Below are 144,179 nucleotides of genomic sequence, written 5' to 3' on the forward strand. Positions count from 1 at the left end.
AAAGGCAAAAAAAGGCCATTGTGGCGAAGTAAATACAATATAGCAAGTAAAACACTGGAATGGTAGATTTGCAGTGGAATACTGTGCGAAGGAGAAATAATGGGGTGCAAAGGAGCAAAATAAATAAATAAATACAGTAGGGGAAGAGGTAGTTGTTTGGGCTAAATTATAGATGGGCTATGTACAGGTGCAGTAATCTGTGAGCTGTTCTGACAGCTAGTGCTTAAAGCTAGTGAGGGAGATAAGTGTTCCCAGTTTCAGAGATTTTTGTAGTTCGTTCCAGTCATTGGCAGCAGAGAACTGGATGGAGAGGCGGCCAGAGGAAGAATTGGTTTTGGGGGTGAACAGAGAGATATACCTGCTGGAGCGCGGGCTACAGGTGGGTGATGCTATGGTGACCAGCGAGCTGAGATAAGGGGGGACTTTACTTAGCAGGGTCTTGTAGATGACCTGGAGCCAGTGGGTTTGGCGACGAGTATGAAGTGAGGGCCAGCCAATGAGAGCGTACAGGTCACAGTGGTGGGTAGTATATGGGGCTTTGGTGACAAAACTGATGGCACTGTGATAGACTGCATCCAATTGATTGAGTTGGGTATTTTGTAAATGACATCGCCAAAGTCGAGGATCGGTAGGATCGGCAGTTTTACGAGGGTATGTTTGGCAGCATGAGTGAAGGATGCTTTGTTGCGAAATAGGATGTCAATTCTAGATTTAACTTTGGATTAGAGATGTTTGATGTGAGTCCTGAAGGGGAGTTTACAGTCTAACCAGACACCTAGGTATTTGTAGTTGTCCACATATTCTAAGTCAGAACCGTCCTGAGTAGTGATGCTGGACGGGTGGGCAGGTGCAGACAGCGATCGGTTGAAGAGCATGCATTTGGTTTTAGTTGTATTTAAGAGCAGTTGGAGGCCACGGAAGGAGAATTTTATGGCACGGAAGCTCATCTGGAGGGTTGTTAACACAGTGTCCAAAGAAGGGCCAGAAGTATACAGAATGGTGTTGTCTGCATAGAGGTGGATCAGAGACTCACTAGCAGCAAGAGCGGCATCATCGATGTATACAGAGAAGAGAGTCCGCCCAAGAATTGAACCCTGTGGCACCCTCATAGAGACTGCCAGAGGCTCGGACAACAGGCCCTCCGATTTGACACACTGAACTCTATCAGAGAAGTAGTTGATGAACCAGGCGAGGCAATCATTTGACCGCACAAATAAAATATAAAACATTAATTACCTTTGACCATCTTCTTTGTTGGCACTCCTAGATGTCCCATAATCACTATTGGGTCTTTTTTCGATTAAATCGGTCCATATATAGCCTAGATATCGATCTATGAAGACTGTGTGATAAACGGAAAAAAAATAGCATTAACGTCATTTTAAAATTTCGATGATAAACTTTCACAAAACACTTTGAAATACTTTTGTAATGCAACGTCATTTTAAAATTCAAAAGTCGATGAAAGAAACTAAGGCTATTGAGTCTGCCTATGAGGATGTGGTGATTGACAGAGTCGAAAGCCTTGGCCAGGTCAATGAATACGGCTACACAGTATTGTTTCTTAACGATGGCGGTTAAGATATCGTTTAGGACCTGGCAAATGACAAGACTGTTGCGTGGCTGAGGTGCACCCTATTTAATGACCTGCTCTGAAACCAGATTGCATAGTGGAGAAGGTGTGGTGGGACAGAATGTTCAAAAAATTAGGGGTAGGAGGAAATGGTCGGTAAATCTGATTGTTGACTGACCTGGCTTTAGCGGAGAAGACCTCTGATTAGAAAGGCAGAGTAGGATAGATATAGGCTGTAGCAGTTTGTTTCAAGTGTCCCCCCTTTGAAGAGGGGGATGACCGCAGCTGCTTTCCAATCTTTTGGAATCTCAGACGACACGAAAGAGAGGTTGAACAGGCTAGTAATAGGGGTTGCAACAATTTCAGCAGATAATTTTAGAAAGAATGGGTCTAGATTGTCTAGCCCAGCCGATTTGAAGGGGTCCAGATTTTTCAGCTCTTTCAGAACATCAGCTGACTGGATTTGGGAGAAGGAGAAATGGGGAAGGCTTGGGCGAGTTGCTGTGGGGGGTACAGTGCTGTTGACCGGGGTAGGGGTAGCCAGGTGGAAAGCATGGCCAGCCGTAGAAAAATGCTTGTTGAAATTCTCAATTATTGTTGATTTATCAGTGGTGACAGAGTTTCCTATCCTCAGTGCAGTGGGCAGCTGGGAGGAGGTGTTCTTATTCTCCATGGACTTTATGGTGTCCCAGAACTTTTTTGAGTTTGTGTTGCAGGAAGCAAATTTCTACTTGAAAAAGCTAGCCTTGGCTTTTCTAACTGCCTGTGTATATTGGTTTCTAATTTCCCTGAAAAGTTGCATATCACGGGGGCTGTTCGATGCTAATGCAGAACGCCATAGGATGTTTTTGTGTTGGTTAAGGGCAGTCAGGTCTGGAGAGAACCAAGGGCTAAATCTGTTTCTGGTTCTAAATTTCTTGAATGGGGCATGCTTATTTAAGATGGCATTTAAAAAAAAACAGGCATCCTCTACTGACGGGATGTGGTCAATAATCTTCCAGGATACCCGGGCCAGGTCGATTAGAAAGGCCTGCTCGCTGAAGTGTTTCAGGGAGCGTTTGACAGTGATGAGTGGAGGTTGCTTGACCGCTGACCAATTACGGATGCAGGCAATGAGGCAGTGAGTGTATTTAGAGGGCAAGTTGGTTAGGATGATATCTATGAGGGTGCCCGTGTTTACGGCTTTGTGGTGGTACCTGGTAGGTTCATTGATTATTTGTGTGAGATTGAGGGGATCAAGCTTAGATTGTAGGATGGCTGGGGTGTTAACCTGTTGCGACGAACTATCCCGGATCCGGGATTGTGAATACAGCCTCAAGCTCATTACCATAACGTAACGTTAACTATTCATGAAAATCGCAAATGAAATGAAATCAATATGCTAGCTTTCAAGCTTAGATTTTTGTTGACAACACTGTCATCTCAGATTTTCAAAATATGCTTCTCAACCATAGCAAAACAAGCATTTGTGTAACAGTATTGATAGCTAGCGTAGCATTTAGCATAGCATTTAGCGTTAGCATTCAGCAGGCAACATTTTCACAAAAACCAGAAAAGCATTCAAATAAAATCATTTACCTTTGAAGAACTTCGGATGTTTTCAATGAGGAGACTCTCAGTTAGATAGCAAATGTTCAGTTTTTCCTGAAAGATTATTTGTTTAGGACAAATCGCTCTGTTTTCTGCGTCACGTTTAGCTACGAAAAAAACCTGTATCCAGGATAGTGTAAATCTATCCACAAGCTCATTAGCATAACGCAACGTTAACTATTCATGAAAATCGCAAATGAAATTAAATAAATCTATTTTGCTCTCAAGCTTAGCCTTTTGTTAACAACACTGTCATCTCAGATTTTCAAAAATATGCTTCTCAACTATAGCAAAACAAGCATTTGTGTAACAGTATTGATAGCCTATCATAGGATTATGCCTGACATTCAGCATGCAACATTTTCACAAAAACCAGAAAAACATTCAAATAAAATCATTTACCTTTTCAGATGTTTTCAAAGAACTTCAGTTAGATAGCAAATTTTCAGTTTTTACAAAAGGATTATTTGTTTGAGGAGACTCTGTATCAGTAAATCTTAGATAGCAAATGTTAACTATTCATTTTCACAAAACACAGAAAAACATTAAAAAAAATATTATTTGAAGTTGACAAAGGAGACTCTCAGTTAGATAGCAAATGTTCAGTTTTTACAAAAAGATTATTTGTGTTTTCTTCATCACGTTTGGGTAAGAAAAAAACAAAAATTAAGTCATTAAAACGCGAACTTTTTTCCAAATTAACTCCATAATATCGACAGAAACATGGCAAACCAATGTTTAGAATCAATCCTCAATGTGTTTTTCACATATCTATCGACGATAAATCCATTGTGGCAGTTGACTTTCTCTTCTGAAGAAATGGAATGGCGCATGGACCTAAAGATTACGCAATAATTTCGACACCGGACACCTGGTAAATGTAGTCTCTTATGGTCAATCTTCCAATGATATGCCTACAAATACGTCACAATGCTGCAGACACCTTGGAGAAACGACACAAAGGGCAGGCTCATTCCTGGCGCATTCACAGCCATATAAGGAGACATTGGAACACAGCGCCTTCAGAATCTGGGGCATTTCCTGTATGAAACTTCATCTTGGTTTCGCCTGTAGCATTAGTTCTGGGGCACTCACAGATAATATCTTTGCAGTTTCGGAAACGTCAGAGTTTTTTCTTTCCAAAGCTGTCAATTACATGCATAGTCGAGCATCTTTCTGTGACAAAATATCTTGTATAAAACGGGAACGTTTTTTATCCAAAAATTAAAAGACCGCCCCCTATCTCGAAGAAGTTAAGCATGTTCCAGTTTAGGTCACCTAGCAGCACGAGCTGTGCAGTTGGATGGGGGGCAATCAGTTCACATATGGTGTCCAGAGCACAGCTGGGGGCAGAGGGTGGTCTATAGCAGGCGGCAACGGTGAGAGACTTGTTTTTAGAGAGGTTGATTTTTAAAAGTAGAAGTTGAAATAGTTTGGGTACAGACTTGGATCGTAGGACAGAACTCTGCAGGCTATCTCTGCAGTAGATTGCAACAACGCCCCCTTTGGCCGTTCTATCTTGTCTGAAAATGTTGTAGTTAGGGATGGAGATTTCAGAGTTTTTGGTGGTCTTCCTAAGCCAGGATTCAGACACAGCTAGAACATCCGGGTTGGCAGAGTGTGCTAAAGCAATGAATAAAACAAACTTAGGGTGGAGGCTTCTAATGTTAACATGCATGCAACCAAGGCTATTACGGTTACAGAAGTCATCAAAAGAGAGCGCCTAGGGAATAGGAATGGAGCTAGGCACTGCAGGGCCTGGATTCACCTCTACATCACCAGAGGAGCAGAGGAGGAGTAGGATAAGGGTATGGCTAAAAGCTATGAGAATTGGTCGTCTTGGACGTCCAGAACAGAGAGTAAAAGAAGGTTTCAGGGGGCGATAAAATAGCTTCAAGGTATAATGTACAGACAAAGGTATGGTAAGATGTGAATACATAGGAGGTAAACCTAGGCATTGAGTGATGATGAGAGAGATATTGTTGATGCAATTTAAATGTTTAAATGAATGATTAGAATATTCCACCCTGAAATCATTTATTTGTATGAAATTGATTAGAATCATAAAATTATTATTAATGATGTGTGTAGTTTTAGTCAGTGAAATTATAATAACTATTGGTCAGTGAAATTATAATAAATGTGTAGTTTTAGTCAGAATTAGGGTAAAGCAATAGATCTGTACAATATATCTTTATAGTATCTTAAACACAGGCTGTCTTAACAGAATTCGGTGCCGACCTGGCTAGGGGCCTCTGAGAGATTGGGGAAAGGACGGGAAGTACTTCCCACGGTCTCCCTATCTTGATGGAGGACGGGGAGTGATTCTCACGGCCTCCCCTAATCTTTGTCGGCTGGGTAGTGGGACAGTATGTGCATAGGATACCTTCTTTTTTTGTGTGAAAGTATGTGCGTAAGAAGTCTGTTTGTGTGCGAAAGTATGTGCGTAAGGAGCTCGAATAAAATTAATGGTTTTGTACAACGAACCAGCCCTCTCGTGAATAAACATTCTGACTATTTTAGCTGGGCCTCTGTCTGTTTCATTCAACCAGTACCTTACAAATTCTGGTTTGCAGAGCGAGTAGCTGTGAGATCCAGGTATAAATGTCCAGAGCTTGCGGTAGAAATCCGGGGATATGGAGAGCAAATAGGTATGCTCTGGTCTGAGTCGCGTTGTACAAAACTGCCGATAGATTTTCGAGCTAAAGGATAGCTGATGACCACCAACCATGGTTAGCTGAATACTAACGTTAGCCAGTAAACTGGCTAGCTTCTGGCTAGCTTCCATATATAATACATATATATATATAATATATAATACACTGTGATAGAATCTATACCTCATATAATACACCATATGATTTCACTGATTGTCATGAAAACCTGAAATCAGCCAAAAATACCCTATTCACAATGAGTATGTATCTGAAGCAGCCTAAGGATGCTGTGGCTGTCTATATGATTAGATTTTGTTGAAGTGTGACATCATTAGAGTTGATTAGATGTTTAAGTGCATTACAGGAGGCGTCTGTGACACAAATACTGTAGACCTCCTATTATGAATTCATTCCAATTATACCACAGTTGTACAGCTGCGTTGTCGTCTCCACTTTTAGCTTCCCTTCCTCCACTCTATCTATGCCTATTGACTCTGCTCATCCTCTAACGCTTTCATGTGGAAACTTAGCCTGAAGTTGTTTTATTTTCTCTTACCCTCTAATTTTGCTCAAACCAAAACTCTCTTTGTTGTTGAAAAGTGTCTTACCTGAAAAGCTTATAAAGATAACAAAAAACAGGATGTTAACAAAATAAAGTGGAAGGTCTTAATGTGTCTTGTAGGGATTATGGGCACAGAGAAGGGAGAGTACTATGCTTGCATTTGTAAATACAGTGTACTGTATTCCAAGGTTCAGGGGAGAGTGGGGTAAGTTTGTAACGGCAGGGTAGTGGGTTCGATTCCCGGGACCACCCATACGTAGAATGTATGCACACATGACTGTAAGTCGCTTTGGATAAAAGCGTCTGCTAAATGGCATATATTATTATTATTATTATTATTGAAGCATTTATTAAATTCAGCAACACTCCGTCAAGGGAAATATAGTATTATTTCTAACAAAGATATCTACATATATTTCAGGATGTTGTGTATGCCTGGAAATAACCTGAATTCATGTAACCAGTACAGTTAAAGATTTGTGCAAAGCTTTCATCAAGGCAAAGGGTGGCTACTTTGAAGAATCTCAAATATAAAATATATGTTAGTTTAACACTTTTTTGGTTACTACATGATTCCATATGTGCTATTTCATAATTGGGATGTCTTCACTTTTATTATACAATGTAGAAATAGTACAAATAAAGAAAAACCCTTGAATGAGTAGCTGTGTCCAAACCTTTGATTGGTACTGTATACATATTTTTTAACAATAACAATACAAAACTTACACATACAAATGGCAACATCACACCTGCTCACACCGCCATCTCCAGCATCACTCTCCACCACATTGCCTCAAACTGCACCATTTTGTATCTCTCCGTAGCCCAAACACACTTTCATTTGGAAAGCTCCCCTTTGGCACCAAATTACTTTTACTGAAAGACTGGTTTATGCAAAACATCCCATGGAACTAGTGAATGCTTATTTGTATTTTAGAGTTATTTTTAAGAGAGATGATATATTTTCTTGACAAATACATTTACTTTAAAGACACATAGTGTCATTGTATTCTATTAGATTGCATCCAGTACATTTTTATTCTATTGTTTTTATGTTTTAGTCATTCTTGGCTATATTTTGACAAAAAGCAGTATCATGCTGTGAAACAAATTGGCATTGATAAGCAAAGAGGAATATTGGTCATTAGAGCAATTTCAATACATAATTATCCGCATCCATGTTACAAATACTATGTACTGTAGCTACAGCATCAATCAAATGCTCATAATAACAGTCACTAATGGACTTCCTGTAGTTGGAGGCAATCTCAACCTACTCCCATCTTCACATGGTGAATGAGGAGCCATTCTCATTGTTGGATCCGTCAGTGGACTTGCGAGCTGGGATATAGAGGTCAGAGGTCATGCGTGAGGAGCGACCCGAGGGGTAGATGTACTTCCTGCCCAGGCACCACAGATCCACCAGGATCTTCTTGAAGTGGTTCCTGAACTTGACCCCGACGAAGGCGTACAGGATGGGGTTGAGGCAGCAGTGGAGGTAGGCCAGGCTCCTGGTGGTGGTGAGGGTGGTGAGGATGACCTTCTCCTCCTCACACTCCCTCTGCTGGAACAGAGCCACTGTGTGGTAGAGCAGGGCCATGTTGTAGGGCAAGTGGCACACGATGAAGACCACAACCACAGCTAGGACCACACGCACTGCCTTAAGTGAGAGAAGAAACAACAAGAAACTTAATTGACCCTATAAGAAACATTGACTGTATTCATACAATGAAACTTTCTAATTCTATGACTGGAACTTTGGTGGATACTGGAACCTTGTGCCTCTGGGTGCTGTGGGCCCTCAGGAGGGTCCAGATGATGCTGGCATAACAGAGGACCATGACCAGGATGGGCAGGAAGAACCCCATGGTCATCTGCAGACTGGGTACCAGCACCTTTATCAGCCGGGCGGTCTTGTTACTTTCAAACTGAGCCTGGCACACAGCTATAGTCTCTCCCAACCGGTTGGTCTCCTCAACCCGCTCGTTGTAGATGACTGTGGGGATAGACAGGGCTATGGCCAGAGCCCAGATGGCTGTGCAGATGAGGCGGCTGTAGATCAGGGTCCGGGAGCGGAGGCCGAAGGAGCGCCTGGCCTGGACGATGGAGATGTAGCGGTCTCCACTGATGCAGGCCAGCAGGAGCATGCCACTGTACAGGTTGATGCTGTAGGCTCCTCGTAGGGCCTTAGAGAATGAACAACATATTCTTATAATTCCATGCAATGTTGACATCTGCCTCTGACTTCACTGTAACATGAACGACATTGAAACATCAGGAGCTTTATTAGGAACTGCATCAAGCCCGTACCTTGCAGACCACTGAGCCCATGCTCCAGTCATGCTGCTCATTGTAGATGATGAGTGGCAGGGTCACGATGAACAGCAGATCTGCCACAGCCACGTTCAGAAGGTACACGTCCGTCATGGTCTTGGCTTTCTTGTAGAAGGCATATGTGACAATCACCAACGCATTGCCACAGAGACCGAATGCACAGATGAAGGAATGAACGTAGGTCTGTATGACTATCTCCATATCACGGTTGAGATTCAGGTTACAGATATATTCTGTTCCACTTTCATCAGGATAACCTTCAGTGTAGTCTTTTGGGTCATAATAATCATATTCATCTATTTGCGTCGCATTATGCACCTCCATGTTTATCACCTGTGGAGAAAAAAATATATTTCTGCAGAAAATAGTAGGCCTTCTATCATGATTTAGTTATTGAATGTCATGATGTACAATCAAGTCCATGACAAAAAGAAAAGATATGAACATCACAGTAACTGTGAACTATTGTCTGTAGCTTCAATGTGACATGTCCTATTTTACACATACAGCAGTGAAAGTGCGGAGTGCAAACCCTATTTACTGAAAAACCAACATGACTGAGAGCTTGACAACATCCGTTGGTTGTGAATGACCCCATTTTCTGTTGTGACCGAGAGTACATCAAGGCACGTGTAGGTGTTTAACAACTGCATTTGTCTGATCTAAAGCACTGATCAAATCCTTATCAGACCCAAGGCTAGAGATACTAAGGCACATTGTACACAGCATCTCACATCTGTTCCCACATCAACACTGATGTGCCTAAAACAGGTCAACATGATGCCAGTGAAGCCTGCTTGCAAGCACATCGAGAATCAGCTCTCCACACGGTATTATCATGACTCTCATGACTTCTGTTTGATAAGAATGATAAACATGACCGAAAAGACAAATTGTGTAAAGCATTTGGTAACTACACTATATTACCCAAGTACTGTAGCTATTTATAATGGATAATAGCTGTAGAGATGTACAGTGACGTACTGTATGAGGAACAATCTGACTACGGTGAGATATTGTCATGCTACCACTCACATGTTACACACGTGCTATGTTAAAAGACACTTCCGTCTTTCACAATACATGTTCCTGTTCCTGTTCCTATTTAGCTTCCCAACCACACTCTGTATCTCACCGACAGCCATTTAAACGCAATTAATTGCAAGATTCTCTGTGCTCAGTGTCACAATAGTGCTGATCCACAGTGTGAAGACATGAATCTCTCAATCATCTAAGAGCGGTTATGAATGAATGTGCTCATAGTGCTCGAGGATTTGCTCGTGCCTTGGAATGTGATGTGATTCATTGCGGATCCTCTCAAGTCAAGTCCAAAGTAGAACAGGTCAAGTCCAAGTCGTGCAAATTTTTTCAAGTCCAGTCTCAATTTTTTTTTAAATACATATTTGTGCAATTATTTGTTCAACTACAAATCTTTGTCTATTTATTATGTCATTGTAAAATATAGACCTTGTAGCAGTGGTAAGGGCCTGTAATCAGCAGAAGGCATGGCAGGTTGAAGTGCTCAGAGTGTAGATTTATTTCCAGGTCTTGGTGATTGTCACGGCTGTTGGAGAGGACCAAAGTGCAGCGTGGTACGTGTTCATACTCTTATTAATGGAACTGAACACTGATTAACAAAACAACAAAGAGAACGAACTAAACTGAAACAGTTGTGTCTGATGCAGACACAAAACAGAAAACAACTACCCACAAACACCAGGGGGAACAGGCTACCTAAGTATGGTTCTCAATCAGAGACAACGAAAGACAGCTGCCTCTGATTGGGAACCATACCAGGCCAAACACATAGAAAACATAGAAAAACAACATAGAATGCCCACCCCCACTCACGCCCCGACCAAACCAAAATAGAGACATAAAAAGGAACTAAGGTCAGGGCGTGGCAGTGATCCAATGGTGAAAGTGTCATATTATACCAAATATACAAGTAGATTTACCAAATATTCACAGATATACACGGGCAATAGCCCAAAATAAATAACCTCTGTGTCAGGCTTAACCTGTCCTATCTGAACAGACACAGGTAGAGGGCAAGACCGCACAGCCTCCCCTTGAGACCGCACAGCCTCTGTCTAACCGAAGCTCAAACAGGGAGCCTACACACACTGAGTGTTCAAAACATTACGAACACCATCCTAATATTTAGTTGCACCCCCTTTTTCCCTTAGAACAGCCTCAATTTGTCAGGGCATGGACTCTACAGTACAAACTGTCAAAAGCGTTCCACAGGGATATATATATATATATAAGCATTCATACACATATATATACATACATACACATACACACTTTTTTAAGAATCCACCTTTATTATTCCTAGCAAAGCCTACCACCCCTCCCCCAATTGGTGTAAACTAGTAAACAATAACACTTAGGCTTCTACCTTCAGTTTATACATACTATACACATTTTACAGACACAATCTTTTTACAATGTATATATTTTGTTTGTTTTTAGTCCGTCCTCTATTTCTGATGTCCATCCAGTTTGATTTCTATTTGTAACTGTGCTATTTCACAACATTTCTGAACCTATATACATTTTACAGACCCCGTATGTTTTACATTGGTTATCTTGTTATTATTAGTCCCACCCTTCAGCTCCATTCAACCCCTCCCATCTATCTCTCAACACCATCCATTTTGGATTTCTAATTTCAATATATTTTTAGACTGTGCTTCAGAAAAGTACCGAACCTTTCTATTCTCATAGCTTCTACAGATTGTAAATTAAAGATACATTTTTTTGCAAAAGTAATTATTATATTATTGATCGATTGACTATGACTTTTCAAATCACCCAGTAATGCTATCTGCAGCGTTAGTTCTAGGTAAATGTTGCAATTCTTCAGTCATTCCTGGAGCTATGACCAAAAAACGAGCTACGTATGGACAATACCAAAATAAATGATCTAATGACTGTACCTCCTCGCAGCAAAATCTGCAGAGCTGGGAAGATTGTATCCCCCATATATATAACATTCTATTGGTTGCAAGAATTTTGTATAATAATTTTTATAAAAACATTTTGAATCAGCGTTGTTTTGCGTGTCAATTCATAAACCATGTGCCATGGAATCAGTACGTCGAAAATCTCTTCCCAACTATTTAGCCATTTATATGGCACAGCTGTCAATTTTTTGGTCCTTAAATTAAATTGGTATATATTTTTATTTATCACAATTTTCTTTAGCCATTTTTGGTCTTCAATGCAGGGCCGACAGACAAGTTCCTTACTTTTTCCCCTTCCACTTGGTAATACTGCAATTAGTCGGTTGCAATTTTGGGTAGAGCAAACATTTCAATATGTCTGTGTTAGCTGACATAACTCCACCAGTCCTATTTATGATATAATTTACAGAAATTATAAAAAAAAAAAATGTTTTATGAATAAGTATATTTGTTGTTTTATTTGTTATGTCTTTTCGGGTGTATTAAACTGAAATTGCAACCAACTTTCTAAGGCTTGTTTAAAAAATAAATAAATAATGGAAAGTGAGCAGTTGTAATCTGAATAAAGGGAAAAAGGCCATTCTTGAACATGGGGTGAGATATTCTTACTAATTTACTAGGGAACCATTTTGGATACAAGTCTAACTTTTGTATAACTGATGCTTTAATATTTAATATTTTCTGCTATCTGAATTCATGTTCGTTATATAAATAGGCCATTTTAATTTTGTCTGGCTTGCCATTTCAAATCAAATGGAATATTTTTTGTTCATATAATTTAAAAAGCAGGTCACTAGGTGTAGGCAAAACCTTAATCAACTAGGTTAATTGTGAAACGACTAAAAAGTTAATCAGGGTGATTTTTCCACAGACAGGTATTTTCCTTTCCATGGTAGCAAGATCTTATATATTTTTTCTAACTTTCTATTAAAATGTATTGGAGTGAGATCATTTCTTTCTTCTGGGATATGTATGTAAATAGTTTGTCTTGATGGTTCACCACCCTCTGGCACACATACACAATCCATGTCCCAATTGTCTGCCTCAAAGCTTAAAAATCCTTCTTTAACCTGTCTCCTCCCCTTCATCTACACAGACTGAAGTGGATCATACAGTAGCTTTCACCTCTATGCCCCTGGACAGTCTATGTAATGGAAAGTCAGCTAACGTTAGCCACCAAGCTAGAATTCATGACATGTCATACATTTTGCAAATTTGTAACATATTGCACGTTTAGCAAATTTTGCGAACATGTAATACAAATTGTTATTTGTAACATGTCATACAAAATGGGTAATGTAAGTCCACAAATTAATATATACCATACAAAACGCAACATATAATGCTAAATGGGGTGTCCCGGATTTACGTGCAGAATAATATGAAATGCTCTGAGACCAGGTTGCAGGCTCAAGGAAGGGAATGTCTGTAGTGTGTCAGTGTATGAGTCAGCGAACAGGTGTTGTGCATGTGTGTGTGAGAAATAACACTATTTTGGTTCGTCAAAGGTTTTACAAGCCCCATTCATTACTAGACATTATTTCCGATGTAACTAAGAACCAGTTTATTTCAAATACTCTTCATAAGTTATCAGTACATACCTGTAGACAAGCCCTTGAGAGGACAGGTTGCTGAGATACAAAACAGTTGATGAAAAATGTTCTGGTCAGGTTAAGCCCAAAATGTAGCCTTCTAAATCAAATCAGGCAAAGCCTGGTCAATCTTGTAAGCTAGGATGCCCAGATATATTAACTTGATTTGAGAGTACTCCTGTTAGGCTATTGTCTCGGATATCCCAGACATTGGAGCAATGTATGCTAGCGTTGGTATATTACCTGATGCAACGGTCTGTGTACAGAGACTAGTTTGGCTACCTTATGATCTCTGCAGACAGAAGTCACTGTGTGTGGGGGTCAGGATCGAGAGGTTCAGTGTGGTTGGCTGTGTCTCTCCTGGGAGGTGGAAACCTCACGGTGTCACAGCTACTAGCTTCTACACAGATGATCTTATCTCTGCTTATCTGTTCTCTCTTTTTTGATCTCATGCCTGCATATCTACATCTCGCCTGTGTTCAAAGACACATGCCTACACACACCCACTGACATCTTCATATTCAAATCAAACTTTCAATTGGTAGTTTGAGCATTTTCAGGTGCACATGAACATGAATTGACATTTGAATTGACATACATTAACCCTTAGGCCCAACATTCTAGGCATAAGGTCTGAAAGGATATGATGGGAAAAGGCACTGCGACAATAGCTCCATCTTGCCCTCTGACAGGCTCAATAGAGTTTTTACCACCTTGCTTGTACTAATAGTACTAACCTCTTAGATGTTCAGTCGTCTATTTGGGAGATTTTGAGTGGTTCTGGACCGGTTCTGACTGATATTTCGGTGTGCAATGCACTCTGTGAACTTCATAGGGTCCAGTGCCTTACAGCAGTGGATCTCAAACCTCTTCTCAGGGAACCCCAGATGTTTCACAATGTTGTTGTTGTAGCCCTGAAGTAGCTCAACTGATTCACATAGTCAAGGGCTTGACTAATTGAATTATGTGCTATCTGTGGAATAAATCAAATACATGAAATATCTGGGGGTCGTTGAGTAAAGGTTTGAGAACCACCGCCTAATAGTGCCAGAAGAACTCATCTGTCTGCACTCCGCTACCACTCTGTCTGCAGAGCAGACTTGAAGTGTCAGGTTTCACAGCCATAGGGAGCGATGTGTCCAGTGGCGACCTGTAATTCAGGGCAGGTGGGGCAGAGCCCCACTTGTCTTGAGCCCCACATTTTTAGCAATAAATAAATATATATATAAATATACATATATTTATTTTTTGGGGCTTCCCTGTTTTACATGTTATTTTGGCATTATTACGTGTCACATATCAGTTTGCAGACAATGTAAAGAAAATATATATATATCATTGTTAATAAAGCCGCATACAAACATGGTCTCGTTTTTGTTTTATTGAGTAAGGCAGCTCCAAAATGCAGGTGTTTCAGCCCAACTCAGTGCTTTCTATGTTGGTGGGACGAGCCAGCAAAAAATAGGAGCATTGCGCCGTGATTGGCTCAATGTTCTGTCACTCATGGGAACACTAAGTTGCCACCAAGTTTACATCCTTAGTAAAGATGGGCATCCAAAATGTCCACCCTTTGGATCCTGCCATAGAGTAATATTACAAGTGCCCTTCCAAGAAGGCTCAAGGTCATTGACCACAGATAACATGACGTAAAATCAATTTATACGTACAGTAGCTTTGATTGGACTGATCATGTCAACATCTTACTTTCAAAGTCTTAGCTTGCAGTCATCATCATGAATCAAGTTGACAATCTCCTGGGAAATCCTTTTTAATCCTTGTCATATGAAGAGAAATAATAAAGAGGAATTATATATAAAACGTATCGGTGCTCATCGGCCATTGGACATAAAGATTACACAACAAGTTGGAAATCGCAAATTCAACAATGAGTCATTTGGAAGGAGTCAGTGACTAACTGCAAGCATTGCAAAGCAACCAGTAGCATGCTATTCAATGGAGTGGCTGTGTTTTTTTTCTTCGGAGTTCCCACCATAAATCCAGGGAATGTGTGGTGGCATTTTTCTGCTTTACCAAATGAGGAGAGTTACAAACTACACACCAGTCAGAGTTATACTTAAATTACATCTTTAATAATAATAATAGTTTTGCAATAGCCTTTTTTTACTTTCAATGATGCGCTATCTCTAATGAACCATTGAAACGTGACTACAGAAAAATAAAAAATATATTTTATAGCCAAGATACACCCCTCTCAACTTATATGACGAACCACAGATCTTAGGAACTCTTCACAAAGGGCTGTTTACTTGAGAAAGGAGTATCCCTTAGCCAGATAGCATTCACTATAAATTAGGACCACCCTCATGTTTAAGTGAGCATATCACAAGCCAAGGTGAGTCCAAAAATGTATTGTATGCTGCTGCATAAAATATGCAAGGGAGATATGTGTACTGTAGCTAAGAAAGCAATACTAAGTGTATGTATTATTATTATTATGTTGTGTAGTAAGCTGTTTGTAGCACATGTGCCTCACCCTAATAATTTGGTCTATTTTCACCTCCTAATTTCACTTAACGTTACTGTTCTGACTCTGTGGTGCTGCACATGTACTGTAGTCTATAACCTGTTTTTGAGAAATGTCATCATCTAATATTGTAAGAGATTTTATTCAAATCAAATCAAATGTATTTATATAGCCCTTCATACATCAGCTGATATCTCAAAGTGATGTACAGAAACCCAGCCTAAAAACCCAAACAGCAAGCAATGCAGTTGTAGAAGCACGGTGGCTAGAAAAAAAAACTCCCTAGAAAAAACTCCCTAGAAAGGCCAAAACCCAGGAAGAAACCTAGAGAGGAACCAGGCTACCAGGAACCAGGTGGCCAGTCCTCTTCTGGCTGTGCCGGGTGGAGATTGTAACAGAACATGGCCAAGATGTTCAAATGTTCATAAATGACCAGCATGGTCAAATAATAATAATCACAGGCAGAACAGTTGAAATTGGAGCAGCAGCACGGCCAGGTGGACTGGGGACAGCAAGGAGTCATCATGTCAGGTAGTCCTGAGGCATGGTCCTAGGGCTCAGGTCCTCCGAGAGAGAGAAAGAAAGAGAGAAAGAGAGAATTAGAGAGAGCATACTTAAATTCACACAGGACACTGTATAGGACATGAGAAGTACTCCAGATATAACAAACTGACCCTAGCCCCCCGACACATAAACTACTGCAGCATAAATACTGGAGGCTGAGACAGGAGGGGTCAGGAGACACTGTGGCTCCATCCGAGTACTCCCCCGGACAGGGCCAAACAGGAAGGATATAACCCCACCCACTTTGCCAAAGCACAGCCCCCACACCACTAGAGGGATATCTTCAACCACCAATTTACCATCCGGAGACAAGGCCGAGTATAGCCCACAAAGTTCTCCGCCACGGCACAACCCAAGGGGGCGCGCCAACCCACAAAGCTGTCTGCTTATATGCCCCCATTATTTATCCTACGGTTCTGACTTGGTGTACAGGGAAAAAACTGTAAGAGCAGCCCATGTTCTGCATTCGGTCGCTGTACATTTCAAAAGTGCTGTAGATCGCTCATTAATGTCTTAATCTAAATTACGGAATGCCTCTTATCTGCTCATCGTTCCCTTATGCCATAGTTTGTACATCTCAATTGTCCGTAGAAACCACATTTGTTTATGCAAGTCAGCCATGTCAGCTTTGTTTTTAAAAAAAGGCACTAAACAAGGCTGAATTAATTGTTTCGCTGCCAGACAAGGTTCCGCTGATAGCCAGGTGTAGCAGTGGTAAGGATTCACTCCATTGTGCTGGAAGGAAAGCTCTGCTGTTGGGGACAGTTTTATGTAGGCCCTAACAGCTTGTGGGCACCGCTTGTCGCCGTTATAGTGCAATTAATGTATTGTTTAGTGTTGTGTTGTGTAGTGTCTTTGCTGGCATGCATCTAAAACAAATATGGGAACTTTGCCCCACCAAGATTTACATGCTAAAATCGCCACTGGATGTGTCACATTTTCTGGCCTATCCAGATAAATAATTGACTTCCTCCGCCTCTGAGCGACAGAGCCGAGGCAGGGAGATGGCATTTTAAATCCTCCCCTAAAGTGAATATGGTTGGGGGTAGAGGTCAATTTGGATTGTTTCATGCCATTGTAGTTCCTGTGGAAACTGGTCCTCTGGTTCTTCCAGATCTCAATTGTATTCTGCCATGTGAATAAATATATCAATTTGATCTTGAACATTCCAAATATGGCCAGCAGGGAGGGCCAACATGCAGAAAATGCAACTATTGAGAAAGGTTTTGCCCAGTAATTTGGCTATTATGCCACAAAATGCCCACTTAACACAGTTTGGATGTATATAGCATAGCCTACATTTTTATGTGAGACACAAAGTATACCATTTTTTTCTTGTCCAAATCAAACACCCTTTATAACTGAAATATTTTGGTATTGTATTGGCATAGGCCTACAAGTAAAGGACAAAAGGCTTTGGACAAAAAAGTTTTGCCTACTATTTGCAATATTGTCAGATATGTGGATACAGCTCTGCTTGAGCAATGTATGATTCATGTACGAAAATGAATCATCATAATTATTTTTGGTTTTGTATACAATGACGTATATATACATCATTGGTTATCACTGTGACAAATATGAGCACCCTTTAACTGTAGCTGCGGGTGGCTCTGAAAGTGAACAAAAGAAAGGCTACCTGTGTGCTGGAACCCTTTTCGAAACCGGAAGACGACACTCCGCAGTTTGGGAGTTAAGAGATTTAGGAGTTCCACTGAGACAGACTTTAATCACCTGCGCTCCCTGCGCATTTGCAAATGCGCTCTTGACCACTTGGCATGCGTTTTAAAAAAAATCTTGCTATAGCTTGCAAGTAGTCTGCGTGGATCGGTTCCATCAACTTTTTGGGTTTCTTATTTCGATTTCTGTATAATATTTTCAATTCAATGTATTATCGATTTAATTGAAAAGCATAATTTCGGGCAACCATGAGTAAATCTGGAACATTTAAAATAAATAATTTGTTTCATAAAACAAAGTCTCTGGATAAAGTAAACAAGGACGGAGGAAATAATACATTTATAGATGCAACTTCATATGTAGATGGAGAGCCTTCAAGCCCTTTACGGTCGAGTCGCGGACTTGTCAGCCCCAAAGATGGAACGTTTCCCGGTGATATTCTACCTACAAGCCCGCCGAGCGAGGAGAAAAAGAAGAAGAAACGGTTCCTGTCCTTTAAACTCAAGAAGAAACGCTCCAAGGACTCAGGGAGCATCGACGACCCATTGTTCTGTACCGGTGCCGACGAGCTCGACAGCTTCAGCAGTAACATGTAAATTATAATCTTTATGAAAATGTGTGGGGACTGGGGTCGGCCTATTATCACCTTGATTTGTTGAACAGGCTACACTGTTTATGTAGGTAGCCTAGCTCTCGCACTTAAAGGTAAGACATAAAATAGATAGGCAAACCTATCCTTATTTACCCCAATGAGTCATGCCATTATGACAGAATGGATGACATATCTTACCCTGCAGTGCTACCTCTATTGATACCTGTCAGTGCCAGCTTGGTGCACAAATGTAGGCCACAATTTAGGCTATGATACAGGTAGGCCTACCTCAGGCAGAGTAATACTTCTGACAACAAATCAAATTGACTGATTTTAACAGTATGATTATTTGCCTTAAAGCTCACCTCCATATTCAATAATAGGGGATTGTATTGAAAAACAGGCTATTTGCAATAAGAGATGTGATTAAGAATATATTTAATCAATAAGGCCTGAGATGGTGTAGTATATGGCCAATATACCAAGGCTAAGGGCTGTTCTTAAGCACGACGCAACGTAGAGTGCCTGGATACAGCCCCTAGCCGTGGTATAATGGCCATATTCCACAAACCCCTGAGGTGCCGTATTGCTATTATAAACTGGTTAACAACTTAATTAAAAATAAATGTTTTGTCATACCTTTGGTATACGGTCTGATATACCACAGCTGTCAGTCAATCAGCATTCAGGGCTCAAACCACCCAGTTTAGAATATGTTTTAAATCCCTGCATAGTTGTCACAGATCCTCTATTGACTGACTGTCTTGTATGGGGTGCAATTATTATAAGAACTGGCTACTTTAATGTATAAATGCATCATAATCTGCAGTGTTACAACAGCTATTGTGTGTGTGTGTGTGTGTGTGTGTGTGTGTGTGTGTGTGTGTGTGTGTGTGTGTGTGTGTGTGTGTGTGTGTGTGTGTGTGTGTGTGTGTGTGTGTGTGTGTGTTGCGTTGGTTAGCAATGTTGTTGGGATTGGCTACTGGATTTCAACAGAAATGGGCCTATCTGATATGATGCGCTGGATAAAGCATGAATTCTTGCCAACTGCTTAATTTTGACACAAAACAATGAGTCATGAGGAGTTGGCAAGATAGCACAAGCATATCTGGGATCAGGCCAGGTAATCTGCAGTTAGGGTTTAATTCTCCACCTGCACTCTCCCATTTGTACTCTCATAAAGATAAAGTGAGCTCCTCAAATACTTACTGTATGTGCATACTATAGTATAATAGATTACAGTCCCAGTTAATCCTGTATTTCAGTCAGGCCTACAATACATAACAACTCTATGGTATTCCAGGTAACACTATAGCTAATACTGTGACAAACCACCACTAGACCAGACATATGTTTCTCAAGTTAAACTCATTCCTCCAATTATGGTCTCACGTGTATTACTGCACTTGAGGTGTTTGTCGACTGAATGCGTTTTTGATGTATTCATGTCGTTCTAAACGCAAAGCAGAGTGTATCTTTTCCCTTGTGGCAGTTTGCATAGGTAAACTAGTGAGGTGTCGAGTTCCTGCTCACCTAGTCTGGTCTTGCTCAGGTTTTGGTCACTGTTTGAAGGGAGACAAGTTTGATCTGAAGTTTGGGTCGTGATCGACATCCTTCCATCTGCAACGTAATGGGGAATTTACCAGCAAGCAGCAGTATAACAATGGGAAAGGCAATAACAAGGTGTGAGAAGGGTAACGGGGTAAATTAGGTGAACATTTAAATGGGAAGCTTATGTTAACCCAGGGTTATCCAACCATCTTCCTGGAGAGCCATCCTCCTGTAGGTTTTTACTCCAACCCTGGTTGTAGATATCCTGATTCAGTTTATCCTCCAGCTAATGAGAATCAGTTAGATTCACTCCATCATGCTAGATTAGGGTTGGAGTGAAAAACCTAGAAGACAGTATCTCTCAAGGAACAGGGTTGGATAGCCCTGTGTTAAACTGTGTTTTATTGTTTGTTTGCTCTTAAATGGTTTGGATGGATTTAAGTGTCCAGTCTGTCATTTTTAACAGTCTGGATGGGGTTGAGGAAATGTGTCTCAATGTGTTTTGAAGCCATACATGGTTTATCACGTCATGGCGGTTATTTCATGATTATGCCATCCTTAAGGCGGCGGTAATGTTTTCGGGTAAAGTGTGACCGACACAACGTGGAGTGCCACACCTTTAGCCGTGGTATATCGGCCATATATCACAAACCCAGAGGAGCCTTATTGCTATTATTAACATGTTACAAACGTAATTAGAGCAGTACAAATACCCGTGGTATACGGTCTGATATACCACAGCTTTCATGGAATCAGCATTCAGGGCAGGAACCATTGAACACGAACAGCAGATAGTCACTGTCACACTTGCATCTATGCAACCTGGATGTCTGTGTTACTATGTGGTGTAAATACTATTACTTTCAGAAAGCTATAGACTCTCCTCATGGCTATGCAAGTGTACTGCACATGTTTTCCATTATAAACCAAACTCCATAGCACACCCCAACAACTCTCCCTACTAGATGATGACAGTCAACCATAACCTAACTGGGTTCCACTGTCAGACAGATACATTAGAAACCCTTATGGTGGGACTCTCACGAACGTGGTGCTTTCCAGTGTAACTGGCCTGGCAAGTGTGCATGCGTTAATTCAGAGAAAGTGTTGTTTCCTTATACACGTTTGATGTTTTAGCATTGAACTTTGACTAGTGACTAATCCGGTGTGATGATGATGATGATGTAGTGTGGATCATGTATTAGGCTGCGGAGGTGGCCTGGCCAGCCTTACATCATATTTGAATAGTGGATCAGAAACCTGTTGCACCCGTAGGACCATGCAGTGCAATCCTATCAACTTGAGCTCAGTGATCCCTGCAGGCCAGCCAGGGAGGAATATGACTCACGCGCACAAACGCAGGCACGCACGCACTCGTTCAGCAAATTACATTTGAGACAGAAGACGTTTTCAGAGTCCCCGTAAATGTACACTAACAGATCCTATCTGTTCTTGAGGTTAGAGGAGAGCCGCTGTAACTTTTCATCGCAATGCCGCAGTGACATCACCAGTTTGTGACTGTCATCACAGACTGTCAGGTGGACTTACGTTCTGTCCTGTGTTTGTTTGTTCATCGTAGGTCAAAGAAACACAGACCATTCAGTTTACGTACAGTAACATAGCTTTGTTCAGATATGTTTTCAGAGATATGCTTTAAAAATCCTAAACCTTCTACCGTACTCTGTCAACAACACCCCTATACAAACAAACCTATTTATAGCACCCTAGTACTGTTCTCTATTCTCAATCATCAGGTATAGGTGTCACAATAATTTTTTCTCCACTTTGAATGGCACTTGGGCTCAAAACAGTTGTCAATGCAAGGTTTCAAATGGTCCTCAGCTGAAATTCTATACAAGGCAGTTATAGGAACGGGATGTGTAATGATTTTGGATTGTAGCCCAGTTGCCAGACCGAAAGCCAGAAAGGTATAGCTCGTGGCTCCAGCATGCTTGAATGTATGGTTTTGGATTACCAAAGACATGTCACATACTATACCAGTGCACTGTGACACAGGCCCTCATGCATCCACCCAAATGTTAGCATCATTAACTTAATAATCCATGCCCTTCAGTGGTTCCACTATCATTTCTTCAACAAAACAAGCACCCTTTCATTTTTCTGCCCACCCATACTGGAATTATACGACCGAACACCAATCCAAAACAGAGTGCCACACGCTCATAATGTTGAATAGTGGGAAGGGATGTATCTGTTTTAGATGTGACCCATATAGTCCGTTTGCACAGTTTGACCAAACATTCACGGCCTTACAGCTTAGATAAGTGATCTGCTTATCATACTATAGAACTGATGGATTGCTTTCAGTAATGTACTGTAAATGGTGCCTTGTGACAAAAAGGGGACACTCTGATTGTGGTGCAGTTGCTTTCTTTCTGTGCTTTGTGAGTTTTGAGTTACGGCATCTTGTTTATGTCCCTGTCTTTTATATTTCCAAGCCTGCGGCTAATTGGGATTGAACCAGTACTGCACTGTGTATCCCAGTTGAAGTGTTGGACAGACATGCTCCCCCAGCATGCCTGCTTCACTGACACAATGGCAGTATATCAAAGCTTCTGGTTATGAGCGATGTTCCCTCAAGTTGTTTTGGCACTGAGCAAATTTCAGGTCTTCTGAGCGCAAACTCGAACGTTGTGAATATTCTATGCAACTTCCAGCGTGCGTTTAGTGTGAACACTGATGCTGTACCCACTTTAAGATACAGTTTCAGACAGTGGTCAAGTAGGCTACTGTGGATGATTATAATGTAGGTCTACCAGAGTGCCCTAAAGTACCAACAAAAACAATGGAGAAAATGCATCCCATAACATGGAAATAGCCGTTCTATCATTCAGCCTACAGTAGAAGCCAATGTGTGGTGTTAAATGTAGGCCTACATTCCATGAGACTTTTGAAAAAAAAACAACATGCAGGGCTTGACATGAACCTGTTTATCCACTTGTCCTTCAGACAAGGAGGTGACTAGAAGATGTGTGTTGTTTGATGCAAGAAACCACTTTACAAAATAAAATGCATTATTATTCCCATACCATTATAACAGAGAATCAGACCAATTATGCTGCCCTCTGGCTGTTGGCTATTTAGTTTATTCAAGCCTGTCTCATAATACAACACTGCCCCTTTAAGACAAAAAAAAGCTCTTTACCTGACTTGTTTTTCAAAAATGGCTAGAAATGCACATGTTTTGTGCTCCTGTAGGAAGCATTCCCTCCGCCATTGCTGACTACAAAGGATCTATAACTGGGCTAAAAACTCTCTTAACTAGCAAAGGATATGAGCAAATGTGCACACGTGGCTACATGCAGCTCTCGCTTTGGTCTCAAAACAAGCGCATTTACTCACGACCGCTCATGCTGTAAACACAGCCCATTTCAAAGTGAATGGCACAGATGCATTATGGCAATGGTCTATTTGCATAGGCCAACTGCTGTTATGGCGCAACGGTCTGTGTAGAGAACAGGACTGAGTCCTGCCTGTGAATGCAATAGAATCCTACTCCGATGTGTTCTGCCTGCAACCACATCTCTCGCAGCGGGATGTTGCGTTGAAAGTGGCTAATATTGCGTTGATTCGATCACAATTCCCACAGTAAAGAGAAAACCTTAATGGTGTTAACTAAGGGGGGAAACTCTAGAAAGTTCAATCTGGTGCTTATCTGCCGGGGCTGATCTTTCTTCTGCACAGCAGTCCCTGGGGAGCTGTGCTCCCACGCATCTGCTCAACTTCGAGGGAACATTGTCTGTGAGCCTCACAGACAAGTCTCTATCAGTATCGTTGAGTACTACTGCTCTATAATCTTACTAGGCTCTGTACTGACAGGATCTCCAGTATGATGCGTAACAGCCAGGTTGTGGTGAGTGCCTGGGGGAGGGTGTAGACAGGGCCAAGCAGGTTGTATGATACATGAGAAGTGGATTCTAACACAACACCTGTGGTTTCCCTTCACACTGTAGGATTGCTCCTACACTCCTACGCTTGTAGCTTATAGGCCTACCTGTGCTCCTAATTAACACACGCAAGGTTATGGTATGGGTTATGACTCATTTACAATGGGTTTGTACTGTAACAACGGGAAGGAGGGTCCTCTTTGTGACACTAATATCATTGTTTCCTACGGATGGTTAAAGTAGTCTGCTCTCAAATCCCCAAATGATCTTCTATGGGAGTGTGTATACCGGTCGTCTTTGTCTCGTGTCTTCATTATCTACTACTGAAAGGGTAGTTGTTTTAAGCAAAGAGTAGGCTGTGCCCCTGGACAACTAGCTATACATGGCCATTGGCCATAGTACAATTGACCTACCGGTTTATGTTTGCCAAGGTTTCAACTACCTTTGTTTTGCGTATTTGCTGGAGATTTCCTAGGAGATACATTCCAGTTTAGTTCCCTGAAGTTAATGTTATGTGTTATTCTACCTGTAGGAGATTTCCATTGTTAAGACTGTGATAATATGATTCATATATTAATTCATTATGAGTTTGGATGTTTTGATGTTATTGGTTATTGGTTTTGCGGGAATGTGGCAGTTTCAGGTAGAGAGTGTATGAAATCAGTTGTCTCCTGTAGAAGCGGACACATACAGTATCTCTAGTAAAGGGTTATTTGCATTTCTGTTGATGGAGTTTGCCATGGGAACTCAGAACAACAAACAGATGTAGCCTTACTGCCAAATGCTGCAGAGACAGTCTATTCGTGGTCTGTAACCGGCTCCCTGCTTTCCCTTTGATCCCAGCTCGCCCGGGGAGAGTGTTTGTATGAAACTTCTTGTAAAGCGAAAGGAAAGATGCCACAATGATTGACTGGTAATATTGTGGCGAGACGCACCACGCAGACACAGTCACGAAGCTCATCAGCTGACACGTTTCAATCATAGAACAGAATATGTAGATGAACCAAATCAAATCACTTTTCAAATGTATTTGTCACATACACATGGTTAGCAGATGTTAATGCGAGTGTAGCGAAATGCTTGTAGTGTAGCGAAATGCATTATCATCCTCTCTGTATAGACATACTCGATTGCTCTAGGTCCAATCCATTTTTCTCTTATTTAAACATTCCTTGCTCGATGATTCATATTACTGTTCTTTACCAGATAAATCTGCATAAATCTTCTCCGATGTGACATAATTGATTTCACTACCTGTTCCGTGTTCCCGAGATCATCAGAGTCACTCCAGTGGAATGCACTTAGCAAGCAAAGCATTTACAAATAGTTCCCTACTTTAGGACCATTAGATAAGAATTCACCATTCTGTCCATATCAGCCCTTTTGACATCATCCCCTACTGACAGACAGTATTGCTGTCTGGATTCCTAAACCGGTGTTGGCCCTGCTTCACTCCCATGGGGGAGGTTCTGTAAAACTCTTACATATGGCACAAGGCCTGTCAGTGGAGAGCATGAAGGACTGTTGTCAAAAGCATAAAAAGTACAATTATAAACTCTGATCGGTCATGGCAAAGGTTGAGGGGAGTCTTTTCTGTGCTATCCTAGGTATTGACCATTCTCATATTGAGCGCTTGTGTGAGTTTGAGTGGATTAAGAGAGAGTATCAGACAGGGCCCTGCAGGTAGAGACAGAGTAGAGGGTGAGGTCGGAGAGAGGGAGCAAAAAGAGGGATGGAATGAGGAAGGGGATGGGGTGAGGTTGGAGTGAGGGATGGGTGGGGGGAGTGAGTGAGTGAGAGGGAGGAGTTACGAGGAGTGGGACAGTGGACAGTGGGACAGTCTCTATGAGCTCAAGATGTGTAAAGCATATCGCCCAAAGCTTTCCAAAGGGTTGGGAGATGTGTTTGGAATTGAACTGTCATGGCTGACTGGTTCTGGAGTCTAGAGAACTAGAAACCTTAAAAACTTGTCTGCAATGAAATAGAATGTGCATGTCATGAACCGAAACCAAGGTTGAGAGATCCTAGCGAATTTGCTCACCTGAATTAAATGTGTTGTTTGCCTAGTTCCTTTATGCTTTACTTAAAAATACATACAGAAACTAAAAGGTTAACAGCCATTTAAACTCAATGACTGAGTCGTCATGGCAAGGTCACAGTCACCATATCACAACTATCCCTCTGAGTGACAGTATGTTGGTCCCTCCCTACACTTCTCTATGTTGACAGATGTCTCTCTAACCCTCCAGGTAAAATGGATGCTTTAGGCATCACTCCATCCCCAACACATAATCACTGACACAATCACAGTGCCGACAAGGCCGGACGAAGCCTGCAGTTTTTTAGTGACACCGATGGGTGTTTTGTAGGTTGTGTTGTTGTATCTCATCAAGGCCAACTCTTGATTTTGAGACAATGAATCAAGGCTTTGCTTTTCAATGGTCAATTAAATTCAGCTTAGTACACCTGTTTTACCCTATCAATCGTCATCCAAAGTAAAAGGTTGTATTACTTTATATTTTTCATGTACGGAAGCGTATTAGGGCCAAGTGAAGAGACATTTGATTTATGTAATCAGTAGCGTAACTTTGGATTACCAGAACTCAGTAACGTAATCTGACTACATTCTGTTACTTTTAGATTACTTTCCCCTTAAGTGGCATGAGAAGAAGACAAAAATGTATGTTACCAATTGAATGACATCTATTGTAGGATAAATCAATGTTATATTTTACTTAGCTGGTCATATGGATGTTAAATTTTACTTTATGGGTTGGTTATGTAGGCTTCTTCTAACACATCGCTTTCTACTACATATAATCATATTATTATATCTTTACATTAAAAACCAAAGTCTATCAGAATTCCAGTCATTCCAATAAATGTTATACCCCTTGATCTTCAAGACTAGGACTTGGAAATATGGAAGTATAGATTAGCCAAATTGTTTTACCTGAGCATGACCCCAAAACTAAGGCCTTATTAGCCAAACCTACTCTGTTGTTTCTGATTTTGTTGTCATGGAGGACTGATTCGAGTTGAAAAAGAAATGCTGCGCTCATGGAATGGCATGCTTTGAGAACTACTGAAAAGTGCTATTTACAAAATGAATGCCATATGCTGCATTTGCTGTAGGCCTGTTGTTTACTTTTTCGTCGGTGACACTTTGATATCTTGATAATATACAGCTGTTTTATAGGGCAAATCCACAGATAAAACCATTTTAAAAATGGTCGCACCGCCTCTGTTTTGGAAAAAAGCTGAGGAATGGGCCTGTAAAAATATAACCATTCTCCGAGTAATAGACAGAGCTATGGATGCAAGGACTGACCATCCATGATATAACAATGATTGCTTTAACCATGTTATGAGGCGTTACCGTGTTTGTTACGTTTACAATGTTTACAAACATTGGATTAAAGCAAGCCTATATTTTAGGTTCTCATGAAGCGCGACAGTTGAGCTAAACTCATGAGGCATTTATACGTTTTATTCTTCAAGAATCAATGCATATACATTATATCATTTATAAATCCCAAAATGGGCGTAGCAGCTACTGATTGCCCCTTTAAGTCTGTCAAAAGTGTGCAAGTTTGAGCATGTGTCCATTACGCCTATGGATTTTTTTCTTGTATCAGCATGAATTAGATTGAGCAATAAAAGCCCAACTTTTATTCCATAGGCTTGGATCCGCACCATGCAGCTGTTGCACAAGCACATTTTTCACCCACCGGCTGTCTACTAGCTTCAAAAGCAGTGATTGATAGGCATCTTAAACTTCTTGAATTCAACCATTATTGGGTTCAAATACACATTCAGATTTGTGAACATCCATCCACAACAACCACAATCTGTAAAGCTCAAATAGCTAAATGAGAGATCAGCAGTGGGATTCACATCAATGCGCTATGATATAAATAATAAGTGATATCCGTATCGCCGTAGACTACACTGCTGTCATCCTTACCTCCAAGCGGTTTGCTCAAGTTGGATAATCTTTGGATGCCGACAGCAGTCGCACCATTGGAAGCCATAGCTTGGACTGTAGCCTATAAAAGCCTATTCCTGCTCTTTTCCCGCGACCCATAAAACACATTTGGTGTGTCGTCATAGTGGTCTCTGACTTGTGGTCAGACTCGCTCAGGTGTCACAAACTTAAGTGTCAAAGATTTTTTTTTGCAAACATCCTTTCTGAATTTCAAAGTAATCCTCAAAGTAATCATCTAGTTTTTCAAAAGTATCTGTAATCTGATGACCATATTTCTGCTGGTAACATAATGGATTACAGTTACCGTTTTTTTGTAATCCATTACTCCCCAACCCTGGTCTTTTCAGAAGGAGGAACCACACGGACTTGGATGAGGTATTTTGAGTATGTGTAGTTACATAGGTAGAGATGGGTTGTGTGTGTATGCAGCTGTGTGTGTATGGGGGGGTAAAACATAGAGGCAAAACAAACAAATGGTCATCAATCTAATGATCTAACACACTTAAACAGGCGTTGCTGCACACACACACACACACACACACACACACACACACACACACACACACACACACACACCAAGTTTCCCCTGGCAACTTCAGACTGGATGGATTCTCCCTTTCTTGAAATAATCATTGATCTAAATATTGATCTATTAGATCAATGATCAATAAAGAAATATTCACTTATCTGAAATGACTTGGTTGGTAGCCTAGCGTAAAATCTCCTTACACGTATCCATCTATCAGTGATGTTTTCAAGGATGTTCAAGGATGTTATCCCAAAACAGGGGCATAGTGTCCGTTATGCTGTAGGCTATGCATTAGGCTCAGCTATACCACTAACTTAGGCTACCACTTGTTCACCTCATACAAACTAGTGGCTAGACCTGTTAGGTTATAATAATGGTCCATAAAATTGCTTTCTTAGATGGGGATTTAAACTACCTCCCTGCCCCGTGGCTATGCAAGTTCCATGACAGGGGTTTGGGGGCAGCCCTTGAGCAAGACAGGGACGCGCAATCCGTGACTTATATTCACAAGATAATAAGCATAGGCCTATGAGACTACTTCATTGGAAGTGTACATCACCATGCCATTACACACACATTTGTAAGTTAAACTTTCGTTTTGACACAAAGGCAGCTGGACCTAGCTGTCACTCTAAAATACTATGCAAGGTGTTGGCATACGCTGGGGATTGGGAACATCGTGGCAAATTGTGTGTGTGATTTTGGTTTTACTATCCTTGTGGTGACCAGACGTCCTTTACAAGGATAGTAAAACATGGACAAGTCTGAGAAGTGGGGACATTTCGCAAAATGCTATTTTAGGTTTAGGTTGACAATTAGGGTTAGGTTTAGGGTAAGGAGTTAGGGTTCTGGTTAGGGTTTAGGGGTTAGGGAAAATAGGATTTTCAATCAATTATTTGGTCCTCACATAGATAGTAAAACGTGTGTGTGTGTGTGTGTTTGTGCGTGCGTGCGTGCGTGCGTGCGTGTGTGTGTGTGTGTGTGTGTGTCTTCATTCAGAGTGGTTACATTTCCCCAGCCCAGCCCTCAAAAATGTTGCTGCTCCTGATGCCTAGATAAGGGATTGTACAACATGGAAAGTATCCAGCATTTCTGAGACTCAGCTGACTCTCATGTGTGCGTGGACTTATGTGAATACTTGACTGGGTGTTATTGACAGGTAGGCTGAAGACCCTCCATCCCACCTGGCTTCATTGTTTCCATTCTAGAGTAACATCAGGGGCCCCATTTATACCTGATTCTAACATGTGTCCTTTGCCCTGATCTTGTCCACATACTGATTGTCCCCACATTTTTAGACAGCTGTAGACGTTTAAAAGGCACATTGTGATCTGATTGTGATCAGATCTTCCTGGCCTCCCCAGGAAGTAGTCGGGCACACATTGTGTCTGGATGTTTTACAGGTGTAGACAGATTTGGGCAGTGAAACCATTGAACCATTCATCATTATCCCATCGTCTAAAATCCTTGACAGGTGGCGGTGCACTACTGATTTATGACACCAAGTCTTAAAATATAGAAATATATTGAAAAGATATCCGTCAAATATATTGCATTTAGGGAGACTACGGAATCTGGTCACAACGCGGATACAGTGGACAGATAAGAGACACATCTTAATACCATGTGTAGACGCTTTTCTGAAAACGCGGGCACAATCAGAATGTGAACAACATTAAGACAGAGGACGCATGTTTGTGCCTGTTATAAACATGGCGGGGGGGTGTGAATGCAGTCTGTCTCTACAGTTTGTAGGCAGCAATTTGGTGCTCCAGGTTCAACTAGACGAGAATAAGTGACTGTCACATGCAAAGTTTAAGTTTAGATAACCTGTGACAGTCTATTGGTCTGTTTTCAGTCCAGTCAATAGAATATGGCTGGTACAGTCTGAGACTAGACATACAAACTGTTACAACTGACCCAGATTCAGCTTTAGCTAGTTAAAATGCCAGATTAGCTGGTGGCATGTGACAATGATCTGACTTTGGAATATAGCACTTACATTAACGGTGTAGCTCTTGTTATTTTTACATACAAAGCCAATGCAATGCGATCTGTGCCAGCGTATTATAGGTGTGTGCTGCACATCCTGTTATTTGTGCATGTGTGTGTCTGTGTGTGTGTGTGTGCGCGCGCGCTCGTGTGACCTTCGAAAGACTATTGACCCTGTCAATACAGTTCCTATCATTCTGCAAACCATGCACAGTAGCAGGATATTCATGTAATGTGTGATGGCGTGTGTGGAGGGAGGGAGTGTTTCTGTTGAGGGGGGGGCTGGTTAGAAGTCAATAAGTATTCTAGCTACTTTTGGGCAAACACAGTCTTTCTAGAGGACTATAATGCAAACATAACCCTGCTTTGAACCTCATCCCCCTGAACACTGTATATACAAAGACAAAATCACATATCGTACGTACTGTATACACACAGACCCACAGAGTGGTATTCAATAAAGACCTAGGGATCACGCTGACACCAGTCATCTTCTGGGGAAATAAAGCTCTCTTTGTTGTCCTGCAGTGAATACAGGACTTATTGCAACATACAGACCTGCCTGTTTGAACGAGATGTTTTTTCTAGCCCTTCCCCCTTGGTTTTACTAACAACCAGTCTAATTTCTCTGCTGCCAACAGTTATCCCAAGAACTGTTGTATTGCTTCAATTTAGTCAGAAATCACTCGACTGTGACAATTAAGTCCTAACTGTGCCAGTTACTGTCACTCCCTGGCCATAGAGAGGCTTTTATTTTCTATTTTGGTTAGGCCAGGGTGTGACTAGGGTGGGCATTCTAGTTTCTTTATTTCTATGTTTTGGCCGGGGTATGGTTCTCAATCAGGGACAGCTGTCTATCGTTGTCTCTGATTGGGAATCATACTTAGGCAGACTTTTTTCCCACCTGTGTTTTGTGGGTAGTTGTTTTCTGTATTGTTTTTGCACCTTACAGAACAGTTTTGGTTTTCCCTCTTGTTTATTTTGTGATCAAATAAAATCATGAACACTGACCACGCTGCGCTTTTGTCCGATCCTCATTACGACGAGAGCCGTGACAGTTAAATTTTTTATTAGTCGTATCGGACTGAGCTGCACATTCTACACGCTCACCTCACTCCAAATGTCCTATATTTTAGGCTACGATTTGGCTATGATTTGGTCAAACAGTAATGTGCATTATCCTCATTCTTTACTGTAATGAAAATCGCTCCGCTGCCCCGTATCTGTTTCACTGGAGCTTACTTCTGTGATGATCAAAAATGGTTGTGATTGTAGGTTATAATGTTTCAAAATCCAACTGCGGGTAAAACACAGCTTTGGAGGCAACTGATGTTGTCACTAATAAAGAGAGAATATTCTCATCTTTCTGTAGGTATAATTTAATAGTGAGCTCTATAGCAATTATTTTACTAACTAAGATATTTGATATGGCTTTGAGAAGTATTTTTAGGACATTACATTTACTGTTAGATTGTTACATGGCTACCAGCAGTGGGTATTATGTTTAGAGTTAATTATCTAGCTACCCAGCTAGCACACAATGTTCTGAGAACCATATGTTTCTTATAGCTTGGTGAGAGTGTGGTTATCCTATGGTTATTTTGCAGGATAGTTGCTTGGCTTTGGAACATTCTCAGCACATTGAAGGAACTTGAGAAAATAATGTCATTTTCTTGTTATTTCATTACTTTAACAGAACGTTTCCTAAACGTTCAAACATGGTTACATTTGATAAAATGTTGGTAATGTTCTAAGAACGTTCTCCAACTTCTTTGACAGTGGGAATGTTCTCAAATATTTCAGAGAACGTAAAGAAACAATGTTCTTCTATGAGAATTTCAATATTTCAGCATAACGTTTCCTACATGTTTCCTCTTAGTTCTATCTAAAGTAATGTTCTCAAATTGTTCTGAGAACATTAAATCAAAATCAAATCAAATGTATTTGTCACATACACATGGTTAGCAGATGTTAATGCGAGTGCAGCGAAATTCTTGTGCTCCTAGTTCCGACAATGCAGTAATAACCAACGAGTAATCTAACCTAACAATTCCAAAACTACTACGTAAATATGTCATATATATGTAAAGGGATAAAGAATATGTACATAAAGATATATGAATGAGTGATGGTACAGAACGGCATAGGCAAGATGCAGTAGATGGTATCGAGTTCCATATATACATATGAGATGAGTAATGTAGGGTATGTAAACAAAGTGGCATAGTTTAAAGTGGCTAGTAATACATGTATTACATAAAGATGCAGTAGATGATATAGAGTACAGTATATACATATACATATGAGATGAGTAATGTGGGGTATTTACATTTACATTTAAGTCATTTAGCAGACGCTCTTATCCAGAGCGACTTACAAATTGGTGCATTCACCTTATGACATCCAGTAGAATAGTCACTTTACAATAGTGCCTCTAAATCTTAAAGGGGGGTGTGAAGGATTACTTATCCTATCCTAGGTATTCCTTAAAGAGGTGGGGTTTCCGGTGTCTCCGGAAGGTGGTGATTGACTCCGCTGTCCTGGCGTCGTGAGGGAGTTTGTTCCACCATTGGGGGCCAGAGCAGCGAACAGTTTTGACTGGGCTGAGCGGGAACTGTACTTCCTCAGTGGTAGGGAGGCGAGCAGGCCAGAGGTGGATGAACGCAGTGCCCTTGTTTGGGTGTAGGGCCTGATCAGAGCCTGGAGGTACTGAGGTGCCGTTCCCCTCACAGCTCCGTAGGCAAGCACCATGGTCTTGTAGCAGATGCGAGCTTCAACTGGAAGCCAGTGGAGAGAGCGGAGGAGCGGGGTGACGTGAGAGAACTTGGGAAGGTTGAACACCAGACGGGCTGCGGCGTTCTGGATGAGTTGTAGGGGTTTAATGGCACAGGCAGGGAGCCCAGCCAACAGCGAGTTGCAGTAGTCCAGACGGGAGATGACAAGTGCCCGGATTAGGACCTGCGCCGCTTCCTGTGTGAGGCAGGGTCGTACTCTGCGGATGTTGTAGAGCATGAACCTACAGGAACGGGCCACCGCCTTGATGTTAGTTGAGAACGACAGGGTGTTGTCCACGATCACGCCAAGGTTCTTAGCGCTCTGGGAGGAGGACACAATGGAGTTGTCAACCGTGATGGCGAGATCATGGAACGGGCAGTCCTTCCCGGGAGGAAGAGCAGCTCCGTCTTGCCGAGGTTCAGCTTGAGGTGGTGATCCGTCATCCACACTGATATGTCTGCCAGACATGCAGAGATGCGATTCGCCACCTGGTCATCAGAAGGGGGAAAGGAGAAGATTAATTGTGTGTCGTCTGCATAGCAATGATAGGAGAGACCATGTGAGGTTATGACAGAGCCAAGTGACTTGGTGTATAGGGAGAATAGGAGAGGGCCTAGAACAGAGCCCTGGGGGACACCAGTGGTGAGAGCGCGTGGTGAGGAGACAGATTCTCGCCACGCCACCTGGTAGGAGCGACCTGTCAGGTAGGACGCAACCAAGCGTGGGCCGCGCCGGAGATGCCCAACTCGGAGAGGGTGGAGAGGAGGATCTGATGGTTCACAGTATCGAAGGCAGCCGATAGGTCTAGAAGGATGAGAGCAGAGGAGAGAGAGTTCGCTTTAGCGGTGCGGAGCGCTCCGTGATACAGAGAAGAGCAGTCTCAGTTGAATGACTAGTCTTGAAACCTGACTGATTTGGATCAAGAAGGTCATTCAGAGAGAGATAGCGGGAGAGCTGGCCAAGGACGGCACGTTCAAGAGTTTTGGAGAGAAAAGAAAGAAGGGATACGGGTCTGTAGTTGTTGACATCGGAGGGATCGAGTGTAGGTTTTTTCAGAAGGGGTGCAACTCTCGCTCTCTTGAGGACGGAAGGGACGTAGCCAGCAGTCAGGGATGAGTTGATGAGCGAGGTGAGGTAAGGGAGAAGGTCTCCGGAAATGGTCTGGAGAAGAGAGGAGGGGATAGGGTCAAGCGGGCAGGTTGTTGGGCGGCCGGCCGTCACAAGACGCGAGATTTCATCTGGAGAGAGAGGGGAGAAAGAGGTCAGAGCACAGGGTAGGGCAGTGTGAGCAGAACCAGCGGTGCCGTTTGACTTAGCAAACGAGGATCGGATGTCATCGACCTTCTTTTCAAAATGGTTGACGAAGTCATCTGCAGAGAGGGAGGAGGGGGAGGGGAGGAGGATTCAGGAGTGAGGAGAAGGTGGCAAAGAGCTTCCTAGGGTTAGAGGCAGATGCTTGGAATTTAGAGTGGTAGAAAATGGCTTTAGCAGCAGAGACAGAGGAGGAAAATGTAGAGAGGAGGGAGTGAAAGGATGCCAGGTCCGCAGGAGGCGAGTTTTCCTCCATTTCCGCTCAGCTGCCCGGAGCCCTGTTCTGTGAGCTCGCAATGAGTCGTCGAGCCACGGGGCGGGAGGGGAGGACCGCGCCGGCCTGGAGGATAGGGGACATAGAGAGTCAAAGGATGCAGAAAGGGAGGAGAGGAGGGTTGAGGAGGCAGAATCAGGAGATAGGTTGGAGAAGGTATGAGCAGAGGGAAGAGATGATAGGATGGAAGAGGAGAGAGTAGCGGGGGAGAGAGAGCGAAGGTTGGGACGGCGCGATACCATCCGAGTAGGGGCAGTGTGGGAGGTGTTAGATGAGAGCGAGAGGGAAAAGGATACAAGGTAGTGGTCGGAGACTTGGAGGGGAGTTGCAATGAGGTTAGTGGAAGAACAGCATCTAGTAAAGATGAGGTCGAGCGTATTGCCTGCCTTGTGAGTAGGGGGGAAGGTGAGAGGGTGAGGTCAAAGAGGAGAGGAGTGGAAAGAAGGAGGCAGAGAGGAATGAGTCAAAGGTAGACGTGGGGAGGTTAAAGTCGCCCAGCACTGTGAGAGGTGAGCCGTCCTCAGGAAAGGAGCTTATCAAGGTATCAAGCTCATTGATGAACTCTCCGAGGGAACCTGGAGGGCGATAAATGATAAGGATGTTAAGCTTGAAAGGGCTGGTAACTGTGACAGCATGGAATTCAAAGGAGGCGATAGACAGATGGGTGAGGGGAGAAAGAGAGAATGACCACTTGGGAGAGATGAGGATCCCGGTGCCACCACCCCGCTGACCAGAAGCTCTCGGGTGTGCGAGAACACGTGGGCGGACGAAGAGAGAGCAGTAGGAGTAGCAGTGTTGTCTGTGGTGATCCATGTTTCCGTCAGTGCCAAGAAGTAGAGGGACTGGAGGGAGGCATAGGCTGAGATGAACTCTGCCTTGTTGGCCGCAGATCGGCAGTTCCAGAGGCTACCGGAGACCTGAACTCCACGTGGGTCGTGCGCGCTGGGACCACCAGATTAGGTGGCCGCGGCCACGCGGTGTGGAGCGTTTGTATGGTCTGTGCAGAGAGGAGAGAACAGGGATAGACAGACACATAGTTGACAGGCTACAGAAGAGGCTACGCTAATGCAAAGGAGATTGGAATGACAAGTGGACTACACGTCTCGAATGTTCAGAAAGTTAAGCTTACGTAGCAAGAATCTTATTGACTAAAATGATTAAAATGATACAGTACTGCTGAAGTAGGCTAGCTGGCAGTAGCTGCGTTGTTGACACTACACTAATCAAGTCGTTCCGTTGAGTGTAATAGTTTCTGCAGTGCTGCTATTCGGGGCTAGCTGGCTAGCTAGCAGTGTTGTTTACGTTACGCTATGTTAAAAGAACGACGATAGCTGGCTCGCTAACCTAGAAAATCGCTCTAGACTACACAATTATCTTTGATACAAAGACGGCTATGTAGCTAGCTATGTAGCTAGCTACGATCAAACAAATCAAACCGTTGTACTGTAATGAAATGAAATGAAAATGTGATACTACCTGTGAATGCGACCGGGTTGTTGAGTTCTATTCAGTAGACGTTGGCTAGCTGTTAGCTGTTGGCTAGCTAGCAGAGTATCCTTCGTTAAGGACGACAAATAGCTGGCTAGCTAACCTCGGTAAATTAAGATAATCACTCCAAGACTACACACTCTAAACTACACAATTATCTTGGATACAAAGACAGCTATGTAGCTAGCTAACACTAAACTAATCAAGTCGTTCAGTTGAGTGTAATAGTGTAATAGCACTACAGTGCTGCTAATCTGTGGGTGTTTGCTAGCGTTTGCTAGCTGGCTAGCTGCTGGGCGAATAGCAGTGAAGGCTACGTTAGGGCGACGAAATACGATAATTATGCAATTATCTCTGATACAAGGACGGCTATGTAGCTAGCTAAGAAGAAATTGCTAAGATTAGACAAATCAACCGTTGTACTATAATGAAATGTAATGAAATGTAATGAAAAAGTTATACTACCTGCGGAGCGAAGTGCGATGCGACCGCTCGCTCCAACCCGGAAGCAATGTAAACATTATATTAAGTAGCATTGTTTAAAGTGGCTAGTGATATATTTTACATCAATTTCCATCAATTCCCTTTATTAAAGTGGCTGGAGTTGAGTCAGTGTGTTGGCAGCAGCCACTCAATGTTATTGGTGGCTGTTTAACAGTCTGATGGCCTTGAAATAGAAGCTGTTTTTCAGTCTCTCGGTCCCTGCTTTGATGCACCTGTACTGACCTCGCCTTCTGGGTGATAGCGGGGTGAGCAGGCAGTGGCTCGGGTGGTTGTTGTCCTTGATGATCGTTATGGCCGTCCTGTGACATCGGGTGGTGTAGGTGTCCTGGAGGGCAGGTAGTTTGCCCCTGGTGATGTGTTGTGCAGACCTCACTACCCTCTGGAGAGCCTTACGGCTGTGGGAGAAGCAGTTGCCGTACCAGGCGGTGATACAGCCTGACAGGATGCTCTCGATTGTGCATCTGTAGAAGTTTGTAAGTGCTTTTGGTGACAAGCCAAATTTCTTCAGCCTCCTGAGGTTGAAGAGGCGCTGCTGCGCCTTCTTCACGATGCTGTCTGTGTGGGTGGACCAATTCAGTTTGTCTGTGATGTGTACGCCGAGGAACTTAAAACATACTACCCTCTCCACTACTGTCCCATCGATGTGGATAGGGGGGTGCTCCCTCTGCTGTTTCCTGAAGTCCACAATCATCTCCTTAGTTTTGTTGACATTGAATGTGAGGTTATTTTCCTGACACCACACTCCGAGGGCCCTCACCTCCTCCCTGTAGGCCGTCTCGTCGTTTTTGGTAATCGAGCCTACCACTGTAGTGTCGTCCGCAAATTTGATGATTGAGTTGGAGGCGTGCATGGCCACGCAGTCGTGGGTGAACAGGGAGTACAGGTGAGGGCTCAGAACGCACCCTTGTGGGGCCCCAGTTTTGAGGATCAGTGAGGTGGAGATGTTGTTACCTACCCTCACCACCTGGGGGCGGCCCGTCAGGAAGTCCACTAACATTTGCACAGGGCGGGGTCGAGAACCAGGGTCTCGAGCTTGATGACAAGCTTGGAGTGTACTATGGTGTTAAATGCTGAGCTGTAGTTGATGAACAGCATTCTCACATAGCTATTCCTCTTGTCCAGATGGGTTAGGGCAGTGTGCAGTGTGGTTGAGATTGCATCGTCTGTGGACCTATTTGGGCGGTAAGCAAATTGGAGTGGGTCTAGGGTGTCAGGTAGGGTGGAGGTGATATGGTCCTTGACTCGTCTCTCAAAGCACTTCATGATGACGGAAGTGAGTGCTATGGGGCCGTAGTCGTTTAGCTCAGTTACCTTAGCTTTCTTGGGAACAAGGACAATGGTGGCCCTCTTGAAGCGTGTGGGAACAGCAGACTGGGATAAGGATTGGTTGAATATGTCCATAAACACACCAGCCAGCTGGTCTGCGCATGCTCCGAGGACGCGGCTGGGGATGCCGTCTGGGCCTGCAGCCTTGCGAGGTTTAACACGTTTAAATGTTTTACTCACATCGGCTACAGTGAAGGAGAGTCCGCATGTTTTGGTTGCGGGCCGTGTCAGTGGCACTGTATTGTATTGTTGCGGGCAAAAAAGTTATTTAGTCTGCCTGGGAGCATTGAATTGCGACTCTACTTCGTCTCTTTTCTGACGCTTAGCTTGTTTGATTGCCTTGCGGAGGGAATAGCTACACTGTTTGTATTCGGTCATATTTCCGGTCACCTTGCCCTGGTTAAAAGCAGTGGTTCGCGCTTTCAGTTTCATGCGAATGCTGCCATCAATCCACGGTTTCTGGTTTGGGAATGTTTTAATCGTTGCTATGGGAATGACATTTTCAATGCACTTTCTAATGAACTCGCTCGCCGAATCAGCATATTCGTCAATGTTGTTGTTGGATGCAGTGCGGAACATATCCCAGTCCACGTGATGGAAGCAGTCTTGGAGCGTGGAATGAGATTGGTCGGACCAGTGTTGAACAGACCTGAGCGCGGGAGCTTCTTGTTTTAGCTTCTTAAGAAAACTTTCCATAAAAAAAAACAAGAAAACTTCCGTAATGTTCAGAGTTCTAATTTTTTTACATTTAAAAACATATACTGTTCACTGTTCTCAGCATCAACAAAACTCTCTCTATCCTCAATGTTGTTAAGTGTGTTCAGCTGTGTTTGCCGCGCCCACACATTGGCCACACCTGGTCTTAATGATCGCTTGTTTCCTTTGAAATAGGGTCTGTTTGAATAGACTAAAATAAACAGCTTTGTATGAGTTATAAAAACATGGCATGGTAGCCCCATCCTGGTGGTGTAGTGGACTTATTCCATGGATAGAGAACAGAAGACGATCATAGGTTTGAATCTCACATGCCACAATTAAAAAATACATGTTTTTGCATGATTAATGCCCAAGCAAATACATTTCTATGTGTCCTATCTGTGCTTTGAGTTCAAAACAGTTAACTCAAACTAAGCTAGCAGTGTTGTTAAAAGTTTTATTGAAACATGTTCTCAGAACATCATTTTATTACCTTCAAATAACCTGCAATTTCCATTGTCAGAACGTTATTAAAACCTCCCAGGAAAATTCCCTGGATTTTAGGTTGCACCTAAAAATATCTTGAATCATGACATTGAATGCCACTTCAGAAGTCTATTAAACCTCTTAATTAAGCATAGCAAAACAATTATGGGTGTCACCAAATCATGGGCTTGTGCAACCAACTGAAAATGCTAGTCTGGAGCCCTGAAACTGATATAGTACATTGCTATTCTGGACAAAAGCTTCCAGCTTTCTGCTAAACTATGCATAGTTGCGTAATGTACAGTATGTGCACAGAGTGATATATAATGTTTAATGTTCATATTCTCTGTCTATTAAACTTAAGCACATGCATCATTCAGCTACCATTGTAAGCTGCTGTCCAAACCAGAGCCGTTTAAGTGTGTTTTAGAGTTTGCATTAGATTGGGCCTGGCAAAAACAAACATGTCTTTCATCAACAGCCACTGGTGAGTCACCCAGCCAGCCCCACTCATAACTTGTAGAATAGGGTTTGAGTCAGGCCTTGACTTCCCTCCATCCCTTGTTTGACTTTATGAAGTCCCACAGGGTCCACATGTTTTCTCCATGCATATGTTTATTAAAACATGTTTGTGTGTTTGTTTCTGTGTGACGAGTGATGCGATTCATGTGACTGTTTTGAAAAACCTAGGCAAGTTGGCATTGTCGTGGCATCGCACTGTGCCAAGCTGCAAGCTGTGCCAAGCTGTCCAGTGTGTGTGTGTGTGCATGCATGATACACTGCCTTTTTGACAAAACAGCTGTGCTGTGTTGCCATTGTAAGTGTATCGTGTTCATTGAACTTCATATATGTCTAAAACACTGTACAACAGTTACATTAATGCTGGTGTTACAGGAAAGCTTATTGAAACTGTTAATGTTACACTCTTAGAAAACAATGTTCCAAACAGCTTCTTCTGCTGTCCCCATAGGATAACCCTTTTTTGGTTCCAGGTAGAACAATTTTGGGTTCCATGTAGAACCCTCTGTAGAACCAACAAGGGTTTTTCAAAGGGTTCGTTTGTGGGACAGCCGGTTTTAGAAAGCACCTTTTTATCTAAGAGTCTACCCGGTTCCTCTTGTTATGCAAAGTTGTGCCTGGTCTGAAGACGTGCTATCTCCACAGCCCTGTACTGTGTGGGTGACATCAGTTGGCATGGCATAACAAGAGGAACTGCCCCTCCCTACCTTCAGGCTATGCTCAAACCCAACATTCCAAACCGAGCACTCCGTTCTGCCACCTCAGGTCTCTTGGCCCTCCCACCCCTATGGGAGGACAGCTGCCGCTCAGCCCTTCTCTGTCCTGGCACCCCAATGGTGGAATCAGCTTCCCCCTGAAGCTAGGACAGCAGAGTCCAAAAACATCTGAAAAACTACCTCCTCAAGCAGTATCTCAAATAATCTTCTTCCTTGCCTTGACCCCCCCATTTTTTTAAAGAAAAAAAAGAACACTTAACCAGCACTTGCACTTGACCCCCCTGCCCCCCGCCTCTTAGCTCCGATTCTGCTGACAGCTACGTTATTGAAGAAAAATGTACTTTCTATGCCTGTGATATGTGGTTGTCCTACCTAGCTATCTTGAGATGAATGCACTAACTGTAAGTCACTCTGGATAAGAGCATCTGCTAAATTACTCAAATGTAAATGTAACAGAGAAAGACTCCAGGCAGGTTGGAACTGGTTGGTTTGGGCCTTGGCTTTGTGTCAAGAGTCTGCAAACTGCAAAATTGTTTCTGTGGTTTCTGTGGTCTTTAAATGAACTTATAGTGCATAGTTGTTGCATTGTTGCATTGGATGGGCCTGTGTAATAGTGAATATCCATTATTTAACTAATGGAAGCAATTAGCATTCATATGCATTGTCATCCTTTCAGATCTTTTCATATCAAGCCGTGGTGTGTGAGATGTCATGTTCTGCCAGACGTCTTCACGAAGAGAATGCATCTGCGCTGGATGCTTCCTCTGTGGAAGTCTTGCAAACTGAGCATCGTTTTGCAGAAAACAAATTCATAAATCAACACCATTCATGCATGATGTCCCATGAATTAAAAACATCCCCGGTTCCTTCCCAATTCATGGCTCATAGACTGAATGTTGTAGCACACCTTTCTGCACAGTTTACCCAACGTCACTGTACCAGTAAATCATTAACTAAAGAGACTGGCAAAGTTGGCATGACCAGGGTAACTAAACATATGCCACGGGGAAACAATAGATTCTATAGAATGGCAGTGTGTTTTATTATTCTGTATGATTCATCAGTCAACATCAGTCAGGAAAATGTAATCTGATACACCCTCTTGTGGGCAGAGATGGTATAATAAAGCTAGAAGATGCTGGTCAGTGATTTCCAGCTATCTTGGAACAAACATAGCGCTCTCTTGTGGTGAAAAATTCACATGACCAGCCATTTTCACTTGGCAGGGGTTTAGGTGGTTGAAACTTCCCGAACGTAGAAGATACAAATGTAAGTGAATAGTGTAGACGATTATCGTATTGATTGATGTGAAAAGTTTCTCTAGGTACTGGATTAATCTTCAACATTGCTGAATTATTTCTGAACATTTCACTCCTCTTTAAACACCCCGGATGTTGCACACGTATCTACAATGGAATGCTGTTGACCATTCTGCATTCCGGGGAGTGATGACCGTAGCTCACTATAATGGGATGCCACAGTGGGTGAGCTAGCCTAACTGCTTCTGTTGACAACACAGAGTCTACTTAAAAGCCTTTGGGTATAGTGATGACAGCCAAAACCTCCTGAAAACAGACCAGTGTCTCTTCACACACATGTCCCAGAATCCACGCGGTGTAGTCTTAACTGCTGCACACACGCATTGGTGTGACTAAGCCGTGTGGAGTGAATGTCGTCTGACCAGTGTCCCATTTGTCTCTGCTATAATTTTTGTCGTCTGCCGAGCATGATCAAGGTGTCAACACTTACAATGAATGCTCTAATGAACTCACCCCATTTGGAGGGAGGAAATGTTTTTGGTTTTGTTTGTTCCTGTACTGCAGTACATGTATGTACACAGTGTGTGAAGAGAACAACAGATGCCATAGTTGAAACAGGAAACACGAGGGTTGTCGTTTCGTTCTTGGATTAGTTGACGTTTAAGAAAACTATACTTTTCTGTTTTACAGCTGATGTTATTTTCAGAGCGTCAAGCAGTCAAGGGAGGTGACTGGACTTTTGTACCTTTCACTTTGACAAGGTCATATAACATTAATGGGATAACAACAACATGTGGGTGGGACTATCAGCCATGCCATGGGTCTGTGAATGTGTGTGACAGAATGTGGGTCAAAGGCCAAGGATGTGAAAGAAAAAGAGAGGCTGAGCGAGTAGGCGCAGGATAGAAACATAGTTACATGTTTATCAGTGGTAATGGGTGAGAAGATCTGCCTGCTCTAAGCCTAACAGTACCTATCTTTCTCTCTCTGTGACAGGAGTTTTGATCAGCTAAGTGTGTCGACAGAGTACAGCGTCAACAGCACCAGGACGGAGAGAGACAGGGATGCTACCTCCATGTTCAGCTTCGACATGTCAGCCTTCAACAGCCTCAGCTCCACCAAGTCCAGAAATAAGGTACGTCACAATATAGTAGTGTACAATAGGAGTCCACTTTTGTGTTGTGGAGAACTAATCAGGAAATATCCATTATTTACTATATCTGAATTGCTTTACTTTCAAACCACCCCCTCTTTACCTTCTGTGAGGACAATCTGGACTCCTTTAGGATTGTTTGATTTCATTTATTAGGATCCCCTTTAGCCAATGGCGCCAGCTAGCCTTAGGACAGACTCATCTAAGAATGATGTTGAGATGAATGATGAAGTGTGACTATAGTATACATAGTGGCTAATCATACTGTACCGTACATGTTTACCATAGTTCTACAATTGTCCAAAGTATATGTCAAAAATAGAGGACTTTCAGAGTGGTTAGATTAATATCCAACTCACTTGATAACACTTGATAAAAAAAATTAAAAAATGTTTCAAAGTGAAACTTTTTTCAAATCATTTGAGAGTGACAGAATCTGTCTCTTAGCTTAGAGACATTTACCCATACAACTGATTGTTACTGCTTGCACTGAGCCTGGCTGATAAGTCATGTAAAAAGGGTGCATAGGAGGGCAGTATTGACTCATTTTGCAGGGTATCAGCTGCAGGAGAGGTAGTGTGGTTATAGGATACCTTCCAGATACACAAATTCTCCGCAGAATATCTTTAAAATGCCCACGGAAATCCATTTTGATTGTGTCATTTGCACAGGCCGGTGCAGAATGTGTGTATCTGGAACCCACCTGTGGTGTTATTGATTCTAACTGCCCATAAACATTTTATGCGGCAACTGAAATTCTTCAGACAGATCCCTCAATAACAGTTTATGACTCCGTTTATACTAAAGCTTTGCATTACGCAATATTTGGCTTTGGAGTAACAATCGATATGAGAATTTATTCCATGCTTAGAGGTTTTAAGATCAATGTAAGACTGTAAGTTCTTTATCAGCATCCTGTCAAATTGTATAGAAATCATTAAGGGGCGAAGGGTCAAATTACAAGATGCCACAGATATCCTCGGTGAAATGGCATGCTAGAAATGATTCTTTAGAATTGAATTTCTTACTGTGTTATTCTCCATTGACACAGACTTGTCCAACCTGTTCTCCATCCTGGAGTAATTAATGGGGTAGGATTCACTCTGTGTTCTATTAATATTCATCCAACTTTCACAAGTGCAGAATTGAGCCCATTCAGCCATTCAAGAAGAAAAAAACCTGGTTACTGGGGTAGACTTTTATTTCTATGCTCGGCTCACAATTTGGAACATAACCTGGAAGACAGTACTGCAAGCACAACGTCTGTGGTTTCTCCTTTCATGTGTTTCCTGACCTGTCTGAGGCCATTTGGAAACAAAGGAACAATGAGCTCTGGTTTCAACAGGATTTTGTATTAGCTAAAAGTCCTGTTGAGATCCAGACTCTTCTCTGTTAAAACCATTTCTACTTCTGAATGAAGGATGTGCACAGGTCCATATGAAACAATAGCAGCAAATCATTCAACTTGTGTCAATTTAAAGGGAAAGGGTCCAAACGTGTGCCCTTGCATGTGTTAGAGTTGGTCAAAACATTTATGCTGTACACAACCGAAACATGCTGCGATTTGCAAGTATGCAAATGTCCATACTGTGTTACGTACAACCACAAGAGATGTGTTCTTTCCTTGTCTCAGTCCAACTGAAAGTAGCTCTCCTGTCCATGGTCTTATTATATTGATAAAGAGGTTTTCAGACTACTTACTTGCTCCAGTTTGATTGAGGAAGGAAGGGTGGGGTTGTTAGGCAGATATCCGTGTCCATATATTCTCATTGGATCATTCATTCCCGTGAGTTGTTTGCTATGTCAAAGCTCTTTCACAATAGCCTATATGCCGCACTGTACTTGGCAGTACAAATGGATTTATGCCCTGAAGCGACGTACTGCAGTTTGTTTGATAGTCTACTCAAGGCTAGACATATACAGATACACACATACATCACACACAGACTGTCTGTCTCTCTGTGAAGGTCGTTTTTTTCCCCCCACATTGTTGGATTTGGCGGCGTTATGACTCTTATCCCAGCTTAGCCGGAAGTAAAAAGATGATCAACATTAACTTTTTGCAGCTGATATGCGAGTGGTCAACTGGGCTGGAGTGGTGCAGTATGTGGTCAGTATGTTGGGATTCTAAAGAAAGGAAATCTGCCGGTTAAATTCCAGGAAGTGTCACGAAAATGGTATGCAGCGGTCTCATTTCTCTTGTGTTAGTGTGTATTATCTTTGGTTATGATTTGTATCCTGTTCCAGCCTGTACTAGGAAACAGACAGAGTGCCCTGTGATTTTGTATATATGCTACTGTGTCTACTGTGTTTCTATCTAGTCAACCTTTATGTGATGTGTATGTTTTATTGATTCGATGGAACCCAGGTCTCCCTGGAAAACAGTGGCAAGTGTTACTGAATATACTATCCTGGCTAAAGGAATCAAGCAGACCATGTCGTCATTGACTTACCTGGCTAAGTATAGGTTGAATGAGACAGAAATATATTGTATTTGCTTCAGATATGATATTTACTCCAATGATACTGCATAGATCGTATTACAAACTAGTCTTATTTGATGACCCTCCCATTCCTAGTTTGCCTCGTTGGTTCTCATTCCACCTATCCCGCAGTGGGTTTGAATACTTGTGGTTACTGACTTGTGGGCATCACAGAAATGTTCCTGTAATGTTCTATCTGTCCAATGTTGTCATTACCTAGCTGCTGTAGCAGCCTGATCATGTTCAACCTGGCAGTTAGTAGAAATACTCCTTCACTATTCAGCTTGGCTGGTGTTTGATTTTTGACAAGAATCTGTACCTAATCTTCGGAGGTTATAGTTAAGGATATTAAGGTAAATGTACTAAATTATATCAAGGACTGAAAGAAGTGAGATGAGACCCAACCTCTGGCTCTTTGTATAGCTGTGCCAAAAACAACAGGTGTGTCTGTTCTCCATTTGGGTATTTATTTTTCTTTTTTTTGTCTCTCTGTCTCCTCCCAGAGCTCGGACGGAATGCTTAACCGCATCAGCAGTTTATTTTCCACCAAGAAGAAGAAGAGCCGGAGTAGTTCACTCTCAGTAGGCTCAGAGGATGGATCCTGGCTGGGTCCTGGATCTCCCATCTCTCCCCCGTCCCCTGGTTCTCCTCTCTCCCCCCACCAGAAGGACGGGCTGAGGACCACAACTACCCAGAAAGAGGGGGAGGTAGTGGAAGCGGGAGCTGGGCAAGTGCTGGAGAGTCTGTCGGAGCTCCAAGCGAAGGGGTCAGTGTTCAGTAGCAGCACCAGCCCTAGTACATCCAGGCTAGCCTCTCTGTTGGTGGCGGACACAGGGGACCTGCCGTTTGCAGACAGTGACAGCAGCGGCCGGGGCAGCGTGAGGGAGGTGCAGGTGTGCAGGGTCAGCCGGGCGGAAGCAGAGTCAGACGGAGAGGCAGACAGGAATTCTGGGAATCTGACTCCCACGAACGTGTTCCCCTCCAGAGCGGAGCAAGCCCCAGAGCTCGGCCTCACTAAGGACGTGGTGGAGGAGGTGAACAGGAGGCTGCAGGTATATCTGAAGGAACAAACCACTGTGAAAGACGGAGAGGAGTTGGAGTGGGGCAGCCCAGTGGTCCAAACCACCCTCAGGTCGTTTGAGCTCTCTCAATCTCACCTAAAGACTGATGTCACTCACCTAAAGACTGATGTCACCTCTCTCGGCATCGAGTCTAAAAAGACCTCTCTGAAAACATCTGTTGGAGGGAAGGGGAGTTACCTGCTGGGAGTGACTCTAGCCTCTCAGTCTCACACCCCGTCCTCCTCAGACCCACAGCCAGAGGGTGAGGAGGGAGAGAACAGCCCAGTCATGGGGAAGAAGAACAGGAGAAGGGCTCTGAAACCCACCAGCGTCAGCTCGGCTGAAACTGCTCCCCCCAGCCAGATGACGTTACCTGGGGGAGAGGGGACGAGGCGGGACTCACCTGCGAAGCTACACAAACCTGTGTGGGTGGAAACACACCTGGGAGAAGAGCCCATACCTGTGTCTGTGGCCCCTGTGGTGTACACTGATACTGCCGGTGTCCTGGCCACTGTAACCCTTTCAGCGGTATCCGGTGGCAGGGAGCCAGAGCTGGCTGTATCCACAGCACCAGTCTCCAAGGACTCCGAAACAAACAAAGCCCGGCCAGAGGCGACCAGTCCAGCCACAGACTCCGAGTGCAGCCCCCCTCTAGAGGATCAGACGGCCCTGAGCAAAGAGGAAAAGCGCAGGAGTGTGAAACTGTCCCACAGTGAGAAGCTTTTCACTAAGAAGGTGTATGTGAGCCCTGAGCCCAGTTTTGATGGGGATGAGCAGACAGAGAGAGAGCTGGAAAATAATGACATCGTAGACTTGGCTTCAAAGATTCCTCAGAAGTCTGAGGTGAAACTGTAAGTGTCTTTATTTCACTTTTTTTGGGAGTCTTTTTAATGAGCACTTTGATCCTTGAGAGCGAGACAGAGAGAGGGAGGTGTGCAACCTAACCTGTGTATTTCCATGTCTATTTGTGCCAAAGGAGAACAATAAGAACAGTTCGTTACATAGCTGAAAAACTCCTGCGTCATTCAAATGTTCACCTACAGTACTAATACTTTACTTTGACTGAATGATACTGACAAGACTACTGCATGTACGGAAGGCCATGACTATACAGTACAACAATATCTTGTTATGTATTCGTCACAAAATACTGTGCACAGTCAGTCAGTCTTTACAACCGATAGGCTACCCTAAATTGTTACGAGTCTGCTGTTGAGCAAGAAACAAATATACAGGGGAACCATTTCAATATTGTAGTATACTGTAATTCAGTGGCAAATGAATCATGATGCAGCAGTTATTTGAATAATGCAACAAGTAAACTCATGAGCAACTGTTCATTTTACCAAGTTAATAAGAAGTGTGTTAAATTATGCTAGCAGCGACCATGAGAGCTTCCGATGTAGGATCTTTATTTGAGACAGTTTGCTGCAGCAGGAAAATAATCCTGCAGCAACAGGAAATATTAATTATTACGTGGGTTATAATGGATTTACATTTTTGGTAGGGCAAATCAAGTCTGACATTTTAAAGTGGAAATTCCAAACTTTAGAAGTATTTTTATACTTAAAATACACCACAGGTTTGCATTTCCTGCCGTGCAGGAACATTCTCAGCAACAAAAGAGTGATCAGGTTAAGATCCTACATCTGTACCACTGATGCAATGCTTATTATCTTAACAATATGGTTAAGTCTGTTAACTGTGTCCTCTGGCATGGGATTCTGAAGAGAAAATATCATAGATGTTCAGCCCAACCAAGATTGTCTTTAAAACAACTGTTTTTCCAATTTACTGTAACATTTCACACTAGTTATTTTGGAGGCCACTTTACTGGAGTAAGCAGTTTGAAGTTTGTAAACAGAACATTCATAGTAGATGAAGATAGGACGTGGAAAATATCATATATATTGCATGAGATGTAACCTGCTAATTATAATCACTGAAAGAAAAGAAAAATTGTTTGTTCAAATGAGCTGTTGTTATATTTCAATCAAAATGGAGGGCATCTCAAACTGGGCACTCATTGGTTCATTCAACATTGTTTCCACGTCATTTCAGTGAAATGACTTTAAACCAATGTGGAATACACATCTGGGACCACTGGGCTGTGTTTACTTCAGGCGTTATTTCCGTCCTGAATGGTGACTCATGACCAAAGTTACTCTGAAAGTGACCACAAGTCACTCACTTTGTTTGACTAAAAGGTTTGCTGAATAGAAACAATACAATGCTGATAAAAGTAAGGCATGCCATTCTGATATCCATCTATCAGATGTACTATTGTCACAAGGAATATGTATAGTGGTATCATATTCAGGTGGAATAGCCTGTTTTTAGATTAAAACTATTGTTATACTGTACCTCAATGGAATCACATTTCTACTATTATACTGATACCCGAGGGGATGTTCTACATTACTGAAAGTTTTAATTAAGAGCAGTTTAGAAAAATCTGTTTTGTCAAGTTACACAGAACAGAAAGATTTATTTCAGTTTCACTTTGCACTTATGGGTATTGCTAAAGGCTGTTTTTCTTCATCTGAAGAATGTGTTTATATATTTTAAAGTTGAATGTATAAATCAGGTAGCATCAATGTATGTTACCTGAGTTTAACAAGCACACCTGTTTGTGGGGACAAGTTTATTCTGCACACTAAATTGTTTTCCCCTCAAAGTGAACCTTTTACTGCAGTGGGCTAAATCAGGATCACGCAGAGTGATTATCTACTTGAAAACAAAAGTATACACCCACATGGTTATGGGCTTAAAAATAGAAGACACTTGTACCATGTCAGATATAGAGGTGAAATGTGTTCCATTTTGAGTTTGCATCCCAATATTACACTTTATATACATCACAGAAGACTAAAATATATCCAAACTGTTTGACATAGAAATGTTTTATACATTTTTATCATCTTTATTAATTAAAGAAAAATATAAATAACATTCTACCCATGAGGCGAAAGAGGGAGCTTCTGGTCACTGTCTGCAGGAAAGGGCTACTCACTATTTTTCCATCTTTTCTCTCCAGGCTGCCAAGCCTCAAAAAGGTGAATGTAAATCTCAAGGAACCAAACAATGACTGTATCATCTCTGTGGGAGAGATAACTGAGGGTACAGACTTTGACCTAAGCCACCATGAGCCCAAGGCTGTAGACAGTTCCCCATCCCCAGATCTGGATGAGGCCTCTCCAACCACAACCATGCCAGGACGCAAAACACAACCTAACACTGGGGGTTCAGGGGTTAGAGGTCAGGGGATGCCCCAGGTCACCCCGTCTAAACCAGGGGATAAAGTAGGACATGTAGCCAGTCGGTTAAAGAGCCCATCTCCTTCTGTTGGACCCAAGTCCAAAGCTGGCCTGGGCATGGCTAAGGGAAAGGGTCTCACAGATGGTGGAAAGTCGGGGGTTTCTAGTGGGGCTCCATCGCAAAGGACAACTAAAGATGGCGGGGAGAAAACAGAGGTTATGCCATCTACATCAAAGGGTCAACTCACTGCAGAAAAAACAGAGGTCACCGACAGCCCCAAGTCGAGAATCCCCAAAAAGTCATTATCAGAATCTGCATTGAAACCCCCAGTATCACCAGACACAACCTCAGTGGTTGATGTTTCAGAGGTTGTGCCTGTGGCTGGTTCCAAACAACCGAAAACTCCTGAACCTAAACATTTAATGATGAAAACAGGCACAAAGCCTATTGTTGAAGAGGTGAAGGGAGTGGGTTCAGGAGAAAAACAAACTTCTGGGCCTGTTAAGTCAGAAGAGGTCTCACCTACTAAAGTACCACTCATGTCACCTGTGAAGTTCAGCAAAGATAAGAGCAAAGATGGTTCAGATAAGGTTAACCTGGTCAATGGACTGGAGAAAGACCCAGAGGACAACACTACCACTGCCAAAACAAGTGAACCCAAAGATGTGAAAAAACAGACTCCCACACACCCAGACAGCAACAACAGCAGCATGATACCAAAGAGTCGGTTACCCAAAGCCCCTGACAACTCTTCGGTCAGAAAGGCAAAAAATGGTAAACCCCAAACCATCGACACAGGCAGTAAAAAGACCAAAACCACTGAGAGAGCATCAGGTGTCAATAGTTGGCCTTCCACACCAACCAGTCCAAAGCAGCAGGAGCTTCCCAGCCCAGAGGAAAGGCCCACAGATGAGACTCTGATCCCTGAACCTGAGAAGGGTAAGACAAATGTGTCGTGCATTTTAAACATGCAGTATTAATAAGATTCTCTGCTTGCTTATGGCATCTGTCTAGCTAACACACATTAGCTGTGTGTTTAGTAGTGGTAATGTTTCAGAATTGTTTAATTGCTTTGATGGACTTGAGGTATTTTACATTTCACATATTGTATAGAGGGAAAGCTCTCATTTTGCATTGTATGATTAAAAACGAACCAACACACCGTTATACGAATTGTCTGACTAACTAATGTATCACCAACAGGAAGCAAGCTGCCTTGCCCTTTGCCAACAAACTTGCCCCAACAGCTCTCCAATAAGAGCACTCCACATGACGATGGTGACACACCCACCTCTCCCGCACTGGTACCAACCAAGTCAGAGAAACCTGCCTTCCTTAGACTGAAGAAGCAGAGTAACATCACATCTCCCATCATGAACAAGACTGCTGAGGATGCTGGGAGTTTGAAAAGTCCAGTGAAAGATCCAAGTGATTCTGTAACTGTGGCTAGCAAGCTTCCGATGTTCCGTCAGAAAACCCCCCCTAAAGGAAAACGCAGCAAACCCCTTAAGAAATTTGAGCAAACTGTGAACTCTGAAACACTATCTGAAACACAATCTACACCAGTACAAGATCATGTGTCGCTGATCACAGATAACTCTCAGATAGAAGATCAACAAACCAAACCAGCAACAGGCTCCTCACTAGTAGCAGACTGTAGCACTGAGCTTGTAAAATATCAAACAGATAAACCAGCAATCACTGGAATGAAGGAATCACTGAAGGACAGCAGTAGTAGTACACCTGTAACAAAACTGGATGCAAAATCAGAAATTGCACAAGAAAAATCCCTGTCAGTCAGAACTACCTCTGTTACACAGAAACATCAAACCAAACCACCCCCAGATCTCTCATCAGAGATTGACCGCGACTATGTGGAAGCCTTAACAGATACACCACAGTTGCTGACGCTGACAGGTAATGTAGAACCAGGTGTCGTTGTGGAGAAACGCCCATCTGAACCAAGCCCCATTGTGTCTGCCTCAGGCACACCTACCCATGAGGAAGTAATATATGCATCTACCAAGCCTGCATTGACTGACCGCATTCATGCTGACACTGACACCCGAACCAATCAGAAGAGTAATGAGAGCAATGACAATACCTCTGCAGCATCAGAGAAGCTCATATCTGGTGCTGGAGAGGAAATAGGTAGTACAAATCAGCCTGTGGAAAATGGCCTGGATGAAGCTAAGGAAAGCTCCCCCAAAAATGCCTCCACTGTGGTTGAAAGTGGAGATAGTCTCAACATGGCAACACAGACAAATCTGATTGGCTTGGAGGAAAAATCACAGGCACTAGCTAATGTTCAAACCCCAGATATAGTACCTATTGGTAATGCCATAGATTCTGATATATCCATAGTTTTAAGGAAAGAGAGTGACATACAGAAGGAGGGAGAGCCAGTGAAGGTCTCAGACATTCTAACAAAGGGTGGGATTGTTCAGAAAACAGTTGAAAATGGAGAGGTCCAACTTAACAAAGAGGTTCCTTCACTGACACATGATTTGGCAAATGCACATAGGCAGCCACACAAAGGAAAGAAACAAGAGGACAAACCCCATGAGGCAGCCAATAAGAGTACCGTAACTAAGATGGACGCAAAACAGGAATCAAAGTCCATAACCACAAAGGCTAAGGAAAAGAAGAAGGTGACAAAACAAGAAGATAGACCAAGTGAAGGAGTGACTAAAAACACAGCCTTTAAGATATTAGACACAAAACAGGAATCAAAAACCATAAGCACAAAATCTCAGGATGAGAAGGTATTGGTCCTCAAAGAACCCCCTAAAACTCAAAAAGCAACCCCCAATACTGAACTGCCTCTTCAGCCGCCAACTTCTCCGAAGCACCCCTCTCCCCTTAAACCTCTCCATTTGAAACAGGCCTCTCCCTCCAGCTGGTTAGATGTGGAGCACAGATCCAAGCGGGAGCAGAAGAAGGAGACCAAGAGGAGGCTGGACTGTTCAGCCAGCGAGGATGAGAGTCTGGCTGAGTCTGACGATGTGGAGGACTTCATCAGGAACATAAAGGAACTGGGCACCCCCTTTTCCCTGCCCTCCAAGAAGCACCACAGTCATCCCAAGACCCCCTCACCCCCCTTTGCTCTGCCCGCCATCAAGGAGGACCGCTTCGAGAACCCCTTTGATGCTGAGGGCTTTCAGTTTGGCCTGAAGAAGAGGACGAAGGATAAAGTAACCCCGGCCATGTTGATAAAGAAACAGCCTCACAGGGAGGACAAGACACGGACAAGACAGAATAGAGCAGAGGGTAGCCTTCTCTACAAAGCTCTCCAGTCTCCATCTAGAGCCCTGAGAAAACCAGGGTATCAAACAGACAGGAAAGATGGAGAGGTGGAAGTGAAGGTAGAAGTGAAGAGGGAGGTAGATAAGGAAGAGGAGCAAGGGAAAGGAGAAGAAACCGGGCAGCTCTCGTCGCGGCTTGGAAGGATGTCCATACTGTCCAAATTGTTGAGTTCCCCCAAAACTTCCAGAAAGGGCAACGGGGATCCTTCCTCCTCAGTCTCTATTGGTGCTCCTCCTTCTCTTACAACCCAGGGCACAGTGCCAGGAAGGGCAGGCGGGAGCGGTATGGATCCAGGCCTGCTTGTGGGTGCAGCTTGTGAGTCAATAATCAGTCCCTCTTCACCTCCTTCTTTGCCCTCATTCACTGAGCTAAAGGTACCAGATCACCTGGAGAAATGTCTCAGGGAAGACAAAGGAGCTTCACAGAGTAATGTTACACAGAGTGCTTTGGTTAGTACTGTAATGGACCTAGGTCAGGGTGCTGGACTTCCTCCTCTAAATATGGGCGTAAAGGGACTTACGTTAGGACATCTTTCAACCAATAACCATCTCCCACAGGCCCCTCTGAATGGTCTTCTTACAGCCAACACAAAGGTAAGAGTCTCAGATGACTGCATGAAACCAACTGACAGTTTGGGGTTTTGCATTGTTGCTGTGTCTACCTTATTTTATGTATCTGTCTAAAATCTCTTTAGCCAGGTAGGGCAGACCGGGGTTGGTTGTCTCACAGGTTGGTCAATTTATATCAGGATGACAAAACATTGAAGTGACGGGAATTTGTGTTCTTCTTCATAGGTAAAAATAAATATTTTAAAAAGATCCGCGTATCCAACAGTTATGTTTGTTGAAAAGTTCTTATTTCGGAGTTCCTAGGTCAAGCCATGTGGTAACTAGCATCTTAATTAGCGGGTGGTTGGGCCATCTTCTTTAGCGGGTGGTTGGGCGCATACACACGCAAATGTATTCAAAATGTTATTCTCACGGCATAAAATGCTGAATTTTGTTAGGAATATTGTTCAATCAAAGAAAGGCTCGGCTATTTCTAAGACTATTTATGCTGTATTGCTTAATTTGCTGTTACAAAAGGAAGAAGCTACGAGCAAACATTGTGACAACCACCAGCATAATGTGTGACATCCAACCCCATGATGGGTCTGGTTGTCAGAGTATTTGATGACTTATGTTGGGGTAAGATATTAGGATAACAAGGGATCCCATTTTAACCCAAGTCCTTGGTCTTTCTCCAAATATTGAAAATAGTATTGTTTGATATACTGGTGTTGAGAAATACGCACAAGACTAAAAAGTGTGACACCAACCCCGGTCTACACTACTTTGACTAGATTTAGAAGTTATTTTACATAGAGACAATACAGAAGTGTATGATTAAGACACACACTACCGGTCAAAAGTTTTAGAACACCTACTCATTCAAGGGTTTTTCTTTATTTGTACTATTTTCTACATTGTAGAATAATAGTGAAGACATCAAAACTATGAAATAGCACATATGGAATCATGTAGTAACCAAAAAAGTGTTAAACAAATCAAAATATATTTATATTTGAGTTTCTTCAAATAGCCACCCTTTGCCTTGATGACAGCTTTCAACACTCTTGGCATTCTCTCAACCAGCTTCACCTGGAATGCCTTTCCAACAGTCTTGAAGGAGTTCCCACATATGCTGAGCACTTGTTGGCTGCTTTTCCTTCACTCTGCGGTCCGACTTATCCCGAACCATCTCAATTGGGTTGAGGTCAGGGCACTGTGGAAGCCAGGTCATCTGATGCAGCACTCCATCACTCTCCTTCTTGGTAAAATAGCCCTTACACAGCCTGGAGGTGTGTTGAGTCATTGTCCTATTGAAAAGCAAATGATAGTCCCACTAAGCCCAAACCAGATGGAATGGCGTATCGCTGCAGAATGCTGTAGTAGCCATGCTGGTTAAGTGTGCCTTGAATTCTAAATAAATCACTGACCGTGTCACTAGCAAAGCACCCCCACACCATAACACTTCCTTCCTCATGCTTTACAGTGGGAAATACACATGCGGAGATCATCCGTTCACCCATACCCCGTCTCACAAAGACATGGTGGTTGGAACCAAAAAAGGCTGGTAACTCTAATGAACTTGTCCTCTGCAGCAGAGGTAGCTGTGGGTCTTCCATTCCTGTGGCAGTCCTCATGAGAGCCATTTTCATCATAGCGCTTAATGGTTTTTGCGACTGCACTTGAAGAAACTTTCAAATTTCTTGAAATGTTCCGAAACGACTGACCGTCTTTCTCTTTGCTTATTTGAGCTGTTCTTACCATTATATGGACTTGGTCTTTTACCAAATAGGGCTATCTTCTGCATACCACCCCTACCTTGTCACAGCACAACTGATTGGCTCAAATGATTAAGAAGGGAAGAATTTCCACAAAATTAACCTTTAACAATGCACACCTGTTAATTTAAATGCATTCCAGGATTCCAGGTGACTACCTCGTGAAGCTTGTTGAGAGAATGCCAAGCGTGTGCAAAGCTGTCATCAAGGCAAGGGGTGGCTATTTGAAGAATCTCTAATATGAAATATACTTTGGTTACTACATGATTCCATATGTGTTGTTTCATAGTTTTGATGTCTTCACTATTATTCTACAATGTAAAAAAAAAAGAAAAATGAGTAGATGTTCTAAAACTTTTGACCGTTTAGTATAGCTATGGTTGTCTCCACCTGCTTCTATTATATTCGCTCAGTACCATCACGGCTTTACTGCTTCAAACTGATAAATCACTTTAACAACTGAATGAGTTTTGACCTGCAAGGCATTATTTTATGGACTGGGCAGGTCCTTCAGAAACGGTTCACCTTGAACAAAGTCCTGGCAGTGACAGTATTATCTATCCCCAGGGCAACACATCACTAAATCACCTCAGGTCCATCTTTTTCTTTTGGAATGTTGAAATCCATTCACACGTTGTAGATCTTTACAAGTTATGTCTCTTAGAAACAAGCCATACATTGTTTACAAGGAAAGACGAGAAGAAAAGGCATTCTTCACAATAAATGTTTCATATACGTCCAGAACGACCTCATTTTGTGCACCAGTTTTTATCAACATGCGAATAGCCCGACTTCTCTCGTGCTGTTCTGTTTATATGAGCCAGATGCCACGATTGCCATCTTACTTCCTTCCCAGCAAGCAGTGGGTGTAGACCAACAACGTTTTTTTCTTACACACCAAATACCATGTAGATGACTAACTATTGATGTTCTTAAGCTGGCAAATTTTTAACTGCTAGTCTTTTGAGTTATTTTTATCTGGAGGCGGTCCATAGTTTTGTCGGGAGTACAGGAAATACACAGGATACTTCTGCTTTTCCACCCCCCAGTCCCTCAGAAGAAAATGAAAGACAGCATGCTCTCTTTTCCTTTGCAGATTCCAGAAGCGAGAGGGTTTCATAAACGGCCTGGGAAGGTACAGTTGACTTTACATTAAACTAACTATCCAATATCCAGTGTTTTACAGTAACACACTGATATTATAATATGATGCAAGGTATACACCTCGTGGTGTTTTGGAGAGTTCTAAATGATTTACTCTCATATAAATTATTCACATTTCATGGTGATAATCCTGATAGATATTTAATAAAACAACATCTGCAGTATTCAATTATATTTTACACACTAAAAACAAATGGTTCTATATAGTGCCAAATAAGGGCTATTTGGCTCGTAACTATAGTGGATCCTATTTTGGTGTTACATAGAACCGTTTTTTGAAGGTTCTATAAGGAACCATGCTCATAATGTTCTAAATGGAACCTTTATGGTGATTTTAAAGAACCATTTCCTAAGGTTCTATAAAGAACCAATAAATAAAGGTTCTATATAGCACCAAAAAAGGGTTCCGCTATCATTATAACCCTTTTTGGTGCTATATATAATCTTTATGAATGGTTCATTACAGAACCTTTATGGAGAATGGTTTTATAACGAAACTTTCTCAATCTACAAAACCTTTTGAAGAACCATCAGGATTTTTTTATTCTGGTTAGTCATATTATATTGTAAAAAAACCATAGGTGTCCTTATTGTGTTAATGACAAGATGAATCAGGTGTGCATGTGCTATCTCTGGAATGGCTGGGTGTCCCTGAGGAGAGAATTCAGAACCACTAATTTAGACAACAGTTCTCAATAGACTCAAGGCCATACGTGGGTTTTTCACAAGGCACCAACACTGGCCATAGTCATATTTAATATGTAACAGATTAGATCAACTGGAATGACACTCACTCACGGTTGCACGAAAAGATATGGGTGCAAACCACACCCCAAAATATTCCAATGAGCCACCGTCCCTACACTTGAATTATCACTTAAACAGGAAATAAACCTTTTCTGAACTGCAAAAAAACATTGAAGGGCTCAAAGGGTTCTTTGAGTTATTATGGTTCCACATAGAACAATCACCCTTCCCAAAGAACCCTTGAGGAACCCTTTTTTCTAAGTGTGTTTAAGAAGTTACAAGTGGCCATGATACAACCACCAAGTGTAACATGTAATGACCATGCGATATACTTACTGTCCATCTCTACTTCCTGTTGTAGATAGTGCTCCATGAGCAGGCTCAGTTTGAAGGAGAGGCCTACGAGGTGTTTGGTGACGTGGAGGATGCCTCCATGATGAAGCTGTCTCCTGTCATCTCAGTCAGGGTCATCAGGGGATGGTAAGACCGTTTGTTGGGGACAACATTCTTCCCTCGTTCCCTTACTCTTTATTCCATCAATAAATGCTTAGATTCATACAAATCTCACGCGCATAAAAATCTTATTAACTTGACACAATCCTTTATGAATTGACGAATGTCTCATATTAACGAAGCATGACAGCAACTCTAAACATATTGTCACTGTTATGAACATGCCTCTGTGTGTCATCACTTCCTGTCTGTGTAGCTGGCTGCTATATGAGAAGCCAGGGTTCCAGGGGCGGACCATCGCCTTGGAGGAGGGCCCCATGGAGCTGGTCAACGTGTGGGCAGAGGAGGTGACATCAGGGGCACTGGACCAGATGGATCAGCCTATCCCAACTTCACCCATGATCATCGGATCCATCCGCCTGGCAGTGAGGGACTACAGTTTACCTCAGATTGACCTGTACACTGAGGTGAATGGTCTGGGGAGGATGTCATCATTCTGTGACGACTCCATTGAGATCTGTTCCTATGGGAACATACAGAACACCGGCTCCATCAAGGTCCACTCTGGAGTGTAAGTTCTACCCTCATACCAACACGGTTGAAGGTCCAAATCATAGTCCAGATATTGCTATAATATTCAATTGAATCCAGTATACTGGACTACATCGTCCCAGCAGGCTTGCTATTGCTCAAAAGTGTGTTGAAATGGATGAAACCGTTTGCAAACTATCATTTTGCATGTTCATTCATGATTTTGTGTATGCATTATTGTTGCCAATTCTTCTCATAGACAGAGCTTACTTCACTTTAGATATACCGTGTCATATGAAATACAGAATAAGACCTGAGAGTGTATTGGTCTGGCATCTTCTCTTTCCTCAGTGGAATGCAGGCTGGCCTGTTTGTTTGTTGGAGTGACTTAAACCTGCCGTTAGATGTTTTCACTCAGTCACACAAACTGTTGTTGTTTTCTATATACAGTACTTACCTTGGTGATTTTATAGATGTGACCGACCGGCTCGATTCGGTCTTATGTAGCAAAATTTGAAATGGTGCTTTTTACATTGGGGAAAAAGTAGAGACTCCGAGCTAGAAAATGGTATTTCATACACTACAGTTGAGGAACAATGGGAAAGTAATTCTGCTTTGAAAGTTGATAAACTTGTAACCTCACTTTTGAGAAAATGGCCTTTGAATGTTTTGGTACTACTACTGGAGACCTCTTTGTCTACACCCATTCAGCATCGTTCACACCCTCTTAAGCCTTAACCCAATCCATCTCTTTAAGGTTTGATCCAAGCGTTCTGTCTTAACATCAGCAGTCAAGCCAGACACAAATGTGAGAACAGCTTACTCTGACCATTTTACTCACCCTAGCAGAGCTGGTTAGGCTGTTTTTATGTTATCCAGAGCATAGTGTTGAGCGTTTGTAAATTTGTCAGTTATTCTGCGCTCTGGCACACTCAGATGAGAGTGCTCTGAAATCGGAGTAGATAGCCAGAGCGAATTTACCAGCTACATCTATCAACAGTTGTTGTAATGACATCATTACCATTCTATTGAAATTGTTACTTGCATAGTGGAGTCTTTTGTGAAGAAATGTAGCTAGCTAGCTAAACAATGAACCATAATCCCAATTTATTACGTTACTAACCTGCATGAATCTGCAGGTAGCTAACCAATCAGGTTCAATGTTAGCTAGCATTAGGCTATAACTAGCGAAGCAAATGGCTCTGAGAAACAAATAATATTCCTACACAGATCATACATGTAACGTTAGCTAACCTAACAACAGCAATCAGGCACCCAAAGTAACTGTCTAACGTTGGCTAGCTTGCTAGCTACTTCCAGACACAAATGAGAGAACAGCTCACTCTGACCATTTTACTTGAAATGGATACTTGCATAGTGGAGTCTTTTGTTAAGACATGTAGCTAACTAACTAAACAATGAACCATAATCCCAACTCATGAACGTTACTACCCTGCATGATTCTGCAGATAGCTAACCAACCAGGTTCAATGTTAGCGTGCTAACATTAGGCTATAACTAGCAAAACAAATGGCTCTGAGATACGAATAATATTACACAGATCAGATCATACACGTAACGTCAGCTAGCGAGCCAGTCAGTTAACGTTAGCTAGCTAGCTAACAGTACACTAACTTGAAATGAAAACAACTTTCTGACAAAAATTTGAAATGTGTAATATCTGAAAATGGAGCGAGCTAGACTATCTTACCCGTATGGATGGACGCTTCTCCCTCTCTCACAGATGCCATGGTTGCCCTTAGTTTGAAGATGTAATCCGGAGACAGGTGTTTTCTCCATCTCCTTAGCTATCATACTCTAATTCCATTGATTTCAAAACTCAGTCCTCCAGAAAGTGGAGAGCAACACTTATGCATTTCTACTATGCAATATATATATATATTTTTTTATTAGACAGAATTACCTACACATAATGTTACTGACCAGCTCAAATTGACAGGAGTGTGCTACATGGCAGACCAATCCGAATTCATCTCTTGGCATGTCCAGCCCACTCATTATCTCAGCAAATCATTGCTTTCTTTTTCTGTTGTTAAAACAACTAAGCTCGTATTTACAGGTGACATATATGTTTGTTATTAAGACACATGAAGTTCACATTTTCCAGAAGGAATTTCTGTCCAAAAAAACGCATTTTGATAAAAATATACAGTGGCGCAAAAAAGTATTTAGTCAGCCACCAATTGTGCAAGGTCTCCCACTTAAAAGGATGAGAGAGGCCTGTAATTTTCACCATAGGTTCACTTCAACTATGACAGACAAAATGAGAGAAAAAAATCCAGAAAATCACATTGTAGGATTTTTAATGAATTTATTTGCAAATTATGGTGGAAAATAAGTATTTGGTCACCTACAAACAAGCAAGATTTCTGGCTCTCACAGACCTGTAACTTCTTCTTTAAGAGGCTCCTCTGTTCTCCACACGTTACCTGTATTAATGGCACCTGTTTGAACTTGTTATCAGTATAAAAGACACCTGTCCACAACCTCAAACAGTCACACTCCAAACTCCACTATGGCCAAGACCAAAGAGCTGTCAAAGGACACCAGAAACGAAATTGTAGACCTGCACCAGGCTGGGAAGACTGAATCTTCAATAGGTAAGCAGCTTGGTTTGAAGAAATCAACTGTGGGAGCAATTATTAGGAAATGGAAGACATACAAGACCACTGATAATCTCCCTCGATCTGGGTCTCCACGCAAGATCTCACCCCGTGGGGTCAAAATGATCACAAGAACGGTGAGCAAAAATCCCAGAACCACACGGGGGGACCTAGTGAATGACCTGCAGAGAGCTGGGACCAAAGTAACAAAGCCTACCATCAGTAACACACTATGCCGCCAGGGACTCAAATCCTGCAGTGCCAGACGTGTCCCCCTGCTTAAGCCAGTACATGTCCAGGCCCGTCTGAAGTTTGCTAGAGAGCATTTAGATGATCCAGAAGAGAATTGGGAGAATGTCATATGTTAGATGAAACCAAAATGTAACTTTTTGGTAAAAACTCAACTCGTAGTGTTTGGAGGACAAAGAATGCTGAGTTGCATCCAAAGAACACCATACCTACTGTGAAGCATGGGGGTGGAAACATCATGCTTTGGGGCTGTTTTTCTGCAAAGGGACCAGGACGACTGATCCGTGTAAAGGAAAGAATGAATGGGGCCATGTATCGTGAGATTTTGAGTGAAAATCTCCTTCCATCAGCAAGGGCATTGAAGATGAAACGTGGCTGGGTCTTTCAGCATGACAATGATCCCAAACACACCGCCCGGGCAACGAAGGAGTGGCTTCGTAAGAAGCATTTCAAGGTCCTGGAGTGGCCTAGTCAGTCTCCAGATCTCAACCCCATAGAAAATCTTTGGAGGCAGTTAAAAGTCTGTGTTGCCCAGCAACAGCCCCAAAACATCACTGCTCTAGAGGAGATCTGCATGGAGGAATGGGCCAAAATACCAGCAACAGTGTGTGAAAACCTTGTGAAGACTTACAGAAAACGTTTGACCTCTGTCATTGCCAACAAAGGATATATAACAAAGTATTGAGATAAACTTTTGTTATTGACCAAATACTTATTTTGCATCACAATTTGCAAATAAATTCATTAAAAATCCTACAATGTGATTTTCCAGATTTTTTTTGTCATTTTGTCTGTCATAGTTGAAGTGTACATATGATGAAAATTGCAGGCCTCTCTCATCTTTTTAAGTGGGAGAACTCGCACAATTGGTGGCTGACTAAATACTTTTTTTGCCCCACTGTATATATATACGTTCAAATGGCTCTCCTGTGAAGTACTGACGTGTAACATACGTCTTGTTTCCTGAAACAAGTCACATATGTCGTCATTTTAGATATAGTTTAGGATATCTACTCATGTCTGTCTTCTCAGGTGTGAAGGAGAATCACATGGCCAACACCCTGAGCTTGTATTGGCATTTTCTTTATTATTCATATTTACATGGGAGCTGAAAAACAAAGGTGTGATGTACATCACTTAGTGTCTAATCTTTGTATGCGGTGTGTGTGTGGGCCTTTTCCCCGTCCTGTAGCTGGCTGGTGTATAGTGACCCAGGGTTTGGGGGTCTGCTAGCGGTGTTGGAGGTGGGAGAGTATCCCTGTCCAGAGGCCTGGGGATTCCCTCAGCCGTTCATCGGATCTCTGAAACCCCTCAAAATGGTATCATTATGGCATTCGTACTTATTTTCTGAAAATCCCTTTCCCCATATAGCTTCCACTGTTTTATCTTTATGATGTTAAAAGCCTACTGTGTGGTTTTCCGTGTCTTACAGGGTGGGATAAAGGTGGAGCATTCTAATGACGTAAAGGTACGTTTCCCCTCTGTGAATTCTTCTGTTTTTATAGCTATTTCCATGGCCATTCATATTTACATCAATGTTTAAGGATGAAAAAAATAAACATACAGTCAGGGAATGACAGCGGGAAGCTTCAACAACTGCAAGAGCCTCTTATCACAAAACTCATAATAACCAAAGGCTTGTAAAAATGTTATTCTTGTGACATGGCTGAAGACGAGCTGTGATGTGATGACATGGCATATTATTATAGCTCCGCTGCCATCCTAAATCCTCTGCCTTATCAAATCTGCCCGTTGTGAATCAGACAGACAGGCCTGTTGTTGCAGGTGAATTGGCCAGTGACTAGTGAGAGAACTATGTGTACACTGGCAGCTCTATGGACACATGGCACCAGTGTGCTGTCTCTGCATGCTCTCACTCTCGCTGTCTAACCCAGAAGACAGGCCTGTGGTTACCAGTAGAGCTGTTTGTTTAGGTCAATTTCGGTAGTCAATCTAAAATGTAGAAATATGCAAGCGCAGTTTATGCGTTTTCAAGGGGCTGATAATGTAGTTGTCTGGCCCAGTATGTGCTGAACATTTGTGTATCCATTCAAGCATATGATTGATTTACAGGTTAGGAAAAAGTACCATGTAGCCATCTGGGCTTAAATTACACTGACAGACAGGCAGTGGTGAAATACAGTATGTTTTGGCCAGGTGGCACAGGGCCTAGGGAGCTGGAATCTGTGGTATGAGGAGCATGCAGCCCTGGCATGGGGATGGGGACGGCATGGAGAACACTGCCCACCTCAGCACATCAGCCTAAACTTGAACCCCTTCTCTCCCCCTCAGGCTCTGGTGTATGAGAGGCCGTGCTTTGAGGGCAAGTGTGTGGAGATTGACGATGTTGTGTACGACTTCAGAGAGGGAGGAGATGAGGAAGATGGGGATGAGGAGGATGAAGGGAATCCAGTTAAAAGGAAGACATTGTGTTCTGTGGGATCCCTCAAGATCCTTAGAGGACTGTACGTACTTGTGGTTGATCTCAGCTGACATACTGTACAGTAAGGGATAGTATTGTAGAATTGTGTATCATATCTAACTATGTAATGACCCCCTTCTGCCCATATTAACCTATCATAACACAGATTAATGGTCTATTAATTCTGTACTTTATTGGCTTGTATGTACTCGAACATCACCCTCCTGATTGTCCCTGTAGCTGGGTGGGCTATGATGAGCCAGACTTTGAGGGTCACCAGTATCTCCTGGAGGAGGGGGAGTATCCTGACTGGAGGGAGTGGGGAGGCTACGGAGACCAGCTCCTGTCACTGCGCCCTGTATGCTCTGTAAGTATTGCAACTCTATTTAGAGCGATGTGAACATGACCATGGTTTAAATCTGTTTCATCTATTTCCGACCTGTCTTTGATGGGTTTTGATGATACAAAGTATGAATGGTCAGGTAGTTGAAAAGATGGGTCTACTTTGATCTTGTTAATCCAGAGGGGCCATTTGAATGGTGTTTGTGTGTACATTTCCTGTGTTGTAGGACTTCCTGTCTCCCCATGTGAAGCTGTTCAGTGAGAGGGACTTTGGGGAAAGAGGGGTCCACATGGACCTGCTGGGGCCTGTCACTAACATGGAGGACACCTGCTGCGGCCCCAAAACGCAGTCCATCAATGTCCAGGGTGGAGTGTAAGTCAAATTCTCTGACAGTCCTATGTAGCAGGCCTTGCATCCAATGAAACGCGGTGTGTCACAACTGCACCAAGGCTTGGGCTTGCTGTGCTAGAGATATATAGGTGGGTCACTCCTATCCTCTTTCCTCTTATTGCAAGATTTTTAATGAACACACACTCACACACACAGCACCGGAGGGCACAAACATGAAAGAGGTGTGTGAATGTCACGCTTAGTAAAGTAATACTGAACGTTAGACAATGGGTGGAGGAATGAGAGCGCTCTCTAGGGTTACATATTCTAAAAGATGAGATTAGGGTGTAAAGGCACAGTGCTGGCTGGAGTCAATATTATTATTACGTTTTTTCAAAAAGGGAGTGGCCATGTTCCAGACATGAATTGAATCACCTTCAGCTTCATTGGCTATTAGCAGGATGGGATGCCGGTGCTTTTTTGTATATGGTATATTCAGTTGTCGACAGTGGTTCATAATCTATCACAAATGTCTCTATGTTAGAATGAAATTAGAACTTTCACTTCCGTTGTAATGCATCTTTCCAAACTATTTAGTTATGTAGGGCCAGATTTTGACCAGATTTATGTGCATCTAAATGGAACAAAATTCCCTTTTTATGCACTTTTCTTTCAATGCGTACTCTGACCTTAAACTTAAGCATGAGAATAGCATGCTATTCTCACATAGTTAGATCTAAGAAATCAAGGTGTGTCAGCGGTGTATTCTGAACTTTACTTAATTCTCTAATAATTCTACCACATTTACACCACCATTCTCCATGCACTGTAACATGCAGGGATGGGCATCTCTCGAATGTCTTAATTATAGGTTACCTCGACTTTCTCTGTCTCCTATTTCTATCATGTTAAATAATAGCCACTTTCATTATCAACCGTCAGTAGGACTAATAACCACACATATTTAACTGCCAATTTACTGTTAGTTCCCTTCAGTTGGTATAACCGACATTATCATTCCATTGTTTTGTTTACCTAAGTTAGCTTCCTCTGTAAACGCCGTTACGGATGTGTGGTTGTTGCTGAGGATCGTTAGTAACAGTTGATGATTAAAAAAAGACATGTAGGTTCATTAAAACGTTGTTGGGCGGAGCGCAGACCAAGCCGTAGCCATTTGAATACGACACATGGCACAATACGTGTCATCACACTGTTCCATGGTTAGTGCAGGCAAAACATACGTGTATATTGTACACTATTCTCTCTATTATAATTCACTAACCTTCCAACATTACTATAGGTTGAAGAACTGGATGTGGCAACTTTCAGAATGAATCAAACCACAGTTTTCTTTACTTTGTGTATAAAGGCTCCCCAAACCAGTTTCTATGATTCATAAATACTTTCCTAAACCTAAATAATCTACAAGATCAGAGTATTTCTAAATCTACCAATTGGTGCTGATACGGAGGCGAGTATGCATATATTTAAATGTCTTTCTTTAATTGATCCTACTATTCTGAACCTGTTCTCTCGAGTCTGTCACCAAAATTACTACTATACGGTACACCGTATTTAAAGGGATGGCTTAAAATGCATGTACTGAAAACCCTATTGAATGAAAACTCCCAAAGAAAAACTGTTGGCAAGTGGGAGGGTTTTAATTGGTTGAATTAAATGTATTCAGAGCGTGCAAGGTAGCCACACCTGCAGAGCGCATTGCCGACTGAATAAGTTTAGTCTGAATACCAAATTGCTGAGGAGTGTGTAGGAAAGGTGTACATTCTTTCATCGGAATCGGCCTCGTGTAGCATAATCCTAAATCTTATGTAGTTCAGACTGAACAACTGAATGGGGATAACCCTTACATAATATATTTATACGCTTCTACTGTTTACTCACTAATTGTTTTATAACCTTTCAAAATGCCAGGGCGGTTTGTTTGGCTATTATGGTGCTACAGCTAGTGATTTAAGTTATAAACATCTAATGCCAGGGCTGTTGGTTTGGTAGTAATATAATGGAGCTACAGCTAGTGATTTAAGTTATAAACATCTAATGCCAAGGCTGTTGGTTTGGTAGTAATATAATGGAGTTACAGCTAGTGATTTAAGTTATAAACATCTAATGCCAGGGCTGTTGGTTTGGTAGTAATATAATGGAGTTACAGCTAGTGATTTAAGTTATAAACATCTAATGCTAGGGCTGTTGGTTTGGTAGTAATATAATGGAGCTACAGCTAGTGATTTAAGTTATAAACATCTAATGCCAGGGCTGTTGGTTTGGTAGTAATATAATGGAGTTACAGCTAGTGATTTAAGTTATAAACATCTAATGCTAGGGCTGTTGGTTTGGTAGTAATATAATGGTGTTACAGCTAGTGATTTAAGTTATAAACATCTAATGCCAGGGCTGTTGGTTTGGTAGTAATATAATGGTGCTACAGCTAGTGATTTAAGTTATAAACATCTAATGCCAGGGCTGTTGGTTTGGTAGTAATATAATGGAGTTACAGCTAGTGATTTAAGTTATAAACATCTAATGCCAGGGCTGTTGGTTTGGTAGTAATATAATGGAGTTACAGCTAGTGATTTAAGTTATAAACATCTAATGCCAGGGCTGTTGGTTTGGTAGTAATATAATGGAGTTACAGCTAGTGATTTAAGTTATAAACATCTAATGCTAGGGCTGTTGGTTTGGTAGTAATATAATGGAGTTACAGCTAGTGATTTAAGTTATAAACATCTAATGCCAGGGCTGTTGGTTTGGTAGTAATATAATGGAGCTACAGCTAGTGATTTAAGTTATAAACATCTAATGCCAGGGCTGTTGGTTTGGTAGTAATATAATGGAGCTACAGCTAGTGATTTAAGTTATAAACATCTAATGCCAGGGCTGTTGGTTTGGTAGTAATATAATGGAGTTACAGCTAGTGATTTAAGTTATAAACATCTAATGCTAGGGCTGTTGGTTTGGTAGTAATATAATGGAGCTACAGCTAGTGATTTAAGTTATAAACATCTAATGCTAGGGCTGTTGGTTTGGTAGTAATATAATGGAGCTACAGCTAGTGATTTAAGTTATAAACATCTAATGCCAGGGCTGTTGGTTTGGTAGTAATATAATGGAGCTACAGCTAGTGATTTAAGTTATAAACATCTAATGCCAGGGCTGTTGGTTTGGTAGTAATATAATGGAGCTACAGCTAGTGATTTAAGTTATAAACATCTAATGCCAGGGCTGTTGGTTTGGTAGTAATATAATGGTGCTACAGCTAGTGATTTAAGTTATAAACATCTAATGCCAGGGCTGTTGGTTTGGTAGTAATATAATGGAGTTACAGCTAGTGATTTAAGTTATAAACATCTAATGCCAGGGCTGTTGGTTTGGTAGTAATATAATGGAGTTGCAGCTAGTGATTTAAGTTATAAACATCTAATGCCAGGGCTGGTGGTTTGGTAGTAATATAATGGAGTTACAGCTAGTGATTTAAGTTCTAAATAAAATCAAACTTTACTTGTCACATGCACCGAATACACCTTACCGTGAAATGCTTACTTACAAGCCCTTAACCAACAGTGCAGTTCAAGAAGAGTTAAGAAAATATTTACCAAATAAACTAAAAGAAAAAGAAAAAGTAACACAATAAAATAACAATAACGACGCTATATACAGGGGGTACCAGTACCATGTCAGTGTGTGGGGGTACAGGTTAGTCGAGATCATTTGTACATGTAGGTGGGGGTGAAGTGACTATGTATATATAATAAACAGAGAGTAGCAGCAGTGTACAAAACAAATGGAGGGGGGGTCAATGTAAATAGTCCGGTGACCATTTTATTAATTGTTCAGCACTCATATGGCTTGGGGGTAGAAGCTGTTAAGGAGCCTTTTGGACCAAGACTTGGCGCTCCGGTACCGCTTGCCGTGCGGTAGCAGAGAAAACAGTCTATGACTTCGGTGACTGGAATCTCTGACAATTTTATGGGCTTTCCTCTGACACCGCCTATTATATAGGTCCTGGATGGCAGGAAGCTTGGCCCCAGTGATGCACTGGGCCGTACACACTACCCTCTGTAGCGCCTTATGGTCATATCCGGAGCAGTTGCAATACAGGGGGTAATGCAGCCGGTCAGGATGCTTTTGATGATGCAGCTGTAGAACTTTTTTAGGATCTGGGGACACATTCCAATTTTTTTTTGTCTCCTAGGGGGAAAAAGGTTTTATCGTGCCCTCTTCATGAACTTCTTGGTGTGTTTAGACCATGATAGTTCGTTGGTGTCATGTGGACACCGAATTTGAATCTCCCGACCCGCTTCACTACAGCCCCGTCAATGTTATTGGGGGCCTGTTCGGCCCGCCCTTTCCTGTAGTCCACGATCAACTACAGGGCGGTAATTTAGGTTACCTTTGCTTCCTTGGGTACAGGGACTATGGTGGTCTGCTTGAAACATGTAGGTATTACAGACTCGGTCAGGGAGAGGTTGAAAATGTCAGTGAAGTTAGAGGACTAGAGACTACAGTCAAATGATAAGGCCTATAATTATCATATTCAGACCACCTGTTTAAAGTGTATGTAACACGGGAGGGAATGATGCTATTTACAACATGTTATATTGTAAAATTGTACCGTTTTATGGGGTGTCCTACTGTAAGTGTTCATTTGCCAGTTCCAACCTGTTGTGTGCTCTAAACAGGTGGGTTGCCTTTGAGAACCCAATGTTCTCCGGAGAGCTTTACGTTCTAGAGAAGGGCCTCTACGGAAGCCCAGAGGACTGGGGAGGACAGAACCTCAAGATCTCCTCGCTGCAGCCCGTTTTCCAGGTAAACCGTTTTAAAATAATACTCACAGTAGTATCACATTTATAGTATCATACTAAGTTTTTACTTGCATGACAGTGATAAGTTGTGAGGTTGGTGAGGATACTTTGAAATTGTTTATCCAGTGACGATAAAGAATGTAATCCATCATTTCCTTCTTTATTCCTTTCAGGATAACCTGGGTGGATCAAGCAAGTTCAAGGTAAAGTCAGATAGTGATAAACAAATAGTATTAACTATCTTAACATAGTCATTAGTGTATGGGAGTGATTATACCATCAGTTTGCATGAAGAGTAGCCTACGTGTAGTGGAGGGTATAAGCAGGTTTACGCCATATACCCACTTATTTTTCAGTGGGCATTGCGTATACTCACTTCTAAATTCCCATGATGTGTATGAAAGTAGTGGAGTGGAGATATACCCCGGCTGGTGGACCAGATCAGAATGTTTAGCTTAAAATGTCTTTCTTCACATTTTCAGCACAGCAATGTGCACACGGCTGTAGACCTAGAACAGAATGCAATTTGAGGGAAAACACTGTTCTAAAATCCATACCACATGTGTGAGCGGTTTCATGGACAGAGTTGGAAATGTCTGTTAGAAACGTAGCGAGGGGAGATCTAAAGATGCAACAACTACCATGGGTTACTAAAATGACTAGGATAATGCCTTTAGCTGCTAAACAATCAAAGAAAGTTAAAAGAAAACCAATAGAACATGAGAAAGCATATGAGGAAGTCTTTATAAAATAATTGCCTCCAAGTTTCTATGGTGGGATTTTAGCTAGAGGCTACTTTGAAGCATGCCTCATAATATGAAGTAAAACGTCCAGGTTTTTAAAAAATTAAGGAACATGGAAAAAATATAGCAATGCTAATTATAGGCCTAACCGTCTTCTGGTAGATCAGGTGTCAAACTCATTCCACAAGGGCCGAGTGTCTGCGGGTTTTTGTTCCACCCTTGTACTTGATTGATGATTTAAGGTCACTAATTAGTAAGGAACTTCCCTAACCTGGTTGTCTAGGTCTTAATTGAAAGAAATAACAAACAAACCCACAGACACTCGGCCATCCATGGAATGAGTTTGACACCCCTGTGGTAGATGGGAAAGTCTTTCCCCAAAAATCTTCTCAATTAAATGTTAACTAGCTACAAAGTAGCCTATGCCTACCTGGCAGAATTATATTATTTGCGTCAATCCTGTGGACATTTGTTTCGCAAACTCCATCTCATGTGCTACAAAAAACCACTACTAACCAAACAACAGTGCTAGGTGCCCGAGCACTTGAATTAAAGGGTTATAACTACACACACAAAAATAAAAATGTATTCTATTTTTCTCAGACCTCAAAGGTGGGGTGCTGATGTGGTTTAAGCATTGTTGTGGTCTTAGAACATCCAATTTTGTAGTTTTACTATTAAACCTGTGAATTTCAGACTTAGTTGACAGCATCATTTATCTGTTTAAATAGTAGGCCTACTATTAGACTACTGCACAGTACAGCTTGGGTTGAGCTGTGAAAGACCAATATGGATTTATCATTTTAGGTAATTCAGACTGTATGTCACTGTTTCTCATAGAATTCTTCACACAGGACACCTTTGCTTAGCCGGTTGGGCCGCCGAGGAAATTTTGGGCAAAATTAGAGTTAGAGCCACCACTAGAGTTAGAGCCACCACTATCTACCTGTAATCCACTGTACATTATGGCGGCCCTGTCTCATGTCAGTCTCCGGTGTATGTACTGTAGGTCCAGCTGTTCTCAGAGCCTGGGTTCCAGGGCAGAGTGGTGGTACTGGAGGACAGTGTGGTATCCCTGGAGGAAGACTTCTCCCCTCGCTCCTGTAGAGTACTGGCTGGGAGGTGAGCAAATAAATCTGCTTTAAATGCAGCATGTAAACATCAATACTGTGCCTTTTGATAGGAAAAAAATTAATGCAAGTGTAGGCTTTCCTTTTCTGTTGTCCAAGAGCCCTCTGAACACTCAAAGGGGACTTAGTACTGGAGAGCGCTATGTTGACTGTGTGCCTCTATGTTATGTTCCAGCTGGGTGGCATATGAGGGATCCCAGTTCACAGAGCACATGTTTGTCCTGGAGGAGGGAGATTACCCCAACACTGAGTCAATGGGCTGTCTGGGTCCTGACTCTACCATCCGCTCCATACAGACCATCAGCCATGTGAGTAGAGTGGATTATGTGTGTTGGCATGGGATGCACGCGTCCAGTATTTGTGAACCTAAGTCATGTCTGTGTAAAGTAACTGCATATCTTAGAGATGTCCTGTACCTACAATACCATAATGTATAGTCTCACGTTTTTACCCACCCTCCCCTTCCCCCTTGTCTCTCCAGGAGTTCTCCCTCCCGTCCATAACGCTGTTCAGTAAGGTTGGCTGTAGAGGCCGTAGGGTGGTGCTGACGGGAGAGACGGTGAACCTGCAGCTGGCTGGGGTTGACAGACACATACGCTCCCTGGTGATCCACGGAGGAATGTAAGTCACACCTGGATAGGATTTGACCATTTTTATTAGGTGATTAAAAACAAACGTTGACATTTTAAAGAGAGAGTTTCATTTACAATTCATCTTGGTTGGTTGAAGCACTGTCTAAGCAACTAATAAACCATCAACCAGGCCTCTATTTAATCTGTATCCCTGAAGGGATGCAGATTGCGCAATATAAATGTAAAGGTAATTTCCGGAACGCAGTCTCCGCTGACGCGGGAACATTGCCTTTAAATTTCAATCGCGCTGTAAAGCTGAACTTCCGCGATACGGATTGAATAGAGCCCATAGTTTTGCTGGGCTATTGTAAACTGAAACGGTGTAGGAAGGTTGATTGTTTACATTTGAGGTGTGTCAGAGATGTTGTATAAGAAGACCAGCTGACTGTGTTGGATTGATTTCTCCTGCCCTACAGTTGGGTGTTGTATGAGGATAGTAACCACCGGGGCCGTCAGATCCTGCTACCGCCAAGCGAGCTGAATGATTGGTGTAAGTTCAGCAACTGGCCGCGAATCGGATCCCTGCGACCACTATTGCAGGTATGGAAGCGGGGAATGGTTCCATTTTAGATTCACATATTGCTGTCTATCCAATACAGTTTTCCCTATAACTAAACAACAGTCAATGGACTGTATCCTAACATGAGATCTGTGTACACAACTCAACTTTTGCACTAATCTCATTTTGTCATCACTGTATGAATTACCCCATAATGCAAATAATATGCAGCCACCTCAAGTTAGGATTTGGATAATGACCACTGTCGGGTGAGAAGAACTCTTATCTCGTCTAGTCAAGCTAATGTTAAGTGTGTTGTTTGCCTATTGACCTCTACAGAAGCAGGTGTACTTCCGTTTGCGGAGCAGAGAGACGGGCGATGTGATGTCCCTCTCAGGTCCTCTGGATGAAGTCAAGCTTTTGCGGGTCCAGGCCCTGGAGGAGTCGGGGGGAGTGGACCAGACCTGGATCTACCATGACGGAGTCCTACGCTGCAAGGTACCTCATGGGCTCAAGCTTTTGCACTGAATCATCATTTCCACTCATTCCATCGCCACCAACTTCAAGTGTTGCAGAACTGGCTTCCTCGTTCTTTCAACATAGTTTCATGTCACGTGTTGCGCATATCCCAGTACAATTGTCAATTATCTCTAATATAAAATCAAATGAAACTTTATCTGTACCATGCTTATCAGTTTGTATTCACACAGAATCCACCCACATCTGAACCCATATTCTCTGTCTCTATAGCTGGTGGAGGACTGTTGCCTGCAGACATCAGGGAGCATTATCATGGCAGGCAGCAGGCTGAGTGTCTCCCCTCCGGAGCCAGGGATAGACAACCAGCTGTGGAGCATTACCCCAGACGGCCTGGTCCGATGCCACCTCAAACCTGACCTGGTGCTGGAGATTAAAGGTCAGATCAGTTCTTCTGCTCTCTCTCTCAGCTAGCCTTACTATCACTAAGAGCTACAACGATAACTCAGGCATTCAGCTCAGTCCCCATAGTTATAGTCTGGCTCCATCTGGTGGTAGGTTTAGGAAGTGGTTTGTATTATCCATATGTTGCCACGTCCTCAAGCTATTGAATAGGTAGCCGCCACCAAACCTAGATACACTCTTAAACTTGTATATCATTTTAGCCAGTAGTTTTGAAAGTGGTGCTCACGAGACAAGTGGTTCCCGTTTTGTGTACTACGTTTTACGTCCTGACCAATTTTGTTTGCAATTCATATAATATGTTACAAATTTGTTGTGCTTAAGATCCTGGAGTACACCTTTAACTGTATTGCATTCTTTTCACAGGTGGACAAAGTTATGACAAAACTCAAGTGATTCTCAATACATTTGATGAGAGAAAACACACCCAAAGATGGTCTTTGGAGATCCTGTAATGGAATGTCAATCTGGCCCTTGCAGCTCAGCTCTGTGATGCAGCTCCACCGTGGGGCCCATACTCTTGCTTCTTGATGAAGTTTCTCCATGGGCCTTAGTGCTCTGTGATGCTGGTCTGCAGTGGGCCTCCAAACATTCTGCAACATTTGTTGAGCTTGAGAGCAGAAATTCTAAACTGTCTTTGTGAAATACAACCGTAAACCAGTGATCTACACTCTGAAGATAAAACTACACATGGCTATAGAGCAAGGAGCACAGCATTTTACTTTGAGGACTTGACTGATGCTGTACAAATACCACAATTCATTTGTTCACTTACCTCTCATTGAGCAAACCAAAGAATAACTGTATGGGAATGTGTCTCTCCTGTATTCATATAATTTACAATGACTTAAGCCCTGTGTTAATGCTGATTTTATCCACAAATCTCTTTTCTATTGTACTTTACCAGTCAATTACTGAGATCTGTTTTCTTACAACAATGTTGTAAATGTATGTCTTTTTTAGCACACTTATTATTCTATGGTCACATATTCTTAATGTCATAGATGAACTCTTAAATTCTCCAAATAATGTTGTGTAAATGTTTTTTCAAGACTTTTGAAGTCTTTACCATGCTTAATATTAATATTTTTCTACAGACATCACTGCACAGTACATTAGCTTCTGCAGGTGTATAGATTTTGTTGAATGACTAAATATCAACTTCAACACTGTGCTACAATATCATACTAACCACGGTTTTACTTGTAAATATGTCAACAAAATGCTGTTACATCTACAACAAAAAATTGTCTCCTTGATTGGTGTTACTATGGCGAAGAATCTCAATAACCCTTTCAATGAAGATCACAAGGTCAAGGACTTGAATACGTTTTACTTATCACATAGCTACAACAGACAGCCTCTTCTCAGACAGACACACAGTCATAGCCTTAGCACAGACGATCATAAAGGATCATTTCGCTGGTTACTCGGATGAGTCCTCTCCGCTGCTGATCTTGACCACAGTCTTCCCCCGTGCGTGTCCTTTCTCTACCTTCAGCATGGCCTGGGGCACCTGGGAGAAGGTAAACTCCTCCTCCACCACCGCACGGATCTGCAGGAACAGGAAGTGTGGTCACACGAAGTAAAAAAAATAATCAAAAACAAACCTGACTTTAGACATGTGTGAAGGGGCAAAGGTCGGGATTCACTCAAAGGCTTGTTATCGACAAGTGCGTTGCACTTACCTTCAAAATAAAATGTATACTTGAGCCAAAATCTCTGCAGAACTTAGCATGAATTGATCTCCACAAACATCTTGAGAAATTGCCTTTAAAAGGTGCATTGTTGGTTGTGTAGTGCACAGTTCTGCAACGGGCCTTTGAATGAATCCTGGCCAAATTGATCTTCCAAAAAAGAAAATGAATAACAGAAAGTTGAGTCATATGGTGCATCTGTCGGCCCAGTAGCCTACATTGAAAAATGGAGAGAGCCTCTTCTACACAGAATGACCTGATCCTTACCTCTGTGTGGATTGAAGATAAACTATAATTGAAGTGGTGAGGATGTACTGACATCTTTCACAAATCTACAACGTACACCAACACTGTACACAACAGCATCCTGTTCAGCCGAAGATGCTCTCATCATGTAGGTGTATTGTATATTTGAAAACGAGTATTAAAAAAATGAAACAATTACATAATTAACACAATTATTATTATTATTATTAATTGACACAGTATACCGCATATTCTGTTGCTAACCTAACATTGTAATGAGTCAACACACACCTTTGCATCTTGTGTTTGTTGTCATGACAAACATACCAACAGCGTTGTAGGACAACCAACTGTAGAGGATCTGGTGACCAGGCCAAGCTGAAACGAGCCGTAGCCGTTTCATCAGAACAGAATGGAACCGTGATGTCATGGTGGATCGCTTCCATAATACCCAGGCAGGCCATGAAGAGACAGGAATCTGTTCCGCTTCCAGGCTAGGGAGTGGGCCCGTGGGCTAACAAAGGACCCGGATTAAGGGCCTAGCACCAAGATTACACTGGCATTCCATCTTGACCGGTCAGGACAGCCCCGACATAGCAGGGCTCAGTTGGTAGAGCATGGCGCTTGTAACGCCAGGGTAGTGGGTTCGATTCCCGGGACCACCCATACGTAGAATGTATGCACACATGACTGACTGTAAGTCGCTTTGGATAAAAGCGTCTGCTAAATGGCATATATTATTATTATTATTATATTAGGTGATTATCTGGTCTGACCATACCAAACCCAGCCTGCCTCACTGTCTGTCTGACAAAAGAGAAGGGGAGGTGTGTGTAGTGTGGCTTCAGCCAATTGATGGCTGAAGCGTACCGATTAGTTCCTCCACTTGGCCAAGGGGGTCATAAAAACCCCACTATTGACCAATATAATGTGGCACTCAGATGTTATGGTGCCACTATTGACCAATATAATATAATATATCACCCTTGAATCAATAAGGGCAATATGATATTTGCTAACCATATCAAAGAGATATTTCAATATTATATACTTCCCCAGAGTCAGATGAAATCGTGGAAACCATTTTCATGTCTCTGTGTAAAGTATTAAGGAAGGCAGAGGTATTTCGTGAGCCAACGCTAACTAGCATTAGCACAATGACAAAGTCTATGGGTATCTGCTAGCATGCTAGAAATAATTGCATGGCTGTCTTCAGCTTTACAAAAACTCTGTATAGAGTAATGAAGTGGGTGCCCACTGACCCGCTGGCATGGGAGACACACATACACTCACAGTGAAGTGTGTCACCTCCCCCCTTTGGGCAAAGACCCATCCAGGTCTTTTGTACATCTCTCTCACCCTTTTATGTCAACACAGGCAGAGATGATCAAGTCACAACCATCTGCTCCACTATAGGTGCTAGATAAGACTATGGCTTAGTTACCTACTGTTACCTAATGTTACCTACCTGTGTCTAATTCTCTGTGGTCACAAGAGTAATAGGGTGAGGTTTCTAAGGCAGCCTGTGATTAAAAAAATAATTTTAAAAAGTACACTTAGACAAAAGCCATATAAACCTAAAGAAATGTCAGACTCACGAATTTACGCAATATTATTAATTGAGTCTCTCACTATTATGGCATGTTGTTGACTAATTCCCTTCTGTTACTATACCATTTTAAATGGCACAACCAGACACCCATGAGGGGAATGTTTATTAAAAGACTTACCCCTCATGGAAGACTATTAAGGCCTAGTGCACTACTTTTGTGAGAATTATTTTTTTCTCTCCAAAAAATAACATTTATTTTATATATATATATATACTGCTCAACACATCCTGGATCTGAATACATTAAATATTCTTATTACTTTTTTCTTTACATAGTTGAATGTGCTGACAACAAAATCACAGAAAAATTATCAAAAATTATCAATGGAAATCAAATTTCACACTCAAAATTAAAGTGGAAAACCACACTGATCCAACAGGCTGATCCAACTTTGATGTAATGTCCTTAAAACAAGTCAAAATGAGGCTCAGTGGTGTGTGTGGCCCCCACGTGCCTGTATGACCTCCCTACAACGCCTGGGCATGCTCCTGATGAGGTGGCGGATGGTCTCCTGAGGGATCTCCTCCCAGACCTGGACTAAAGCATCCGCCAACTCCTGGACAGTCTGTGGTGCAACGTGGCGTTGGTGGATGGAGAGAGACATGATGTCCCAGATGTGCTCAATTGGATTCAGGTCTGGGGAACGGGCGGGCCAGTCCATAGCATCACTGCCTTCCTCTTGCAGGAACTACTGACACACTCCAGCCACATGAGGTCTAGCATTGTCTTGCATTAGGAGGAACCTAGGGCCAACCGCACCAGCATATGGTCTCACAAGGGGTCTGAGGATCTCATCTCGGTACCTAATGGCAGTCAGGCTACCTCTGGTGAGCACATGGAGGGTTCTGCGGCCCCCCAAAGAAATGCCACCCCACACCATGACTGACCCACCGCCAAACCGGTCATACTGGAGGATGTTGCAGGCAGCAGAACGTTCTCCACGGCGGCTCCAGACTCAGTGTGAACCTGCTTTAATCTGTGAAGAGCACAGGGTGCCAGTGGCGAATTTGCCAATCATGGTGTTCTCTGGCAAATACCAAACGTCCTGCACGGTTGGGCTGTAAGCACAACCCCCACCTGTGGCTGTCGGGCCCTCATACCACCCTCATGGAGTCTGTTTCTGACCGTTTGAGCAGGCAAATGCACATTTGTGGCCTGCTGGAAGTCATTTTGCAGGGCTCTGGCAGTGCTCCCCCTGCTCCTCCTTGCACAAAGGAGGAGGTAGCAGTCCTGCTGCTGGGTTGTTGCCCTCCTACTGTCTCCTCCACGTCTCCTGATGTACTGGCCTGTCTCCGGGTGGCGCCTCCATGCTCTGGACACTACGCTGACAGACACAGCAAACCTTCTTGCCACAGCTCGCATTGATGTGCCATCCTGGATGAGCTGCACTACCTGCGCCACTTGTGTGGGTTGTAGACTCCGTCTCATGCTACCACAAGAGTGAAAGCACCGCCAGCATTCATAAGTGACCAAAACATCAGCCAGGAAGCATAGGAACTGAGAGGTAGTCTGTGGTCACCACCTGCAGAACCAGTCCTTTATTGGGGGTGTCTTGCTAATTGCCTATAATTTCCAACTGTTGTCTATTCCATTTGCACAACAGCATGTGAAATTTATTGTCAATCAGTGTTGCTTCCTAAGTGGACAGTTTGATTTCACAGAAGTGTGATTGACTTGGAGTTACATTGTGTTGTTTAAGTGTTCCCTTTATTTTTTTGAGCAGTATATATATATATAAATAAATAAAAAATGTTCTTTTTTGGAGAGAAAAAAATAATGCACTAGGCCTTTAATAGTCTTCCATGAGGTGTAAGTATTTTAATAGACATTCCCCTCATGGGTTTCTGGTAAATAATTATTTTAGGGCACCCCTACTTCCCGCCGGTACATGTATGGTTCAGAATATTAGGGAATAAAACAAAGCCATCTAAATATGCATATTTGTCACCCTGACAATGTCCACATTCAGTTCTTCAACCCGTGGTAATGTTGGAAGGTTAGTGAGCATAGAATTATAATAGGCATAATAGTGTAGAATAACCTTGTCTATTGCCTGCACTAACCATGGGGTTCAAACTGTTATGACTTGGTCTGGGCTCCGCTCCATTAAGATCGAAATTAGCCTACATGCATTTTATTTTTGAACATTTTTTTTTAATATTTTTTATAATGCTCCTCAGCTACAACCACACAGCAGTGACGTGTTAACAGAGGCAGCAAATTAAAGTAAATTGAGAGTTGAATATGTGGTTATTAGGCCTACCGACGGTCGATACTGACAGTGGCTAATATTTAACATGAAAGAAATGTTAAATATTACAACTACTGTTTATTGACTGATCAGATAAGACTCTTTCATTCAATTGGACCACAATCATCTCCACCCCTAAATAGGGATGGCACTAAAGTTAGGTCATGAAAGGACAACAGAGAATGGAAAATACATTTGCAATTCAGCTTCGTTGCATTCTTCTAAACGGAGGGTCATATTCATCAAATCAAAGACCATGAACTGCCTGATGATCTTCATGCTAGTGGCTCTTTTAGTCATTGCTTGTAAGTCAAATCAAATTCATTCTTAAAAAGGCAGTATATGTGCAACAGCTCTTCTAACTCAGCTACACTTTTACAGTTGAACAGCAAAATAAAATATTTAGCTGTTTTTGTCAAATGTAAAAACTATAAACTGTAAAAACTATTTTTTTTATTGATAAAATGTGCTATAATGGTAGGAAATAATGAGATTTACATTTTTCTGGTAATTCCAGGTGGAATACAAGAATCATCTGCATCTCTACACTTATGTTTCATTAGTGGGGGCGGCTGCAGAAACCTTCGTTTGTGCCTTGCTTCTGGTGGTACTAACATTGGAAAAATGGGATGTACATGGCCGAAAGTGTAAGTTTATCAATGACCCAAACTGACTTGATAAATCAGAAATGCAGCGTCCCATTATGAATTTCAAATACATTCCAAGTACTGTATCCATAGCAGTAATATCAGACGGGACTCATGTTTGCTATTTTACGTGCATCTTGCTCCTCAAATAAGTTTATGGAATGTTTTGTATCGTTTCTAAAAATTAAAAACAGAAGATTACTTAGTGGAGGTTGGTCGGGGTGGATGACTGGTGGGTGGGTGGGGTAGGATGACTGGTGGGGGTGGGTGGGTGGGGAGGATGACTGGTGGGGGTGGGAGGCGTATACTGCGCCCGAGTAGCAACGTGTTCGATGTGCGTCCAGGACAAGTGTAGCATTTTATCTAACCCTTCCCCTAACCTTGACCCAATTCACCTTTTATTAAATTATTCTAACCTTTTGTCGTTTTCGTTCTAACGTTTTACGTACATTCTCACCGTAATTCTTCTTTGTTGTTAGACGCAACCAGCAATTTGGTCTCGGAGATATTGCTATTGGTCCTCCCAAGACGTATGATAAGATACACTATCCAATTCGTATGCTATTGCATATTGCATTGACCACTATTCCATACGTAACGTAAATAGCATTGCACGAGCCTTGGTTTGTGCAAGCCGGAACATCTCACAGGGGCACGTTTTATTTGTCACATGCTCAAGTACAGTGAAATGCTTAATTGCAAGCAACCAACAGTGCCGTATTTAATATTTTTTAAAGTATAACTAATGAGGAAAATATAAGTACTTAAGTAAAAAATACTTTAAAGTACTACTTATGTAGTTTTTTTGGGTATCTGTACTTTACTATTTATACTTTAGTACATTCCTAGATTTTTTACTCCATACATTTTCCCTGAAAACCAAAAGTAGTTTTTACATTTTGAATGCTTAGCAGGACAGGACAATTGTCAAATTCAAGCAATTATCAAGAGAACACATGGTCATGCCTATTGCCTCTGGCCTGGCAGACTCACTAAACACAAATTAATATTTTGTAAATAATGTGAGTGTGACCCTGGCTAAAAACAAGAAAATGGTGTTGTCTGCTAATATAAGGAATTTTAAATGATTTATACCTGTACTTTTGATACTTAAGTATACTTAAAACCAAATACTTTTAGACTGTTACTTTCACTTTTACTTGAGTAATTTTCTATTATTCTACCTTTACTCAAGTACGACAATTGGGTACTTTTTCATCCGCTGACAAATACACGAGAAATAAGAGAGGAAGCTCAGGGTAAATTTGGCACGGCAGGTGGTTAGAGCGTTGGGCCAGTTACCGAAAGGACAGCTCGGGGATTCAATCCAGCAACAAGGTAAAAATGTTGTTCTACCCCTGAACAAGTCAGTTAAACCCACTGTTCCCCAGTAGGCCGTCATTGTAAATAAGAATTTCTTCTTAACCGACTTGCCTAGTTAAATAAAGGTTAAATAAAAAGGGATTGGTGTATTTGAGGTACAGTACAAGACCAAGACTGTGGACACCTGCTCATTGAACATCTCATTCCAAAATCATGGCATTAATATGGAGTTTGTCCCCCCTTGGCTGCTATAACAGCCTCCACTCTTCTGGGAAGGCTTTCCACTAGATGTTGGAACAGGGACTTGCTTCCATTCAGCCACAAGAACATTGGTGAGGTCGGTCACTGATGTTGAGTTTTAGGCCTGCCTCGCAGTCGGCATTCCAATTCTTTCCAAAGGTGTCAGATGGATTTGAGGTCAGGGATCTGTTCAGGCCAGTCAAGTTCTTCCACACCGATCTCGACAAACCATTTATTTTTTGTTGTATTTTATCCCCCTTTTCTCCCCAATTTCGATCTTGTCTCATCGTTGCAAACCCCAACTGGCCCGGGAGGCAAAGGTTGAGTCAGGCGTCCTCCAAAACATGATATGCCAAACCGCGCTTCTTAACACTCGCCTGCTTAACCTGGAAGCCAGCGGCACCAATGGGTCAAAGGAAACACCGCTCACCTGACGACCAATGTCAGCCTGCAGGCACCAGGCCCGCCACAAGGAGACGCTAGAGCGCGATGAGACAAGTAAAGTAATTGTTGTGGCGTTAAGATTTCCCTTCACTGGAACTAAGGGGCCTAGCCCGAACCATGAAAAATAGCCCGAGACCATTATTCCTCCTCCACCAAACTTTACAGTTGGCACTATGCATTTGGGCTGGTAGTGTTCTCCTAGCATCCGCCAAACCTAGATTCGTCCGTCGGACTGCCAGATGGTGAAGCATGATTCATCACTCCAGAGAATGCGTTTCCACTGCTCCAGAGTCTAACGGCGGCGAGCTTTACACCACTCCAGCCGACACTTGGCATTGAGCATGGTGATCTTAGGCTTGTGTGCGGCTGCTCGGCCATGGAGACCCATTTCATGAAGCTCCCGACAAACAGTTCTAGGTCCTTCCAGGGGCAGCTTGGACGATTTTTACATGATACGCACTTCAGCACTCGGCGGTGCCATTCTGTGAGCTTGTGTGGCCTACCGATTCGCAGCAGAGCCGTTGTTGCTCCTAGACATTTCCACTTCAAAATAACAGCACTTACAGTTGAACGGGACAGCTCTAGCAGGGCAGACATTTGACAAACTCACTTGTTGGAAAGGTGGCATCCTATGACGGTGCCACGTTGAAAGTCACTGAGCTGTTCAGTAAGGCCATTCTACTGCCAATGTTTGTCTATGGCGTTTGCATGACTATGTGCTCGATTTTATACACCTGTCAGCAACGGGTGTGGCTGAAATAGCCAAATCCACTCATTTGAAGGGGTGTCCATATACTTTTGTATATTGTGTAGATATGTATATGTACATGTATATAGTGTAGATATGTAGATATATAGTGTAGGACAAAGTAACTGGTAGCAGGAGAAATCATAATAATAAGAGTAAACGGTATGGCAGCAGCATAGGTGTGTGTATCGTGCAAGAGTGTCAGTGTAGGCGTGATAGGCGGATTTACATGTAAACTTGGATGAAAAGTGACTAGTAGCAGGAATACATAGGTAATATACTAATGGTAATATATACAGTGGCAATAAACAGTATGTGAACCATTTGGAATGACCTGGATTTCTGCATAAATTGGTCATAAAATAGACAAACACTTAAACTAATAACACACAGATTATTGTATTTTTCTTGTCTGTATTCAATACATAATTTAAACATTCACAGTGTAGGTTGGGAAAAGTATGTGAACCCCCTGGGCTAATGACTTCTGCAAAAGCTAACCTGGAGTCCAATCAATGAGACGAGACTGGAGATGTTGGTTAGAGCTGCCCAGCCCTATACAAAACACTCACAACATTTGAGTTTGCTATTCATAAGAAGCATTGCCTGATGTGAACCATGCCTCGAACAAAAGAGATCTCAGAAGACCTTAATATTAAGAATTGTTGACTTGCATAAAGCTGGAAAGGGTTAGAAAAGTATCTCTAAAAGCCTTGATGTTCATCAGTCCACGGTAAGAAATTGTCTATAAATGGAGAAAGTTCAGCACTGTTGCTACTCTCCCTAGGAGTGGCCATCCTGCAAAGATGATTGCAAGAGCACAACGCAGAATGCTCATTGAGGTTAAGAAGAATCCTAGAGTGTCAGCTAAAGACTTACAGAAATCTCTGGAACATGCTAACATCTCTGTTGAGTCTACGATATGTAAACACTAAACAAGAATGGTGTAAATTGGAGGACATCATGGAAGAAGCCACTGCTGTCCAAAAAAAACATTGCTGCACGTTTGAAGTTCACAAAAGAGCACCTGGATGTTCCACAGGGCTACTGGCAAAATATTACTTGGACAGATTAAACTAAATTTGAGTTGTTTGGAAGGAACACCCAACACTATGTGTGGAGGAAAAAAAGGCACAGCACACCAACGTCAAAACCTCATCCCAACTGTAAAGTATGAAGAAGGGAGCATCATGGTTTGGGGCTGCTTTGCTGCCTCAGGACCTGGACAGCTTGCTATCGTCGACGGAAAACTTAATTCCCAAGTTTATCAAGACAGGGTAGCCTAGTGGTTAGAGCGTTGGACTAGTAATCGAAAGGTTGCAAGTTCGAATCCCCGAGCTGACAAGGTACAAATCTGTCGTTCTGCCCCTGAACAGGCAGTTAACCCACTGTTCCTAGGCCGTCATTGAAAATAAGAATTTGTTCTTAACTGACTTGCCTAGTAAAATAAATAAAAATTTTGCAGGAGAATGTAAGGCTATCTGGGGCGGCAGGTAGGCGCATTGGGCCAGTAACCAAAAGGTTGCTGGATCGAATCCCCAAGCTGGCAAGGTAAATAAAATAAAAATTGGTCGTCCTTCCCCTGATCGAGGCCTTTAACCCACTGTTCCCCGGGCGCCGAAGATGTGGATGTCGATTAAGGCAGCCCTCCACACCTCTCTGACTCAGAGAGGTTGGGTTAAATGCGGAAGACACCTTTCAGTTGAATGCATTCAGTTGTACAACTGACTAGGTATCCCCCCTTCCCTATCTTTCCACCAGTTGAAGCTCAACAGGACAACAACCCAAAACATAGAAGTAAATCAACAACAGAATGACTTCAACAGAAGAAAATACGCCTTCTGGAGTCCTGACCTCAACCCGATTGAGATGCTGTGGATTGACCTCGAGAGCGGTTCACACCAGACATCCCAAGAATATTGCTGAGCTGAAACAAATTTGTAAAGCGGAACAGTCCAAAATTCCCCCTGACCGTTGTGCAGTTCTGATCCGCAACTACAGAAAACATTTGGTTGAGGTTATTGCTGCCAAAGGAGGTCCAACCAGTTATTAAATCCAAGGGTTCACATACTTTCTACAGCCTGCACTTTGAATGTTTACACTATGTGTTCAATTAAGACATGAAAACGTATAATTGTTTGAGTGTTAGTTTAAGCAGACTCTGTGTGTCTATTGTTGTGACTTAGATGAAGATCAAATGAAATTTCATGACCAATCTATGCAGAAATCCAGGTAATTCCAAAGGGTTCACACAAACTGGAGTAAACAGTAATATAAACAGGAGTAATAGTGACCAGTAGCAGGCTAAATATAGTGAACAAAAATATAAATGAAACATGCAAAACACAAGGCCACTGAGTTGGCCGTAAAGTAATGTATCATACTAAATAGAGGGGAACAGATTTATGTACCAAATCTTTAGAATTTCCAGAGGCCAGGTTGGTACTATTCAATGTTTTATATACAGCTATAAATGTTGGTGTTGCGTATTTTTCCAAACCAAATCTATTGGATGCTTTCTCTTTCAGATGCTGTAAATGATACTGGCCAGAGTCTTGACAATGGCCACTGAGGATCCCATGGAACATTCACCAAGAGTAGGGACTAGGGGGTGTTAACCCCTGTGTCTTGGCCAAATGCCCAACTGTCAACTCCTACTGAATTGACTATTCCTGTTTGACCCTTTTGTCATGATTTGTACTTCCCTTTTGCGGAATAAAATTGCAATGAGAAAACACTATTTGTTCCATTTTCAATTACACAACACTATAGCACAACAACATTTGAAAGGTATTCACACATGCTTTCTTGCGGCACATGAAATAGACCTACAATATGATGCTATGCCTTGACCTGGAGAACTGATCCCACTTTCATTGTATAGCTGATATACGTTAAAGCCTAAAAGTGCAGTAAAACTGATGCTACGAGGGCTCCCGAATAGCGCAGCAGTTTAAGTCAATGCATCTAAGTGCTAGAGTCGTCACTACAAACCCTGGCTCGATCCCTGGATCGATCCCGGGTTGTATCACAACTGACCGTGATTGGGAGTCCCATAGGGAGGCGCACAATTGGCCCAGCTTCATCTGGGTTTGGCCGGTGTGGGCCGTCATTGTAAATAAGAATTTGTTGACTGACTTGCCTAGTTAAATGAAGGTTAAATGTATAGAAAACATTTTAAATACAATAGTATAGAGCCAGGCTATGATATGGCACTGTGCGATAACACAAATAAGTGTTCTGAAGCGGGGCAAGTTTTACAGATGAATTTCCTTCCCTCTTTGAGAGAAAACTGCTACATTAGGAGTTACACATAGCTGCACTCCTCACCAAGTCAATAGCCTTCACCTATCAGTCATTCAGAATGCCTTCGTATGGGAATAGTGATCCTGGTTACAGCAGCATGGCGGCAAGCGCAGGCCCCAGGCTCTTAAATCAGTCTGGGTGGTTCTGAGACCCACTGTTGATGCTGAAGCCCAAACCAGACTATAGCGCCACTATAGTCATCATAGGAGCCCTCGGCCAGTTCTGCCACATCTTCTTTGGTGACAGAGGACACTGTTCTTCCGCCCTGCAGCCAGCCTCCTTCATGGACATAGAGAGCACCAGACCAGGGGGCTCCCGAGTGGCGCAGCAGTCTAAGGCACTCAGTGCAAGAGGCATCACTGCAGTCCCTGGTTCGAATCCAGGTGGCATCACATCCACCCCATCCGGGTGGCACACAATTGGCCCAGCGTCGTCCAGGTTTGGCCGGGGTAGGCCGTCATTGTAAATAAGAATTTGTTCTTAAAACTGACTTGCCTAGTTAAATAAAACAATCAGTATGCCCTACCTGAAGTCCCTTGGGGTAGGGGGGTCAGATTCTGGAGAGTTGTGGTCTAGGAGAGGATGATGACAGGAAAGTGATGATGAGAAAGACAGGAGTCTCTACCTGCCCCGAGGGGCTCCCAACATCTCATTGGTGGATTTAGATGTGAGGTCACTGCAGCCACACACAAATCACTTCCTGCCATGGAGACACATGCAAACACTCCAGGGAGACATTTTGCAGAGTCTGATGGTGGGCAGTGGTGAAGCATTGCAGAGGCTGCTCATGTTTCTGGTGATGACACTACCTGGAACACCTGTTGTCAAATACAGCAAAGAACTCAGCCCTTCACAGAGCATGTCTGTAGAGGGCAGGGCATATGATCAGACCAGACCAAATGGACAGGGGGATCCACAGGGGGAAAAGGGGAAACTCAAAAGCTCCAGCTTGGATCTCTTCCGCTCCCTCAGTCACTCCCGGTCTAGAGAGGAAACCCTAATTTTTGGCAGCTTCAACTTCCAACACTTCCTCCATCCCCTTCTCCACCTTTTACCCAGCCCTGCCATCACCCCCAACCTGGCATTCCTATGCTCCTGGGGCTGTGTCCACTTCCTGGATTGTGACCAGCTCGAGTTTGGACTACCTGGGCCCCAACTCCATGGAAACACTGAAGCTTCAGCCACAGAAGGGCGTCATCATCAAACTATATGTTTCTGGCAGCCAAGTCAGCCTACTGGACTTTGATTTCATGGACAATAAATAATGTACATAATGTACATTCTACAGTAAAATTTGATAATTTGACTTCAAATTGTGTTTAGTCATTAGCATTCTTACAAATCAACTTCCTTGTTGTTGTGAGAGACCGTATTTGGCAGTAAGTGTTTTGCCAAGGCCAAAACTGGCATATAAAGAACGTGGTTCACTTCTGTTAATTCCTTCAACATTTCAATTTCTCTTAGTTTGATTCAGATTACAAAAGTCAGGTTACAAGTCAAGTGGAACAGAGGTTTTCATCAAATCCAAAGACCATGAACCGTCACATTCTCTGTTAGTCTTTGTAAGTATTTCTTGGACATTTCCATCATTTATTATTATACCAATAACCATTCAATCAGGATGCTTTCAGCACCTGTTATTCAGCTTGATTACTATTATAAAAGGGAAAACAGCTGGTGGCTGAGAAAGTGAACGCTAAGATTGAACAGTACCTTTCCTGCATCCACCATCTCGCTGATGTCATCCAGGGCAAGTCCGTTGGGTGCAAACATTCCCCAGCGATAGTGCACTCCCTTGGATAAATGCTAGGAGCGACAAAGGAGAAAAATGGAGATGAACAAGGTTTGTACACTCAAATGAAATAATACATTGATGTTGGTGTTGTCCACCCATACACAGACTGTTGGTGGTGTTGTCCACCCATACACAGACTGTTGGTGGTGTTGTCCACCCATACACAGACTGTTGGTGGTGTTGTCCACCCACAGACTGTTGGTGGTGTTGTCCACCCATACACAGACTGTTGGTGGTGTTGTCCACCCATACACAGACTGTTGGTGTTGTTGTCCACCCATACACAGACTGTTGGTGTTGTTGTCCACCCATACACAGACTGTTGGTGTTGTTGTCCACCCATACACAGACTGTTGGTGTTGTTGTCCACCAATACAGACTTAAACGCATATATATATATATATATAAACTTAAACAAACTACAAACTTCACATACAAAATTATCAGTCCATAATTAGGTTGAGGTTATTACCAGTTTATAAATCACTCCTAACTAGTGGCCTGTAAAATAGAAACATGCATATGTAGATGAGCACCTTTGTCTGAATCTCTGGTTACATTTGCCTTCTTTGCATGTGGTATATCCGTGGTTTATAATGCTCTTCATTTCAAATGCATTGGTTTTATTATTCTGTCGTCGATCACTCACTATACCATTGTGAGGCAGTGTTGGCACACACAAGGCAAGACACCAACCCACACAGACAACGGCATCCCTGGCTGTGTCAACTGCCTTCTATCCCAGACACCATACACACAAAGCACTTTATTTTTATGAGGTGACATTTTAACCCAAAGTTGGACTGTCTAATTGTCAAAGTAAGTCAGGCAAACAGGGCGTGGAGCGCCCCTCTTTCATGAAGGCATTCCCTATCCATTATTTTTTCCCAGCATCGAGATGGGATTCTCGGCTCCATTCCAAATGGAAAAAGGAGATGGCTGAGTGCTAGGGTTTGTGGGTGGTGTCTCAGGGGGGGCAAGGTCCAGGGGAAGGTTGCTCAACATAAAGCATCCAGGGAGATTATAGGGTTTTTAAATGACAACTTCGACTACCAAACCAGTTGTCTGCACTTCTGATTACACTGTGCGTGCACAATGAGCACTAAGAGTTTGCGGAGAAAGAAAGGTTGGAACTGAGAGGTTGGGTTATTTCCTGTCTTAACCCACAGACTACATCCGTCATGAATTATTTTCCACTTTTGAGTTTTTGCATTCAGTGCTTTATTCTACCGATGCTCAATCCTCTGCCCCATGGCCACATAGAAACCTGTGACACACACAGTTAACAGAGTTGCAATGGTTGGATGGAGAAAGAGAGAGCCACTGTGTGTGTGTGTGTGTGTGTGTGTGTGTGTGTGTGTGTGTGTGTGTGTGTGTGTGTGTGTGTGTGTGTGTGTGTGTGTGTGTGTGTGTGTGTGTGTGTGTGTGTGTGTGAATAAGATCCCCTCGGTTCCTTTGGAACTCATTTTGACACCTAACAAACCAGGTGAACATACACTGTCTGTATTAGTAATAGTCAAACAAAATATGCCTGCAAAGTATCTAACCACCAAACCAAAGGTAAACATTTAAACATGAACCAAATCTGTTAAGTATTCCTCTTTCAGTCCTGTCTGAGGGCTGTTTCCATGGAGACGCTAGGCCAGTAGTTTGAGGAGCAAATTGTACCCTGTTGTGACATGCTCCCTCTTTGGGGACAGAGGCCTTCTCTCCACCCAAACTACCCAAAGCCCACTAATGCTGTGCTGGGCACGAAATCAGCTCAACACTCCCACATCATTGCATCCAGCTTTGTTTCCCCAAAGCCTAGGTGCCATATTTTCCCATTGTTGGCCCCAGACATTAGTGGCCATGCTCCATTAAGCACTTTGTAGGCTATGTCTTGGAAATGAGAGATCATATGTTGTAGAGAGAGGAGAGAGATATTAAGGGATAGAGGGGAGAAAGAGGGGGAGACCAGCGGGTGTTCAAAAAGTGATAGGCAGTATGGGGTGTTGATAAGGTGTGTTGATTTAACTTCCCCCATATCTTCTATATTCTAGCCTAGGTCTGACACGTTTTACTGTCAACACTGTCCCGGGACAAACCCCATAATACAAATCCATCATGCCACTCTACCTATAGTGGGGGAGAATAACTGTGCATGTTTCCATGGGGTTCCCCCAAAACATGTCTTCACCCACCTTGTCTTCAGTTTCTATTTCCCAGAGTCAATGTTTTTCCATTTCTGTTACTAGATACTATTGCAGTACTGATAAAGGGAGAACCTTATGGCACTGGAAACACAATGTGTTCCAAGTCCTACTTCAGCCTAGAAGTTCTACAGTATTCCAGCAGTGCTGTACTCAATGAATGCAATCCGCACATCACAGTTCTGATTCTCCCTGATAAGACTCACTTAAACATACAGTCATCTGTAGTTCTTGGTGCTCTGGTGAGTGGGAGTAAGAAGAAGAAACTTGGCACGCACAAAGCCTCAAATGCACTGCACATATTGCGGTCTGTACACCACAAAATGCCAACAGGATGCCAGTGGCACTCTGTTGGGGTGAGATGGCAAGCAAGGGGAGCGAGATGAGGTTTTGCTTTATAAGGGGACACTGCAGATGTCTTGTAAGTGCTTTACTGCACATGTTCAAGGCAGAGGTCTTATATCGTACCAGTCAAAAGATTCGACACTCTCATTCAAGGGTTTTTCTTTATTTGTACTATTTTCTACATTGTAGAATAACAATGACATAACATATATGGAATCATGTAGTAACCAAAAAAGTGATAATACTAGTCAAAATATATTTTATATTTGAGATTCTTCAAAGTAGCCACCCTTTGCCTTGATGACAGCTTTGTACACTCTCGGCATTCTCTCCACCAGCTTCATGAGGTAGTCAGTCACCTGGAATGCATTTCAATTAACAGGTGTGCCTTGTTAAAAGTTCATTTGTGGAATTTCTTTCCTTCTTAATGTTTTTGAGCCAATCAGTTGTGTTATGACAAGGTAATGGTGGTATAGAAAAGATAGCCCTATTTGGTAAAAGACCAAGTCCATATTATGGTGAGTACAGCTCAAATAAGCAAAGAGAATTGACAGTCCATCATTACTTTATGACATGAAGGTCAGTCAATACGGAAAATTTCAAGAACTTTTAAAGTTTCTTCAAGTGCAGTCGCAAAAACCATCAAGCGCTATGATGAGGATAAGTTCATTCATTTCCAGCCTCAGAAATTGCAGCCCAAATAAATGCTCCACAGTGTTCAAGTAACAGACATCTCAATATAAACTGTTCAGAGGAGACTGCGTGAATCAGGCCTTCATTGTCAAATTTCTGCAAAGAAACCACTACTAAAGGACACAAATAATAAGAAGAGACTTGCTTGGGCCAAGAAACACGAGCAATGGACATTACACCGGTGGAAATCTGTCATTTAGTCTGATGAGCCCAAATGTGGGATTTTTGGTTCCAACCGCCATGTCTTTGTGAGATGCAGAGTAGGTGAATGGATGATCACCACATGTGTGGTTCTCACCGTGAAGAATGGAGGAGGTGTGATGGTGCTTTGCTGATGACACTGTCAGTGATTTAACAATTAGACAAGGCACACTTGCTACCACAGAATTCTGCAGCGATATGCCATCCCATCTGCTTGCGCTTAGTGGGACTATCATTTGTTTTTCAAAAGGACAATGACCCAAAACACACCTCCAAGCTGTGTAAGGACTATTTGTCCAAGAAGGAGAGTGATGGAGTGCTGCATCAGATGACCTGGCCTCCACAATCTGACCTCAACCCGATTGAGATGGTTTGGAATGAGTTGGACCGCAGAGTGAAGGAAAAGCAGCCAACATGTGCTCAGCATATGTGGGAACTCCTTCAAGACTGTTGGAAAAGCATTCCAGGTGAAGCTGGTTGAGAGAATGCCAAGAGTGTGCACAGCTGTCATCAGGGCAAAGGGTGGCTACTTTGAAGAATCTATAATCAAAAATATATTTTGATTTGTTTTGACGTTTTTGGTTACTACATGATTCCATATGTGTTATTTCATATTTGATGTATTCACTATTATACTACAATGTATAAAATATGAATATAAATCTAATATATATTAAGAAAAACTCTTAAATGAGTAGGTGTGTCCAAACTTTTGACAGGTACTGTATGGTTCTGTGATCACCTGTATAAATAAAGGACACGGAAAAGTAAATACAGAAACGCTGCCACAGTTACCTTGAGGGCCTTGGATGCCACGGTGACCCCGGTCTGGAGCATTCCATCAGCGATACCCAGCCGGTCAGTGTTACGGAGGAAGGGCGTTACCAGTGTTACGTACTTGGCGCCGCACCATGGCTTCAGCAGGCCCAGAGCCCAGCTCTCTGTGTCCCCGCCCACATTATCCAGAACCAGATCAAACCTAGGACGGGGGGGAGGAGAGGTAGAGAGAGATGGAGAGAGACAGAGAGAGTTAATTTTGTTACACGGAGAGTCATTCTCCCACACACCAATGAGAGTTGACTGTGACTATGAGAGAGATGCGCCTAAGCGTTGATTACAGCAAACTGACCACTGGGGAACACTCCTCATCCTATTCAGATAAATGCCACCATGGAGGTTTTAAAGTGTGTCTGCATGTGCTTCTGTGTGTCTGCATGTGCTTCTGTGTGTCTGCATGTGCTTCTGTGTGTCTGCATGTGCTTCTGTGTGACAAGGGAAAAGGTGTGTGTGTTTGTGGACGAGCTCACTTTTCCAGTGCCCTCAGGGGCATCTCAACAGGCCCAGCTGTGTAGTCCACCATGTGATCCACCCCTAGACCCCTCACCAGCCGCTCGGCATTCTGGGAGCAGGTTACTGTAACATGGGCTCCCCAGGCCTTGAGCATCTGAGACGAGAACACGGGATCTACATCATCATCAACACACTCTTTGCAGGTACCTGGAATGATGTTGATAAAAATCAGTAAGACTTGTGTAATAGAAGTGAGCGAGGGTGCAGCCGGTACACATATCATCTCTTATAACAGGAGAGATCAGATGAACCAGCACTGAATCCCTGATGTAAGATACATGTGCAGATTGGAGGTCACAGCAAAAGGCTGAAGTGGCACACTAGGACACCCAATCCAAGACGTGTGTATAACATCACTGACATAATTATAAACAGCTGTCCATGAAACAGAATTGACAGGATTTAGATAGTATAATTGTTTGTTTATGATTAAGGATCTTTCTTTTCCATCATTGTTTTGTATTAGGACCGTGCAGCCATTGTCACTGCGATATGGTTTGAATACCTAAGATTGAAAGTAAACAGAGTCACATTGAAGGTTAAAGTCATGAATCTACAGAATGAGGGCATCATGGTTATCATCAGCAGCATGATCACCTGTATGGAAAATGTTCCGACTCCTCCTGAACCTCCCAGGATCAGAATGCTGTATGAGGATGGAAAACACCGGATTAAAACACAGAGAAGTAAACACAGAGTCATAATGGAGACATAAGTATGTCCTTCACTAAACCAGGTTTTTGTGTTTGACTTTGATGTACATTTAACGTGTGTACAAAACACACACACACTTAACTGAGTGTACAAAACATTAAGAGCCCCATCCTAATATTGAGTTGATCCCCTTTTGCCCTCAGAAGAGCTTCAATTCGTTGAGGCATGGACTTTACATGGTGTCGAAAGCGTTCCACAGATGCTGGCCCATGCTTCACACAGTTTTGTCAAGTTGACTGTGAAAAACATGGCAATGTTGCAGTTCTTGACACACTCAAACCAGTGCCCTAGGCACCCTTACAAAACCCTGTTCAAAGGCATTTAAATATTTTGTCTTGCCCATTCACCCTCTGAATGGCACACATACACAATCCATGTCTCAAGGCTTAAAAACCATTAACCTATCTCCTCCCCTTCATCTATACTGATTAAAGTCAATTTAACAACTGACCTCAATAATGGATCATAGCTTTCCCCTGGATTCACCTGACCAGTCTGTCATGGAAAGAGCAGGTGTTCCTAATGTTTTGTACACTCAGTGTTTATCAAAGTTATACACAAAAAATGTGTCCAATTGATCTATATGTTGCATGTGAACCAGGTGCTTCAGAGACCAGTGCCATGCCAGCCACTGATGAAGCCCATTTCCAAAGAACCAACTTTGCCCACAGTACAATTCCCTCCACATGCTCATTACCCACAGGCCTCAGAGACAGGATTTTTATGAAATACCCAAGTTGAATACTCAACTAGAGCAAAGACACAAGACGTATTTCAGATGAATATGGACAACAGCATAGGTTAGAAGGGGAAAGTGACAACCTGAACTCAAAGTGTGTGCATGTGTGTACTTACCGTTTCTTGGCACAGTTGTCCTTGTTAAGGCCTCCTGTGTTGACTAGGGCAGACCAGGCTGTGGCAGCCACGTAAGGAACAGCCGCCGCCTCTATGTGACTCAGACATTTGGGCTTTTTGGACACCTGGCTCGGACACAAAATGGCGCACTCAGAAATAGGTCACAAATATCTGTCCATATGTCAAAAGGTTGAGGTAAGGATTAGGTGAAAGAGGAATCTGATCCTAGATCAACTTCCACCTTGAGCCTGACAAAACTCCCACCAAACCTGTCACTATCTGAAACGGATCAGTAATCATCCATTAAAAGTTATGCATTTATGATGCCACGTAAGAGCTGACTAATCAGTCTGCAGTCCTAATTTATCCCCCTGTTCCCATAGAAAGGTCAGTGTTTCCCCTAAATGCATTTAGCAGGGGCAGACCGCCACATTATTTATACATACAGTAGTAGTCAAAAGTTTGGACACACCTACAGAACTCGTTCAAAGGTTTTTCTTTATTTTTACTATTTTCTACATTGTAGAACAATAGTGAAGATATCAAAACTATGAAATAAAATATATGGAATCATGTAGTAACCAAAAAAGTGTTAAACAAATGAAAATATATTGATATTTGAGTTTCTTCAAACAGCCACCCTTTGCCTTGATGAAAGCTTTACACACACTTGGCATTCTCTCAACCAACTTCACCCGGAATGCTTTTCCAACAGTCTTGAAGGAGTTACATTTACATTACATTTAAGTCATTTAGCAGACGCTCTTATCCAGAGCGACTTACAAATTGGTGCATTCACCTTATGACATCCAGTGGAACAGCCACTTTACAATAGTGCATCTAAATCTTTTAAGGGGGGTGAGAAGGATTACTTTATCCTATCCTAGGTATTCCTTAAAGAGGTGGGGTTTCAGGTGTCTCCGGAAGGTGGTGATCGACTCCGCTGTCCTGGCGTCGTGAGGGAGTTTGTTCCACCATTGGGGAGCCAGAGCAGCGAACAGTTTTGACTGGGCTGAGCGGGAACTGTACTTCCTCAGTGGTAGGGAGGCGAGCAGGCCAGAGGTGGATGAACGCAGTGCCCTTGTTTGGGTGTAGGGCCTGATCAGAGCCTGGAGGTACTGAGGTGCCGTTCCCCTCACAGCTCCGTAGGCAAGCACCATGGTCTTGTAGCGGATGCGAGCTTCAACTGGAAGCCAGTGGAGAGAGCGGAGGAGCGGGGTGACGTGAGAGAACTTGGGAAGGTTGAACACCAGACGGGCTGCGGCGTTCTGGATGAGTTGTAGGGGTTTAATGGCACAGGCAGGGAGCCCAGCCAACAGCGAGTTGCAGTAATCCAGACGGGAGATGACAAGTGCCTGGATTAGGACCTGCGCCGCTTCCTGTGTGAGGCAGGGTCGTACTCTGCGGATGTTGTAGAGCATGAACCTACAGGAACGGGCCACCGCCTTGATGTTAGTTGAGAACGACAGGGTGTTGTCCAGGATCACGCCAAGGTTCTTAGCGCTCTGGGAGGAGGACACAATGGAGTTGTCAACCGTGATGGCGAGATCATGGAACAGGCAGTCCTTCCCCGGAAGGAAGAGAGTTCCCACATATGCTGAGCAGTTGGCTGCTTTTCATTCAATTGGGTTGAGGTTGGGTGATTGTAGAGGCCAGGTCATCGGAGCACTCCATCAATCTCCTTCTTGGTCAAATAGCCCTTACACAGTCTGGAGGTGTGTTGGGTCATTGTTTAAAAACAAATGGCTTGTTGTAGTCATGCTGGTTAAGTGTGCCTTGAAATCTAAATAAATCACTGACAGTGTCACCAGAAAAGCACCCCCACACCATCACACCTCCTGCTCCATGCTTCATGGTGAGAACCACACATGCGGAGATCATCCGTTCACCTACTCTGTGTCTCACAAAGACACAGCGTTTGGAACCAAAAATCTCACATTTGGGCTCATCAGACCAAAGGACAGATTTCCACCTGTAATGTCCATTGCTTGTGTTTCTTGGCCCAAGCAAGTCTCTTCTTATTATTGGTGTCCTTTAGTAGTGGTTGCTTTGCAGCAATTTGACCATGGGGCGGCAGGGTAGCCTAGTGGTTAGAGCGTTGGGCTAGTAACCGAAAGGTTGCAAGTTTGAATCCCCGAGCTGACAAGGTACAAATCGGTCGTTCTGCCCCTGAACAAGGCAGTTAACCCACTGTTCCTAGGCCGTCATTGAAAATAAGAATTTGTTCTTAACTGGCTAGTTAAATAAATGTCAAAGGTCAAATCAAATTCATGCATTCTCCTCTGAACAGTTGATGTTGAGATGTGTCTGTTACTTGAACTCTGTGAAGCATTTATTTGGGCTACAATTTCTGAGGCTGGAAAGTCTAATGAACTTATCCTCTGCAGTAGAGGTAACTCTGGGTCTTCCTTTCTTGTGGCCGTCCTCATGAGGGCTAGTTTCATCATAGTGCTTGATGGTTTTTGTGATTGAAATGATTGAAATGTTTTTGTGATTGAAATGTTCCGTATTGACTGACCTTCATGTCTTAAAGTAATGATGGACTGTCATTTCTCTTTGCTTATTTGAGCTGTTCTTGCCAAAATATGGACCTCTTATTCTCTATACCACCATTACCTTGTCACAACACAACTGATTGGCTCAAAAACATTAAGGAAAGAAATTACACAAATTAACAAGGCACACCTGTTAATTGAAATGCATTCCAGGTGAATACCTCATGAAGCTGGTGGAGAGAATTCAAAAAGTGTGCAACGCTGTCATCAAGGCAAAGGGTGGCTACTTTGAAGAATCTTAAATATATTTTGATTTGTTTCACGCTTTTGGTTACTACATGACTCCATAGTTTTGACGTCTTCACTGTTATTCTACAATGTAGAAAATAGTAAAAATAAGGAGAAACCCTGAGTAGGTGTGTCCAAACTTTTGACTGGTACTGTATATCATTTTGGGGATGGTAAAACATTTTCAGTGTAAACTTAAATGACTAAAACCAGATACAAAGCATATAGAAAAGATAATGGAGCAATATTTTTTTTTAAATAAGAGAATCGTTGAGAACTAGCAATCACCTAAGTAAAAACTAGACAGTCAGGGGGAATATAAAATGTCATTTTTGACTCAGATAGCATAAGAACACGGAATAAGCCATGGGAAAATGTGTTGAACTGCAGGAAATCAGCTTTAAAACTGCACATTTTCTCTCAGCCACGTAAATAAATGCATATAATTTCAGGAAACTATCTTTGAAACTATGAAATGCTGTCTCTGCCCCATGGAAAAATGTTTAGAATTGCAGGATAATTTGCTTTATCATTTTGAAATGTAAAGCGGGCCTCTAAAACCACTCCATTGGCCACACCCACGCTAATAAAAGGGTAAACACTGAAGCCATTAATGACCATGCCTCAATGAGCAGCAGCATGAAGGCAAACTGCCTGCAGCGTTTCTTCTCAAATCTGAGACCAATTGTAGTCTATCCCAAAAATCCAATCCAGCCTAGCAACATAATTTAGCTCACAAGAGATACCTAGTATTGCCTATACCAAGATATCCAAACGCTACTGTGCATTGTCTCTTGAACATGCTAGAGAAAGCAGAGTATCCCTGGTAGTGGTTAAGAAAGTGAGATTTAAAAATACATATAGTAGTTCAACTGAAATGTTAACTACTCGTGCACATATTTGCATGTACAATGTAGGAATAAGCAAACAGTGGTTTTGGAAAACAAACAAAACTACAACATAAAACATAAACGGGTCAGACACAAAACAGTACCTCATTTGCACTCAACACCACAAACTCAGCCAGGCTGCCTTGTTTCCATGGGGGAATGGCCGCCCACACCTGAGAATAAAAACAACAACAATGGCTTAACCAACCATGCACTAGAATGACCCTGCATGGGTGGCACAGATACAAACATTGTGACATTTTTTAATTCTCTGTTTGGATATACACTATATACACAAACGTATGTGGACACCCCTTCAAATGAGTGGTTTCGCCTATTTCAGCCACACCCGTTGCTGACAGTTGTTTAAAATCGAGCACATAGCCAAACAATCTCCAGACAAACATTGGCAGTAGAATGGCCTTACTTAAGAACTCAGTGACTTTCAACATGGCACCATCATAGGATGCCAATTTTCTAACAAGTCAGTTCGTCAAATTTCTGCCCTGCGAGAGCTGCCCCGGTCAACTGTAAGTGTTGTTATTGTGAATTGGAAACATTTAGAAGCAATAACAGCTCAGCCGCGAAGTGGTAGGCCACACAAGCTCACAGAAAGGGACCACCGAGTGCTGAAGTGCTTAGTGCGTAAAAATCATCTGTCCTCGGTTGCAACACACACTACAGATTTCCAAACTGCCTCTGGAAGCAACGTCAGCACAAGAACTGTTCGTCGGGAGCTTAATCAAATGGGTTTCCATGGCTGAGCAGCCACACACAAGCCTAAGATCACCATAAGCAATGCCAAGCCTCGGCTGGAGTGGTGTAATGCTCGCCACCATTGGATTCTGAAGCAGTGGAAAGCATTCTCTGGAGTGTTGAATCACGCTTCACCATCTGGTAGTCCGACGGACTAATCTGGTTTTGGCGGATGCCCAGGAGAACGCGACCTGCCCCAATGCAAAGTGCCCACTGTAAAGTTTGGTGGAGGAGGAATAATGGTCTCGGGCAGTTTTTCATGGTTTGGGCTAGGCCCATTAGTTCCAGTGAAGGGAAATCTTTACGCTACAACATACAATAACATTCTAGACGATTCTGTGCTTCCAACTTTGTGGCAACAGTTTGGGGAAGGCCCTTTCCCCCCATGCACAAAGCAAGGTCCATACAGAAATTGTTTGTTGAGATCGGTGTGGAAGAACTTCACTGACCTGCACAGAGCCCTGACCTCAACCCCATCGAACACCTTTGAGATGAATTGGAAAGCTGACTGCGAGCCAGGTCTATTCGCCCAACATCAGTGCCCAACCTCACTAAAGCTTGCAGCTGAATGGAAGCAACTCCCCGCAGCGATGTGCCAACACCTAGTGGACAGCCTTCCCAGAAGAGTGGAGGCTGTTATAGCAGCAAAGGGAGGACCAACTCCATATCAATGCCTATGATTTTGGAATAAGATGTTCAACGAGCAGGTGTGCATGTTATGTTTACATCCATTTTATCGGAGAGTGTTTCACTGCAAGCCACAGGCCCACCTACTGGGGAACCAGGCCCACCCAATCAGATTTTTTTTATTTTATTGTAAAATTATGCTCTACTTGTCAGTGAGGGGATTCTATTAATCTGGCCCGGGTGCCCAGGTAGGTATGTTTTGCACCAGGTGACAGATGATTGCCCACGGCGAAGTTGGCTCAAAACCAAAGTGACGTCATTAAGCACGAGGAGTAATGAGTAGCATTCTGTGTTTTCACACGTAAAAGTGATTGCTTTGGTTAAAAACGCTTTATCTGCCGTAACAATGAAAACTAGTTTGAAACGAAACACCATGCTACCTTGTTGACAACATGACCGAGCGGTGCAGATTACTGTTCCATTTGAGAAGGGCGCTCCTCCGTCACGCCTTTTGCTCATTCACGTCACGGGCCATAGACCGATACTCAGCATAATCGAATCCGCCCAGTGTTCCAAACAGGACATTATTTGTCTTTTTACCCTAAACATGCAAACACCATCAGATATAATTCATAGCAAGCAGTGCAGTGCACTGGAATAACATTCACTCTCTTGGGATGGGTGGCTGAAAATAACTAACTGTAAGCCACACCCCCATTAAACCACAAATATGACTGTATTGATGCATACAGTATGTCACTGTGATTCTATGGCTATATGCACCATGCCACTGCCTACTTCATTTATTAATTTAGCAAACAAGACAGCTCATAATCCAGTGCTTTTCTCAGTCAACACACTTATAGTTTAGCTTTAATTAGCTTTAAAAACGCATAATTTTCACTCAGCCAAACTTTGTAGAATAGCATGAGATTAGCTATGAAACTGCACATGCTCCTCTCTGCCCAAAGGCAAAATCTGTAGAATTGAAGGAAATTAGCTTTAAAACAGTAACATTTTCTCTCAGCCTCATATAAAAATGTGTAGAATTGCAGGAAGTTACAGTGCCTTGCGAAAGTATTCGGCCCCCTTGAACTTTGCAACTTTTTGCCACATTTCAGGCTTCAAACATAAAGATATAAAACTGTATGTTTTGTGAAGAATCAACAACAAGTGGGACACAATCATGAAGTGGAACGACATTTATTGGATATTTCAAACTTTTTTAACAAATCAAAAACTGAAAAATTGGGCGTGCAAAAATATTCTGCCCCTTTACTTTCAGTGCAGCAAACTCTCTCCAGAAGTTCAGTGAGGATCTCTGAATGATCCAATGTTGACCTAAATGACTAATGATGATAAATACAATCCACCTGTGTGTAATCAAGTCTCCATATAAATGCACCTGCACTGTGATAGTCTCAGAGGTCCGTTAAAAGCGCAGAGAGCATCATGAAGAACAAGGAACACACCAGGCAGGTCCGAGATACTGTTGTGAAGAAGTTTAAAGCTGGATTTGGATACAAAAAGATTTCCCAAGCTTTAAACATCCCAAGGGGCACTGTGCAAGCGATAATATTGAAATGGAAGGAGTATCAGACCACTGCAAATCTACCAAGACCTGGCCGTCCCTCTAAACTTTCAGCTCATACAAGGAGAAGACTGATCAGAGATGCAGCCAAGAGGCCCATGATCACTCTGGATGAACTGCAGAGATCTACAGCTGAGGTGGGAGACTCTGTCCATAGGACAACAATCAGTCGTATATTGCACAAATCTGGCCTTTATGGAAGAGTGGCAAGAAGAAAGCCATTTCTTAAAGATATCCATAAAAAGTGTTGTTTAAAGTTTGCCACAAGCCACCTGGGAGACACACCAAACATGTGGAAGAAGGTGCTCTGGTCAGATGAAACCAAAATTGAACTTTTTGGCAACAATGCAAAACGTTATGTTTGGCGTAAAAGCAACACAGCTCATCACCCTGAACACACCATCCCCACTGTCAAACATGGTGGTGGCAGCATCATGGTTTGGGCCTGCTTTTCTTCAGCAGGGACAGGGAAGATGGTTAAAATTGATGGGAAGATGGATGTAACCAAATACAGGACCATTCTGGAAGAAAACCTGATGGAGTCTGCAAAAGACCTGAGACTGGGACTGAGATTTGTCTTCCAACAAGACAATGATCCAAAACATAAAGCAAAATCTACAATGGAATGGTTCAAAAATAAACATATCCAGGTGTTAGAATGGCCAAGTCAAAGTCCAGACCTGAATCCAATCGAGAATCTGTGGAAAGAACTGAAAACTGCTGTTCACAAATGCTCTCCATCCAACCTCACTGAGCTCGAGCTGTTTTGCAAGGAGGAATGGGAAAAAATGTGGCGCTACAAAGTATTAACTTAAGGGGGCTGAATAATTTTGCACGCCCAATTTTTCAGTTTTTGATTTGTTAAAAAAGTTTGAAATATCCAATAAATGTCATTCCACTTCATGATTGTGTCCCACTTGTTGTTGATTCTTCACAAAAAAAATACAGTTTTATATCTTTATGTTTGAAGCCTGAAATGTGGCAAAAGGTCGCAAAGTTCAAGGGGGCCGAATACTTTCACAAGACACTGTAAATGTATATTTTTTGACGCACCCATCAACCAATTAATGGCTACACTACTGCCCCAAGGTGGTGCAATTAAATGTAACATTATACAATGAGGTACTCCCCATCTCAACTGCACTTGGATTAAGTAAACAAAGCACTAACAGAAGAGCCAAAAAACAGACAGCCCCTCATTGTCATAACATGCCACAATGACATGACTTCATGAGGCACTGTGGAGCCACATAGGCTTATAGTATAGATATATATACACACACACACACACACACACACACACACACACACACACACACACACACACACACACACACACACACACACACACACAGAGAGAGAGAAAGTGTCCCCCTATTCTACTCCATCATGGGGCCTGTGTTACCTCATCCCCCTCTTTAAAGTAGGCTGGTGCCACATCCAGACCACACTCCATGATGACTCCGGACATATCTCGGCCCAGAATGAGGGGGAACTCACTGCCCGACTGTTTGATGTTCAGGGGGTCTCTCTTCATGGCCATAGTGGCAGCCCCATACCCACCTGAGAGGGCAGAAACAACACAGAAATGAGGCTGAACCAAGTTAGAAATAACCACATAAACAGTCCAAGTGGAGACATGTGGATTCAGGTACGAACAGAGGCCACAACGATGAGAACACAGATTAACTGGGAAGATCATCACTGAATATGCCGAGAGGTAACCATGAAGAACTCCAGGCACCCTACTTTCTCAAAGAGCACATATAGGCCTAGCTGTGGTTTACCAGTCGTTGAGAGGTGGGAGTGGGTAAGGAGTTTGGTGATTCACAATTCAACACCCAAACCACACGTTTCGTCAGTCTACTTTCCCTTTGCGTCAGAAGAGCTTTACTCGTTACCTGGTGTGATCCATTATGCTCACACAGCTCTCTCTCTCTCACACAGGCCATATTTGAATGGCAAAAAAACCAGATGCTCAGTCAACTCTGAATTAGAGCAGTTTAGACTGAGGGATGTTGAATTTACTTTTCACTAGTGGTGTGTGCACAAATGTGAGAATGTCTTGCATCTGTCTTCATATAGGTGCAGGAGCTCCACAATACGGTTGAGCTGATATTTTATAAGAGGAACAGGAGCTCAAGCAGTAGAACATTTGAGGTGCCGGTACTCAGCTCCGGTGAGCTCCTGCCCAAGTCAAGCACAGACTATATGTAGAATATCTGAAAGTCTATGTTCTGTGAGAACTGAAGGTTATAGGAAAACCACTGACATGAACAATGAAGAGGTATCCTATCACGGGAACCAAACGAGCTAGAAGACAACACATCTTTATCAGTCACCAACCTCTCATGCTGACGTCAATGGGGTTTAGACCTGCGGCATGGACTTGAACGACGACTTCATTCGGATAGTTGATGATTGGGAAGCCGGCGTTTTTAGTGAACCGTAGGACATCATTGCTGCCGTATCTATCGATAACCCAAGCAGGCATTATTGTCATACGGCTGTTTGAGGTGTTGAACAGTCTCCTCTGATCTCCGTGGACCAATGTTTTCACACATGGTGCTTTACTGTTAAGGAGACACGACCACCAACTGCAAGCAAACTGTCTCAAAGGAAGCATGATTATGTCCAGACATCAATTGTCAATACACTTGCTCTTCAATCGTGTACTCTGCACATTATTTATCAAGCCATGGACGCGACTACAATTAGCTCAATGACTGATATCTAATCTTTCCATTCATTAGACAATACAATGGGAAAAGTTGCAGATACTATAGGATTTACAGTCTAGAAAGACAGTGTTCACTTAGCTCTGCACTTAATACTGCTTCCTCGTCTACTGCTGGCAGCGTCTGACAGCTTCTACTCAACCAATGGTAGTGCGGCTTACTCATCCCACATCCAATCACAGAGCACGATGTTGGGATTCCAGACGCGAAACAAACATGGCAGCCTCCAGGCGCTGAAGGTTGCTGAAAATTTCCCAGGTTGATTTGGCTCATGACATAGAAAGTATGCTGAGCTTGTCTATAAGAGAGGTACGTGTAATAAACTCGTTATCAGTAACATGAGCTAGTCTGTATTTGGCGTACTTTATTGGCAATAACGATTAGTCTGCTAGTTGCAATGTCATGTAGCTAGCTAACGTTAGCTACCTAGTTACACATATCAACTGATGCAAAGCCTTAAACTCTGGGAGTTAGTTGGCTAGCTACAGTATCACATCTAAAACATCAACGTATTAGCCCACATCCCCACAGAGACATGGTTAAAGTTGAATGGCACAGATTTCCAACCATTTCAGCAGTGTACAAATTGGTCATGTTGATTCAGCAACCATGTTCACAAAATGGAAATTATTGTGATTATTATAGAATCATACACATTTCACATTATTTGACAGGTGTCCTTGGCTCTGCGGGAAGGTAGGATCTCCCCCACGGAACTGTGTCGAAAATGCCTGGACCGCATCAAGAAAACTCACTATCTCAATGCTTACATCACTGTGACAGAGGAGCTTGCATTGAAACAGGCACAGGAGGCTGAGAGTAGGCTCCTCAAAGGTGTGTGTTTCCTGTCTCTCTGTCTGTATCTGTTTGTTTCTGTGTGCTGTATGCATGTTTTGTATAGTGCAGATTATGATCAGGTCTTGCCTTATTATCTTTCTTTCCTACAGGTGCACCCAAAGGTCCACTGGATGGGATCCCTTTTGCTGTGAAGGACAACTTCTGCACAGAGAACATCAAGACCACTTGTGCCTCCAAAATGCTGAAAGGTATGTCCCCTAATATCTAAAACAGGGATTCATTGCTCCTCATTTGAGTTGGGTGCATTGATAATCCTAATCCCCTGCTGTCTGTTTTGTAGACTACATTCCTCCATACAGTGCTACAGTGGTTCAGAAGCTCCTTGATCAGGGTGCTGTTCTCATGGGGAAAACTAACCTGGATGAGTTTGCAATGGGGTCAGCCTCTTAAACACATTTCAAGAACTATACACACACTAAGAACTATATTTATTTGCAGAATTACTAGAGTATTATCATCTTCTGGCCTTCATTCACATCCCTCCCTCCCTCCATCCTTCTCCAGTGCAGGCAGTACTGACAGTGCTTTTGGACCTGTCCGGAACCCCTGGAGCTACTCCGGCCCTTACAGACAGCAGACTGGGGCTGAACCGGACTCTGACTGGGTCATCACTGGAGGTAGTTCTGGAGGAAGTGCTGCAGCCGTGGCCTCTCTCACCAGCTTCCTGTGAGTCTGCAGACCCAGGGCTGTGTTCAAGAGCTTTGGACTGTTCCAAACTGAAATGACAATTTAAACACACAAATTATTTATTGTTTCCTTGTTCTGGTACTTGCAGCTCTTTAGGATCGGATACAGGTGGCTCCACCCGTAACCCAGGGGCATTGTGTGGTGTTGTGGCCCTGAAGCCCACCTACGGCCTAGTGTCCAGACATGGCCTCATCCCCCTGGTCAACTCCATGGACGTCCCAGGCATCATAACCAGGAGTGTCTATGACGCAGCTACGGTCCTTGATATTCTTCAAGGACATGATGTCAAAGACTCTACTACCATAACCCATAACCCCTCCACACTGACACACCTATTTGATGACTTTGATGTCAGGAACATCTGTGTTGGCATTCCCAAAGTGAGCTTTCCTTATTCACCCAGTAGGATCAGACTTCTCCGCTCATCCCAGTGGTTTAACGTGGAAATTGTTGTTCTGGTTGTGTTGTGTGTCCTTTCCCTCATCGTCAGGAGTACCACGCCCCAGGTCTGTCCCAGGAAACCCTGGCCCAGTGGAACCGTGTGGCGGACATGTTTGAACGGGCGGGGGCACGGGTGGAGCAGGTGTCCCTCCCCCACACCCAGCACTCCATCGTCTGCTACCACGTCCTATGTCACACCGAGGTGGCATCCAACATGGCACGCTTTGACGGCCTGGAATATGGTACAAACCAGGTTTCAATATTTAATGCCCTGTGCTGAAAATGTTTTTCTAATGGCCACTTATGGATTAACTTGTATTGAATTGAGTGGTTTGATCTATCTGCCTGTTTGTCTGTCTGGCTATGCCATTGTTGATCTATGGTGTAAATTTGTATAGCTCAGTAAATGCAAGACGAAGGTAATTTAATCTGAAAGCCCAACAAAGTGAAGTTTTCCTTAACGTTACATTTATTGTACAGCGGGGCAAAAAAGTATTTAGTCAGCCACCAATTGTGCAAGTTCTCCCACTTAAAAAGATGAGGCCTGTAATTTTCATCATAGGTACACTTCAACTATGACAGACAAAATGAGGGAAATAAATCCAGAAAATCACATTGTAGGATTTTTAATGAATTTATTTGCAAATTATGGTGGAAAATAAGTATTTGGTCACCTACAAAGAAGCAAGATTTCTGGCTCTCACAGACCTGTAACTTCTTCTTTAAGAGGCTCCTCTGTCCTCCACTCGTTACCTGTATTAATGGCACCTGTTTGAACTTGTTATCAGTATAAAAGTCACCTGTCCACAACCTCAAACAGTCACACTCCAAACTCCACTATGGCCAAGACCAAAGAGCTGTCAAAGGACACCAGAAACAAAATTGTAGACCTACACCCTGCTGGGAAGACTGAATCTGCAATAGGTAAGCAGCTTGGTTTGAAGAAATCAACTGTGGGAGCAATTATTAGGAAATGGAAGACATACAACACCACTGTAAATATCCCTCGATCTGGGGCTCCACGCAAGATTTCACCCCAGGGGTGTTAAAATGATCACAAGAACGGTGAGCAAAAATGTGGAAACATCATGCTTTGGGGCTGTTTTTCTGCAAAGGGACCAGGACGACTGATCCGTGTAAAGGAAAGAATGAATGGGGCAATGTATCGTGAGATTTTGAGTGAAAACCTCCTTCCATCAGCAAGGGCATTGAAGATGAAACGTGGCTGGGTCTTTCAGCATGACAATGATCCCAAACACACCGCCCGGGCAACGAAGGAGTGGCTTCGTAAGAAGCATTTCAAGGTCCTGGAGTGGCCTAGCCAGTCTCCAGATCTCAACCCCATAGAAAATCTTTGGAGGGAGTTGAAAGACCGTGTTTCCCAGCAATAGCCCCAAAAAATCACTGCTCTAGAGGAGATCTGCATGGAGGAATGGGCCAAAATACCAGCAACAGTGTGTGAAAACTTTGTGAAGACTTACAGAAAACGTTTTACCTCTGTCATTGCCAACAAAGGGTATATAACAAAGTATTGAGATAAACTTTTGTTATTGACCAAATACTTATTTTCCACCATCATTTGCAAATAAATTCATTAAAAATCCTACAATGTGATTTTCTGGATTTTGTTTCTCAGTTTGTCTGTCATAGTTGAAGTGTACCTATGATGAAAATTACAGGCCTCTCTCATATTCTTAAGTGGGAGAACTTGCACAATTGGTGGCTGACTAAATACTGTTTTGCCCCAATGTAAATGCCCTATTGCTAGCAAAGCCCATGATGGCCACCCCTGTTTATTTTCATTACTGCTGTGTGCGTAGGGAAGCAGGTAGCCTAGCTGTTACAGCATTTGGGCAGTAACCAATAGCTTGCTTGATCGAATACCTGAGACGACAAGGTGAAACATCGGTTGATGTGCCCTTTAGCAAGGCACTTGACCCTAATTTGCACAGAAAGGACGTACCACATGGCTGACCCTGTAAAACAACACATTTCATTGCACCTATCCGGCATATGTGACTATACAAAAAACAACAACATAATATTTATTTACAAGGGATTTGTCATTGTAAAGCAAGATTGATATATTATTTGTGAATTGTTCTCCACAGGCCACCGTAGTGGGATCGACAGTTCAACAGAGGCAATGTATAGCACCACTCGCCACGAGGGATTCAATGATGTTGTACGAGGAAGAATCCTCTCCGGGAACTACTTCCTGCTCAGACAGTAAGATACATCACACATTTTCAGTAACAAAAAAAAAACACATTTTAATTTCAATAGCTTATTTATAGCAATTTTTTTTTTAAATACTTCACATTTCTACTACTGTAAGATTGGGGATCATGTTGGGGCTGGAAGCAGAAATTAGAGTTTTTGGACAAGATCTCTCACAGGTTGCCTCCCTCAGGAACTACGAGCACTACTTTGTGAAGGCCCAGCAGGTGCGGCGGCTAATAGCGGAGGACTTCAAGCGAGTGTTCAGCTCTGGTGTTGATGTGCTGCTCACGCCCACCACACTGAGTGATGCCATGCGATACACGGACTTCATGCAGGAAGACAACCGCACACGCAGTGCCCAGGAGGACATTTTTACACAGCCTGTCAATATGGCAGGTACTGAGGAAACACACACTCCCCCAACACTTCAAGGGAAATAATGTTAATCTTTTAACTCTCCCTTTTCAAATTAATTGGGTTGGAATTCATAGATCGGTCAACCCATTGATTTAGATATCAGATTAAGTTCTATCTCAAACAGTTCATCTCCAAAAGGAAACACATCACTTTGAGGACAGTTAAAGTTTCACCTGTCTTTTATACCCGCAGCCACTGATCTTCAGACAACCTTACCCTCCAAACCTTTCTCCCTTCTCACATTTACCCCTTCAACTCTCTATTTCTTCCCCAGGGCTCCCTGCTGTTTCCGTGCCAACAGCATTATCAAACAGAGGCCTTCCCATTGGCCTGCAGCTGATAGGCCCTGCCCTCCAGGACAGGAAGCTGCTGACAGTAGCCCAGTGGATAGAGCAGAAGGTGGGCTTTCCCCCCATCCGTTACCATGGAGAGGGGGAGATGGGTGAGGAGGTCCATGAGAGAGAGCAGACCTCTGTTGTATGAGGGGAAACATGGACACTAAACTAATGATACAGAGCTACTCAGATGTATGATGGTCAAGGAAAGGACATACACAGAAAAAGGCCTTTTCTGGTTACTTTTCCAGGGTACTACCACCGAATGAACCCACTTAAAGTGATGCTCCAGAACTTTTGTATAATTTCAGACAGTAGTTTTTCAAAAGCGCTTACGAGCCTGAAGGAAAATCTATCCATTGCATCACGTACAGTACAGTTCAATTTGTAATCTTGGTAAAGGAACACCTTGAAATGTTGCTCCCTTGTGTTTGAAGATAAACTGTTTCAGTAGTATTTGATTTGTACAGAGAACCCTTTCACATGTTTCATTAGGAGCATGTTTACACGTCTGTCTGATCATAATGGCCATTATAAATGAGACTTTATCTTGTGAAATGTGTACTTAAAAGCAACTTCTGTGTGTCTGCAGAGTTTTCAGGCTTTTGTCAATATTTGTACTCGGAACAAAAGAACACAAACCACTTTCCATACACAGTGCAGATAGTAAAACTTTACAAGGCAATTTAATCTTATATACTGTTTACCTTGTCAGAATATGTTTTGATAACTTTGAGAATGGTTGTTAATGTGTGCAGTTCCAAGCAACACTCATGAGAGGGTTGTGAGGAGACTAGTTTGCCTTCGGTTAGATTATTAGAGTCACATGGCACAACAAACACGGAGTAGAAAGTCTGGTATAGCTAATTTCATCCCCTAAAGGTTATGTTTAGGATTGGGTGTAGGATCATCTAGGCCCGTATTCACAAAGTCTCAGTGTAGGAGTGATGATATAGGATGGGTTTTGCCTATTAGATCTTTAGGGGGGAATTCAGACCTGAACTGTATTCCTTTTTATGCACTTTTCTTTAAGTGTATCTGGCCTTGAATGTACGCTTGGCAGCAAGGTTTGCGTTTGAAGATGTGTCTACAGATACTCTGAATTCTGACCTTGACTTAATTCCCTCATAATTCCACCACCTTTACGTTCTAGTGGAAAAACATTTAAATAACACAATTCTCCATGCACTGTAATTAACTAATTGATGAGTAGGAACAGTTGAAGTCGGAAGTTTACATGCACCTTAGCCAAATACATTTAAACTCAGTTTTTCACAATTCCTGAAATTTAAACCTAGTACAAATTCCCTGTCTTAGGTCAGTTAGGGTCACCACTTTATTTTAAGAATGTGAAATGTCAGAATAATAGTAGAGAATTATTTATTATAGCTTTTATTTCTTTCATCACATTCCCAGTGCATCAGAAGTTTATATACACTTAATTAGTATTTGGTATAGAGGTCGACCGATTAATCGGAATGGCCGATTTAATTAGGGCCGATTTCAAGTTTTCGTAACAATCAGCATTATGGACACCGATCATGGCCGATTACATTGCACTCCACGAGGAGACTGCGTGGCAGGCTGACGATCTGTTATGCGAGCGCAGCAAGGAACCACGGTAAGGTGCTAGCTAGCATTAAACATATCTTATAAACAATCTTAACATAATCACTAGTTAAAACTACACATGGTTGATGATATTACTAATTTATCTAGCTTGTCCTGCGTTGCATATGATCGACGCGGTGCCTGTTAATTTATCATTGAATCATAGCCTACTTCGCCAAACGGGTGATTTAACAAGCGCGTTCGTGAAAAAAAGCACTGTCGTTGCACCAATGTGTACCTAACCATAAAAATCAACGCCTTTCTTAAAATCAACACACAAGTATATATTTTTAAACCTGCATATTTAGTTAAAATTGCCTGCTAACATGAATTTGTTTTAACTAGGGAAATTGTCACTTCTCTTGCGTTCTGTGCAACAGAGTCAGTGTATATGCAGCAGTTTGAGCCGCCTGGCTCGTTGCGAACTGTGAAGACTATTTATTCCTAACAAAGACAGCCAACTTTGCCAAACGAGGGATGATTTAACAAAAGCGCATTTGCGAAAAAAAAATCATAATCGTTGCAAGAATGTACCTAACCATAAACGCCTTTCTTAAAATCAATACACAGAGTACACAGAAGTATATATTTTTAAACCTGCATACTAGTTAAAATAAATTAATGTTAGCAGGCAATATTAAACTAGGGAAATTGTCACTTCTCTTGCGTTAATTGCAGGCAGAGTCAGGGTATATGCAACAGTTTGGGCCGCCTGGCTCGTTGCAAACTAATTTGCCAGAATCTTACATAATTATGACATAACATTGAAGGTTGTGCAATGTAACAGGAATATTTAGACTTAGGGATGAAATAGATAAAATACGGAACGGTTCCGTATTTCACTGAAAGAATAAACGTTTTGTTTTCGAAATGATAGTTCCTGGATTTGACCATATTAATGACCTAAAGCTCATATTTCTGTGTGTTATGTTATAATTAAGTCTATGTTTTGATATTTGATAGAGCAGTCTGACTGAGCGGTGGTAGGCAGCAGCAGGCTCGTAAGCATTCATTCAAACAGCAATTTAGTGCGTTTGCCAGCAGCTCTATGCAATGCTTCAGGCATTGAGCTGTTTATGACTTCAAGCCTATCAACTCCTGAGATTAGGCTGGTGTAACCAATGTGAAATGACTAGCTAGTTAGCGGGGTGCGCGCTTATAGCGTTTCAAACGTCACTCGCTTTGAGACTTGGAGTAGTTGTTCCCCTTGCTCTGCATGGGTAATGATGCTTCGAGGGTGGCTGTTGTCGATGTGTACCTGGTTCGAGCCCAGGTAGGTGCGAGGAGAGGGACGGAAGCTCTACTGTTACACTGGCAATACTAAAGTGCCTATAAGAACATCCAATAGTCAAAAGTATATGAAATACAAATGGTATAGAGAGAAATAGTCCTATAATTCCTGTAATAACCTCAACCTAAAACATCTTACCTGGGAATATTGAAGACTCATGTTAAAAGGAACAGCCAGCTTTCATATGTTCTCATGTTCTGAGCAAGGAACTTAAACGTTAGCTTTTTTACATGGCACATATTGCACTTTTACTTTCTTCTTCAACACTTTGTTTTTGCATTATTTAAACCAAATTGAACATGTTTCATTATTTATTTGAGTCTAAATTGATTTGATTGGTGTATTATATTAAGTTAAAATAAGTGCTTCTTCAGTATTGTTGTAATTGTCATTATTACAGATAAATACATTTAAAAATAAAATAAATAAAAAATAAAAATTGGCAATTAATCGGTATCAACTTTTTTTGGTCTCCAATAATCGGTATCGGCGTTGAACAATCATAGTCGGTCGACCTCTAATTTGGTAAAATTGGTAAAATTGTTTAACTTGGGTCCAACGTTTTGGGCAGTCTTCCACAAGCTTCTCACAATAAGTTAATAATAATAATAATAATAATATATGCCATTTAGCTGACGCTTTTATCCAAAGCGACTTACAGTCATGTGTGCATACATTCTACGTTGGGAAATTCTGGCCCATTCCTCCAGACAGAGCTGGTGTAAGTTGGGTTTGTAGGCCTCCTTGCTTGCACACACTTTTTCAGTTCTGCCCACATATTTTCTATAGGATTGAGGTCAGGGCTTTGTGATGGCCACTCCAATACTTCATCTCCAGGAGACAGAACGCGTCTCCTTCCTGAGCGGTATGACGGCTGCGTGGTCCCATGGTGTTTATACTTGCGTACTATTGTTTGAACAGATGAACGTGGTACCTTCAGGCATTTGGGAATTGCTCCCAAGGATGAACCAAACTTGTGGAGGTCTACAATATTTTTTCTGATATTTTGGCTGATTTCTTTTGATTTTCCCATGATGTCAAGCAGAGGGACTGAGTTTGAAATACATCCACAGGTACACCTCCAGTTGACTCAAATGATGTCAATTAGATGATGTCAAGTGCAGACTGACTCAACTCCAGCTTACTTCAATAATGGAAATTTATGTAAAAAAATGTATCACTAGCCACTTTAAACAATGCCACTTAATATAATGTTTACATATCCTACATTACTCATCTCATATGTATATACTGTACTCTATATCATCTACTGCATCTTCCAATACATGTATCACTAGCCACTTTAAACTATGCCACTTATGTTTACATACCCTACATTACTCATCTCATATGTATATACTGTACTCGATACCATCTACTGCATCTTGCCTATGCCGTTCTGTACCGTCACTCATTCATATATCTTTATGTACATATTCTTTATCCCTTTACACTTGTGTGTATAAGGTAGTAGTTGTGGAATTGTTAGGTTAGGTTAGATTACTCGTTGGTCATTACTGCATTGTCAGAAGCACAAGCATTTCGCTACACTCGCATTAACATCTGTTAACCATGTGTATGTGACAAATAAAATTGGATTTGATTTACCTTTCTTACCTCTGTCACATCCGTGTGGTTGACCCTGGGGATCTCTAGCAATAGTGGATCATATTAGGCTAACGTATTACAAGTTATGCAATATTTTCGAACATGTGGCCTATTTGAATCATTATGGAAAGCAGACCATACGTAGCAGTTTACACCTGGAGCCTGGGCATGGTTCATGACAAGTGTCATCAAAGTTCTGTAATTTGTGAAGATTAGCGTAGATTTGAAGGGCTATAATTCAACCCCTATTGTACACTTTTCTCACCTTACAATATTTCATAAATTGAAGAATTGAGTATGACAACTTTCAGGATGACTCGAACCAATGGATTTTTATTCACCTATATATGTTGTGTGTAAACGTGCCACACCTGTAAATCCCGTTACGAACCTGCATTCTGTAAATCTGAATACCAACTATTCAGAAGTCCTTAAATCAAAACCTGCAAAAATGAAATAGATTTCCGAAGTCTGAATCGGCCTCTATCAGCCTTAAGAAATGTACCCTTTCTTACCCACACCCTTCCTACGCACTTCTCAGTAGTTGGTATTTAGACTTACCTTATGCAGGTGTGTAATGGGCTTTGCAGGCGTGGCTTGCTTGCACACTGAATTCATGCACTTCAACGACTGAAAACCCTCCCACTTGCTGGCCAACAGTTTTTCTTGGAGTTTTCATTCAGTAGCGTTTTCAGAAGATTTCTCGAAAGACATCCCTTTAATATATGTTTTCTCTGGACAGACTCACTAGAATATATGGAGAGAGCAGTTCTGAATGTATGGGGGAGAGCAGTTCTGAATATATGGGGAGAGCAGTTCTGAATATATGGGGAGAGCAGTTCTGAATATATGGAGAGAGCAGTTCTGAATATATGGGGAGAGCAGTTCTGAATGTATGGGGGAGAGCAGTTCTGAATATATGGGGAGAGCAGTTCTGAATATATGGGGAGAGCAGTTCTGAATATATGGGGAGAGCAGTTCTGAATATATGGGGAGAGCAGTTCTGAATATATGGAGAGAGCAGTTCTGAATATATGGAGAGAGCAGTTCTGAATATATGGGGAGAGAAGTTCTGAATATATGGGGAGAGAAGTTCTGAATATATGGGGAGAGCAGTTCTGAATATATGGGGAGAGCAGTTCTGAATATATGGGGAGAGAAGTGCTGAATATATGGAGAGAGCAGTTCTGAATATATGGGAGAGAAGTTCTGAATATATGGGGAGAGAAGTTCTGAATATATGGGGAGAGCAGTTCTGAATATATGGGGAGAGCAGTTCTGAATATATGGGGAGAGAAGTGCTGAATATATGGAGAGAGCAGTTCTGAATATATGGGAGAGAAGTTCTGAATATATGGGGAGAGAAGTTCTGAATATATGGGGAGAGCAGTTCTGAATATATGGGGAGAGAAGTGCTGAATATATGGAGAGAGCAGTTCTGAATATATGGGGAGAGAAGTTCTGAATATATGGGCTCAACGAAAGAAAGCCACACAGGTCTAAATACACGCATATCCCTCTCACTTTCAGCACCAATTGGTAGATTTAGAAATACTCTGATCCTGTATATTATTTTAGGGTTAGGAAAGTATTTATGAATCATAAAAAAACAGGTTTGGAGAGCCTTTACGCACAAAATCTATTGGTGAATAAAAAATACAGTGGTTGGTTTTAGTCATCCTGAAGGTTGGCGTATTCCATTCTTCAATCCATGAAATATTGGAAGGTGAGAAAAGTGTACAATAGGGGTTGAACAGTAGTCCTATAAATCTATCCTAATAATCCTCACTAATCATGGAACTGTGATGACAACAGTCCAGTCGTTGTGAAACCTTTGCCAGGCTACAGGTTTAAACTGCTATGTATGGTGTGGGTGCAAAAAAATGTTTTGTTACAGTCTAAAATGCTATGAATATGCTTTAGTTGTACAGTGCCATCAAACCGGTAATTGTCCATTACTGTCTTGTGTACCTCTTCTCATAGCGCACAAATGAGTGATGTGCTGCTGACTCCTTATCACTCTGGGCACCAGAGGCCTAGCTCAAGGTTGAAATCTTCTTGCAGCTGCATAGGCTTTCAAGAACTCACCACTCCCCTCTCTTAGACATGTGGGCTGTGAGGACTGGTGTACAATGCTTTTTAAGGAAGTGGAGCCAAATACCCCTTCTCTCTCATGTAAAATTGCCTCCTTGTAATGACTGTGTGTGACTCTGAAATGTTTTGTTTGCTCTCAGATTCATCTTGAATGTAATCTTCCTTGGAATTCTTGAATAAACTATTATTAACTGGATAATGAGCTCTCCCTGATCCTTGGATTGAGTTCTCCTCAACAATGGTCCATGCGGCTACATGTCCCAAATTATTGCACAATTTGTAATACGTTAGCATAATATGATCCACCATTGCTTGCGATCCTCAGGAACAACCACACGAACGTGACAGAGGTAAGGTAAACTTGCGACGTAACGGAATGATGATAAATATAAGGAAACGAAGTCAGTGGCAGTTCTAAATGTATGTGGGTTTAACTGACCTAGATACCGATAGTGGCCCATGTTTAACACAATACAAATAGTTTAAAAAATACTGGGAAAAGTCCTGGGAAATGATTCAAACATTATATAAATCCCAATACTGTCATTTGCGTATGGCTAGAGAAGCCTATACTGTAGCTTGGGCCTCCAAATTTCATCCCAAATTCTAAGGCCTGCATTTAATAAACTTCACTGTGGAAAAGGTGATACACTACATTATCAAAATTATACCCGTTGAACATCTCATTCCAAAATCATGGGCATTAATATGGAGTTGGACCCCCCTTTGCTGCTATATTAGCCTCTCCAATTCTGGGAATGCTGTCCACTAGATGTTGAAACACTGCTGCAGGGACTTGCTTCCATTCAGTCACAAGAACATTAGTGAGGTTGGGCACTAATGTGTAGTTCCAATTCATCCCAAAGGTGTTTGACGGGGTTTAACGCCAGGACTCTGTGCAGGCCAGTGGCTTCTCCCGAGTCTGTACGGAAGTTGCAGCGATGGGACAAGACTAACTACCAATTGGATACCACTAAATTGGGGAGAAAAAGAGGTTAAAAAAATGAAGGAATGGTGTTATTTATTTATATTGGAAAAAATCAAGTAGATATTGTTCCACAGCTTGCTCGACCTTATTCATTGTTTCATTGCTCGTAAAGGTTGTGAGATTATGAGGGAATTAAGTCAAGTTCAGAGTACGGCGTATCTGTAGACACACCTCCACCACACACCTTATTTCTTCAAACCAAAAGAAAACGGGTGAACAGCATGCTATTCTCATGCACAAATTCCCGGTCAGAATACACATGAAGAGAAAAGTGCATGAAAAGGGAATTACATAATTGAGGTCGGAATTTCCCCCCATTTCTTCGAAGTTACAGAGCTGTAGTGTCAAATCACTAGTGACATGAATGCAGAGTCTCATTTCACTGTGTAGATGTTTTTGCACTGAAGGACACCCACACACACACTGACACATAAAGGAAAGGGAAAGGGGGATACCTAGTCAGTTGTACAACTGAATGCATTCAACTGAAATGTGTCTTCAGCATTTAACCCAACCCCTCTGAATCAGAGAGGTGCAGAGGGCTGCCTTAATCGACATCCACATAATAACACACACAGAGGATTTATTATTCTTATTTAACCTTTATTTAACTAGACAAGTCAGTTAAGAACAAATTCTTATTTACAATGATGGCCTACCCCGGCCAAACCCTAACCCGGACGACACTGCGCCAATTGTGCGCCGCACTACGGGACTCCAAATCACGGCTGGTTGTGATACAGCCTGGAATCGAACCAGGGTCTGTAGTGATGCCTCTAGAGCTGAGATGCATTGCCTTAGACCGCTGTGCCACTAGGGAGGATAACTACTCGTTACACAAATGTCACTCGCACTCTGCCGCAGTGACAGGCTGACAAAATATCAACAAAGCTAGGACACACACACACACACGCACGCACGCACGCACGCACGCACACACACACACACACACACACACACACACACACACACACACAAAAAAAAGAATACCACTACAACCCTCCCACACCAAACCTCAGGACAGGCACAAACACGTGAATACACATACATCCACCTATTTATTAATTACTTATTTATTTATTTATTTAACCTTTATTTAACTAGGCAAGTCAGTTAAGAACACATTCTTATTTACAATGACGGCTACACCTACTCCCCCATCACATCCCCTCATCTTTGTACTCCAGGATAACCCAAAGACATATAATTTAATTATATCCAAGTTCTGTTTGTATTGGTAAATTTATTCCGTAACAGTAGACACAATGTTATGGCTTGTTTACACAGTGATTGTTCAATATCATGTACTTTACATGTGCAAATGACCTGCCAACACTCCTGTCCATGTGATTTGCATGCTATGACAGACAATATAAACTCAGCAAAAAAAGAAACGTCCCCTTTTCAGGACCCTGTCTTTTAAAGATAATTAGTAAAAATCCAAATAACTTCACAGATCTTCATTGTAAAGGGTATAAACACTGTTTCCCCTGCTTGTTCAATGAACCATAAACAATTAATGAACATGCACCTGTGGAAAGGTCGTTAAGACACTAACAGCTTACAGACTGTAGGCAAGTAAGGTCACAGTTATGAAAACTTAGGACACTAAAGAGGCCTTTCTACTGACTCTGAAAAACACCAAGAAAAAGATGCCCAGGCTCCCTGCTCATCTGCGTGAACGTGCCTTAGGCCTGCTGCAAGGAGGCATGAGGACTGCAGATGTGGCCAGGGCAATAAATTGCAATATCCGTACTGTGAGATGTCTAAGACAGCGCTACAGGGAGACAGGACGGACAGCTGATCATCTTCGCAGTGGCTGACCACGTGTAACAACACCTGCACAGGATCGGTACATCCGAACATCACACCTGTGAGACAGGTACAGGATGGCAACAACAACTGCCTGAGTTACACGAGGAACGCACAATCCCTCCATCAGTGTTCAGACTGTCCGCAATAGGCTGAGAGAGGCTGGACTGAAGGCTTGTAGGCCTAATATATAATAATATAATAATAATATATGCCATTTAGCTGACGCTTTTATCCAAAGCGACTTACAGTCATTCTACGTATGGGTGGTCCCGGGAATCGGACCCACTACCCTGGCGTTACAAGCGCCATGCTCTACCAACTGAGCCACAGAAGGACCACAGGCCTGTTGTAAGGCAGGTCTCACCAGACATCACTGGCAGCAACGTCGCTTATGGGCACAAACCCATCGTCGCTGGACCAGACAGGATTGGCAAAAAGTGCTCTTCGCTGACGAGTCACGGTTTTGTCTCACCAGGGGTGATGGTCGGATTCCCGTTTATCATTGAAGGAATGAGTGTTACACCGAGGCCTGTACTCTGGAACGGGATCGATTTGGAGGAGCAGGGACCATCATGGTCTGGAGCGGTGTGTGACAGCATTATCGGACTGAGCTTGTCGTCATTGCAAGCAATCTCAACGCTGCGCGTTACAGGGAAGACATCCTCCTCCCTCATGTGGTACCCTTCCTGCAGGCTCATCCTGACATGACCCTCCAGCATGATAATGCCTCCAGCCATACTGCTCATTCTTTTGCGTGATTTCCTGCAAGACAGGAATGCCAGTGTTCTGCCATGGCCAGCGAAGAGCCCGGATCTCGAGCCCGGATCTCAATCCCATTGAGCACATCTGGGACCTGTTGGATCGGAAGGTGAAGGCTAGGGCCATTCACCCAGAAATGTCCGGGAACTTGCAGGTGCCTTGGTGGAAGAGTGGGGTAACATCTCACAGCAAGAACTGGGAAATCTGGTGCAGTCCATGAGGAGGAGATGCACTGCAGTACTTAATGCAGCTGGTGGCCACACCAGATTTGATTTATTTTATTTTATTTTACCTTTATTTTACTAGGCAAGTCAGTTAAGAACAAATTCTTATTTTCAATGACGGCCTAGGAACAGTGGGTTAACTGCCTGTTCAGGGGCAGAACGACAGATTTGTACCTTGTCAGCTTGGGGATTCGAACTTGCAACCTTTCGGTTACTAGTCCAACGCTCTAACCACTAGGCTTCCCTGACTGTTACTTTTGATTTAGACTCCCCCTTTGTTCAATGACACATTATTCCATTTATGTTAGTCACATGTCTATGGAACTTGTTCAGTTTATGTCTCAGTTGTTGAATCTTGTTATATTCATACCAATATTTACACATGTTAAGTTTGCTGACAATAAACGCAGTTGACAGGGAGAGGACCTTCCTTATTTTGCTGAGTTTATGACACAATGTACTTGAATAGATGGAAAACAGCTTTCACTTTATATCCTGCAATGAAACCAAGTCTTGAAGTCATTTCCAAAAGGTGAGAGGAAATGGCACAATTTTGTGGGAAAGAGAAGAATGGACTTACATAACTCACAGTAAGCTGATACAATAAGGCGGAATTGTGCAAGGCAGACATTACTGGTCTGGTGGGAGAGGGACAAGCAAGCAAGGGGCCCTCTTCAACAACTGCTGCGAATGAGCAGTCTCCACTCTGCACTTGTCCAAAGATTAGAATGGGTGACCATTGGCTCAACGCAGAATTCCAATTACGTGTACGCAGTCACCATACAATGGTCCCACTAACACGCATACTTCATTCTCTGACATGCATACTTCATTCTCAGATGTGGTCTTTTGATTGACAGCACTCACACTCATGATTCAAAGCCCACATGGACAATCTAATCCCATTCAGTCTCACACATGCAAGATACTTGATTGTTAATGTTAGAATCATTGACCACACACCACAATAAATTAGTCTACATTGTCCACAAAACATTATTGACAGTATTACATTCCTGATTGTATGGGAAAATGAGATAATAGCTATTAGACTGTTCTGGGAGGTGACTACTTTTACTGCAAGGAGAACGGAGAGACAAAAAACAATGACCACTTAGTCCCATATGTATATAACAAATCTTACTCTCTGCATGGTGAAGTTGGGGACTTTACATTGCAAAAATAACTGATGAACGTGTCTCCTTCCTGCTCATCCAAGTGGAAAACAAGTGAGGATGATTACCAGAACGGGGAAGTGTGTGTGTGTGTGTGTGTCCTGTTTAAACTGGGGATTAGTGACACAGTGGGGCACTGTCCACGTGATGGAATGCTGAATGTGGTTGTCCTACTCTTAATACAAACATACACTTGGGTTGCATACAGAGTTAGGCCTATCTCCAAGGAGCATATCTGATGCTCCCCAAATGCAAATGAATTTAGTTGTTGTAATTTTAACCATGTTAACATAGTACCAGTACCAGTCAAAAGTTTGGAAACACCAACTCATTCAAGGGTTTTTCTTTATTTTTACTATTTGACCAAGGAGAGTGATGGAGTGCTGCATCAGATGACCTGACCTCCACAATCACCTGACCTCAACCCAATTGAGATGGTTTGGGATGAGTTGGACCGCAGAGTGAAGGAAAAGCAACCAACAGGTGCTCACTATATGTGGGAACTCCTTCAAGACTGTTGGAAAAGCATTCCAGCTTAAGCTGGTTGAGAGAATGCCAAGAGTGCGCAAAGCTGTCATCAAGGCATAGGTTGGCTACTTTGCAGAATATCAAATATATTTCGATTTGTTTAACACTGTTTTGGTTACTACATGATTCAATATGTGTTATTTTATAGTTTTGATGTCTTCACTATTATTTTACAATGTAGAAAATAGGAAAAATATAGAAAAACCTTTGAATGAGTAGGTGTGTCCAAACTATTGACTGGTACTGTACATACAAACAAACACGGACACACACACCAACATAGTGTGTGTTATTAGAGTGGTGGTGATGCAACACAGCCTTGCCAAGAAATGGCAAGGGCGCAGGCTGGGTTATCTTACAGCAATTGGCCAATAGCTGGACAGACATTTGATCTCTTCATTGTCCTGAGGGATTCGCTGCCTTGTCTTTTTCCACATGTTGTTGTGTTACAGCCTGAATTTAAAATGTTTTTTTTTTTTACACATTCATTAAAAATGAAAGCTGAAATGTCTTGTGTCAATAAGTATTCAACCTATTTGTTATGGCAAGCCTAAATATCTTCAGGAGTAAAAATGTTTCACATAATAAGTCATATTAAAGTTGCATGGAGTAACTGCAACAATAGTGTTTAACTTGATTTTGGAATGACTAACTCATCTCTGTACCCCACACATACAATTATCTGTAAGGTTCCTCAGTCAAGCAGGGAATTTCAAACACAGATTCAAGCACAAAGACCAGGGAGATTTTCCAATGCCTCGCAAAGGGCACCTATTGGTAGATGGGTACATTAGTCATGCTCGTCATCGGCAAGGACTGGGGATTTTTAAAACATTTTTTAGAGCTAAGCACAGGAAAAATCCTAGAGAAAAACCTGCCTCAGTCTGCTTTCCAACAGACACTGGGAGACAAATTCACCTTTCAGCAGGACAATAACCTAAAAACACAAGGCCAAATCTACACTGGAGTTGCTCACCAACATTACCTTAAATATTGAATGAGTGGCCTAGTTACAGTTTTGACTTAAATCGACTTGAAAATCTAATGTCAAGACTTGGAAATGGCTGTCTAGCAATGATCAACAAACAACGTGACAGAATCCTTTCTGAAGGCAGTGTATCTGCTTTGCTGTGGTATGGCAAGAGGTGGTTTAGTTTTCCATTTCGAGATGGATTCTGATTGCCTGTGTCTGAGATTGTACACACGACGTGTGGAGGAGCTTCGTTTATAGGCGCTGTCCTCTTTCAAGACAGATTTGGAACACACACAACTTTACCTGTGCCTGATAGTCATTCTACACGTAACATGGCCATATCATTATCCAATAACATTCTCCTATCTCCTTCCTAGCCTCGCAAGCCGCCTGATCTCGTGAGTTTACATGAATGTCCGCTGCACGGATATCGTATGATAGAGCAGCGGTAATCAGTCTGGTAATTCTGAGACTATCGCCTTCCCGTATCAGGGTGAGATGCAGTAGGCCCACTGCGTCAGATAGATGGATTACAGAAAGGGCTGGTATGTCTGACGTTATTAGATCACCTTGGTGACTCATAGAAGGTTGCCGTTGACAAACAGGCTCAGGTACAGACGATTGGATGATTTCCCTGTCATTACCAGCAGGGAACCCAATCAAAAGTGGAAGACTTGATTTGACCCCTTGCGCGCTTTGGATCCTGAGTGTTAAATAGAAAGTGGTGCAGAACCACCACTGGGTTAAGAACGAGTACTTTGCATACAGTACATCATATGAAACATACTCAAGAGGAAATCTCACATGGGACACTTTTGTTATGTCATGCATGACAAACATCATGTGTTCTCAGCTGACATCTCTCCAAGCATCATCTCTCCACAGTGATGCATGGAGAGATGTCACCATAATTACATAACCTATATGCATGCAAACATGCTATTTTAAAACCATAAAAATACCTTATGTCAATGTGTTATTCAAACTCAATGCACTGTATGCCAACATACTTATGTTCATTTCTGAAAGCAGTAGATCAACGAAAGTAGAGACATCATAAACTTGCTAATCACTATCATAAAAGGAAAAGTATACACACAACAACAGATGGCATTCATAAAGCACACATCTATGCATACACCCTAAATCACTTGACTGCACCCAAGCTCTCCTATTCCTGATTCACCACTGATGTGGATTCCACACCTGCTTAAAACAAATACAAAGTACACCTTTGGATACTCTTTGAATAATGTCCCTGTTCCTTTTGCTCTGATGCTGCCATGAGGAGCTCTCAGCAAGCTTTGAAACCAGATACTTCTCTCTCAGCCAGGGACTGTGAGAAGGCCAACTGTATGGTCCCACGTACAATATATCAACAAGGTGGCTCAGGTATGCTGACTCTAGTCAATGCCCACTTCAGCTCAGCTATAACAAGCCTCTATTGTTCTGGTGTTCCCCTTGAATACTCCCCTCCGATCTCTCTCTCAAACTCTCTGATCTCTCTCTCTCTCTCCCTTTCTCCTCTGCTGTCCCTCCCCCATCCCTCTCTCTCCAGCAACAAGTGGTCTCTAGGAGGATTGATCTCAGTTTCGGCTGTCTCTCTGTTTAATGAGTAAACACACAATGAACACTGGGAGAAGATAAGGCACAGATTGTATTCAGACTAATACATGCCTACTGTGTATCGTTTAGTTATTCTATCATGTAAAATTCATTGAGATGTTAATTATTAAGAAGGTAATATCCACACCCCTATTCTCTGCACATTTGAGAAACAAATGACCTCTCCCTTTTGCTTGACAGGTACTGTATGTCACTGGCCTTCATGTTATTGGCCTAAACACTCATTAATCAGTTAAAAACTCTCCTAAATGTCGTCTCTGTCCTTGTAGAAGCTGGATTGAATGAGAACAGGAAAACATAAGGGGAAAACAGCTGACATTGGTTCTGAGCGGTCTCCGTGCACAGCAACACACTGACATTGTGCCTAAAGTATGTGTTTAAAGCTCTAAAATGTTTTTTTTTTGCCTGATTTAATAATGACCAGTGGAGAGTTAAGCATGTAAAACTGGGCCTACATAAAGCTGTCCCAACAGCAGAGTCCGAACAGTAGTCCCAACACCTTACCACTGCTACACCTGGCTAGCAGTGGAACCTTGCCTGGCAGCAAAACAGTGCATTCTGCCTCATTTACTGCCTTTAAAAACATAGCTGATATGGCTGACTTGCTTAAACAAATGTGGTTTCGAATGATAATTGAGATGTACAAACTATGGCATAAGGGGACGACAAGCGGATAAGAGGCAATCCATCATTTCAATTAAGACATTAATGAGCAACCTTAGACGGAAGTTGTCGATATAACTATTTGTTCAGCACTTTTTAAATGTGCAGCGACAGAATTCAGAACATGGGTTGTTCTTACAGTATTCTCCCTGTACACCAAGTCAGAACCGTGGTATAAATAAAGGGGGCATATAAGCAGACAATGAAAGTTCTTAAAATATTTGATTATGGTTTTCTCTAGAACAGGCTAAAGACTACATGTGCACCACCAAGTCAAATCAAATCAAACTTTATTTGCCACATGTGCCGAATACAACAAGTGTAGACTTTACCATGAAACGCTTACTTACAAGCCCTTAACAGTGCAGTTCAATAAGAAAATATTTACTAAGTAGGCTAAAATAAAAAATTATAATAAAAAGTAACACAATAAGAATAACAATTACGAGGCTATATAAAGGGGGCACCTGTACAGAGTCAGTGTGCAGGGGTACAGGATAGTTGAGGTAATCTGTACATGTAAGTGTGGGCAAAGTGACTATGCAGTGGTAACAAACAAACAGGAGTAGAAGCAGTGTACAAGGGGGATCAATGTACATTGTCCGGTGACAATTTTTATGAATTGTTCATCAGTCTAATGGCTCGGGGGTAGAAGCGATTGAGGAGCCTTTTGGTCCTATACTTGGCGCTTCGGGACTGCTTGCCGTGCGGTAGCAGAGAAAACAGTCTATAACTTGGGTGACTGGTGTCTCTGATCATTTTCTGGGCTTTCCTCTGACACCGCCTATTAGATAGGTCCTGGATGGCAGAAAGCTTGGCCCCAGTGATTTACTTGGTCGTTCGGCACTACCCTCTGTAGCGCCTTATGGTCAGATGCTGAGCAGTTGCCATTCCAGGCGGTGATGCAACCAGCTCTCGATGGTGCAGCTGTAGAACCATTTGAGGATCTGGGGACCCATACCAAATCTTTTCAGTCTCCTAAGGGGGAAAAGGTTTTGTCGTGCCTTCTTTACGACTGTCTTGGTATATTTGGACCATGATAGTTCGTTGGTGATGTGGACACCAAGGAACTTGAATCTCTCGACCCACACCACTACAGCCCCGTCGATGTTAATGGGGGCCTGTTCGGCCCTCCTTTTCTTTTAGTCCACGATCAGCTCCTCTGTCTTTCACATTGAGGGAGAGGTTGTTGTCCGGGCACCGCAATACCAGATCTCTGACCTCCTCCCTATAGGCAGTTTCATCGTTGTTGGTGATCAGGCATACCACTGTTGTGTCGTCAGCAAACTTAATGATGGTGTTGGAGTCGAAGTTTGGCCATGCAGTCGTGGGTGTACAGGGAATACAGGAGAGGACTAAGTACACACCCCTGAGGGGCTCCAGTGTTAAGGATCAGTGTGGCAGAAGTGTTATTGCCTACTCTTATCATCTGGGGGCGGCCCATCAGGAAGTCCAGGATCCAGTAGCATAGGGAGGTGTTTAGTCCCAGAGTCCTTAGCTTAGTGATGAGCTTCATGGGCACTATGGTGTTGAACGCTGTGCTGTAGTCAATGAACAGCATTCTCACATAGGTGCTCCTTTCATCCAGGTGAGAAAGGGCAGTGTGGAGTGCAATAGAGATTGCATCGTCTGTGGATCTGTTGGAGCGGTATGTGAATTGGAGTGGGTCTAGGGTGTCCGGAGGATGCTGTTGATGTGAGCCATGACCAGCCTTTCAAAGCACTTCTTGGCTACCAATGTGAGTGCCACAGGGCTGTAATCATTTAGGCAGGTTACCTTTGCTTCCTTGGGCACAGGGACTATGGTGGTCTGCTTGAAACATGTAGATATTCCCAACTCGGTCAGGGAGAGGTTGAAAATGTCAGTGAGGACACTTGACAGTTGGTCCACGCATGCTTTGAGTACACGTCCTGGTAATCTGTCTGGCCCAGCAGCTTTGTGAATGTTGACCTGTTTAAAGGTTTTGTTCACATTGGCTACCGAGAGGGTTATCACACAGTCATCCAGAACAGCTGATGCTTGCATGCATTCTTTAGGGTTGCTTGCCTCGAAGTGAGCATGAAAGGCATTTAGCTCATCTGGTAGGCTCGAGTCACTGGGCAGCTCGCGTCTGTGTTTCCCAGAATTCAGAACATGGGCCTTACAGTATTCTCCCTGTACAGAACCGTAGGATAAATAAAGGGGACAAAAAAAGCAGACAATGAAAGCTCTTACAATATTTAATGATGGTTTTCTCTAAAACAGGATATAGGCTACATGTGCACCACCAAGTCAGAACAGTAGGCTGTGCTCACTGCTGTGCTCACTTGAACAGGAAGGTGGCGAGGCGGTCCTTCTTGTGGGCAAGTTTTTCCATGAAACGTTGTCATCAAAGTCTGGTATTCTCTGGATTTATGGTTCTTTCAAGACATCAGGGAACTCTTGAAAAAAAAGGTTGAATCTTAACATTAGTGATCTTCAGGTCGGAGCTCTAGAAAGAGGCTTCCCGACTTGGAATTCCGAGTTGGATGACTGTTCAAAACGTATTTTCCAGTGTCTTTTACGTGGCAGAAGTAATGCTGGATTGACAGCATGGGCAATGTATTCAACCTTTTCTGGCCCATGGTGTTGCGTGTGAATGTTTATCCTTTTAAGCTTTGAAGAGAGACCCTTAAACACAGACTTGGACCACACACTCTCTCCACTAAATAGCAGGGGAAGCAAAATAGTGATTGCTTTGCAACACTTGAAGTTAGCCACTGATTCCCTCCAAACCACTCATTGTTGAATTTGCGATTTCCAACTTGTTGTGTAATGTTTATGTCCAATTGCCGATGAATACCGATACATTTATCTATAATTTCTCTTCATATGACAAGTATTGAAAAGGAGACAGATTGTCGATGTGATTCATGAGGATGACTGCTTGTCTAGCTTGCTAGCAAAGATTTCGAAAGTATGATGTTGACATGATCAGTCCAACAAAGCTATGGTAGATATAACATGATTTGACAATTTTATCTGTGGCCAATGACCTTGAGCCTTCTTGGATGGGCACTTCTAATGTAAATCTATGGCAGCACCCAAGGGGGCTTGAACTTTATAGCTCTCCCTGTAGATTTTGCGGTGACGTACAGAACACCGAGCCAATCACGGCGCAACTAGAAAAGATTATTGAATCAAATGTATTTATATACCCCTTCCTTACATCAGCTGATATATCAAAGTACTGTACAGAAACCCAGCCTAAAACCCTAATCAGCAAGCAATGCAGGTGTAGAAGCATGGTGGCTAGGAAAAACTCCCTAGAAAGGCCAAAACCTAGGAAGAAACCTAGAGAGGAACCAGGCCATGAGGGGTAGTTAGTCCTCTTCTGACTGTGCCGGGTGGAGATAATAACAGAACATGGCCAAGATGTTCAAATATTCATTAATGACCAGCATGGTTAAATAATAATAATCACAGTAGTTGTCGAGGGTGCCACAAGTCAGCATCTCAGGAGAAAACGTCAGTTGGCTTTTCATAGCCAATCATTGAGAGTATCTCTACCGCTCCTGCCCGTTTCTAGAGAGTTGAAAACAGCAGGTCTGGGACAAGTAGCACGTCCCAGGTAGCACGTCACGTTATCAACCTCTACGCTCTGTATTTTTTGCTGGTTGGCCCTCCACCACAGAAATCACTGAGCTAGGCTGAAACACCTGTATTTTGGAGCTGCCTTACTCAAGAAAGCAAAAAAAAGACCATGTTTGTATGCTGCTTTACTAATTAAAGTTTTTGTATATATTGATGCCAAAATAACATGCAAAACAGGCAACAACAAAAACATATATATACCTGAATGTCGGGTTGCCACTGATAATGACATACAGTGGTTCCTCCTTTAAAAGTTGCGTCATAACTTCCGTGCTGCTGCAGCATGTCATTTAATGCTCAGCCATTTTTTTCTGTTACTGAAATGTATTGCTAGTTTGACCACCAGAGGGAAGCATTTGATAGTATTCCGTACTGGCCTTACCAGAGAATTTAAAACCTTTTTTGTAAAAACATAGTATATGGGATTGATTTTCAGAAAATTTGGCTTAATTAATTTGATTAATATTATGGTGTTTCTATTCGTAGAAAAACGAAACCCTCTGGGTTTCCGTTAGGTTGGAATGGAAAATATGGCACTGTACAACATGATTGTCGGGAGTAGGCTACAGGATTGGATGATTCTAAATTGTTTGCCTTCATTAGACAACTTTGTTCCAATATTTCTGTAAATCAGTGATATTTATTCCCATAGCAATTCCTCATGGGTCCATAACTAAATCCATATTTGCATTTTGGAAGAGTATTTTTTATCATTATTTTATTAACGAAATGTGTTTATTTGTTAATAGGCAGTGCAGTCTACAATACATACTGTAGTAAACACGGGAAAGTGCTTAATGTTTCTATTCCATACATGAAAAAAAAATGTTTCCGTTAGGATGGAATAGAAAATATGGTGTTGTACAACGTGACGCTCATAAATTCAGAGCATTGTCAGATTGTCAGTTTGTAAATTCAGACGGTTTCGCTCTCGGAGCGCACACTAGACGTTCAGGCCGAGAAGTAGGGTTGATTTGAGCATTCTGGCCTTCAACGGCAGTCAACCACCTAAGCTAGTGTTGGCAAGCTTGCTAGCTACTTCCAGACACAAATGAGACCACACTGACCATTTTACTCGCCCTAGCAAAGCTGGTAAGGCAGTTTTCGTGTTAACCAGAGCGTCGATGACTGTAAATGTGTTGCGGGAAACAATTTAATTACGCTTTTTTCCCCAACGTTTACTGACACCTGCCATATTCAACGATTGTTTGGCGCTTGTAAATGAATTATTCTGAGCTCTGGTACACTCAGATGAGAGTGCTCTAAAATCCGTGTAGATAGGCTGGACACATGACATTTATTTTCTTATTTTCCGATCAAAACTAGTTCATTGCATCCGCCTCGCAGCCCAGTTTAATAATATGACCATATTTCCCAGCTGCTTTCCGTCATTAAGAAGTAATCGTGAAAAAACAGGCCTTATTTTAGTGCATTTTTCACCCTGCCAGCTCCTATTAGTTCTATTGATCACTGTGGCACCAACTCGCCTTCCGAACTTTCTATTCCCAGCATATTGTTCAATGTCACAATGCCTGCTTCGCTATTGTTGGCAATGAGACCTGGTCATTTTATAGTTAAAATGTAAACAACAACAAAAATTATATTGGAACTCTGCAGTCTTCCCATTGTTTCCTATGGGGGAAATATAGGCATGTCTATCTATTTCGCCAAATATCTCACAATGTGTATATTTTAATTTTTTCAAGTCAGACACCATTTTAATCACGAGAATCTCCTCTTTCTAATTATGTAAGCCTGGGCAGCTAGCTCGATTGTCATCAAGTGCTAGCCCCAAAATACTTTTTGCCCTTGGAGCGCTGAGCTCCCCCCTTTGTTTTCCTATGGTTTATTTCGCCAAATATCTCACTGTGTATGTATTGTTTCTTTTCAAATCGGCACTATTTTAATCAGGAGATTCTCCTCTTTGTAATTATGTATGTCTGGGCAGCGAGCTCATTTGTCATCGATCACTAGACCAGAAATAATTTTTCCCTACTTTTTCACTACGCAGACATAAGCACAGTTGACACCTTCGAAGTGCAGATGTTTTTTTTCTTCCAGTTTTTTCCGAAGAAACAGATTGTACTGGTAAAATTAAAAGGGATACATTTTTGTTGTGCCATTTAGGCGAAACAGGCTCTGTGGACGTTCGATTCTAGTCATTTGCTATGGGCTCGCGCTAGTGTTCCAGTTTAGCCAACGTTCTTAAGCCTTGGTTGAATTTTGACTCGTTCTATTGTCCAGCCTATAGATAGACAGAGTACATTTCCAAAAGCACCCAAATGTCCATTGAGAAAGCACAACGACTATACCATTTAGCTAAGCTAAAAATGATGGGGAAAATCAAGTCAATAAATATTGGGTAGTTAGATAACCTATAGTTAATATACTGGCAGGTTTGATGTATAACTACTAACGTTAGGTAGCTAGCTAACATACCGGTACATACTGCTGTAATGATATGCTATGTGGTTCATAAGGACAGCATAGCTAACAAATTGTCAGCCAACATAACGTGTAAGGTAACTTATTTGAAAAGTCATTACTTCATTACATTGAATAGCAAGCTACCCTTCGTCGTTAGGGAAAATCTGGTCTGTGATAGTTTTCATTCCTTCACACCTAGCTCGGCTATTAGACTATTCTTTAGTAAACGCTGAACAGTCTACTGAACAGTCCCCAACTTGCAAAAATGTGTTGTTCCCATCTCATTCCTTTCCCTCTTCCATGCATCGTCATTCTTCGCCTGAGTGGCTCGCTTGTGGGCGTGCTGGCAGGATAAGGCAGCATCTTCGGTTGTGCGTCAAGAATTCTGCATACAGTAACACGTTCGTATGAAGGTGTGGTTATTCACAGGGAAAATGTTATATGCTATGGAGGTACATTTGTGTCTTTTTGTCGAGAGCAAAACTTCTTTTTTATTTTCAATAAAAAGTAATTGTCCTGAAAGCAACTTTTTTTCCGACACAAGGGAAGTCATAGCGGACACCGACAAAGACAGACTGTGTGATGATGGCAGCACTGAAAATGACATCTGCTGCTTTAGAGTGAACGGTCATATCTCAGTTATTGTTTTCATATCTATAAAAAATACGTTGTTTTCATTACTTCCAGAGAGTGAGCTGATCAAGGGATTGAAAATGTAGATATTGCCAGATGTTCACTCTCCAAGGAACAGGCTGTGGAAGCTTTATTGTTGGCAAAAGTGTCCATAACCAGAGGTAATTAAACTGTAGAATCAGCGTAATCCTTTTCGAAGGATACGGTAAGATATTTCTGAAAGGTCCTTGAAATTTTATTGACTTTATGGTTGGTCACTCACAACTCACGAAGCAAGCAAACAGTTTTTCCACTAAATGTACTGTATGAAGCAATCCACGTTTTGTGTCTCAACTCGACTTCTTCTGACCAAAACAACACCCACCTGCTGGTGGAGGCCAGGGCACAACCTTTGGGTGCTAGGCAACATGCTGGCAAAGCCCAGAGAGAGAATAGGGATATCTGTTTCCAGCCATGCTAGTCTTTAACCAATTCATGTAAGACAAACTCCAAGCCATTGTCCTAAGCAGCATAGTAGAGATACAGTGAAATTGGGAACAATGTTGATTCTCTGTGGTGAGGCTGCGATAACATTTTAGGAATGTTCCTGAAAGGTTGTCCACCAACAATATATGGGTGTAAACAGAAACATAAGAAGTGGTACTGTGCAAATGTGATGTGTGGACTCATAGCAACAAAAACAAAATCATCACAGGGTATGACCTTGATGTGCTTGACAAACACGTGCTGTAGATGTTTGATGACCAAATTATTAGGTGTTTCTGAATGGTTTGCTGCTGGTAGAGTTGCCTAAATGAACAATTACCACAGTTTACTATAGAATACTGCAGTACTTACTATAGAATTATATAGTAAACTGTAGTATACTGTAGAATACTATACTACACACTGTAGTATCCCTCAATTACATGTAGTACTTCCTAGAGAATGTTGTAGAATATTATAGTAAATCCTACTACACTAGCTCTGATGCTAGTCGGATGTGGCAGGGCTTGCAAACTATCACGGGTTACAAAGGGAAACTCAGCTGAGAGCTACCCAGTGACGCGAGCCTACCAGTCAAGCTAAATGCCTTCGATGCTCGCTTCGAGGCAAGCAACCTTGAACCATGAATCAGAGCACCAGCTGTTGCGGACAGCTGTGTGATCACTCTCTCCGTAGCCGATGTGAGTAAGACCTTTATCTTCTTATGGTATAGGGGACGCTTGCGTCTCACTCTGCCAAAAGCCAGGGAAAATGCAGCGCTGCAAATTCAAATAAATTATATAAAAATCAAACTTTCATTAAATCACACATGTAAGATACTAAATTAAAGCTACACTCGTTGTGAATCCAGCCAACATGTCATATTTTAAAAAGGCTTTTTGGCAAAAGCATAAGAAGCTATTATCTGATGATAGCACAACAGTAAACAAAGAGGGTAGCATATTTCAACCCTGCAGGCGCTACACAAAACGCAGAAAAAAACATGCCTTACCTTTGACGAGCTTCTTTTGTTGGCACTCCAATATGTCCCATAAACATCACAATTGGTCCTTTTGTTCGATTAATTCCGTCCATATATATCCAAAATGTCCATTTATTTGGCACATTTGATCCAGAAAAAAACAGTTTCCAAATTGCGCAACGTCACAACAAAATATTTCAAACGTTGCCTGTAAACTGACATCCAGTTGGAGCGGTAGGAACTGAAAACAAGTTCCTAAGAAATACCGTTTCCCAATGAGAACTCACTGAACAGACAGAGACCTAAAAAAAAATCTGAATGGTTAGTCCTCGGGTTTTGCCTGCTACATAAGTTCTGTTATACTCACAGACATGATTCAAACCGTTTTAGAAACTTCAGAGTGGTTTCTATCCATATCTACTAATAATATGCATATATTATATTCTTGGTATGAGTAGCAGGAAGTTGAAATTGGGCACGCTATTTATCCAAAAGTGAAAATGCTGCCCCCTATACCTTAAGAAGTTAAACAGGTTAACATTCACAAGGCCACAGGGCCAGATGTATTACCAAGACACGTACTCAGAGCACACGCTGACCAGGTGGCAAGTGTCTTCACTAACATTTTCAACCTCACCCTGACCCAGTCTGTAATACCTACATGTTTTAAAAAGACCACCATAGTTCCTGTGCCCAAGGTAACCTGTCTAAATGAACACCAAGGTAACCTGTCTAAATGACTACTGTCCCTAGGCACTCAAATCCTTAGCCATGAAATGCTTTGAAAGGCTGGCATGGCTCACATCACCACCATCATCCCAGAAACCCTGGACCCACTCCAATACGCATACTGCCAAAACAGATCCACAGATCATGTAATCTCTATTGGACTCCACACTGCCATCTCCCACCTGGACAAAAGGAACACCTTCATGAGAATGCTGTTCAACACCATAGTGCCCTCCATGAGAATGCTGTTCAACACCATAGTGCCCTCCAAGCTCATCACTAAGCTAAGGTCCCTGGGTCTGAACACCTCCCTCTGTAACTGGATCCTGGACTTCCTGATTGGCCGCCCCCAGGTGGTAAGGGTAGGCAACAACACATCCGCCACACTGACCCTCAACATGGGGGCCCCTCAGTGGTGCGTGCTTAGGCCCCTCCTGCACTCCCTGTTCACCCATGACTGCATGGCCGCACACGACTCCAACACCATCATCGAGTTTACCTATAACACAACGGTGGTGGGCCTGATCCCCAACAATAATGAGACAACCTATAGGGAGGAGGTAAGAGACCTGGAAGTGTGGTGCCAGTACAACAACCTCTCCCTCAACTTGGGCAAACCCAGTGCTAAATTTGATCCTGCTGGAACAGGATCCGGCACCTCTCAGGTTTGACTTTGTTTGTTCCAGCACCTATTTGCTCGGATCCGGTATGTCTCGTGGCATGATTTATTAATTGTTTCACTGTTCTCACTGTAGACGGTCCCTATGTATTTACGTCACGTAGCCTAGGCTAGTTGTCTTGCTACTACATTTGAATCGTGGGAAAGCCAAATAAAAAAATGGATAAGATAAAGCAATCGAGTTTGAAGACATTTTTCAAGTTAAAAAATCCAGAGAAAGATGGTGAATCGAACCCAGAATGAGTCAGAGAAATGTTAGTGCCAAAGGAGAGGAATTAGGGGCAAACTGTTCCTGATAGCAATGCCTTAGCTAGCAGCGCTGCTATTAATCCTGCCAGTTCAGCATCACCACCAGCCCTATTAGCGAGTCAGACTCAGCTGGAGAGGAAGACGGGGAGCTGGGGGGAGGAAGGCTGTGCATCTACCAACGGAGTGCTCGGAACAGGTGCAATTTGCAGTTCAAGAACAAGCAAAAATATAACCCCTGGCTTGTCATGCAGAATTCAAAGTTGGGCTGTACAACATGCAAAAAGGTAGGGAGTTTGGGTCTAGAAACAACCGTAGGGATTAAACTAGCAAAAGAGTGAGTGGAATGTACAGTAAGTTGACATTCTATGTCTCAGAGGTAAAAAGAAAAACTATTTTATCAACAGGTGTATTTTGTGGCAGCAAGCCTTGTGGACAAAGCTTAAGTGGACACCCGGGTTATAGTTAACACTCAAAATGAAAAAATAGACACTACAGCCAGAATCTTCAGAACAACCTTAGAAGGACGCTAAACATCACAGCCACAGGCCCGCTCATGGCTTTGAGCAAGATATTGACTCTCAGGAGTTAAATGGATTTGACATGGGGAGAGTCATTGTAGGAGGTTTTGAAAACTAAGGTAGGAATTTCCTTTACAAACTTGGTCTGTACTGTGAAGGTAATCTGAATATGTGCTTTTTTTTGCATATTATCACATAGACAGGAGGCCTATATATTCTCTTAACTGTGTTCTGCTGTAGCCAACATTGATTTATTTTATTTGAAGTAACATTCCGATATTTGTTTTACAGCTACATTGATGTCTAGAAAATGATATGAAATGTAGGTCTTGTACGCCCCACAGCTGAGTATGTGTGCATATGCATATGGCAGGTGTTCTGCAGTGTTGTCAAAACAACAAAACTACAGTAATAAGTACTACAGTATACTACAGTCATTCTCGCCATAAAACACGACAGTAAATACTACAGTATAGTACAATTTGCAAAAACACTCCATTAATTATTATAGTACAGTATATAGTAGTTTTCTTTTACTACAGTATTTATACTATAATTAACTGTAAACTGTACAGTATCCTACAGTAAATGTTACAGTGAATACTACAGTAATGTCCATAAAAACACTACAGCGAATACAATAGTTTTTATATCCTATAGTATTTTTTCATGACGGCGGTTTCGTCTGGTAGTTTCTGGAATGCTGATTCCTGGCTCAAGGACCCTGCATGGGGTTCTGGTTAAGTGGTGAGGGTTCATAGAGTGTCCTTCACCTTTCAGGCTGACCATATACCCCCACCTGCCCTCTATGTTCCTTCCCACTCTGATAGCATACATCCCAACCCCCTCTACCCTTCCTCTCCTCCCCTTTCCCCTTCTCTCTCTTCCTTTTACTTGCTTTTAATCCCCAACCTATACTCCCCACACCTCCACTCAGGTTTCTCAACAGGTTTCAGGTAGGATTTGGGTGGGTGGGTTGGGCTTAAAGAGAGTGTAACACACTGGATTGAAGTGGTCATGTAATGGTGACTAGAGTGAAAGTGGCCAAACCCAACTCTCCACGTCACCCCAAACAACAGTCCTCAGTTTCGAGAAAGCATGCACATGTGGTCGTAATGAACTAAGGGAAGAAAGCGAGAAAGAGAGGCTGAAGGACTAGGAAAGTAGTTGAGGACCCCATTTCTCAACATATAATAGAGTAGTGGTGGGAAATAAAAGACAGACAGAGAGCCAGGAGAGGAGATTTTAGAAGAAAGCCCTTGAGTTGAATCTACCTTTGACACAGGTAGGATGCGAGCCTTGGAGGGACAATGAGGCTTTTGTCATGTGATCAGGATAGGAGGAAGTTTCCACAGCTGTGAAGACTGGGAAAGGGAAAGGGGGATACGGTCAGTCTGGATGGTGTTTGCATGCCTGGGTGTATGGATGTATTTGTATATGTATATGGGATAGTTGATAAGTGCTTGTTGCCTTTTTATGTCAAAGCAAATTCACTGGGTCATTAATTTTTACTGTATGAGCAATAATAAAGGGCAAGACTGTTGTTTGCTCCCTGAGGCTATCAGCTGACCTTTCAGAATGGGCTCCCTCCCCAACATGCCCCCAAAGGGAAATCTGGTTTACACTGGTTCTAATTACACTGGTTCTAGCCAGCAGCATACCACCCTGCATACCTCTGCTGGCTTGCTAAGCAGGGTTGGTACTGGTCAGTTCCTCGATGGGAGAACAGATGCTGCTGGAAGTGGTGTTAGAGGGCCAGTAGGAGGCACTCTTTTCTCTGGTCTAAATAATTATCCCAATACCCCAGGGCAGTGATTCGGGACACTGCCCTGTGTAGGGTGCCGTCTTTCGGATCTGGACGTTAAACGAGTGTCCTGACTCTCTGAGGTCATTAAAAATCCCATGGCACTTAATCGTAAGAGTAGGGGTGTTAACCCCGGTGTCCTGGCTAAATTCCCAATCTGGCCCTCAAACCATCACGGTCACCTAATAATCCCCAGTTTACAATTGGCTCATTCATCCCCTGTAACTATTCCCCAGGTCATTGCTGCAAATTAGAATGTGTTCTCAGTCATCTTACCTGGTAAAATAACGAATAACTAAAAATGGTCCCTCTCAACCTTTAAAATAACTCAAAGTTATCAGGAGTTTAGTTCAACCATCCTTGGTGCTTGTTATCACAGCACAGCGTGGTAAAGAAGTGGTCCACCACTGGGGCATATGTAAAACCTTCCTTTCCAAGTGAGTGGAACTGGTCAGTGACATGCATGGAAAGGTTCTGTTGTGACTGAGATAATGATCTTCAAAGGCAGAAAATTAATCATAAAACCTTAGTCCATAACAAGTTAGATTTTGAAAACTCAATAACTTAGAACCATTACAGGACATACAGTTGAAGTCTGACATACACCGTAACCATTTAAACTCACAGTTCCTGAACTGTGAATTTTTTTAAATTATATAAAAAATTCTCTCCTAGGTCATTTAGGATTACCACTTTATTTTAAGAATGTGAAATGTCAGAGTAAAATGTATTTCTTTCTTTAATAAAAATCTATTCCTTTATAAATAAAATGTATTTATTTCAGCTTTTATTTCTTTCATCACATTCACAGTGGGTCAGAAGTTTACATACACTCAATTAGTATTTGGTAGCATTGCCTTTAAATTGATTAACTTGGGTCAAACGTTTTGGAAAGCCATCCACAAGCTTCCCACAATAAGTTGGGAGAATTTTGGCCTATTCCTCCTGACAAAGCTGGTGTAACTGAGTCAGGTTTGTAGGCCTCCTTGCTAGTGCATGATTTTTCAGTTCTGCCCACAAATATTCTATGGGATTGAGGTCAGGGCTTTATGATGGCCACTCCAATAACTTTACTTTGTTGTCCTTAAGCCATTTTGCCACAACTTTGGAAGTATGCTTGGGATCATTGTCCATTTGGAAGACCCATTTGCGACCAAGCTTTAACTTCCTGACTGATGTCTTGAGATGTTGCTTCATTATATCCACAATTATCCTATCTCATGATGCCATCTATTTTCTGAAGTGCACCAGTCCCTCCTGCAGCAAAGCACCCCCACAACATGATGTTGCCACCCCCGTGCTTCACGGTTGGGATGGTGTTCTTCGGCTTGCAAGCTTCCTGCTTTTTCCTCCAAACATAACGATGGTCAATATGGCCAAACAGTTCTATTTTTGTTTCATCAGACCAGAGGAAATTTCTCCAAAAAGTACGATCTTTGTCCCCATGTGCAGATTTCAGTTTGTTTATGGCAGTTTTGAAGAAGTGGCTTCTTCCTTCATGTTATGTCGATATCGGACTCGTTTTACTGTGGATATAGATACTTTTGTAACCGTTTCCACCAGCATCTTCACAAGGTCCTTTGCTGTTGTTCTGGGATTGATTTGCACTTTTCGCACCACAGTATGTTAATTTCTAGGACCTTACTTACGAGCCCCTAACCAACAGTGCAGTTTAAAAAAAAATACAGATAAGAATAAGAAATAAAAGTAACAAGTAATTAAAGAGCAGCAGTAAAATAACAATAGAGACTATATACAGGGGGGTACCGGTACAGAGTTAATGTGCGGGGGCACTGATTAGTTAAGGTAATTTGTACATGTAGGTAGAGTTATTAAAGTGACTATGCATAGATAGAAAAATGAGGGGGAGGGGATGAGGGGAGGGGGGGGGCAATGCAAATAGTCTGGGTAGCCATTTGATTAGGTGTTCGGGAGTCTTATGTCCTGGGGGTAGAAGCTGCTTAGTAGCCTCTTGGAACTAGACTTGGCACTCCGGTACCGCTTGCCGTGTGGTAGCAGAGAGAACAGTCTATGACTAGGGTGGCTGGAGTCTGACCATTTGGAGGGAGGAACAATTGTGCTTTTGTCATGTGATTAGTGTAGGAGGAAGTTTCCACAGCTATGAAGACTGGGGGTCAGTGTGGCTGGTGTTAGCATGTGTGGATGTATTTGTGTATGGAATAGTTGTTTTTTGTGTGTGTGGGGGGTGGGGGTATGGTTGTCACAGAAGGACCTTGTTTCTGTCTAAAAGGAGGAAACCAGGGACATAGTGACTCAGGAAAACACAGGTCACCTCACATTCAAAAATTAAACTGCCCATGTAAATTATTGATGTGTTTTTATTTGTCACTGTTTGTCTCCAAAGAGAGTGACATGTAAACACTAACTTGTGAGCACCACTAAGCTGGCTGTCCATCTTACAGTGAGCACTCCCATGCTGGCTGGCTGTCCATCTTACAGTGAGCACTCCCATGCTGGCTGGCTGTCCATCTTACAGTGAGCACTCCCATGCTGGCTGGCTGTCCATCTTACAGTGAGCACTCCCATGCTGGCTGGCTGTCCATCTTACAGTGAGCACTCCCATGCTGGCTGGCTGTCCATCTTACAGTGAGCACTCCCATGCTGGCTGGCTGTCCATCTTACAGTGAGCACTCCCATGCTGGCTGGCTGTCCATCTTACAGTGAGCACTCCCATGCTGGCTGGCTGTCCATCTTACAGTGAGCACTCCCATGCTGGCTGGCTGTCCATCTTACAGTGAGCACTCCCATGCTGGCTGGCTGTCCATCTTACAGTGAGCACTCCCATGCTGGCTGGCTGTCCATCTTACAGTGAGCACTCCCATACTGGCTGGCTGTCCATCTTACAGTGAGCACTCCCATGCTGGCTGGCTGTCCATCTTACAGTGAGCACTCCCATGCTGGCTGGCTGTCCATCTTACAGTGAGCACTCTCATGCTGGCTGGCTGTCCATCTTACAGTGAGCACTCCCATGCTGGCTGGCTGTCCATCTTACAGTGAGCACTCCCATGCTGGCTGGCTGTCCATCTTACAGTGAGCACTCCCATGCTGCTTTTCCACTGTAACACCGGTATTACGCTAGTGTATACACCCTTATGTTATACTGTGGAAATTGTGTTTCTATATCTAGGGCTGACAGTGAGGACTTACGAAGAGCAGAATCCACAACCTCTGCATAATCAACAGTTGCTTCGTAAGGTGAAAAGCAGCTGAAAAGTACCAGTGGCCTGGCTTTGGCCCCAAGGGAGAGCAGGTATACCACAGCCTTTGCCCAGTGAGACAGGGTGTCGGCCCACATAGATGGCCTTTTGGGTAAATGACCGGATTAAATCCTGTAGAGAAATGCACCACCAGTGACCATAACTTGAGCATCTAACAGTGATTGAAGGTAAGAGCAGATTAATGACACTAAATCCAGATCAGAGCGCAACTCCTCTCAAAGTTTTACAAACAGAGAATTTGAAGATTTAGTTTAAACCAGGGAAGAAAAAAGTGGTTTCTTTATCAATTCCCTTTGTGTGTTGAACACATGCCTTATACACAGAGAGTCCAAAACATTAAAGACACCTGCTTCTTTCCATGACAGACTGACCAGATTAATCCAGGTGAATGCTATGATCCATTATTGATGTCAGTGTAGATGAAGAGACATAAATTGTGACAATTAAGGATTGTGTGTGTGTGTCATTCAGAGGGTGAATTGGCAATACAAAAGATTTAAAGTGCCTTTGAACAGGGTATGGTAGTAGGTGCCTTGCACACCGGCTTGAGTGTGCGCAACACAACATTAGGAAGGTTGGGAACATGTAGCATGTAACATTCATATTGACATCAATGCATGCTTTCTGCTTACCCAGACATACCTTGAGAAATATGAAAAGGCATGTAGCATTCTATAGGAAGTGCTTGTTGCCTTTTGTCAAAGCAAATTCTCTTGGTCATGAATTTTTACTGCATGAGCAATAATCAAAGGGCAAGATGGATGGTTGTTTGCTTCCCGATGTTATCAGTTGACCTTTCAGAATGGGCTCCCTCCCCATCGTGCCCTCAAAGGCAAATCTGGTTTACACTGGTTCTACACTAATGCTCCTTCTCAATCTTTTCAAATAATTAAAAGTTATCAGGAGTTTCTGTACAGCACTTTGTGACATCGGCTGATGTAAAAAGGGCTTTATAAAATACATGTGATTAAGTTCAACCATCCTTGGTGCTTGTTTTTACAGCACAGCGTGGTAAAGAAGTGTTCCACCACTGGGGCATATGGAAAGCCACAGATGTCCTGTTTTTTACTTCTTCCTTACCAAGTGAGTGTTACTGGTCAGTGACGTGCATGGTAAGGTTCTGTTGTGACTGAGGTAATGATATTCAAAGGCAGAATAATAATCATTAAACCTTAGAGTTTCCTTGGGTCATTTCGGACTCCACCATGTTAGATTTTGAAGACTCAACTACTTAGAACCTTTACAGAACATATCACCTGCCAGTTCATCATTTAGTCCCAGTGTTTCCTAGCCTCGTAAACCAAACTGTTCTCAATTGTTTCACTTCGAGCTTAGGTTTGCATCTAAATGAAATTAAAATGCACACAGCCTAACTATCATGTACAACAAGCAGATGTGAGCTTTCATGCTATTCCTTTAGAAGTCTTATGATAAACAGCCTACTTTACCTCAAAGGTGGTGAAGTAGGAAACACCATGCAGGGAGCAGATGGATGCAAAAGAGAGGGATTCAAATTAAAACAAATGGATGTAAAATCAATGCAAAGCATGGAAAACTTGAGCCCCAAGGATATACACATGTAGAAATGTCAGAGGGACTTGTTTCATCTTGATTTGATCTGTTTTGTTTCTTGAACAACACTTCCGCACATCTATGGCAACGTTCTGATTCCGACTGAAGGTGTAAATGAACTGGTGCAAACCATCAGGCACCTGTATCTCGCTTCCAACCAATACACCTTGACGGAGCGTCGCTCATCAGAAGCAGGAAAACAAGGATTTAAGGAGATGAACCCATTTGGTTGATGCATATAATCAACGGTGTAGGTGGTTTAGGTAACTGATCAGATGCTTTGCTCACAGGGAGAAGAGGGACACGAAACTACTCGATTGGAACCAGTGGTGATGGTAGCATGTAAATCTTGGTGGGGCAAAATAAAAACAATAGTGAGATGCATGAGAGCAAAGCCACTACACAACACTAAACAATACATGCATTGCACTATAACAGTGACAAACAGTGTCCACAAACTGTTAGGGACTACATAAAGCTGTCCCAACAGCAGTCCCAACACTGTCCCTGATTCCTTACAAACCACTCATTGTTGAATTTGCCATTTCCAACAATGTTTATGTCCAATGGCCGATGAGCACCGATACACTATAATTTCTCTTCGTTTGACAAGGATTTTTGGATGGGCACTTCGAATGTAACTATGGCAGCACCCAAGGGGCTTGAATTTTCTAGGTCTACCCTTAGACTTGGCAGTGACAGAACACTGAGCTAATCGTGGCACAACTAGAGAACATTACCAACACTCCGTATTTTCACTGGCTGCCCAACCACCACAGAGTACTGAGCTAGGCTGAAAAACCTACATTGGAGCCGTCATACTCAAGTAAAAGAGACCATGTTTGTATGCGGCTTTAATCATTTTTTTAACAAACTGACATGCGAAACGTATTAATACCAAAATAACATGCCAAAAAGGTAGTCCCCAAAAAATAAAATAAATTGGTTTAAATCTAAAATTACCAGACTATTGCCACAATCTAAAGCCTCCTTTCTAACCCCCTAAAATCGATTTGCATTCAATCGCCATAAATCAAGTTAAAAGTTCAAATTATCCACATCAGCCTATATGAAAGGTGTTAGTCAGACCATGACACATCCTGGAAAAAAAAAACTCTTCTCACAAACTCATGAACACAGCATCAGTTAATTTCTTCACAACCCCCACAAGCATCTTTTGGGACTAGTTTGAACAGCCTCTCTGCTCCACACTATGAAGCCTCTGGAAGGGTGAGACACCTCACCTGAAGGTCCCCCAGTACAATCTAATTTTTTTTTGGGGGGGGACACACTAAACAGATTTCAGTGTTAAATGTTCCCTGATCTGACACTTAGAAATGTTGTCAATCTGTATGGACTAACAGCAGTAATTTCAAATAATTTCACTGTCTGATTCAAGGGCATTGTAAAATGAATAACATCAAAATTATCCTTGGTATGACCTTATAACCATGCAATATAGCTTAGAAACCCCCAGTTTAGACTCCTGGGATGAAGGCCTAAGTATCCCTTTGGCTGAGAGCTAACCAGCAAGACCCAATGTCAAGAAACAATTTGGTTCAGTTCAAGTATACCTTACAGCCAGCCTTCCCCTGAACATCTTTGTAGTCTAGTTTGTAAATGACTGGTCACAAGTCAATGTAGCTAGGGTAAAGTAAATCTAATTAAAGCAGCCTGCGTCAACTGTCAGGAAACTGACCTGTTTTGGCCACAAGGAATGCAAGGAGGGTCATGTCCTTGTTGACATGGCGTAAATGCTACAACTGGCCAAAGGTGAACATTCCTATACCCAATTCTAAAATTAAGATTTAAATTGTGGCACATCAAACCTAGTCTACTTTAGGAAATCCCTGGGTTTAGCTATGTGCTCAATAAAGGGTCTGGACACAAGTAGAACAGAGCAAATTACTTGTCAGGTCAAGCTTTAGAATTTAGAGACAGGAGAAGAAACATTATGTTAAAATATTTTTATTAAACAAGAAAATTGTCACAAGTATCCTACATTTCAAAGGTTTATTGAACCTGGCCATAAAAACAAATCTAAGCAGATCACGTCACTGATTTAGACAATATCACATATGCTAACTCATACAATTCCATATTCTATAAATAGATCACAAGTGTACATCAAGCCTCTGACAAAGTACTCACTGCAGGTGTAGAAATGCCACAGATTCATTTATACCTTATTTTCAAAGTGCCTCAACCAACATTTCTTTAGATATTTTAACTTCTTAACAAATAACTAAACTACCCCCTGGTGTCTACACAGGAACAACGGGACCAAACGGTTCAAAGAGCAGAGTTCCGTACAGTACATACTCATCATGGACTGCCTCCATGGAGAGGACCATACAGTTTGGCCTATGGGCATGGGGCCAGTGTGCGAGGTGTGAAGGCCTACTGGTTTGAAACAGCCAGAAGGTGTGAGGGCAAATAACAAATCCCATCAGTGAAGTAGAAATGGGTTCTCCTCCAGCACGCAATTCCACCAAATCTCTTCGGTTAGGAGCACACATGACTGGCTTTCTGATGATTTATTTAAAAAATGTGATCTTTGTGAAACAGTTCACCCCATCGAGGCCGCTGATGTTCAAGTCTTGCGGTGTCTGTTCACTGCTCAACAGCGCTCTAGAAGCACCCCTGTAGTGAGCCCCCCACCATGATGGGTATGATGAGCACAACCGAGCTGGACTGCAAGGATGCACTGGCTCCTTTGGCAATGTTGTTGTTCTTGGTGACATCGGGCATCTTTGTCATGTTGGAACTCGCACCGCCAGCTTTGGTTGTAGCATTCATGGCAGGGGACTGTGTGGTAGTGTTTTGAGCGTGGACCTAAAACAGGAGAGCAGAGGGGCTTGTCACATGTGGAAAACACAAACCTGAAACATTTGACGAGTCGGGACAACTATCAATTTGCCTTCACTTTCGTACGACTATTTTAAAAAGGCAAACGTTCAGCTAGGCACACGGAGTAGCCTAGGCAGTAAAAACACAATAGCCGTATGGCAATATGTTCCAACAAAAAGCAACTTAGAAATCTTAATACATGTAAGTGCCATCGTCTTGTGGACAATGGTTTCCAAAGCCTATAGGATAATGGGCAACGTCCTGTATTCGAATTGCGCAGTGGAGAATTAAAAATATATACCGTCCCGCTCAAATTACATTGCCAGCCTACGCATGTCCTAGTAACGTTAAATCAAGGATTCAGTAGCCTATCTGAAGTGTCATTTCACATTGCGTTCCACATTGCGCTGGCACGCTAGATTTTGCCCAACATGTCAATCATACCGACTGAAAACATCTGAGGTCAATTATACGGATCATTAGCTTGTCAATGAGAAAAACAGTCAATGTCGAAAATTACACTTTAGATTTATGGTAACACATGTCTGATTAATAAGCCATTTTAAAATGTTGCACCTGTCCTGTTGAAATGCATTTTCTTTCCAGAATAATGGGTAGCCTAATTCAAATTTGGGTTCACCGAAAACAAAACATGGTAAAAAGGACATTTTAGAGGAAAAGTTCTTACCTGTGATGAAAAATGCATGGCAAGGAGAAGGAACCCAATGTAAGCCATCACAAATTTAGTCATCTTGTTATCGGTTTCTTCACAGCCACAATTTCGCGTAATGAAAGCTGCTTTGGTCTTTTCTCAAGATAAATGACTGGAGGACAAACCCAGGGTTTTTTTATACCACCACCGAGTGTGACGTCGGGCAACACTTCGCATCTCCCAAACCACCTGTACAGCCTTCCAATCA

At 42.4% G+C, this 144,179-nt stretch overlaps 4 protein-coding genes across 4 annotated transcripts; 2 read left to right on the forward strand and 2 right to left on the reverse strand.

Annotated features, from left to right (window-relative positions):
- Nucleotides 1-6,732: 6,732 nt before the first annotated feature.
- Nucleotides 6,733-13,574, reverse strand: LOC118369263 (C-C chemokine receptor type 6-like). The gene is made up of 4 exons (XM_035753718.2): nt 13,293-13,574; nt 8,696-9,052; nt 8,161-8,571; nt 6,733-8,045 (listed from the first exon to the last, which is right to left on the reverse strand). The coding sequence occupies exons 2-4, from the start codon at nt 9,041-9,043 to the stop codon at nt 7,671-7,673; spliced, it is 1,134 nt and encodes a 377-aa protein (XP_035609611.1). The 5' UTR covers nt 9,044-9,052; nt 13,293-13,574; the 3' UTR covers nt 6,733-7,670.
- Nucleotides 13,575-18,338: 4,764 nt separating this feature from the next.
- Nucleotides 18,339-74,459, forward strand: LOC118368459 (uncharacterized). Its single transcript, XM_035752580.2, has 22 exons — nt 18,339-18,604; nt 42,923-43,061; nt 46,066-47,474; nt 49,661-50,820; nt 51,085-53,780; nt 56,610-56,648; nt 57,786-57,904; nt 58,134-58,448; nt 62,474-62,600; nt 62,714-62,749; nt 63,574-63,746; nt 63,944-64,070; nt 64,273-64,418; nt 69,074-69,200; nt 69,370-69,399; nt 70,949-71,061; nt 71,245-71,377; nt 71,551-71,690; nt 72,118-72,241; nt 72,540-72,698; nt 72,951-73,116; nt 73,506-74,459. Coding segments are annotated over exons 1-22 (7,569 nt in total). The 5' UTR covers nt 18,339-18,602; the 3' UTR covers nt 73,595-74,459.
- Nucleotides 74,458-103,292, reverse strand: rtn4ip1 (reticulon 4 interacting protein 1). Its single transcript, XM_035752585.2, has 9 exons — nt 102,793-103,292; nt 101,852-102,009; nt 97,577-97,645; nt 93,800-93,924; nt 92,828-92,876; nt 92,188-92,324; nt 91,676-91,859; nt 87,368-87,460; nt 74,458-74,694 (listed from the first exon to the last, which is right to left on the reverse strand). The coding sequence occupies exons 1-9, from the start codon at nt 103,070-103,072 to the stop codon at nt 74,566-74,568; spliced, it is 1,224 nt and encodes a 407-aa protein (XP_035608478.1). The 5' UTR covers nt 103,073-103,292; the 3' UTR covers nt 74,458-74,565.
- A 48-nt stretch (nt 103,293-103,340) lies between these two features.
- On the forward strand, nt 103,341-108,741 carry LOC118368460 (glutamyl-tRNA(Gln) amidotransferase subunit A, mitochondrial). Its single transcript, XM_035752584.2, has 10 exons — nt 103,341-103,493; nt 103,859-104,018; nt 104,132-104,230; nt 104,323-104,419; nt 104,547-104,708; nt 104,818-105,109; nt 105,220-105,412; nt 107,282-107,399; nt 107,584-107,789; nt 108,085-108,741. Exons 1-10 carry the CDS (start codon nt 103,470-103,472, stop codon nt 108,291-108,293), a joined length of 1,560 nt encoding a protein of 519 aa, XP_035608477.1. The 5' UTR covers nt 103,341-103,469; the 3' UTR covers nt 108,294-108,741.
- The last annotated feature ends 35,438 nt before the right edge of the window (nt 108,742-144,179 follow it).

The sequence above is a fragment of the Oncorhynchus keta genome, chromosome 35, assembly GCF_023373465.1.
Source record: "Oncorhynchus keta strain PuntledgeMale-10-30-2019 chromosome 35, Oket_V2, whole genome shotgun sequence".
Lineage (NCBI taxonomy): Eukaryota > Metazoa > Chordata > Actinopteri > Salmoniformes > Salmonidae > Oncorhynchus > Oncorhynchus keta.

Coding starts and splice junctions, on each gene's coding strand:
- LOC118369263 (XM_035753718.2), bottom strand. CDS start 9,043: ATGGAGGTGCATAATGCGACGCAAATAGATGAATATGATTATTATGAC. Junction 8,572..8,695: donor TGGGCTCAGTGGTCTGCAAG/GTACGGGCTTGA, acceptor TCATTCTCTAAG/GCCCTACGAGGAGCCTACAG. Junction 8,046..8,160: donor ACAGCACCCAGAGGCACAAG/GTTCCAGTATCC, acceptor CTCTCACTTAAG/GCAGTGCGTGTGGTCCTAGC.
- LOC118368459 (XM_035752580.2), top strand. Junction 47,475..49,660: donor CAGAAGTCTGAGGTGAAACT/GTAAGTGTCTTT, acceptor TTTTCTCTCCAG/GCTGCCAAGCCTCAAAAAGG. Junction 64,419..69,073: donor ATCAATGTCCAGGGTGGAGT/GTAAGTCAAATT, acceptor TGCTCTAAACAG/GTGGGTTGCCTTTGAGAACC.
- LOC118368460 (XM_035752584.2), top strand. CDS start 103,470: ATGCTGAGCTTGTCTATAAGAGAG. Junction 104,019..104,131: donor TGAGAGTAGGCTCCTCAAAG/GTGTGTGTTTCC, acceptor TCTTTCCTACAG/GTGCACCCAAAGGTCCACTG. Junction 107,400..107,583: donor AACTACTTCCTGCTCAGACA/GTAAGATACATC, acceptor TGCCTCCCTCAG/GAACTACGAGCACTACTTTG.
- rtn4ip1 (XM_035752585.2), bottom strand. CDS start 103,072: ATGCTTCCTTTGAGACAGTTTGCTTGCAGTTGGTGGTCGTGTCTCCTT. Junction 92,325..92,827: donor TCGGAACATTTTCCATACAG/GTGATCATGCTG, acceptor TTCTCGTCTCAG/ATGCTCAAGGCCTGGGGAGC. Junction 91,860..92,187: donor CCCCTGAGGGCACTGGAAAA/GTGAGCTCGTCC, acceptor CCCCCGTCCTAG/GTTTGATCTGGTTCTGGATA.